The following is a 144179-nucleotide window of genomic DNA, read 5'->3' on the forward strand; positions in this document are numbered from 1 at the left end:
AAGGTGTAAATTCATAGGTGAAGGGTACATTTTCTTGCGCCCACAAACGTCAATGACGATTTTTGTGTTTTCTGTAAAATCCGCAAATCAACATAAATTGCAGGTGAAACTGATGACACGCACTTTTAATCTTTAATGTGTAACATAACCCACCCTCTCTTTTCCAAACAACCTTTATGTACCAAAGGCGCCTTTCTTTTACTAAAATACTTCACTCTAAACTGGAGACCTTACGCACACAAGTGGTCATCGCTATAAATTTTGGGTAGGGTGCACTTATCTGCGGGGGTGGCATAGACTGGGGGAACAGACAGACTCACCTGCGCGGGCCGCAGAAGACAGGGCAAACAAGGCTAGCCAGAGAAATCGCACGTTACCTCTCAATTGTCTCCACTCTGGCTTCTGGGATGCCTCCTCGCTTCACCAGTCAGCAATGCACATGAAAATTGGTCACCAGCCCCACCCTAAGGGTGAAGAGTAAGACCGCGCAGACGCGGCGGTGGAGACATATGCACACTGCACAGTGTGCACCATTACCATTCTTTTACATTTTGCCATTTAACTTGTGAAGAAAAGTCTAGAGCGAGCGTAAGTTACATAACCTACCTATAATAATTCATTACCTATCCCAGACGGTCACTGATGTTTAGTGCTTGCTGGCACCGCTGAGGGGGGCCCTGGAGCGCAGGGGTCCCCCACAACACGGGGGATGCGGGGGCCTGTGTTACGCCCCTGCTTATAATTCCACGCCACACAATTCAACTATAAATAATTTAACCTTGCAACATTCCATACCACATATTTATAATCCTAAAAATACACATATTTCCACTTCACTCCATACCACATAATCCCACATCACAGAATAACATTCCACACAACTTAATACCACTGCCAACCACATAATTACACTCCACACAACTCAACTACACATAATTCAACTTCAACCTATAAAATAAATTAAACTTCACACAACATATTTACACTCTACTCTAAAACAAATAATTACCCTCCACTAAATACTACTCTGCAACATGTTGCAATATTCCACTCCGCATAATTATACACCACGCCGCATTATTCCACACGTCACACAATTCCACAATTCATCCCCACGCCATTTATCACACAGCATAATAACACTCCACATATACCACACAGCTCCACATAATTAGCCCCCACATAATTATGCTCTACTCCATACTGCATACATACACTGCACATAAATCCAGTCTATGCCACGTAGCAACACTCCACATAGCAATCAATCAATCAATCAGGAAATTTGTATAGCGCGCTACTCACCCAGAGGGTCTCAAGGCGCTTGGGGGAGAGGGGTCCGCTACTGCTCGAACAGCCAGGTCTTGAGTTGCTTCCTGAAGGAGAGGTGGTCCTGGGTGAGACGGAGGTGGATGGGGAGGGAGTTCCAAGTCTTGGCTGCCAGGTAGGAGAAGGATCTTCCTCCCATGGTGGCTCTTCGAATGCGTGGAACGACGGCGAGGGCGAGGCTGGTCGATCGTAGCTGGCGGGTGGGAGTGTAGAAGGTCAGGCGTTTGTTGAGGTACCTGGGGCCTGAGTCGTGGAGGGCCTTGTGTGCGTGGGTGAGAAGACGGAACGTGATTCTCTTGCTGACGGGGAGCCAGTGCAGGTCTCTCAGGTGTCCGGAGATGTGGCTGTGTCGGGGGATGTCCAGGATGAGTCGTGCGGAGGCGTTCTGAATGCGTTGAAGTCTTTTCTGCAGTTTGGCTGTGGTCCCGGTGTAGATGGTGTTTTCGTAGTCCAGTCGGCTGGTGACGAGTGCCTGGGTGACCATCTTCCTGGTTTTGGTGGGGATCCATCGGAAGATCTTTCGGAGCATGCGTAGGATGTTGAAACACGATGATGAGACGGCGTTGACCTGTCTGGTCATCGAGAGGGAGGAGTCCAGGATGAAGCCCAGGTTGCGTGCGTGGCCCATTGGTTTGGGTGCGCTGCCCAGGGCGGGCGGCCACCAAGAGTCGTCCCAGGCAGAGGGTGATGATCCAAGGATGAGGACTTCCGTCTTGTCTGAGTTCAGTTTCAGGCGGCTGTTCCTCATCCACTCGGCTACGTTTTTCATCCCTTCATGTAGGTTGGTTCTGGTGGTGGCGGGTTGTTTGTGAGGGAGAGGATCAGCTGGGTGTCGTCGGCGTAGGAGATGATGTTGAGGTTGTGTTGGCGTGGGATGGCTGCGAGGGGGCTCATGTTCAAGTTCAAGTTCAAGTTCAAAAATTTGTATAGCGCGCTACTCACCCAGAGGGTCTCAAGGCGCTTGAGGGAGGGAGGTGCTTTACTTATCGAATATCCAATTTTTTACTTGCTTTCTGAAGGAGAGGTGATTCTGTCTGTGTAAGGCGGAGGTGGGTGGGGAGAGAATTCCAGGTTTTGGCCGCTAAGTAGGAGAAGGATCTTCCCCCCCACGGTGGATCTGTGGATGCGCGGAATTGTGGCGAGGGCTTGATTGGATGATCGTAGTTGGCGGGGGGGGGTGTAGAAGGATAGTCCCATGTTGAGGCATTCGGGTCCTAGGTCGTAGAGGGCTTTGTGTGCGTGGGTGAGGAGACGGAAAGTTATTCTCTTGTTGACAGGGAGCCAATGGAGGTCTTTCAGGTGGCCGGAGATGTGGGTTTGCCGAGGAATGTCCAATATGAGTCTGGCTGAGGCATTTTGGATGCGTTGGAGTTTTTTCTGTAGTTTGACTGTGGTTCCCGCGTAAAGGGTATTTCCGTAGTCCAGTCGGCTTGTGACCAGTGCGTGGGTAACTGTCTTTCTTGTTTCGGTGGGGATCCAACGGAAGATTTTTTTGAGCATGCGTAGGATGTTGAAGCATGATGATGAGACGGCATTGACTTGTCTGTTCATCGAGAGGGAGGAGTCCAGGATGAAGCCTAGGTTGCATGCGTGGTCCGTAGGTATGGGTGCGGTACCCAGGGCCGGTGGCCACCATGAGTCGTCCCAGGCAGAGGGGGATGATCCTAAGATGAGGACTTCCGTTTTGTCCGAGTTTAGTTTTAATCGGAGGTTCTTCATCCACTCGGCTACTTCTTTCATTCCTTTGTGTAAGTTGGTTGTGGCGGTGTTTGGGTCTTTGGTGAGGGAGAGTATCAGCTGGGTGTCGTCTGCGTAGGAGATGATGTTGAGGTTGTGTTGTCGTGCGATGGATGCGAGGGGACTCATGTAGACGTTGAAGAGGGTGGGGCTGAGTGATGATCCTTGTGGTCCGCCGCAGATGGCTTCGGTGGCCTCGGATCTGAACGGGGGGAGGCGGACTCTCTGGGTTCTTCCGGCGAGGAACGAGATGATCCACTCCAGTGCCTTCTCTTGGATTCCGATGTTGCTGAGGCGTTGTACTAGGGTGCAGTGGCAGACTGTGTCGAACGCTGCGGAGAGGTCCAGGAGGATGAGGGCCGCTGTTTCCCCATTGTCGAGCAGGGTTCGGATGTCGTCAGTGGCTGCGATGAGGGCGGTCTCGGTGCTGTGGTTGGCTCGGAAGCTGGACTGTGAGTAGTCGAGGGATCCGTTCGTCTCGAGGAAGGCGGCAATATGTTTGTTGACGGTCTTCTCAATGACTTTGGCAGGAAACGGCAGGAGCGAGATGGGGCGGTAGTTCTTGAGGGCACTGAGTTCGGCATGCTTCCAGCTCTCCGGGAAGGTGGCGGTGTTGAAGGAGCAGTTGATGATGTCCCGGAGTTGGGGTGCGATGACGGAGTCGGCCTTGTTGAAGACGTGGTGGGGGCATGGGTCGGTTGGTGATCCGGAGTGAATGGTGTTCATCGTGCGGATGGTGTCTTCGGTGCTGACCGGGGTCCAGGTGCTGAGGGTGGTGGTGGGGGGCGTTGGTTCCGTGGTTGGGTGCGAGGTCTGTTCATCGAAGCTGTTGTGTATGTCTGCGATCTTGCTGTGGAAGAACGAGGCGAGTGAGTCGCAGAGGTCTTGTGAGGGAGTGATGTCGTTGTTTCCGGCGCTGGGGTTGGAGAGCTCTTTGACACTGTTGAAGAGTTCCTTGCTGTTGTGTGCGTTGTTGTCTAGTCGATCCTTGAATGCTGAATTCTTGGTGGTGTGGATCAGCTGGTGGTGTTTGCGGATGGCGTGCTTGAAGGCGGTCATGTTGTCTGTAGTCTGGTTTTTTCGCCAGGCTTTCTCGAGGGTGCGGCAGTTCTTCTTAGAGTTCTTGACGTCGTCGTTGAACCAGGGGGCTATCTTGCTTCTGGGCCTGCTGGGATGGTTTTTCAGGGGTGCGAGGTCGTCAGCGCAGTTGGTGATCCAATGTATGAGGTTGTTGGCTGCTTGGTTGGGGTCTGTTGATCTGGCGTGAAGCTACACTTCACACCATGCCTCATAATACCACTCAACTTAATTTCACTCAACACCACAACTTCCACGTCACACAAATCAACTCTACACATTTCCATTCCACACCACATAATTCACAACAAACTACATAATTCAGACTAACACCACAAATGCACAACACACCACATACATTCAATCTACACCACAAAATTCCACATCATGCTACAATATTTAACAGCACAACACATAAGTAAACTCTACTACATACCACCCCACAACACAAAATACCATTCTAGATAATACCACTCCAAGACACAAAATCCCACTCCACTCAATACCACATAATTACACTGCACACCATGCCACATTATTTTACGACACAGATCCAATCAACGCAACACAATTTGACAACCAACAATTTCAATCCAAACCATATATGTCCACTTGGCACCACACACATTCCCTCCACTCTAAACAGAAAACGCATAGGTAAAATGCACAGGTAAAATGCATAGGTAAAATGCATTGTCCTTTACAACATCAATAGCTCTCTCACCTTCAAATGCATACCAGCAGATCCTGTTTCTGGAGCTGCAAACTTTCTGGCCGAAGTCAGCTCTGTGCTGCCTCAGAGGAGCAGAGCCCGGCGGAGAATGCTGTCTCTGGGGCCCCCACCCCATCCTTTCTCCTGTCAGCTCTCCTCTGCGCTGCCTCCTGCGCTGTCTCTGGGGCCCCCCCCCATCCTTTCTCCTGTCAGCTCTCCGCTGCGCTGCCTCCTGCGCTGTCTCTGGGGCCCCCACCCCCATCCTTTCTCCTGTCAGCTCTCCTCTGCGCTGCCTCCTGCGCTGTCTCTGGGGCCCCCACCCCATCCTTTCTCCTGTCAGCTCTCCTCTGCGCTGCCTCCTGCGCTGTCTCTGAGGCCCCCACCCCATCCTTTCTCCTGTCAGCTCTCCTCTGCGCTGCCTCCTGCGTTGTATCTGGCGCCCCCAACCCCATCCTTTCTCCTGTCAGCTCTCCTCTGCGCTGCCTCCTGCGCGGTCTCTGGGGCCCCCACCCCCATCCTTTCTCCTGTCAGCTCTCCTCTGCGCTGCCTCCTGCATTGTATCTGGGGCCCCCACCCCCATCCTTTCTCCTGTCAGCTCTCCTCTGTGCTGCCTCCGTCGCTGTCTCTGGGGCCCCCACCCCCACCCTTTCTCCTGTCAGTTCCCCTCTGCGCTGCCTCCTGCGTTGTCTCTGGGGCCCCCACCCCATCCTTTCTCCTGTCAGCTCTCCTCTGTGCTGCCTCCTGCGCTGTCTCTGGGGCCCCCATCCTTTCTACTGTCAGCTCTCCTCTGCGCTGCCTCCTGCGTTGTCTCTGGGGCCCCCACCCTTTCTCCTGTCAGCTCTCCTCTGCGCTGCTTCCTGCGCTGTCTCTGGGGCCCCCACCCTTTCCTCTGTCAGCTCTCCTCTGCGCTGCCTCCTGCGCTGTCTCTGGGGCCCCACCCTCATCCTTTCTCCTGTCAGCTCTCCTCTGCCCTGCCTCCTGCGCTGTCTCTGGGGCCCCCACCCCCACCCTTTCTCCTGTCAGCTCTCCTCTGCGCTGCCTCCTGCGCTGTCTCTGGGCCCCCCCCCCATCCTTTCTCCTGTCAGCTCTCCTCTGCGCTGCCTCCTGCGCTGTCTCTGGGGCCCCCACCCCCATCCTTTCTCCTGTCAGCTCTCCTCTGCGCTGCCTCCTGCGCTGTCTCTGGGGCCCCCACCCCCATCCTTTCTCCTGTCAGCTCTCCTCTGCGCTGCCTCCTGCGCTGTCTCTGGGGGCCCCCCCATCCTTTCTCCTGTCAGCTCTCCTCTGCGCTGCCTCCTGCGCTGTCTCTGGGGCCCCCACCCCCATCCTTTCTCCTGTCAGCTCTCCTCTGCGCTGCCTCCTACGCTGTCTCTGGGGCCCCCATCCTTTCTCCTGTCAGCTCTCCTCTGCGCTGCCTCCTGCGCTGTCTCTGGGGCCCCCATCCTTTCTCCTGTCAGCTCTCCTCTGCGCTGCCTCCTGCGTTGTCTCTGGGGCCCCCCCCATCCTTTCTCCTGTCAGCTCTCCTCTGCGCTGCCTCCTGCGCTGTCTTTGGGCCCCCCCCCCACCCTTTCTCCTGTCAGCTCTCCGCTGCGCTGCCTCCTGCTCTGTCTCTGGGCCCCCCCCCACCCTTTCTCCTGTCAGCTCTCCTCTGCGCTGCTTCCTGCGTTGTCTCTGGGGCCCCCACCCCCATCCTTTCTCCTGTGAGCTCTCCTCTGCGCTGCTTCCTGCGTTGTCTCTGGGGCCCCCACCCCCATCCTTTCTCCTGTCAGCTCTCCTCTGCGCTGCCTCCTGCGTTGTGTCTGGGCCCCCCCCCCATCCTTTCTCCTGTCAGCTCTCCTCTGTGCTGCCTCCTGCGCTGTCTCTGGGGCCCCCACCCCCATCCTTTCTCCTGTCAGCTCTCCTCTGCGCTGCCTCCTGCGTTGTCTCGGGGCCCCCCCCCCCCATCCTTTCTCCTGTCAGCTCTCCTCTGCGCTGCCTCCTGCGCTGTCTCTGGGCCCCCCACCCTTTCTCCTGTCAGCTCTCCTCTGCGCTGCCTCCTGCGCTGTCTCTGGGCCCCCCACCCTTTCTCCTGTCAGCTCTCCTCTGCGCTGCTTCCTGCTTTGTCTCTGGGGCCCCCACCCCCATCCTTTCTCCTGTCAGCTCTCCTCTGCGCTGCCTCCTGCGCTGTCTCTGGGGCCCCCATCCTTTCTCCTGTCAGCTCTCCTCTGCGCTGCCTCCTGCGCTGTATCTGGGGCCCCCATCCTTTCTCCTGTCAGCTCTCCTCTGCGCTGCCTCCTGCGCTGTCTCAGGGGCCCCACCCCCATCCTTTCCTCTGTCAGCTCTCCTCTGCGCTGCCTCCTGCGCTGTCTCTGAGGCCCCCCCCATCCTTTCTCCTGTCAGCTCTCCTCTGCGCTGCCTCCTGCGCTGTCTCTGAGGCCCCCCCCCATCCTTTCTCCTGTCAGCTCTCCTCTGCGCTGCCTCCTGCGCTGTCTCTGGGCCCCCCCCCACCCTTTCTCCTGTCAGCTCTCCTCTGCGCTGCCTCCTGCGCTGTCTCTGGGGCCCCCCCCCATCCTTTCTCCTGTCAGCTCTCCTCTGCGCTGCCTCCTGCGCTGTCTCTGGGGCCCCCATCCTTTCTCCTGTCAGCTCTCCTCTGCGCTGCCTCCTGCGTTGTCTCTGGGGCCCCCCCCATCCTTTCTCCTGTCAGCTCTCCTCTGCGCTGCCTCCTGCGCTGTCTCTGAGGCCCCCACCCCCACCCTTTCTCCTGTCAGCTCTCCTCTGTGCTGCCTCCTGCGTTGTATCTGGGGCCCCCACCCCCACCCTTTCTCCTGTCAGCTCTCCTCTGCGCTGCCTCCTGCGTTGTCTCTGGGGCCCCCACCCTTTCTCCTGTCAGCTCTCCTCTGCGCTGCCTCCTGCGCTGTCTCTGGGGCCCCCATCCTTTCTCCTGTCAGCTCTCCTCTGCGCTGCCTCCTGCGCTGTCCCTGCCCCCCCCATCCTTTCTCCTGTCAGCTCTCCTCTGCGCTGCCTCCTGCGCTGTCTCTGAGGCCCCCCACCATCCTTCCTCCTGTCAGCTCTCCTCTGCGCTGCCTCCTGCGTTGTCTCCGGGACCCCCCCCACCCTTTCTCCTGTCAGCTCTCCTCTGCGCTGCCTCCTGCGCTGTCTCTGAGGCCCCCACCCCCACCCTTTCTCCTGTCAGCTCTCCTCTGCGCTGCCTCCTGCGTTGTCTCTGAGGCCCCCCCCCCATCCTTTCTCCTGTCAGCTCTCCTCTGCGCTGCCTCCTGCGCTGTCTCTGAGGCCCCCCCCCCATCCTTTCTCCTGTCAGCTCTCCTCTGCGCTGCCTCCTGCGTTGTGTCTGGGCCCCCCCCCCATCCTTTCTCCTGTCAGCTCTCCTCTGTGCTGCCTCCTGCGCTGTCTCTGGGGCCCCCACCCCCATCCTTTCTCCTGTCAGCTCTCCTCTGCGCTGCCTCCTGCGTTGTCTCGGGGCCCCCCCCCCCCATCCTTTCTCCTGTCAGCTCTCCTCTGCGCTGCCTCCTGCGCTGTCTCTGGGCCCCCCACCCTTTCTCCTGTCAGCTCTCCTCTGCGCTGCCTCCTGCGCTGTCTCTGGGCCCCCCACCCTTTCTCCTGTCAGCTCTCCTCTGCGCTGCTTCCTGCTTTGTCTCTGGGGCCCCCACCCCCATCCTTTCTCCTGTCAGCTCTCCTCTGCGCTGCCTCCTGCGCTGTCTCTGGGGCCCCCATCCTTTCTCCTGTCAGCTCTCCTCTGCGCTGCCTCCTGCGCTGTATCTGGGGCCCCCATCCTTTCTCCTGTCAGCTCTCCTCTGCGCTGCCTCCTGCGCTGTCTCAGGGGCCCCACCCCCATCCTTTCCTCTGTCAGCTCTCCTCTGCGCTGCCTCCTGCGCTGTCTCTGAGGCCCCCCCCATCCTTTCTCCTGTCAGCTCTCCTCTGCGCTGCCTCCTGCGCTGTCTCTGAGGCCCCCCCCCATCCTTTCTCCTGTCAGCTCTCCTCTGCGCTGCCTCCTGCGCTGTCTCTGGGCCCCCCCCCACCCTTTCTCCTGTCAGCTCTCCTCTGCGCTGCCTCCTGCGCTGTCTCTGGGGCCCCCCCCCATCCTTTCTCCTGTCAGCTCTCCTCTGCGCTGCCTCCTGCGCTGTCTCTGGGGCCCCCATCCTTTCTCCTGTCAGCTCTCCTCTGCGCTGCCTCCTGCGTTGTCTCTGGGGCCCCCCCCATCCTTTCTCCTGTCAGCTCTCCTCTGCGCTGCCTCCTGCGCTGTCTCTGAGGCCCCCACCCCCACCCTTTCTCCTGTCAGCTCTCCTCTGTGCTGCCTCCTGCGTTGTATCTGGGGCCCCCACCCCCACCCTTTCTCCTGTCAGCTCTCCTCTGCGCTGCCTCCTGCGTTGTCTCTGGGGCCCCCACCCTTTCTCCTGTCAGCTCTCCTCTGCGCTGCCTCCTGCGCTGTCTCTGGGGCCCCCATCCTTTCTCCTGTCAGCTCTCCTCTGCGCTGCCTCCTGCGCTGTCCCTGCCCCCCCCATCCTTTCTCCTGTCAGCTCTCCTCTGCGCTGCCTCCTGCGCTGTCTCTGAGGCCCCCCACCATCCTTCCTCCTGTCAGCTCTCCTCTGCGCTGCCTCCTGCGTTGTCTCCGGGACCCCCCCCACCCTTTCTCCTGTCAGCTCTCCTCTGCGCTGCCTCCTGCGCTGTCTCTGAGGCCCCCACCCCCACCCTTTCTCCTGTCAGCTCTCCTCTGCGCTGCCTCCTGCGTTGTCTCTGAGGCCCCCCCCCCATCCTTTCTCCTGTCAGCTCTCCTCTGCGCTGCCTCCTGCGCTGTCTCTGAGGCCCCCCCCCCATCCTTTCTCCTGTCAGCTCTCCTCTGCGCTGCCTCCTGCGCTGTATCTGGGGCCCCCACCCTTTCTCCTGTCAGCTCTCCTCTGCGCTGCCTCCTGCGTTGTCTCTGGGCCCACCCCCATCCTTTCTCCTGTCAGCTCTCCTCTGCGCTGCCTCCTGCGCTGTATCTGGGGCCCCCACCCCCACCCTTTCTCCTGTCAGCTCTCCTCTGCGCTGCCTCCTGCGTTGTCTCTGGGCCCCCCCCACCCTTTCTCCTGTCAGCTCTCCTCTGCGCTGCCTCCTGCGCTGTCTCTGAGGCCCCCACCCCCACCCTTTCTCCTGTCAGCTCTCCTCTGCGCTGCCTCCTGCGTTGTCTCTGGGTCCCCCACCCCCATCCTTTCTCCTGTCAGCTCTCCTCTGCGCTGCCTCCTGAGCTGTCCCTGCCCCCCCCATCCTTTCTCCTGTCAGCTCTCCTCTGCGCTGCCTCCTGCGCTGTCTCTGCCCCCCCCCCATCCTTTCTCCTGTCAGCTCTCCTCTGCGCTGCCTCCTGCGCTGTCTCTGGGGCCCCCACCCCCATCCTTTCTCCTGTCTGCTCTCCTCTGCGCTGCCTCCTACGCTGTCTCTGGGGCCCCCACCCCCATCCTTTCTCCTGTCAGCTCTCCTCTGCGCTGCCTCCTGCGCTGTCTCTGGGCCCCCCCCACCCTTTCTCCTGTCAGCTCTCCTCTGCGCTGCCTCCTGCGCTGTCTCTGGGGCCCACCCCCATCCTTTCTCCTGTCAGCTCTCTGCGCTGCCTCCTGCGCTGTCTCTGGGGCCCCCCCATCCTTTCTCCTGTCAGCTCTCCTCTGCGCTGCCTCCTGCGCTGTATCTGGGGCCCCCACCCCCACCCTTTCTCCTGTCAGCTCTCCTCTGCGCTGCCTCCTGCGTTGTCTCTGGGCCCCCCCCACCCTTTCTCCTGTCAGCTCTCCTCTGCGCTGCCTCCTGCGCTGTCTCTGAGGCCCCCACCCCCACCCTTTCTCCTGTCAGCTCTCCTCTGCGCTGCCTCCTGCGTTGTCTCTGGGTCCCCCACCCCCATCCTTTCTCCTGTCAGCTCTCCTCTGCGCTGCCTCCTGAGCTGTCCCTGCCCCCCCCATCCTTTCTCCTGTCAGCTCTCCTCTGCGCTGCCTCCTGCGCTGTCTCTGCCCCCCCCCCATCCTTTCTCCTGTCAGCTCTCCTCTGCGCTGCCTCCTGCGCTGTCTCTGGGGCCCCCACCCCCATCCTTTCTCCTGTCTGCTCTCCTCTGCGCTGCCTCCTACGCTGTCTCTGGGGCCCCCACCCCCATCCTTTCTCCTGTCAGCTCTCCTCTGCGCTGCCTCCTGCGCTGTCTCTGGGCCCCCCCCACCCTTTCTCCTGTCAGCTCTCCTCTGCGCTGCCTCCTGCGCTGTCTCTGGGGCCCACCCCCATCCTTTCTCCTGTCAGCTCTCTGCGCTGCCTCCTGCGCTGTCTCTGGGGCCCCCCCCATCCTTTCTCCTGTCAGCTCTCCTCTGTGCTGCCTCCTGCGCTGTCTCTGGGCCCCCCCCCCATCCTTTCTCCTGTCAGCTCTCCTCTGCGCTGCCTCCTGCGCTGTCTCTGGCCCCCCCCCCCATCCTTTCTCCTGTCAGCTCTCCTCTGCGCTGCCTCCTGCGTTGTATCTGGGGCCCCCACCCCCATCCTTTCTCCGGTCAGCTCTCCTCTGCGCTGCCTCCTGCGTTGTCTCTGGGGCCCCCCCCATCCTTTCTCCTGTCAGCTCTCCTCTGCGCTGCCTCCTGCGCTGTCTCTGGGGCCCCCACCCCCACCCTTTCTCCTGTGAGCTCTCCTCTGCGCTGCCTCCTGCGCTGTCTCTGGGCCCCCCCCCCATCCTTTCTCCTGTCAGCTCTCCTCTGTGCTGCCTCCTGCGCTGTCTCTGGGCCCCCCCCCCACCCTTTCTCCTGTCAGCTCTCCTCTGCGCTGCTTCCTGCGCTGTCTCTGGGGCCCCCACCCCCATCCTTTCTGCTGTCAGCTCTCCTCTGCGCTGCCTCTTGCGTTGTCTCTGGGGCCCCCATCCTTTCTCCTGTCAGCTCTCCTCTGCGCTGCCTCCTGCGCTGTCTCTGGGGCCCCCACCCTTTCTCCTGTCAGCTCTCCTCTGCGCTGCCTCCTGCGCTGTCTCTGGGCCCCCCCCCCACCCTTTCTCCTGTCAGCTCTCCTCTGCGCTGCCTCCTGCGCTGTCTCTGGGGCCCCCATCCTTTCTCCTGTCAGCTCTCCTCTGCGCTGCCTCCTGCGCTGTCTCTGGGGCCCCCATCCTTTCTCCTGTCAGCTCTCCTCTGCGCTGCCTCCTGCGTTGTCTCTGGGCCCCCCCCCATCCTTTCTCCTGTCAGCTCTCCTCTGCGCTGCCTCCAGCGCTGTCTCTGGCCCCCCCCCACCCTTTCTCCTGTCAGCTCTCCTCTGCGCTGCCTCCTGCGCTGTCTCTGGGCCCCCCCCCACCCTTTCTCCTGTCAGCTCTCCTCTGCGCTGCCTCCTGCGCTGTCTCTGGCCCCCCCACCCTTTCTCCTGTCAGCTCTCCTCTGCGCTGCCTCCTGCGCTGTCTCTGGGGCCCCCCCCATCCTTTCTCCTGTCAGCTCTTCTCTGCTCTGCCTCCTACGCTGTCTCTGGGGCCCCCACCCCCATCCTTTCTCCTGTCAGCTCTCCTCTGCGCTGCCTCCTGCGTTGTCTCTGGGCCCCCCCCCCATCCTTTCTCCTGTCAGCTCTCCTCTGCGCTGCTTCCTGCGCTGTCTCTGAGGCCCCCACCCCCACCCTTTCTCCTGTTAGCTCTCCTCTGCGCTGCCTCCTGCGCTGTCTCTGAGGCCCCCACCCCCATCCTTTCTCCTGTCAGCTCTCCTCTGCGCTGCCTCCTGCGTTGTCTCTGGGAACCCCCCCCACCCTTTCTCCTGTCAGCTCTCCTCTGCGCTGCCTCCTGCGCTGTCTCTGGGGCCCCCATCCTTTCTCCTGTCAGCTCTCCTCTGCGCTGCCTCCTGCGCTGTCTCTGGGGCCCCCCCCCATCCTTTCTCCTGTCAGCTCTCCTCTGCGCTGCCTCCTGCGCTGTCTCTGGGGCCCCCCCCCATCCTTTCTCCTGTCAGCTCTCCTCTGCGCTGCCTCCTGCGCTGTCTCTGGGGCCCCCACCCCCATCCTGTTAGTGGCTCTGACTGCAGAGAAACATTATAACTTGTTACATTGTTTCTCTTCAGTCCTGGGTCAGAGCAGGCTGCAGACTGCACCTGCTTTAAAGCAATCCCCTCTCACAGCTCTCAGCAGATGAGCTGAGGTGGCCCCCACCTCTGTTTGTTACCCCCCCTGCCTCAAACACTATAAATCCCTTTTCAACTCCAGCAGTTCATCTCTATAGAATTTATAGTATCTAGCCTGTGTTAAAGAACTCTATGGGGCATATTACCAAGCAATAGCGATATCGCTATTGCTTGGTTAGAGACAAAATTTTACCGCTGAGCTGCGGCGATTTTTATCGCAGATAAACCTTGGTATTACCAAGGTTTATCGCAAATGCGATAAAAAACGGCCTCAATGCATGAATATCGCTGAAAAGTCCGCGATATTCTTGCATTACCGAGATAATGCTCTTAGCCATGTTATCCACCTCCCATTGGATAACATGGCTAAGAACTGCTCAGGGCAGGTGTTAGCTTTTGGAGATAATCGAGCTTAGCGCGATTATTTCCAAAAGTAGGTAATAGGAGTTAGCGATGTTAGCGACTGTTTCCAGTCGCTAACATCTTGGCACGCCCACTTTGCATGTCATTAGTGATAAATATCACTGACGTGTAAAGTGGGGCCCAAGATGGTCGCTATCTCCTACTAGCTGGCGCTAACTGGTGTTAGCGACAGCTAGGTAATAGGGAGATAATATTATCTCCGCTTTCTTGGCTTTTAAAGCCCCTTGATAATATGCCCCTCTATCTTTTTCTAAAAATAAAGCACTGGTTGGACAGGCTCTATTTCCCAGTTTACAGCACTTTATAAAAAAAGCACCACATTTGTTAAAAGCACTCTGCAAATTGTAAAATATCACTTCAGCAGAAGGCCCGGAATCCTTGGGACTGGAGGCTGACTGAAGAGAAAAAATGTTACTTTGTTTCTCTTCAGAGCAAGGGGCTCAGAGCAGGCTGCACACACAGCTGCTGCTTCAGAGCCTCACAAAACTCGAGGAAGAGCTGAGGGGCCCCCTTCAACTACCGAAGACTGGGGGGGGCCCCCACTGCGTGGGCTGCGGGGGTGTTTGTTACGCCCCTGGATGGTAGCTGGATAAAACTAAGTAATGCAAGTGAATCCTAGGTGAATTGTTTGTGTTTTAAGACACCAGGTTCAGTTCCCACACACCCATAAGTCTTAGCCAGGCTGATACCTTGTGGCACTTACAAAGAGGCAGCACATTGCAAGAAAACAGCTGGAAAAATGTTTTGACAGGGAGCCATGCAACAGCAACATGTTGTTTTATCCTGAACACCAACCATCCGTGCACCTTTCCTTGCGCAGTAAAGTGAGCTGTATTTTCTAATCCGATGTGTCTCCTTCAAGGCAGACTAAGATTGCTGTGAAGATACAAAATCCCTTTTGTCATCTGATGGCTATAATATTTTAGAAAGTCAGGTGCCAGACTTTGCTACTAATACTTGTTAGGGGAACAGCGTTTACAACGCAACATTTACAACAAAGTACCTTTACGACGCAACCATTACAACGCAACTTTTACAACGACTTGCGCTGGGGGGCGCTCTAGGATAGGGAATAGTTTTAATTTACTATCCAACACCTTCCCTACTATCCACGGGGACTGGAGTTGGAATAGTAAATTAAACTATTCACTTTCCAGCGCCCCCCAAAGCAAGTCGTTGTAACAACTTGCGTTGTAAAACTTGCGTCGTAAAGGCATGTGTTGTAAAAGCATGCGTTGTAACGACGTGCATCCACTTGTTATTTTATTGAAATATCCAGACTCCCTTGGTATGATGACAGACTCAGAATGAGCCCCTCAGTTTGCCATGCAGGAGTCTGTGGGTTGCTTTTCCACATTGCAGGGCTCCAGACACTGGGAGGCGGTCAGGGTTGTAGCAGAGTCGTTCCTGGCAGCAGCTGTTTAGAAGCTGCAGTGTCAAGTGCTCCATACATGTCAGTGCTTTCATTCCATTATGTGTAGGATGTTATTTTAAGGTAAAATAATGTAATATATCTTTCAATATCTTAACTGTGTTCTGTTTTTACTTGCCTTTTTCAGGTAAGTTTTGGTATTTTAAGGGCACTCTGCATGTTTGTCAATGGACTTGGAAAGCAGCTGCCAGGGCTTAGGGAACACTCTAAGCCTGGTGACTATCCCAGCCCCAGACACATACAGCGGTTTCATTTAGGGATTTTCTGACCAACAAGGACCGATTATGTTAGAAACCATCTAACATGTTTGTGTTACATGTTTGTCTGTGTCCTTTCTTTTTTCTCTCTCCCTGTGCTCTAGGTCGAACCAACAGTGATATTTATCACGAGTGGGTACCACTCAACCTGAGATCATACGTGGGGTTGCATTACCACCCCCCCACTGTTTTCTGGTCCTGATGAAGCACCAAGGATCAATTTGACTATTTAGGAGCGAAACATGTTGACCTCCCTTTTTTTTTGGTTTAAATCTTTTTATTATTTGAAAGAAAGGTCAAGCATGACAATAACCGCCACCTATATCCTCCGGCCGGTGGGGAACATTCAATTTAACTAAAGCAGAATAAAAAGATGAGAAGAAAGAGAAAAGTAGGAATGAAAAGAGAGGACACTGGGGAGTATTCCAGGAGCGTGTGTGGGGTGGGCCTGGCAGGCAAGCAGTGGGCGGACAAGGTGGGAGATGGCCTATCATTTGCATTCCTGTGGGTGTTTGGAGCTAGTGAGCCGAAGTACTCTGAGATACTTAGGGCACGTGATTTCTGTGAATTCATTAGACAAAAATTCTATAGTGGACCCCCATGTTTTCTCAAATTTGAGAGGCCTCCCATAATCTTTTCCATGCCCAGGAGCTCTCACAACTAATACAGTCAATCCAAATGTGCCGGAACCTCTGTCATGCCCCATCTAGCCAGCAATACCAGTTTGGCCGCCCCCAATGCCAAAGATATCACTCTACCTCTTCCAGACTTGAGGGGAAACATCCAAGCACTAGGGAGTCCCAAAAGTGTAAATGTGGGGAGTATCAGGAGGTCTGTGTGGTAGATTGTGTCAATGTCACGTAGAATGACCTCCTAAAAGCTCTGTATTTTCGGGCAAGCCCAAAAAAAACAAAAAAAACAAACAAACAGCGTGCCCGGCTGGCCGCATTTACTCCAACAATTCCTTGTCTTCCCAGGTTTCGACTTAAGTAGCCGCTCGGGTGTAGTACCAATAATGTGCGATCTTTAAAAACATCTCTTTTTCCGCTGTGCTACAAGCTGATGCTCTGGCCATGTGCACAATATCACTCCATTCCTTTGGGGAAAACTCATACTCCAGGTCTGTTTCCCCCCTATGCTGCGCGGGGGATTTGCCGGTCTGCCCAGGAGTGTTTAGAAAGACATAGATGTCCAACAGCAGTCGTTTGTCTGACGTCCTAGTGATGAACCATTTCTCGAATTTTGTTAGTCCGTGGCTAGCGTGTGGTTTCACCTGTGAATGGGTGACCCAAAGGTGAAGAGCCAGATACTGCCAATACGCCTGTTTAGGGGTTCCGTAACCCTCTTTGAGACTGGAGAACTCCATTAGCCCATGCACATCGTACAAATCCCCTATACCTTTACAGTTGGCCTCCTGCCTCTGGAGAAAGCTGTTTCCGGTAGAAGCCGGCGGGAAGTCGGGACTCCCTATAAAGGGGGTCAGAGGTGACATCGGGGGAGATAAGCCGCGTGTTACCTGTACCCTGTCCCAGACTGCCATGGTAGCCCGCAGAACCATGATGCATAGACTCCATATGGTCGGTGCTTTCGGGGGAGCCAATGGACCTTCCAGATGTGCATTCCCGCAATTGAGCGATCAATAAAACTCCAATGCTTTTCTGATCCTAGCTTGTACCATTCAAGCTTGAAGCGGAGTTGTGCAGCCTGGAAATACCGTTCTAGACATGGGACCCCCAATTACCCGTCTCCCTGCTTAAGGTACGTCAGTTGTGGGGCCAGTCTCGGTCTCTTGCCCCCCCTAGATTGACCTCCTTTTTTAGTTACTAGGGGACATTACTACCTCAATAGTAACACCAACCTACGGGTAATCTGATGGAGGTTTGTACTCCTTAATCATGATATGATTGTCGGCAAATATAACCAAGACCCGGCCTGCAGCTTCCCCAGCCTTCCCAACGGCACATAGAGGTGCTTAGGGAGTCCCTGGTACCTGCAGACGCGCATTTGGTGGCGGCCATCTTGGGGGTAGGCAGTTGCACGGGCGGCAGTCTAGTGGTGCAGCTTCGCGTCGGACGGCCAGCGACGCCTTAAAATTAAGTGCACTTCCTTCCGTGCAGCGGACGCGCGCTGCGGAGGTGCCTAAGGAGCACCGAAGGAAAGCCCGTCTGCGCCTGTCAGCGTTCTGGAGGTGACCGGGCGCCGGCCGGGCTGATACGGTGCCCTTTAGGATGATAACATTTTCAAGGGGCGAGCTTATTGCTCTTAGACACACGAACGATAGTTGCTCTAAGGTCTTCCCTATGTCGCATCGGTCTAACACTGGGTGTACGGCTTGTGGCTGGCAACCAGGCTATGGCCGCATCACCTCCTTGACTCCCCCCTCCCATAGCACCAGCTGTCTACTGCTTAACACTAGATCTTTAAGCAAGCACGCGTTGGACATCCATAATCTCGTGACAGACTCTAGACCCGACTGTCTGTTCCTGACAGAAACTTGGCTGGGTGAGGGCGCAGGACCTGACATTTCCACTGCCATCCCCCCGAGCCATGTTATCTACAGGAAAGACAGAGCCAAGGGGAAGGGGGGTGGTGTCGCCCTGATTATCGACAGGTGCATCGCTTGCTCTATTATTCCCTCGGGCAACATTACGGGCTGTGAAGTCCTTGCTTTCTCCCTCTCCCTTCCTCCTCATCAGTCCTGCACTGGCCTATTGGTCTACAGACCTCCTGGTCCTATGGGCGCTTTCTTTGAAGAACTCCATTCCTTGATCTCCACACTATGTCTTAGGTCTGACCACTGCCTCTTACTGGGCGATTTCAGCATCCACATGGACCCGGACAGTATCAAGCTCAAGGACATCACTTCCTCCTTACAGTTTCTGCCGTATCTTCGTTCTCCTACACACTGTAAAGGACATACACTAGACCAAATTTTCTCTACTGTTCCGGTGGTCCTGACCTCCCTTGCCCCTGTTTTATGGTCAGACCACTTTTTGGCGGATTTTGAGATCCCTTTCACTATAAAGAAAGTAGCTAATGGACAGTGGCACGATGCGCTTCCTTCCAGAGCGTTCCAGCATGTCTCTCCAGCCATGCTCTCCAAGGCCTTAGAGACCCACCCTTGCCTGCTCACAGGCTCACTCGCAACGGACCTTGATCTGTTTAAGGAATGGCTGACGCAACAACTGGCCGTCCTTGCCCCCCCCATTCCGCCGAAGACGCGTTCAGTCAGGTCCTCTGCCCCTTGGTTTTCCCCGGCTCTTGCCGCCAAACGACGACAATGCAAACAAGCCGAACGGACTTGGCGCAAATCCTATGACGCCACTACGAAGGAAACCTACACGGCAATGACCAGAGGCTATCATCACGACATCGCGGCGAGCAAAAAATCTTATCTGGCCAGTAGAATTGATGGCGCCTCTAACTCCTGTAAAGAAATCTTCAGGATAGTCAAAGATTTCATCTCCCCCTCCTGGACCACCCCCAAACTGATGCATTCAGAGTCCTGGATCTACGAACTGGCAGACTTCTTTACCAACAAAATCAGGACTATCCAGACCTCTTTTGGGTCCGCCAAGTTGAGCCCCCCTCTCTCCTTAGGACCCCTCGATCCCCCCCAGACCTTGACCACTCCTTCCCTCTGGAACTTTCCTCCATTGTCTCTCCAGTCCTCCCTAGACCTCCTCTCTAAATTAAAATCGGGCTCTCCTCTTGACCCTTGCCCTGCTAGATTTCTAGCACAAATGGCCCCTACCCTTAATCATCGTCAATCCCATACTCAATCTTTCGCTCAACACAGGTGAAGTACCACAATCTTGGAAGCAGGCACTCATCTTGCCTCTTCTGAAGAAAAGCAACCTGAACCCTGAATCACATGTCAATTACAGACCCATCTCCCTTCTGCCAGCTCTGGTGAAAGTGGTTGAAAAACATGTCCACACCACTCTGTCCCACTTTTTAGAATCTAATGATATTCTACACAAATCCCAATCTGGCTTCCGCTCTAATCTGAGCACTGAAACAGCTCTGCTTGAGGTCACCGAAGTGATTAAAGAAACCCTGGACAGGGGTGGAAAAGCTATGCTGGTGATACTTGACCTCTCCGCAGCCTTCGATACCGTCCCCCACGATCGCCTCCTTTCTAGACTCTGGGAGGTAGGTCTAAGGGGGACGGTGTTTAGATGGTTCAGGTCTTTTCTCACCGATCGCCAGCAAACGATCTGGGCTCCACCTTTTTCTGCCGCAATGCCACCTCTGGAGGTCGGAGTGCCGCAGGGCTCAATTTTGAGCCCCTCACTCTTCAACATTTATATGACCCCTCTGGCGGCACTTGCGGAGGACTTTGGGGCCCAGATCGTGTCATACGCCGATGACACTCACTCAACTCCTGTTTACTTGTGACAGGGGTCATGACTTCGACGGGGCATCCATTCGGGGCTGCCTTGGGGCTGTGTTCGACTGGTTTAGTCAGCACAGCCTCAAGTGTAACTCCGACAAATCCGAGGTGCTTTTCTTCGGATGCCCCGCTGATCCCAAATGGAAGGAGTGGTGGCCGGCTGCCATGTTCCCTCCCACTGGTGACTCTGGGGCTGCAAAAAATCTGGGCATTCAGGTCGATAACTGTCTCTCCCTTAGGGCTCAGGTGTCGGGCCTAGCCGGCAAATGTTTCGCCACCCTGAAGATGCTGAGAAAGTTCCTGACGCTTCTATCCTTGGAACACAGAAAGACCAAAGTCCAGGCCTTGATTGGATCAAGGCTGGACTTCTCCAACGTCCTTTACCTTGGACTGCCAGACTATCTCCTATTGTTAACGGTCAGGCTACCAACCAGATTAAAAGATCCTTAAGTATTGCCCGGCGGTGTCGCCTCTTATACCCACTAGATATTAACCAATGAAGAGGCAGGCGCTGGAGACTGGAAGGCAGGAAACAAGGGTTTTTATTCTCTCCGGAGGAGAACACATCAGTTCGGACAGCAAGTATCGTCACGAGGTGCTCTAACCGCATCTCTGAGGCCTGGCCTCTTATACACAGGTTTATTGCTTTATTACATACAACACATTCTTGGCAATGCTTTGATGTACGGAAAGACATTCTCGGAATCCCCACTCCAAGCCCGTTCCCACACACATATACAGTAGAAGTCCCCACCCCGGTCGCAACAGGTGATGATTATCGTGCAGCTGGACATTCCGCCGATTCACGGAATGTGGGGGGTTTGATCGGATCTCATAGGGTGGGGGCTTTGATCAACTCGGGGGTCTTTTAATGAGGGAAGCTTCCTACTGCACGGGGGGGCAATAAACAGTATCCGCAGAGCTTAGGTGGTGGCCTGGGAACGAGGAAGACAAACGGGCACGCAGGAAAAGGGGTTTGCATCAAAGGGCCTGGGACCATGAAAGGAATGAAGGGAAGTGTCGCGCTGGGAACAGGATGGGGTTCCGCGGCAGAGCTGCGCTGAAGAGGGGTTTATGATCCAAGACATGTGAGAGCGGAGGGGGGGGTTGTCAGCGCGCGGGGGCAGTCTGTGAGGTCGAGAGAGAGAGAGAGAGACGCTGGCTATCGGCGAAGGGCAGGGAGGCCATGGTGCACAAAATGGCTGCCGCTTACGCGCACAAATGGGTCCAAGGAGAGCGAGATGGTGCCGATAATGTTGACATTTTCAGTCTAACCTTTAACAGTCCCCTCTTTTCAACATATCTAGCCAACTTGCCTACTCAATGTCAATCTTCATCAAATTCCCAACCTCGGCATCATATAATGCTCCCATGCGTTCGTTTCCAAAGTCCACGGCCTTAGGGCAAATACAGTTTGCACATAGTGAACACAGGGGTGGCAGACATTGAATTCCTAAGCATAGGCCACATATTACTACTACAGGAATCAGGATAATGGTGAACAGTCTCCAGCCCCAGCTCTTAACGGTGTTCCAGAACCAACCACCAAGCGACCATTCTTCCTGCTCCTGGTGGACTTCTGAAGAGAGTCTGTGAAGATGTTCGATGGCTTTGTACACTGAGGGTGAGTTGTCCGGTATGTATGTACAGCAGCTGGACCCAATAATGCGGCATGCTCCACCACGGTCCGCAAGAACCACATCTAGGACAAGGCGGTTCTGTAGGGCCATCAAGCGGACCGCTTGCAGTTCGGCGGTGTTGTTGGCGAAGATACCAGCTGTGATGTTCATTGTTGTCTCAACTGCCTGAGTCAAATGTCGGATGGCCCGGCTGTTTGCCATCGGGCCCCAAAGAGGAACAAGTCCCTTCATAGCATCGAGGAACTGCGCTCCTGTTGAGTCGGCTTGCTCGATGTCCTTGGCTCGTTTTTGTCTATGATGATTCGCTGGGGCCACATAAGTCGGAGGAAGGATGAAGGAGATGAAACAAGTGCCCCCCCAGCCTTTGGGGAGCCAGGTGTAGGCTTTGGTGCCGCAGACGAAATACATGTTTGGGGACGACACAAAGGAAGGTGGATCCGTGGAGTCCAAAGTTCTGGTGAAACGACAAGCACTGCGGCCCACCAGCTGTGTCCCATGCCCTTCTATGCACATGTGGCCTGTGACGTTGATGACTGACAGGGCCACAGTCAGAGTGGCAGCCGTTCGTTTCCGCAGGTAGGAGAAGGTGGGTCTGGTTGGATTGTTGAACACCTGCATTTCAATTCGTTCTTTAGCAGGGATGTCCATGTGGATTGAGTCGTTGGAGGTCTGCGGGCAGAAGTGTACCTTTGTTTTGTTTCGCCAGACCCCGTGGAAGAAGTGCGTTACGGTTTTGCCGGAGGTGGCATTGTCCTTATAGCTTTCTTGCAGGAGGATCAGCCAAGCAAGGCAGGAGCCATGAACTGAGAAGGGTGAGGGGATGAATGGTATCGAGTGTCCAGCGGCGTGGGGTAGCAACCCACAGATCCAACAGTTGGTGGCATTGGTGGCGAGATTGTGCTGGTGAAGGAGCTGTACGAAAGAGTTATTCCAAAACTCCTTACGCCTCTCTCTGAGTTGAGGAGAGAGCGAAATCAGATAATGTTCCTTCATGGTGGTAGGCTGAGCAGTGGTCAGGAATGTTTCGTGAGCAGGTGCATTTTCTTCCACAATCCAGAGTGTGGTCATGAGGAGAAAGCAGAAAAGAATTGTGATGAAGAGTGCAATCGTCTTTGAGCTGTGGAGTCTGTCTGTTCCTGGGTTTCTGTATTGGGTATTTCCTGTTGTCTCCATCATCTCCTTATTTGGCGCTTCCATCATCTTCTTATCTGGCGCTTCCATCATCTTCATCTTCAAGGTGCTCGGTAGTGGGCAGAACCACAGACTTAGTTTGGCTTCTCTCCAGGTAACCCTTGGTTGCTTTGGGTCACCGTTCTGAGATTCAACTTAGTTCGTGGTCTACTTAGCCGAAGCTCCCTCCTTTCGACGCAGGAAATACCCTTCTCTGGATGGCACAGTGGGATCAGAGAATTTTGAAAGTTCAAGTGCTTCGGTATCAGGATAGCAGGTTAGCGACGGTCGGTCCTTGTTCAGGAGCTCTTCTTGGTCGTCGATGTTTTCTGTCGTGGCCAGGGTCGAGGAGACCTTCTTACAGTGGTGTGCGTGCAGCCAATGCCTTTTCCCCTCCACACGAAGAGCCGTCCGGGTGGTGATCAACACTTGCCAGGGGCCCGTCCACCGGGGTTCCAAACTCTTCGACCGCTGGAAGTTCCGGATCAGCACGAAATCCCCAGGTTGGATGGCGTGACCCGGACCCCTGGAAGCATCGGGGATGGCCTGCTGCACCTGCTGATGAATGACAGACAGAGTTTCAGTCAATTTGTACAGATAATCAGACATTAGGACGTCCGGGACGTCATGAAGGGAAGTTGGTTTCGGTGCGGACCAGATACTCATGGGTCGACCGAAAACAACTTTGTAAGGTGTTAAGTGATGTCTGGTGGGGGTGGAACGCATCGATAGCAATGCCAGTGGGAGGGCGTCTGGCCATTTCAGACCCGTGGTAGCTACTATCTTGGCCAGTTTAAGCTTTAGTGTGGCATTGTGTCGCTCGACTAGTCCAGCAGACTGGGGGTGGAAGACTGCGTGAAATTTCTGCTTAATGCCCAACCCCTTCAAGATGAACTGGATGACTTCGGCTATGAAGTGGGGGCCATTATCGCTCCATAAAATACGACAAAGGCCGTAACGGGGGAAAAACTCCTTTAACAGTACTTTTGCAGTGGCCATAGCAGTGTTGTCACGGGTTGGGTATGCTTCCACCCACTTGCTAAATGCGCACACCACGACAAGTACATATTTCAGGCCTTGGCACCTATCTAGCTGGATGTAGTCCATTTGCAGAACCTCAAATGGGTGGTTTGGGACCCCAAATCCTCCCCGGGGTACTACAGTTCCTTTCCCGGGGTTGTGTTGCAGGCATATCAAGCATTGTTGGACCAGACGTTTGGCGGAATCTGTGATTTTATCATTGTGCCAAACTCTGGAGACAAGTTCAATCATGGGGGCTGATCCTATGTGGGCAGGGGAGTGTGCCATAGCCAGTATGGGAATCAGGTACGAGTCAGGTAGCAACCATTTGTTTGTGTCTCTTGTCCGCCAGCAGCCTTCATCATCTTTTAATCCCACCCGTGCCCATTCAGTCAACTCGTGTTGTGTGCTAGCCGTTTGAATGTCTCTAATAGTGTCTCTAGCGTCAGTCCATTTTTCTGCTTGTGACCTGGTCACGTACATATGTGTTGTCGTCCTATTTTCAGCTGTCGTTCGGGCAGTGATGTCGGCTAGCGCATTTCCCTGCCCAATGATGTCTGTCACCTTTTTGTGTGCCTGGCATTTGACGACTGCAAGCTTGTTGGGGAGAAGGACGGCCTCGATCAAGGCGGAGACTAGATCCCCGTGTAAAATGGGGGTGCCGTGTGAGGTCAAGAATCCCCTTTCCCTCCAAAGGAGCTCAAAATGGTGAACCACCCCAAAGGCATACTGGCTGTCGGTGTAAATGTTCGTTGTAGTTCCTGTTGCCAGGATGCAGGCTCGGGTCAGGGCAATCAGTTCCGCTGCCTGGGCAGATCGTTGCGTGATGCGGGCGGTCTCGACTACAGTTCGAGCCGTGGTGACTGCATAGGCGGCGGAAGTGGTGCCGTCGGGGAGTTTGATGCAGGAACCGTCCACCCACAGCTCCCCGTCAGGGTCAGGGAAAGCCGTGTCTCTGAGGTCAACCCTACTTCTAGTCTGTTCGTCCGTAAGAGTCACGCAGTCATGTACAGGGTGCACATTGGGATCGTTCTCTGGCAAGGGTAACAGAGTTGCCGGGTTCAGTGTGGTGCATCTTTTCAGGGCGATATGGGGTGCAAGCAAAGTCAGTTCGTATCCAGTCAGTCGTGCACTCGTCAGGTGTTGCGTCTTGGTTTGGTTCAGGAGGGTGTCAACTGCATGGGGTACCAGTACCGTGAGGGAATTCGAGAGCACGATCCCCTCACTCTGTCGGATAGAGATTGCAGCAGCAGCTACAGCTCGAAGGCAGGCAGGCAAGGCTCTGGCTACAGGGTCAAGAGTGGCAGAGAAGTAAGCGCACGGTCATTGCTTAGGGCCAATGGCCTGGGTCAGGACAGATAAAGCGCACCCCTCCCTTTCGTGAGTGTAAAGGGAGAAGGGCTTTTTGTAGTCAGGGGTACCTAGGACAGGGGCTGAACAAAGGGCATCTCGTAGTTCCGTGAAGGAGGTTTGACACTCAGGGGTCCAAGGGAGTGGGAAGGGGACGTCTTTACCTAGCAGAGAAAGCAGTGGCTTCACAACGAGGCTAAAGTTTGGTAACCACTGTCGGCAGAAGGAGGTGAGGCCTAATAGGGAGCGAACCTGCTTCTGGGTCTTAGGGACAGGAGTTTCGAGAATGGTTTGGATTCGATCAGGAGTGAGTTTCCTTCCGTCTTTGGACAAAAGGTGGCCTAGGTAAGTGACCTGGGGTTGGCAGAATTGCAATTTCTTCTTGGAGACCTTGTGGCCATTTTCCCCAAGGAAGTGCAGGAGTTGAATGGTGGCTGTAACTGCTAATGGAGTGGTGTCGGCTGCCAAAAGGATGTCATCGACGTATTGCACTAACACCACTCCATCGGGTAACTGGACTTGATCCAGTTGTCTCTTGAGGGCCTGGCTGTAGATGCTAGGGCTTTCTGTGTAGCCCTGGGGTGCTCGGCAGAACCTATATGAGCGGTTTTTTAGGGTGAAGCCGAAGAGATATCGGCTGTCTGGGTGGATGGGGATGGAAAAGAATGCGTTTTTGAGGTCAATGACAGTGAAGGTGGTGGCAGTAGAAGGAATCAAAGTCAGGATGGTGGTGATGTCCGAGACCACAGGGTACTGGGGTACCACCACTTTGTTGATCTCTCGAAGGTCAATGATAAAACGGTATGCTTTCTCGTCTCCCTCTCCCTGTTTCTTGATGATGGGCAGGATAGGGCTGTTGCAAATGTTGCTAACCACTTCCTCTACCACTCCTGCGTCTATCAGTGACTGGATAATCTTAGCTAATGCCTTCTCGCCCTCGGGCGATATCCGATATTGTGGAAGTTTTGGGAGAGTTGCGTCTGGTCGGACAGTAATGTGCACTGGGTCAATCAGCATGCGCCCTACGTCCGAATCCGCCTTGGCCCACAGATACGGAGGCAGAGTGTCAAGTAGGGATGTGTCAGCGTCGGAGATGGAAAACATGCGTCGGGGAGGGCAATGTCTAAGCAGAACGGGGTTGTCGTAAAGGAAAACTCGAACTCCGTCTTGAGAGCATCTGATCGTCGCTCGGAAGTGTTTCAATAAGTCAAGTCCCATAATGGCGTCAGGGCTATTGGAGGAAAGCAAAAACGTGGTGTCAGTGGTGTTGTTTTCTACGTCAAAGAGGATCGGGGCGGACAAAGGGTTAGTGGAGGGCGTTCCATCGAAACCTGTCGATGTTATAAGTGAGCCAGACAAGGGTGCCCCCGGAATCAGTCGTTTAGATAACGCGCTACGTGTTGCGCCAGTGTCTACCAGAAATGGAGACTTGGTACCCAGGACCTTAGCAGTGACGTAAGGGCCTTGCTGGTCAACATAGAGCTCGACTGGATCCCTCCCTTGCCCTTGGCAGTCCTATGCAAAGTTGTGGGTGTCATCATAGTCAGATTGCTGGTATTGGTTCTGTCTGGGTCGGTCAAATGTATTTAGTCTGCCTGCTCTGTCGTTAGTCGTGTCATTTGGGGGCCCTCGCTGTTGTCCCTTATTTCTTGGCCCATTTGCTACGTCCTTGGGGTCTTTGTTTCTGATTATGTCCAGAAGAACTGGGCACTGGGATTTCCAATGGCCAGTTCCTTTACAGAAAGCGCACTGGTCCTCTCTAAGGTCTGTACGTCCACTGTGGGGAGTCGAAGTACGGTCCTGGGACTTAGGGGCGTTCGTCTGATAGTTTCCCCGGTATTGGTCTCGTCCTATAGTCACCCCTTGCAGCTGGGCCATCATCACCCTCTCTTTCAAGTCCTTCTTCTTTCTCTCTGTTGCCCTATCATTTTCATTTTTCTGATGTTCATAATATTGGGCCATCTGGAGGATAGCCGTAGGTTTGGAGGCTGCCCAACTACTCTCGCTAGCCTGCAGTTTCTGGGAGACCTCGGATGACAGATCCTTAACATAATTCTGGACAAACAGATGGTGTCCGGTTGCAGTGGTCATGTCCTGGCTGCTGTAATCGGAGAACACCGTTTCGAACCGGGAGAAGTATTCCGATACATCCTCCTGGGGTTTCTGGCGACAGGCCGTTACTATCGACCAGTCCACTTTCTTTTCTGGAATCAGGGTTTTTAATTTCTGTACGATTTTATCTGGAAGGTCTAAAATGGATTTCAAAGGCTTTTGTCCAGGTCCTCGTTGTTTGTCAATGTTATCGAGTTGTGACCAGGTATTTCCGAACAGCTCAAGGTGGTCGACCTTCCGGATTTGCTTCCACACATCAGCTGGTAGACATAACCCGAAAAACAAGTCGATGTCAGCCAGGGTCATAATCGTTGAACCTAGGGCTGTACCTAATTCAGTGTAGAAGGCAGTGGGGTTTTTGCGTAGATCAGGCAGAGATTTCCGGAATGTCAGAATCTCTTGCCGATCCCATGGCTGGTAGACCCAGTTGTACACTACCCTTCCTTTTGCATCTTGGTGGTTCGCGTCATCGTTAGTCCCTGTATCTCGCGGAGGAACCCAGTAAGGGGCAGCCTCTCGTATCGGCATCATGGTGTTAGATTGCTCAGTTTGTGGTTCGGTCGCCACGGATGTCGTGGGTTTAGTTCCCGATTCTCGTTCAGTGAGGTGGCGGAAAACCTCAAGCGTACGCGTAAGGAGGTCCGTCACATCACACTCGCCCTCATCCCCGATATCGACCTTCCGGTACAGAGTCGTTAGGCTCTCGGGACCTTTGTCTCGATATCGGTCCTCGTATGCGTTCAAGACATGGTAACACAGTCGTACAGTAAAGTGTCGTCTGTGACTCCCTGTATACGATTTAAACATATCCGTGATGTACTCTTCACCTTCCTTCCTTTCTACCAGTGTTCTTACTATCTTGTCGATCCCTGTTCGCTCATCTTAGCTTAGTCTGTTTATTCTTGCGGAACCAGCCCCTCGGGTCTCAGGGTCGCCTAACGTTGTCGTTTGCGGAGTATTTGGTACAAGGGGTTCGGCCGGCACAGAGACCATGGGGGCCGAAGCGGTGGCACTACCCTCGTTTACACCTGGGGGTGGTGGGTGTTGTGCTAAGGGTTGGGAAGGGGCATATGGAGGGGGCATGTAGATGGTCGGAGGGCCTAACAGTAGATCATCGTTCGTTCGTTTTTGTCTCGAGGATAAATCAGGGTAGAGCATGGGGGGCGTTCTAACCGGGCACTGGCTTGATGTTTCCATTTCTGGTTTCTGTTTGGCTTTCTCTCTTTCCTTTATCTCTCCTTCCAGTTTCTGAGCAGCTAGGTGGGCTGCTTTTCGCAGCTCTTTTTCCAACCTACTCTCAATTTTCCTTTTACGTTGTTCAGTTTCTTTGCGCCACATGCCGAAACTATCAAGCATAGTGGGCATTGTCTTATTTTTACCTAGGGCTGTTTCTAGCGCGTTTATTTTGTCATCATCGAAGGATCCTATCAGTGGCCACTGACTTTCTCCATTCTTTTTCGTATATTTATGCCACAGTTTGTTATAGGCTATAGCGATCAATCCATGCTTCATGAACATGTCCTTATTAGGGGTGCCTTCCGGTGGAGCCGGATGGTTCATCTCTAATAAGCGGTCCGGGCTAAACAGGCTACCGATCAGTGGGGAGAAGACAGACATGACGGCTCGCAACCAGGGACAAAAAGTCAGCACTGCCTATCTTATCACTGCGTGCAAAGACTGGACAGAATATTTCTATTCTACGTTGTTTGCAGGCAGCGAATACCTCATGAACCAATATCAAAATAAAAAAACAATTCAGTGGGGAGAATAGGTAGGCTCGCAAAGGTCTGCGTTACCTACCCTTTCACTATCTGTAAAAAGGGGGGGGAGAGGGGCTCTTTCCTGTTTTCAGACAGAGAATCTCCAGAAAACAGTCTGCGAACAATAGTTCAGTTTCAGGTAATTAATCAGTGGGGGAGAAAGATAGACACGACAGTTGCATTACCTATCCTCCACTGTTTGCAAAGGGAGAGCTTGTTGTTTCTCCGTTTGCAGACAGAGGATCTCCAAATAAATTAACAAAGAGTAATACTAGTATTTTCTAGACAATTCAAATAACCATTTCGCAATTCGTCGTGTTTACACGACCTTACCCGGACCGCATGGACAGTTTCTTGTCTTCCGAATCCAGCGCCCGATCGTCCTCTTTTCCTCGTATTCCTCGCGGCACTCCTGATGGTTCCCAGTCAGGACCGTAGATCACTCTAGAGAGGTCTGTTCGGAACCGGTGAAGTTCGGATGATCGGCTGTCAGACGAGGGTCTATCGGACAGGCGCGCTCCCGATCGTTGCAGTCGTTCACTCTGTCGTCAGGACCTCTCCCACTGGATCCACGAGTCACTGATGGGCCCCACGTTTGGGACGCCAATTGTTAACGGTCAGGCTACCAACCAGATTAAAAGATCCTTAAGTATTGCCCGGCGGTGTCGCCTCTTATACCCACTAGATATTAACCAATGAAGAGGCAGGCGCTGGAGATTGGAAGGCAGGAAACAAGGGTTTTTATTCTCTCCGGAGGAGAACACATCAGTTCGGACAGCAAGTATCGTCACGAGGTGTTCTAACCGCATCTCTGAGGCCTGGCCTCTTATACACAGGTTTATTGCTTTATTACATACAACACATTCTTGGCAATGCTTTGATGTACGGAAAGACATTCTCGGAATCCCCACTCCAAGCCCGTTCCCACACACATATACAGTAGAAGTCCCCACCCCGGTCGCAACAGGTGATGATTATCGCGCAGCTGGACATTCCGCCGATTCACGGAATGTGGGGGGTTTGATCGGATCTCATAGGGTGGGGGCTTTGATCAACTCGGGGGTCTTTTAATGAGGGAAGCTTCCTACTGCACGGGGGGGGGCAATAAACAGTATCCGCAGAGCTTAGGTGGTGGCCTGGGAACGAGGAAGACAAACGGGCACGCAGGAAAAGGGGTTTGCATCAAAGGGCCTGGGACCATGAAAGGAATGAAGGGAAGTGTCGCGCTGGGAACAGGATGGGGTTCCGCGGCAGAGCTGCGCTGAAGAGGGGTTTATGATCCAAGACATGTGAGAGCGGAGGGGGGGGGGTTGTCAGCGCGCGGGGGTTTGTCTGTGAGGTCGAGAGAGAGAGAGAGAGACGCTGGCTATCGGCGAAGGGCAGGGAGGCCATGGTGCACAAAATGGCTGCCGCTTACGCGCACGAATGGGTCCAAGGAGAGCGAGATGGTGCCGATAATGTTGACATTTTCAGTCTAACCTTTAACACTATCACGTCTTCAGGTGGTGCAGAACTCGGCGGCCCGCGCCATCTTTGGCCTCTCTCGGAGAGCAAGGGCCAGTGAGCTTCTTAGAACTCTTCACTGGCTACCCATGAAGAAGCGGATCAATTTCAAGGCCCTGACCATTGCGTTTAAAGCTCTGCATGGCACAGGCGCCCGTTATCTTCAGAAATGGATCAGTTTTTATTCACCATCCAGATCCTTGCGTTCTTCAACCCAGGCCAAGGCAGTCACTCCCATGATCCGCCGCGCTCGCTGCGGGGGGCGCTCTTTCAAACACCTCGCCCCCCAGCTGTGGAACAATCTTCCACTCTCTCTCAGATCCAACCCAATCTGTTGGCTTTCAGGAGAGACCTGAAGACCTTGCTTTTCCTGCAATAACACTGCCCTGCTGAGCTATGCCCCCTTCATTCGTCCTGTCTTTTCCACTCTGGACCTGTGAGGCTCCAACAGCGCCGGGACACTCCTCGGAGTAGCCGTGCGCTATAGAAGCACCCCCTTTAACATAACATAACAAGAGATGTGTTGCGTTAGAGGGCTTTTGCAAGCTTGAATTCATTACATGGACCGCAGAGACCACGTTTCTGGATCAGCACAATAAATTTGCAGGAACACTTTGGAAGATTCTTGCCTTGAAAAAGCCCTTGGCCAACCGGCCACCGGGCGAAACACGTGTCGGCTGTTGTCGTCCTTAGCAGCACTACCATGTTCAACTAAGACAACAAAGAAGTAACAACTATTGTCTAACGTAACACATCTCTTGGTTATATTTGCCGACAATCATATCATGATTAAGGGGTACAAACCTCCACCAAATACTTGAATGGCATTTGGTGTAGCCATTTGTGAGGCACGTACCGGCAACATATTGGGTCTCTATAACGGGAGGGTGAATCTCAGTTTTACACCTCCTGTTTATTATCCTGCATCTACGGGTAATCTGTCTATTAAACTCAGTGTGATATCTCCTAGTCAGTTTTATCTAGTTACAAACTCATTTTTCCCACCCCACTAGGACACTCTCACACTCACCAAACGGCAAGAAAAATCAAAAGATCCACGCTAAAGTGACCCTTCGGCAGGGCATTGCGTCTCCGGTCTGACAAGGAGCATCTGCCCTATGATGAAGCAGGACATCCCAAGGGATGGGTGAGAGCAACAAGAAACACTCTTGTTGACTGTCCCTTATAAATTGGTTCAGCACCTAGCAGTTCCATCCCTCTTTGTCTCAACACTCTTACAGGCACATGCATCATTGTTGGCTTTTGCGATTTCTTAATTGCGATTTTTAAGGAATCGCAATTATGAAATCTCAAAAGCCTATGCATGAAGAAATCGCGGAAAAATTTGTGATTTCAAAACATTCCTTGATTGCGACTGGCAAATTGCGAGTCGCAATTAAGGAATACCTCCCCATTCATTCCTATGGGCCTAGAGGTCCATAGGAATGAATGGGAAGACATTCTCAATTTGCGATTAGAAATTAGCGAATCGCAAATTGAGAATGCGATGTCAAGGGTGCAGGGGTGTCCAAAGGACACCCTGTTGCACCCCTGAAATTAATCTGTGCACATATGTTGTGCACACACATGCCCTAAGAGCATGTGTGTGCACAACATGAAACTTTGAAAAATGCACAAAAGTGCATTTTTCAAAGTTTTCGCAAATTACCATGAGGTTCAACCTCATGGTAATTTGCTCCCCCTAATTGCGAAATCGCTATTTTTAAAACTTTCATGCATTGCATTTAAGGAATCGCAAAATGCGATTCCTTAAATGCAATCGCAATGGGAGAACTCGCAAATATTTGCGAATTCTCAAATTGCGAGGGCCTTCACCCTTTGATGAATCCCAACAGCTGATTTTGCGATCGCAAACGGACGATTTTTGCGATTCGCACCGTTTACGAACGCAAAAAGCTTTGATGCATGTGCCTGTTAGTGCCTTATCAGGAACAGTAACCCCCATTTTGGAAACAAATATTTTCTTTTGGTGGGTACTGGGCCTTTATCAACTCCGAGCCCATCGTCTTCCTTTTCCCAATATATATACATCGATTTACAGCCACATATCGACACACAGACAAGGCTGCACTGGCCGTAGCGGGCACAGGGTGTTGCCTTGGTGGACTGCCAAGGTGGGAGCTGGTTTTAGATCCCTTGGGGTCGTTTTCTGTTATCAGGGGCCGTTTTGGCAGCATAGCTGCAATATTGCCCCCCTGCAACAAAAGCGGCACAAAGCTTTCCTTTAGGACCAGGGCCGGTAGAGCTCTCTTTGCCAGGACCAGTTTCGGTTCCCAGTCCGGCTTGCACACAGATTAACATATTAGCTCATTGATTGGCATATAATTAGTAAGATTAAGAAGTACTACAGTTATGCTGCTCCAAGAGAAATCAAATAGAAGCTTGGGAACAAATGTATCTTTTGGTGTTTATGGTAAATAGGTGATGTCACAACCCCAAAACAGACTGCAATTGATCACCTTCAGCCGCACAAGGCACGTGACATAAAGTACGCAGGTGAACACAATAGCAACGACAATGGGTGACTGTCTACCATCTCAGAAGGGATGCTTAGATGTGTGACCTGCAGCACATTTATGCCTCTGTGTGTAATCCGTGCTGCCCCTGCCTGATATGGACCCGAGACACTTCCAGGGGCAGCCTCTGCGTCGGATCCATCGTGCCTGAAGTTTAGAAGTGATGACGTCACCTCAACCTCCCCCCCCCTTTCGAAGCAAGCCTCGATTCCTTCGGATTCCTTGCGCATTCATTCCCTGCTGCTGTGTTCCTGCTCGTTCAGATCCACGAGGGGGCGCTGATGTCCCACCCAGCCAAGGCTGCTTTGTGGATTTCTCTTCTGGTAAATGAGAGAACTCAGGTGGAGGGGGAGGCCAGCTCCAGGAAAGGGATGTAGTGGATGAGGGGAGGCCAGCTGCAGAGGGAGAGGGCTCTGGTGGAGGAGGGGAGGCCAGCTGCAGAGGGAGAGGGCTCAGGTGGAGGAGGGGAGGCCAGCTCCAGGAGAGGGATGTAGTGGATGAGGGGAGGCCAGCTGCAGAGGGAGAGGGCTCAGGTGGAGGGGGGAGGCCAGCTCCAGAGGGAGAGGGCTCAGGTGGAGGGGGGAGGCCAGCTCCAGGAGAGGGCTCTGGTGGAGGAGGGGAGGCCAGCTTCAGGAGAGGGCTCTGGTGGAGGGGTGGAGGCCAGCTTCAGAGGGAGAGGGCTGTAGTGGAGGAGGGGAGGCCAGCTTCAGAGGGAGAGGGCTCAGGTGGAGGGGGGAGGCCAGCTCCAGGAGAGAGCTCTGGTGGAGGAGGGGAGGCCAGCTGCAGAGGGAGAGGGCTCAGGTGGAGGAGGGGAGGCCAGCTTCAGAGGGAGAGGGCTCAGGTGGAGGAGGGGAGGCCAGCTTCAGAGGGAGAGGGCTCAGGTGGAGGGGTGGAGGCCAGCTGCAGAGGGAGAGGGCTCTGGTGGAGGAGGGGAGGCCAGCTGCAGAGGGAGAGGGCTCAGGTGGAGGAGGGGAGGCCAGCTCCAGGAGAGGGATGTAGTGGATGAGGGGAGGCCAGCTGCAGAGGGAGAGGGCTCAGGTGGAGGGGGGAGGCCAGCTCCAGAGGGAGAGGGCTCAGGTGGAGGGGGGAGGCCAGCTCCAGGAGAGGGCTCTGGTGGAGGAGGGGAGGCCAGCTTCAGGAGAGGGCTCTGGTGGAGGGGTGGAGGCCAGCTTCAGAGGGAGAGGGCTCAGGTGGAGGGGGGAGGCCAGCTCCAGGAGAGAGCTCTGGTGGAGGAGGGGAGGCCAGCTGCAGAGGGAGAGGGCTCAGGTGGAGGAGGGGAGGCCAGCTTCAGAGGGAGAGGGCTCAGGTGGAGGAGGGGAGGCCAGCTTCAGAGGGAGAGGGCTCAGGTGGAGGGGTGGAGGCCAGCTGCAGAGGGAGAGGGCTGTAGTGGAGGGAAGGCCAGCTTCAGGAGAGGGCTCTGGTGGAGGAGGGGAGGCCAGCTTCAGGAGAGGGCTCTGGAGGAGGAGGGGAGGCCAGCCTCAGAGGGAGAGGGCTCAGGTGGAGGGGTGGAGGCCAGCCTCAGAGGGAGAGGGCTGTAGTGGAGGAGGGGAGGCCAGCTGCAGAGGGAGAGGGCTCAGGTGGAGGGGGGAGGCCAGCTCCAGGAGAGAGCTCTGGTGGAGGAGGGGAGGCCAGCTGCAGAGGGAGAGGGCTCAGGTGGAGGAGGGGAGGCCAGCTTCAGAGGGAGAGGGCTCAGGTGGAGGAGGGGAGGCCAGCTGCAGGGGGAGAGGGCTCTGGTGGATGAGGGGAGGCCAGCTTCAGGAGAGGGCTCTGGTGGAGGAGGGGAGGCCAGCTGCAGAGGGAGAGGGCTCAGGTGGAGGGGTGGAGGCCAGCCTCAGAGGGAGAGGGCTGTAGTGGAGGAGGGGAGGCCAGCCTCAGAGGGAGAGGGCTCAGGTGGAGGGGTGGAGGTCAGCTTCAGGAGAGGGCTCTGGTGGAGGAGGGGAGGCCAGCTGCAGAGGGAGAGGGCTCAGGTGGAGGAGGGGAGGCCAGCTGCAGAGGGAGAGGGCTCAGGTGGAGGAGGGGAGGCCAGCTTCAGGAAAGAGATGTAGTGGATGAGGGGAGGCCAGCTTCAGAGGGAGAGGGCTCAGGTGGAGGAGGGGAGGCCAGCTGCAGAGGGAGAGGGCTCTGGTGGAGGAGGGTAGGCCAGCTTCAGAGGGAGAGGGCTCAGGTGGAGGAGGGGAGGCCAGCTGCAGAGGGAGAGGGCTCTGGAGGAGGAGGGAAGGCCAGCTGCAGAGGGAGAGGGCTCTGGTGGAGGAGGGGAGGCCAGCTTCAGGAGAGGGCTCAGGTGGAGGAGGGGAGGCCAGCTGCAGAGGGAGAGGGCTCAGGTGGAGGAGGGGAGGCCAGCTTCAGGAGAGGGCTCTGGTGGAGGAGGGGAGGCCAGCTCCAGAGGGAGAGGGCTCAGGTGGAGGAGGGGGGGGCAGCTGCAGAGGGAGAGGGCTCAGGTGGAGGAGGGGAGGCCAGCTGCAGAGGGAGAGGGCTCAGGTGGAGGAGGGGAGGCCAGCTTCAGAGGGAGAGGGTTCTGGTGGAGGAGGGGAGGCCAGCTGCAGAGGGAGAGGGCTCTGGAGGAGGAGGGGAGGCCAGCTCCAGGAAAGAGATGTAGTGGATGAGGGGAGGCCAGCTTCAGAGGGAGAGGGCTCAGGTGGAGGAGGGGAGGCCAGCTTCAGAGGGAGAGGGCTCAGGTGGAGGAGGGGAGGCCAGCTGCAGAGGGAGAGGACTCTGGAGGAGGAGGGGAGGCCAGCTGCAGAGGGAGAGGGCTCTGGAGGAGGAGGGGAGGCCAGCTGCAGAGGGAGAGGGCTCTGGTGGAGGGGAGGAGGCCAGCTTCAGAGGGAGAGGGTTCTGGTGGAGGAGGGGAGGCCAGCTGCAGAGGGAGAGGGCTCAGGTGGAGGAGGGGAGGCCAGCTGCAGAGGGAGAGGGCTCTGGTGGAGGAGGGGAGGCCAGCTGCAGAGGGAGAGGGCTCAGGTGGAGGAGGGGAGGCCAGCTTCAGAGAGAGAGGGCTCTGGAGGAGGATGGGAGGCCAGCTGCAGAGGGAGAGGGCTCTGGAGGAGGAGGGGAGGCCAGCTGCAGAGGGAGAGGGCTCAGGTGGAGGAGGGGAGGCCAGCTGCAGAGGGAGAGGGCTCAGGTGGAGGGGGAGGCCAGCTGCAGAGGGAGAGGACTCTGGAGGAGGAGGGGAGGCCAGCTGCAGAGGGAGAGGGCTCTGGAGGAGGAGGGGAGGCCAGCTGCAGAGGGAGAGGGCTCTGGAGGAGGAGGGGAGGCCAGCTCCAGGAAAGAGATGTAGTGGATGAGGGGAGGCCAGCTTCAGAGGGAGAGGGCTCAGGTGGAGGAGGGGAGGCCAGCTGCAGAGGGAGAGGACTCTGGAGGAGGAGGGGAGGCCAGCTGCAGAGGGAGAGGGCTCTGGTGGAGGGGAGGAGGCCAGCTTCAGAGGGAGAGGGTTCTGGTGGAGGAGGGGAGGCCAGCTCCAGGAGAGGGCTCTGGTGGAGGAGGGGAGGCCAGCTTCAGAGGGAGAGGGCTCTGGTGGAGGAGGGGAGGCCAGCTGCAGAGGGAGAGGGCTCAGGTGGAGGAGGGGAGGCCAGCTTCAGAGAGAGAGGGCTCTGGAGGAGGATGGGAGGCCAGCTGCAGAGGGAGAGGGCTCTGGAGGAGGAGGGGAGGCCAGCTGCAGAGGGAGAGGGCTCAGGTGGAGGAGGGGAGGCCAGCTGCAGAGGGAGAGGGCTCAGGTGGAGGGGGGAGGCCAGCTGCAGAGGGAGAGGGCTGTAGTGGAGGGGTGGAGGCCAGCTGCAGAGGGAGAGGGCTCTGGTGGAGGAGGGGAGGCCAGCTTCAGAGGGAGAGAGCTCTGGTGGAGGAGGAGAGGCCAGCTGCAGAGGGAGAGGGCTGTAGTGGAGGGAAGGCCAGCTGCAGAGGGAGAGGGCTGTAGTGGAGGGGTGGAGGCCAGCTGCAGAGGGAGAGGGCTCTGGTGGAGGAGGGGAGGCCAGCTCCAGGAGAGGGCTCTGGTGGAGGAGGGGAGGCCAGCTTCAGAGGGAGAGGGCTCTGGTGGAGGAGGGGAGCCCAGCTGCAGAGGGAGAGGGCTCTGGAGGAGGAGGGGAGGCCAGCTGCAGAGGGAGAGGGCACAGGTGGAGGAGGGGAGGCCAGCTGCAGAGGGAGAGGGCTCTGGAGGAGGAGGGGAGGCCAGCTGCAGAGGGAGAGGGCTCTGGTGGAGGAGGGGAGGCCAGCTTCAGAGGGAGAGAGCTCTGGTGGAGGAGGGGAGGCCAGCTGCAGAGGGAGAGGGCTCTGGTGGAGGAGGGGAGGCCAGCTGCAGAGGGAGAGGGCTCTGGTGGAGGAGGGGAGGCCAGCTGCAGAGGGAGAGGACTCTGGAGGAGGAGGGGAGGCCAGCTGCAGAGGGAGAGGGCTCTGGAGGAGGAGGGGAGGCCAGCTCCAGGAGAAGGCTCTGGTGGAGGAGGGGAGGCCAGCTGCAGAGGGAGAGGACTCTGGAGGAGATGGGGAGGCCAGCTGCAGAGGGAGAGGGCTCTGGAGGAGGAGGGGAGGCCAGCTCCAGGAGAGGGCTCTGGTGGAGGAGGGGAGGCCAGCTCCAGGAGAGGGCTCTGGTGGAGGAGGGGAGGCCAGCTCCAGGAGAGGGCTCTGGTGGAGGGGGGGAGGCCAGCTTCAGAGGGAGAGGGCTGTAGTGGAGGAGGGGAGGCCAGCTTCAGAGGGAGAGGGCTCAGGTGGAGGAGGGGAGGCCAGCTTCAGAGGGAGAGGGCTCAGGTGGAGGAGGGGAGGCCAGCTTCAGAGGGAGAGGGCTCAGGTGGAGGAGGGGAGGCCAGCTTCTGGACAGGGCTCTGGTGGAGGAGGGGAGGCCAGCTGCAGAGGGAGAGGGCTCAGGTGGAGGGGGAGGCCAGCTGCAAAGGGAGAGGACTCTGGAGGAGGAGGGGAGGCCAGCTGCAGAGGGAGAGGGCTCTGGAGGAGGAGGGGAGTCCAACTGCAGAGGGAGAGGGCTCTGGTGGAGGAGGGGAGGCCAGCTGCAGAGGGAGAGGGCTCTGGTGGAGGAGGGGAGGCCAGCTTCTGGAGAGGGCTCTGGTGGAGGAGGGGAGGCCAGCTGCAGAGGGAGAGGGCTCAGGTGGAGGGGGGAGGCCAGCTGCAGAGGGAGAGGACTCTGGAGGAGGAGGGGAGGCCAGCTGCAGAGGGAGAGGGCTCTGGAGGAGGAGGGGAGGCCAGCTCCAGGAGAGGGCTCTGGTGGAGGAGGGGAGGCCAGCTCCAGGAGAAGGCTCTGGTGGAGGAGGGGAGGCCAGCTGCAGAGGGAGAGGGCTCTGGTGGAGGGGTGGAGGCCAGCTGCAGAGGGAGAGGGCTCTGGTGGAGGAGGGGAGGCCAGCTTCAGAGGGAGAGAGCTCTGGTGGAGGAGGGGAGGCCAGCTTCTGGAGAGGGCTCTGGTGGAGGAGGGGAGGCCAGCTGCAGAGGGAAAGAGCTCTGGTGGAGGAGGGGAGGCCAGCTTCTGGAGAGGGCTCTGGAGGAGGAGGGGAGGCCAGCTGCAGAGGGAGAGGGCTCAGGTGGAGGGGGGAGGCCAGCTGCAGAGGGAGAGGGCTCAGGTGGAGGAGGGGAGGCCAGCTGCAGAGGGAGAGGGCTCTGGTGGAGGAGGGGAGGCCAGCTTCAGAGGTCAGAGGGAGAGAGCTCTGGTGGAGGAGGGGAGGCCAGCTGCAGAGGGAGAGGGCTGTAGTGGAGGGAAGGCCAGCTGCAGAGGGAGAGGGCTGTAGTGGAGGGGTGGAGGCCAGCTGCAGAGGGAGAGGGCTCTGGTGGAGGAGGGGAGGCCAGCTGCAGAGGGAGAGGGCTCAGGTGGAGGGGGAGGCCAGCTGCAGAGGGAGAGGGCTCTCGAGGAGGAGGGGAGGCCAGCTGCAGAGGGAGAGGGCTCTGGAGGAGGAGGGGAGGCCAGCTCCAGGAGAGGGCTCTGGTGGAGGAGGGGAGGCCAGCTGCAGAGGGAGAGGGCTCTGGTGGAGGAGGGGAGGCCAGCTTCAGAGGGAGAGAGCTCTGGTGGAGGAGGGGAGGCCAGCTTCTGGAGAGGGCTCTGGTGGAGGAGGGGAGGCCAGCTGCAGAGGGAGAGGGCTCTGGAGGAGGAGGGAAGGCCAGCTGCAGAGGGAGAGGGCTGTAGTGGAGGGGTGGAGGCCAGCTGCAGAGGGAGAGGGCTGGAGTGGAGGAGGGGAGGCCAGCTTCAGAGGGAGAGGGCTGTAGTGGAGGGGTGGAGGCCAGCTGCAGAGGGAGAGGGCTGTAGTGGAGGGGTGGAGGCCAGCTGCAGAGGGAGAGGGCTCTGGTGGAGGAGGGGAGGCCAGCTCCAGGAGAGGGCTCTGGTGGAGGAGGGGAGGCCAGCTGCAGAGGGAGAGGGCTCTGGAGGAGGATGGGAGGCCAGCTGCAGAGGGAGAGGGCTCTGGAGGAGGAGGGGAGGCCAGCTGCAGAGGGAGAGGGCTCAGGTGGAGGAGGGGAGGCCAGCTGCAGAGGGAGAGGGCTCAGGTGGAGGGGGGAGGCCAGCTGCAGAGGGAGAGGGCTGTAGTGGAGGGGTGGAGGCCAGCTGCAGAGGGAGAGGGCTCTGGTGGAGGAGGGGAGGCCAGCTTCAGAGGGAGAGAGCTCTGGTGGAGGAGGAGAGGCCAGCTGCAGAGGGAGAGGGCTGTAGTGGAGGGAAGGCCAGCTGCAGAGGGAGAGGGCTGTAGTGGAGGGGTGGAGGCCAGCTGCAGAGGGAGAGGGCTCTGGTGGAGGAGGGGAGGCCAGCTCCAGGAGAGGGCTCTGGTGGAGGAGGGGAGGCCAGCTTCAGAGGGAGAGGGCTCTGGAGGAGGAGGGGAGGCCAGCTGCAGAGGGAGAGGGCTCTGGAGGAGGAGGGGAGGCCAGCTGCAGAGGGAGAGGGCACAGGTGGAGGAGGGGAGGCCAGCTGCAGAGGGAGAGGGCTCTGGAGGAGGAGGGGAGGCCAGCTGCAGAGGGAGAGGGCTCTGGTGGAGGAGGGGAGGCCAGCTGCAGAGGGAGAGGGCTCTGGAGGAGGAGGGGAGGCCAGCTGCAGAGGGAGAGGGCTCTGGTGGAGGAGGGGAGGCCAGCTGCAGAGGGAGAGGGCTCTGGTGGAGGAGGGGAGGCCAGCTGCAGAGGGAGAGGGCTCTGGAGGAGGAGGGGAGGCCAGCTGCAGAGGGAGAGGGCTCAGGTGGAGGGGGGAGGCCAGCTGCAGAGGGAGAGGGCTCTGGAGGAGGAGGGGAGGCCAGCTGCAGAGGGAGAGGGCTCAGGTGGAGGAGGGGAGGCCAGCTGCAGAGGGAGAGGGCTCTGGTGGAGGAGGGGAGGCCAGCTGCAGAGGGAGAGGGCTCTGGTGGAGAAGGGGAGGCCAGCTGCAGAGGGAGAGGGCTCAGGTGGAGGGGGAGGCCAGCTGCAGAGGGAGAGGACTCTGGAGGAGGAGGGGAGGCCAGCTGCAGAGGGAGAGGGCTCTGGAGGAGGAGGGGAGGCCAGCTCCAGGAGAGGGCTCAGGTGGAGGAGGGGAGGCCAGCTCCAGGAGAGGGCTCTGGTGGAGGAGGGGAGGCCAGCTCCAGGAGAGGGATGTAGTGGATGAGGGGAGGCCAGCTTCAGAGGGAGAGGGCTTTGGTGGAGGGGGGAGGCCAGCTGCAGAGGGAGAGGGCTCTGGAGGAGGAGGGGAGTCCAACTGCAGAGGGAGAGGGCTCTGGTGGAGGAGGGGAGGCCAGCTTCTGGAGAGGGCTCTGGTGGAGGAGGGGAGGCCAGCTGCAGAGGGAGAGGGCTCAGGTGGAGGGGGGAGGCCAGCTGCAGAGGGAGAGGACTCTGGAGGAGGAGGGGAGGCCAGCTGCAGAGGGAGAGGGCTCTGGAGGAGGAGGGGAGGCCAGCTCCAGGAGAAGGCTCTGGTGGAGGAGGGGAGGCCAGCTGCAGAGGGAGAGGGCTCTGGTGGAGGAGGGGAGGCCAGCTTCTGGAGAGGGCTCTGGTGGAGGAGGGGAGGCCAGCTGCAGAGGGAGAGGGCTCAGGTGGAGGGGGGAGGCCAGATGCAGAGGGAGAGGACTCTGGAGGAGGAGGGGAGGCCAGCTGCAGAGGGAGAGGGCTCTGGAGGAGGAGGGGAGGCCAGCTGCAGAGGGAGAGGGCTCTGGTGGAGGAGGGGAGGCCAGCTTCTGGAGAGGGCTCTGGTGGAGGAGGGGAGGCCAGCTGCAGAGGGAGAGGGCTCAGGTGGAGGGGGGAGGCCAGCTGCAGAGGGAGAGGACTCTGGAGGAGGAGGGGAGGCCAGCTGCAGAGGGAGAGGGCTCTGGAGGAGGAGGGGAGGCCAGCTCCAGGAGAAGGCTCTGGAGGAGGAGGGGAGGCCAGCTTCAGGAGAGGGCTCAGGTGGAGGAGGGGAGGCCAGCTTCAGAGGGAGAGGGCTCAGGTGGAGGAGGGGAGGCCAGCTTCAGAGGGAGAGGGCTCAGGTGGAGGAGGGGAGGCCAGCTTCAGAGGGAGAGGGCTCTGGTGGAGGAGGGAGGCCAGCTTCAGAGGGAGAGGGCTCTGGAGGAGGAGGGGAGGCCAGCTTCAGAGGGAGAGGGCTCAGGTGGAGGAGGGGAGGCCAGCTGCAGAGGGAGAGGGCTCAGGTGGAGGGGTGGAGGCCAGCTTCAGGAGAGGGCTCTGGTGGAGGAGGGGAGGCCAGCTGCAGAGGGAGAGGGCTCAGGTGGAGGAGGGGAGGCCAGCTTCAGAGGGAGAGGGCTCTGGAGGAGGAGGGGAGGCCAGCTGCAGAGGGAGAGGGCTCTGGAGGAGGAGGGGAGGCCAGCTGCAGAGGGAGAGGGCACAGGTGGAGGAGGGGAGGCCAGCTGCAGAGGGAGAGGGCTCTGGAGGAGGAGGGGAGGCCAGCTGCAGAGGGAGAGGGCTCTGGTGGAGGAGGGGAGGCCAGCTTCAGAGGGAGAGAGCTCTGGTGGAGGAGGGGAGGCCAGCTGCAGAGGGAGAGGGCTCAGGTGGAGGAGGGGGGGGCAGCTGCAGAGGAAGAGGGCTCTGGAGGAGGAAGGGAGGCCAGCTGCAGAGGGAGAGGGCTCAGGTGGAGGGGGGAGGCCAGCTGCAGAGGGAGAGGGCTCTGGAGGAGGAGGGGAGGCCAGCTGCAGAAGGAGAGGGCTCAGGTGGAGGGGGGAGGCCAGCTGCAGAGGGAGAGGGCTCAGGTGGAGGAGGGGAGGCCAGCTGCAGAGGGAGAGGGCTCTGGTGGAGGAGGGGAGGCCAGCTTCAGAGGGAGAGAGCTCTGGTGGAGGAGGGGAGGCCAGCTGCAGAGGGAGAGGGCTGTAGTGGAGGGAAGGCCAGCTGCAGAGGGAGAGGGCTGTAGTGGAGGGGTGGAGGCCAGCTGCAGAGGGAGAGGGCTCTGGTGGAGGAGGGGAGGCCAGCTCCAGGAGAGGGCTCTGGTGGAGGAGGGGAGGCCAGCTCCAGGAGAGGGCTCTGGTGGAGGAGGGGAGGCCAGCTGCAGAGGGAGAGGGCTCTGGTGGAGGAGGGGAGGCCAGCTTCAGAGGGAGAGAGCTCTGGTGGAGGAGGGGAGGCCAGCTTCTGGAGAGGGCTCTGGTGGAGGAGGGAAGGCCAGCTGCAGAGGGAGAGGGCTCAGGTGGAGGAGGGGAGGCCAGCTGCAGAGGGAGAGGGCTCAGGTGGAGGAGGGGAGGCCAGCTGCAGAGGGAGAGGGCTCTGGAGGAGGAGGGAAGGCCAGCTGCAGAGGGAGAGGGCTGTAGTGGAGGGGTGGAGGCCAGCTGCAGAGGGAGAGGGCTGGAGTGGAGGAGGGGAGGCCAGCTTCAGAGGGAGAGGGCTGTAGTGGAGGGGTGGAGGCCAGCTGCAGAGGGAGAGGGCTTTGCCGGTAGAAGAGGTGGTCTGACAGCTGCAGAGCGACCCCCGCTGTTCTGCAGAGCTGGCTGCTGTGCTGGCCTCCACTGCCTCCATATTCTGTATTAACCCACACTTGTAACTGGCATCTCTGCTCAGAGCCATTGAAAGGGGCCATGAGCTGCCGAGAGAGATCGGATGCCCACGTCACAGCGTCCGCAGCGCCAGCATCCATTATTAAAAGACATGGGGCATATTTACAACAACTTGCGATAAATATTGCAAAGCGCGCTTAGCGCAATTTCTTTTATTGCCAGCTATCGCTGGATTTCAACAACGAGATAGCGCATTACTATCAACGCTTATCTCCGAGGCAATATGAAATCCAGCAATAGCGGCCAAAAGCGCCAATATCGCTTGAAAACCAGAGATAAATTGTGGGAGATAATCAAATCCTTGCTGAAACGCCCCTGTGACCTTAACCCTGCAATCCACCTCCCATTATGTAGATGACTTAGTCAACTTTTAAGCAAGTGTTAAAATCCTGCGACAAGGGGGCTTAACGCGATTATTCTTGTCGCTAAGCGGGTCTGCTGCAGGCTTGTAAATACCACGAAGCCTTGTTAACGACTATTTTCATGTTGTTTTGGGAAACGCCTAATCTTACTGCTGACCAGGGAGCTCACCGGATTATCCCTGCAACGACCCAACTGCTGCTGGATTTGCCCTTTGCCTTTTGCTTGCTGCCTTTTGCCGCTACACCTCGCGGAACCCGCTGTGCGGGTCCCGCTTCGCCCGCTCTGCTGGGCTGCCCCGTCGTGGAGAAGGACTTTGTTGGCGAACTGTGCTCCTCACAGGCGGGAAAAGAGAACGCTCTGCCAGGGCTGCGAGTTCCAGGTGAGGGACAGGGACTCCATTTCCCAGGAGTCCCTGTGTAGTCATCCCCTGCACCTGGACGCTCTCCCTGGTTGCCCCGCCCCCAACCGCCTCATCCCCTCATTAGGAGCTACTGACATCCGCTACGCGGGACGCGTGCGGGACGCCCGGGGCTAAGGCCGGGCAAAGGGCGGGCCCTCTGTGGCCCTCAGAGGCCTGAGGAGCCTGGCCTGGGCCACTCCCTTTGCCATTTACTTGCTAGTTTTTGTGGACTATTGGACTTTTTATCATTAATGTAAGTTTGTTTTATTTTTTATATTAAATTTTTGGTGCTTGTTATGAACTCACGAGAGACTAGAAGTATGGCAGCCGCCGGAGCCAAGAAATTGACAGGGACCCTTGATGATTTTATTGTCCGGACTCATGCTTTAATAGATGAGGGGATCATACTAATGGATAGAAGGGTGTCCCAGGACTTGGCAATAGCCAGGAGATCTTCTTTAGGACATATAGCGCAGGCCCGTACTCCACACACAGCGACTGGCCCAAACACTCTTGCTATTGTACATAATGAGGGGGCCCTTGATGAATTTAGCTCTCAGGAGGGCTTGGAGTCAACACCTAATCTTGCCTTGTTAGCTGAGAGCGATTCTTTAAATGAGCCCGAAAATGTCCCTGTGGTTAATGTACACGATAGAGGTCTGAAAGAGGGTGCTATTCCCAAAAAGAAGTCAAAATCAACCAAACGTAAAGGAAGGAAAGCACTGACCACGCAAAACCTAGATCAAACCACTTTAAACCTGGCGCCCCCGGACAGCATCCTGGTTGCGCATGTTGCTGACCTGGAGGGAGCGGTCCAAACTAATGTGCGTTTATCCCTAAGCCTACCAGATGACACGATCATAGATAGCAGCTTAGAGGAAATACTGGATTTGGGTGATGATATAGATAACCATGTTAGAAGCAACGAGGATAGGAACAGCTTAAACATGGTAAACAATAACATCTTGGAAATGTTAAAAATCCTGCTTGAACCAATTGAGGTCAGGTTGCGTTGCTTAGAAACCATCTTAAAAAACATTCATAAAGATATAAGTGCCCCAAGTTTTAGTTTGGAAAATAAGATACCCCCAGTAAAAAAGGCCACGAATAAGCCCACCACCGTTGATAAAAACACCCTTTCTCAAAAAAAGATTGTACCCACTAATCCCACCAATTTTACCACCGTAGGTGGCACTTCTTCTAAAACCACTGATTCCAAGCAAACAACGAACCCAGTAAAAACCAAGGTAACCCCTCAGGTTAAGTTCAAAGATCCAATACTCTCAGCCCCTAAATTAGACCAGACCCCGAAAGCAAAGAGAGAATCACGGAGAAACATCCACCTCCCCCCGGATGCATGCTCCTATGTAGTGATTCTGACTGGGGTCACAGAACTTGTAACAACTGAAACAGAGTCTTACCAAGCCTTAAAAAACAAGGTATGTCATTGGCTGTCTAAAAATTATCCCTTACCGCCTGGCATGCCTAGTAATATCCTAATGGTGGAGAGAACCCCTTGGGTGGGAGGCAATAGGAAAAACTTGCAAGGTGACTGCGTTGTGGTCACCTTTGAGCATCAAGAGGTAGTAAATTACATCTGTGCTGGTACACCGCGCCATCAGGCGAGTACGGTTACTGCCAGGCCTCTCTCCTATTTTTATGCACTGGGGAATCAACCTGACAGTAGGTGGAGCTGGTTAAAGGGCCCCCAGGAGCTCCACCATCGACAGAAGTACAATCCCCCATGGGAGGCTCAATCATGTGGCTGGGAGGAGAGGGGAGAGGACGGGTGGAACGTGGTTAGAAGAAGAAGAGCCAGACCTTTTCAGGGTGGGTTTGCTGCAGGCACCCAAAACAGATTTCCATATCACGACAATCACCACGTAAATGGGCAAGATACTTATTTTAATGTTCCAATGTTTAATCATTACGATCACCCGTCCTTTTTGGACTGGGTAGATTGACAAACATTAGGCCCCTCCACCTCGCGAGTCCTAACTGCTCCCCCCACCACACCAGAGTGCAGTCAACACCTACAAAAATTAAACCCCGAGCCAATTACTGAGTCAAGGTTAATCTCAGGACAGGGTCTGGAGGGAGGGACAGCATTACGTGTGATTGATGGGAACAAAGGAAGTAGAGGGGTGATTGAAATGGCCACTTGGAATATAGCGGGCCTTAGAAATAAGATCGATGATCCTCATTGGAGAGACTTAATAGGCACGATGGACATAATTGCCATGCAGGAAACATGGGCAACTGAGAATTTGCTCACACTGGATGGGTATACCACCTTTTACCTCCCAGCTGTTAATTCATTGAGAGGGCGGGCTAAGGGAGGTCTGGTCACCTTGATATCTGCAAAAATCACACTCAATCACACATATAAAGAAATTCCTACTGGAAGCCCCTATTGTTTGGCAGTCTTGATTACACACAGGGGATCCAACGCTGTACTATTAGTTAACTTCTACAACTCCTTTGATAGAGAACACCCACTTGATAACCTGTTGAGGTTAAATTCTTTTTTAATTAGTTTTCAGGAGACTGTGGAGGCTAACTGTATTGTAATTTTACTGGGTGACTTTAATGTCCATAGTTGCAAGGAAGAATGCCCTCCGAACCTTTTGTTTGGTCCACCAGAAGAGGAGAATATTCATTTTGAACACTCAGAGCAGGGATCCTGTTTAGAATCCCTGTTAGCTGAAAATGGTCTAATGTTGCCTCTCGGGGGGGAAGAGGGTATTCCAACTTTTACGGGACATGGCAGTGGGTCCACGATTGATTATATTTTTTTAAACAACAGCTATAGTAGCCATATTCTTGGTTATACTGTTGTAGGGTCCCATTTTAGTGACCACAATCTTGTTGTACTAAAAATTGAAAATGTACTAGCTACTAATGTCAGCAGTGTGAGTCCAGTAGATAAATGTGATTTAAGAACATCTGATCAGGCCCGCCGAATCAAATGGTGTTAAATAATTCCAGAGGATTTTTTTGGCAACCTGCGCATAAGTAGCCAGGAGGCCTTTGCACTCTGTATGGATGATCACGCGGGAGACACCGAGGTGTTAGAGGCATATAATAGGGTTTGTGCCAATATTGTGTCCAACCTGACACAGCAGTGTAAAAGGAAAACACAAGAAAGGGTGGGCTGGTTTGACAACAAATGTTCTGCTGCTAATCGCAAGTTAAAATCAGCCCTAAAATCGAACCCAGTAGATAGAAGACTTGTGGCCACCCTTAGGAAAGCATATAAGACCGCCATTGAGAGTAGACGGCGCGAGATCAGAGAGGACGCTTGGGCCGACCTGACCTCAACTGATGTTTTGAAGAGTAGCGCCAAATTCTGGGCCGTGGTCAATCAACCATTTTTTGCGGACTCACATAATAGTGAGTTAGATTGTGGCATCCAAGAGGATAAATGGCACCTGCATTTTAAATCTGTGTATGAACAGGAAGCCCCCGGGGCCGAGGGCATGAACAGTTTATACCAACTTCCTTATAGCCTAACGGTGGATGAGGTAGAGGTGGGTCTTGCCATTGAAAAAATGACCAGCAATAAAGCTCCCGGGCCGGATGGGGTTCCCGCTGATCTTTTTAAAGTGGATATTTTATTTTGGTCCAAAATTTTAACCAGAGTTTTCAACAGCATTTTTAAAATAGGTTTCCCAGCTTCATGGTCCCAATCAGTAATTGTCCCCATTTTTAAAAAAGGAGACAGGGGAGAGCCGGGAAACTACCGCCCTATATCCCTAATTGACTCTGCGGTTAAGGTCATAGGGAGAGTGGTTCTCAGTAAACTTACTGATTGGCTAGGTGAGACCAACATTCTCTCACCCCTTCAGTATGGTTTTAGAAAGGGAAGGAGCACCATCGACCAGAGTCTAAACCTACAACTGCTGATAGGAAAATACACTATAGCTAAGTCTGGATCCCTGTACATCGCCTTCATGGATCTGTCCTCGGCCTTTGACCGAGTTAACAGATCCAAGCTGTGGGGTCAGCTCCTCAGCATAGGCATAGATCCAAACATTGTGTACTTCCTAGCAGACCTCCATAAAGACCTCACCGCCACTGTCCGTTATGACAGAAAAGGGAATTGTACAGGGAAAATTCATATTATTAACGGTGTTAGGCAGGGATGTATCCTTGCCCCCCTGTTATTCACTTTATATATTAACAATCTGGGCGGAATATTGGATACAGCATGCATAGATATACCCAGGGCAGGGAAATATACATTGCCCGCATTATTGTATGCAGACGACGCTGCTCTTATAGCTAGAACTGCAGTAGGTCTGCAAAGTCTGTTAAATTCTTTTTATAATTTTATGACAAAGCTGGACCTAAGCATCAATTTTGGTAAATCCCATGTAATGGTAGTAGGGCCTAAAACTAAGGCAAAAAAACAAGCCATGACGTTACACTGTAATGGTCACAAATTATCAAGAGTTCCCAGATTTCCTTATCTGGGTGTAGTGTTTGACGATCGCTCTACATGGCTTCCCCAGATGCTGGAGAAAAAAAAGGTCTTAATAAGATCCATATCTGCAGTTCTCGGGTTTTCACGCAAAATTGGGGTGAAGCCTATAGAGGCTGTTTTAAAAGTGTACACTGCCAAATGCATAGCCATTGTTATGTATGGTGCAGACCTGTGGGGTTTTAGGCCTGTCAAATTTCTTCAAGTGATCGAAGATAATTTTTGAAAATCCATCCTTTCTTTACCAAAATCCACGGCAAGCTTTATCGCACATCAGGAATGTGGGGTGGATTTGTTCTTGGAGGATCGGGTCGCTATGGCTCCCCTCCTGAAATGGATTTCTGTGTGGCTCAACCCAGAGCTGGAAGTCAATCATGAAATCCTGAAGGATTGCCTTAAACTAGATCACTGGAATAAGATCCCCTGGCTGAATTATGTTGAGCAGCTGTGTGCTAAGCTAGGAAGACCTGAATTGTTCCATAATCCCTCTGCCCTTGTGAAGGCAGACCTGAAGTGGACAAAGAACACTTTTCTGTTGTATAGTGGAATGGATAGGGAAAACAGGGAGTTGACAAAACCCTCGGTTAGGTCGCATCAATTGATCGTTTCCTCAGACCATGACCCGGAATTTTATCTGAAGGTTGTAAATAACCAAAACCATAGGCACCTTCTCACCAAGTTCCGCCTGAACAAAGTTCACTTGTTAATTTCTGGTCGTCCTGGTTGGACCAGGGACTCGGAACTGAATTTATGTACTTGTGATGGTCATTCAATTATGGATACCGCCCACTACCTGTTCTTTTGTTCCCACTTTAAATCTATTAGGGAAAAATTTATTATCCCCATGCTAAAAGGGAGAGGGTTTAGGCAGGTTAAACCAGCGTTACTACACCTTCAGATGCTAAATGATATCTGGCAAATCTACAACGTGGCCAAATTTTTAACTATCGCAGTCAGACTGAGTAAAAAGATTAATTGGGTGTAGAATACCTATTAACAATAATCATGCTCACTGTAAAAATTGAATCCAGTTTTTTAAAATTTTGTAATGTTTTTATTGTGATTGATAATTGTAACTCTTTTTAATGATTCATTGGGTTTTTTGGACCATTTGTTTAAGTGTGTCTTGTACTTTTGTGGTTTTGAATATTCGAACCGAATAAAGTATTTCTTGCTTATGTTGTTTTGCTCCGGAATGCCTACTTTGCATGTCATTAGCGACGACATGCAGGGCGATAAACAAACGGGAGCAAACTCACGGAAAGTAGCGCTAACAAGGCTTAGCGCGAGCTTGTTAATAGTGAGATGTAAATATCGCCTACTTTGCATGTCATTAGTGATGGCATGCAGTGCGATAAACAAACAAGAGCAAACTCATGGAAACTAGAGCTAACAAAGCTTGTTAATAGTGCGATGTAAATATCGCTGTTTTTTTTGCTTTTAAAGGCAAAAAAGCAGCGATATGGCCCTTGATAGTATGCCTGATCCTTGGAAAGGAGCGGGGTTTATTTATGGGATTTGGCAAAGGGCAGTCTAGCAAGGCGCCTTCCGACTGCGCTGCCCTACACCAAAGTGAATGGGCAGGAATACACCATATTTGTGCAATGCGGTGCATTCCTGTCCTTTCTACCTGAGCTGGCACCGTTTCGGCGTCCAGCTTTTTTTTCACAGGGTGTATGCCGTCCACCCTACAAAGAATTTGGGCCCCACTGACAAAGATTCTGAATTCCTCCCAGTGTAAATTCCAAACACTGGGACACTTTCAGCAGCGCCTGCACGTTGTTAACTGTTTTCGATCCGCAACAAGGTGCAGGCGGGGACTGGGCTTTCTTATTTCTGACTCCTGCTGGGCCCATAACAAAGGCCGAATTTGAGGGGTCATCAGTCCTCTTTTTGTCTCGTGGCTGGGAGCAGTCAGGAGCCTCACACCTTGAAGCAAATGCAGCAGAGGGGAAACAAAGGTTAGCACTTCACGCATACTTAAAAGAGACCGCTTTCCATTTTGTTCAGGCTCTGTTTGCATGCACTGTAAGAAAATCAGATGTGTTGATCTTTCCTGGTACTTGCACAGAATAAATAACATTTATATAGCGCTTACTACCCCTGAGGTGGCGTTGTAATAATTTAAATATCACTATTTTTTATTTTAAAGCACTATGGGTAGAGGAAGCTTTACGCTGACAAAAGGCAACGTATGTATGTAAAGCTCCCGCGCCGTGATGCCACTTGCATACTGTTTATTTAGGTTAGTCCCCCCACTTCTTTTTTTAGAACTTGTGCCCTGGTTGTAGTCTCTTGTTTTGCTTCATTTGAGATAACTAGACCAACACACCTGAAATTAGTGACTTGTAGCTGAACAGTTCTGGGCTGGAGACAGTGGGGCAGATGTATGAAGCTCAAATGGGTTCGCAAACGCCGAAATTCGCAGAATTTCAGCGTTTGCAAATTCATTTTCGCTAAATGGTATGCATGTAGTAAATTTGAGTGCAAAATAAGGAATCAAAATTTGTGATTACTTATTTTGCGATTGCATCTAAGGAATCACAAATTTTGCGATTCCTTAAATGCATTGTATGAAGCACCCAAGTTGTGCGATTTCTCATTAAGAAATCGCAAATTACCATCAACTTGAAGTTGGTGGTAATATGCGATTTCTTTCACAAAAGCACTTTTTTGCATTTGTGAAGGTGCCATGTGGCGCACATACATGCCCTTGGGGCATGTATGTGCGCCATATGCGCACACATGTGAATTTCAGGGGTGCATCAGGGTGTCCTTATGACACCTTTGCACCCTTGAAATTATTCTCAATTTGCGATTCTCCAATTGCGAATCGCAAATTGAGAATAACTTCACATTCATTCCTATGGGCCTCCTGGCCCATAGAAATGCATGGGAAATGATTCCTTAATTGCGATTCGCAATTTGCTAATTGCAATTAAGGAATTTTAAGAAATCCTAAAAAAAATGCGATTGTCTACATACATACCAATTTGCAAATCTCAAATAGCGATTTCTAAAAAATCGCCATTTGAGATTCGCAAATCTGGATGTTGATACATCTGCCCCAGTGTCCTTAATGATCTGGAGAGAGGTGGTCACCCTATGCAGGCAGAGCCTACAGGACTCCACAGGCACAACAGTCTTTTTAGGTATTCTCTGGAACCAAGAAGCCTTTCTTTCTTCCTTCACACCAACGTAACATCGCTGCAAATCGATTGCTCATCCCTGGTGACTCGTTAGCACTTAGAAACAATCTGATGTCCTCTCGCAGCACATCTAAACATTTTAAAAACTATTCTTGGAAGATTAAGGGCCCGATTCACAGAATGAACTTAAGACTCAATCCTAAACTTACTTCTTTTGGTATTCACAGAATGAATTTACTACTTTTGGTATTCACAGAAGTTAGGATTTTGTCTTAAGTTTGTCTTAAGACAAACTTAAGACAGACTTAAGACAGACTTTAGTTAGGATTTTGTCTTAAGTCTGTCTTAAGTCTGTCTTAAGTTTGTCTTAAGTCTGTCTTAAGTCTGTCTTAAGTTTGTCCTAAGACAAACTTAAGACAAAATTCTAACTTCTGTGAATACCAAAAGTAGTAAGTTCATTCTGTGAATACCAAAATAGTAGTAAGTTTAGGATTGAGTCTTAAATTCATTCTGTGAATCGGGCCCTAAGAGCCCATCAGGCTGCAGGTACCGCCGAGCTTGTAGGGTTGGGGAAGGTCAGACACATCGGGCTTACCTCTTCACCGCCTAGAGGGCTAGGATAGAGCTAATCGCTTAATTGGCTTGCCTCCAAAATCACCAGAGGGCTGGGGCAGAGTCTGTCACATACCTGACTCATCTCCGTAGAGACAGTCACAGGCTGAGTTCACCCCCCTCCAAACTCCCAGGCAGGGCTGTAGCTATAGTTGTGCAGACACTAAAGGTATGAGGTGCCCACTTCACCATAACTAATTTTGTTTTTTACTACAAAACAAAGCGATTGGGAGGGGGTTTTCCTTTCTTTCATTAGAGCCCATGATAGCTTTGCTGCACCATTGCCTGGAGGGCTGGGGCAGGGACTGTCACTGAATGGTGCCCCTACAAAATGTAGTGAGGCTGGAGGGGGGGTCAGTCACAGGTTCAGAGACCCTTCAAAATCCCCAGAGGGCCTGGATAGAGTCAGTTTCAAGTCCAACTTACATCTCAATCACCGGGAGGACTGAATTACAACGAGACACAAGTTTAGCTCTTCCCCAAAATCCCAAGAGGTCTGGGGCAGGGTCAGTCAAATGAAGTGATGGACCAGGAATCAAAGGCAGCCCTGGCAGAAATATTTTAGCAGCTCTGCTCTCATAATGGACATATCGCATGAGACCCCTCACTCCCTTCAGGAATTTTTGGGGAACTCGAAACAATAATGGCGCTCTTTTAACAGATGGTCTAAAAAACAGGATTTAGAAGTGGTTCTAAAGGGCCACTAGTCGAAGGTTCTGCTACTGTCTCAACAGCAGTGACCCGTGCTGACACGCGCTGAGAGGCAACACTTCGCCGCACCTCCTGGTATTTTAAAATAATTATTGTGATAATTTGAATCGCCGAGCACTGCAGCATTTACTTCTGCTTTACTTTTAAAAAAAGGAATATCCCCCACTCACCCGCACTCCTGCACCCGCTGACACCCGGCTCGGAATTGGACAAACACTACCGGGTTAGAGGGGAGGAGGGCGCTACGCCATTGGATGACTGCCCCCACCACACCCATTTAACCGGATGTTCTTCACCACGCGCAGCGGACGCGCGCAACGGGCGCGCTGGCGGTGCGCCAAAGGCAAGCCCGTCTTCGCCAGTCCGTGACCGGCCGGAACCAGGGGCCATAAACCCTGCCCATCTACCATTCAACCCCAGGACATATAGCCCAAACTCGCTTCGCAAGCTAAGAGTAGAGACCCCCGCATCCTGTCACTCTTCCTGGGACCCTTCGGTCAAACAAACCAGGTGTTTACTCTGCGGCTTTCAATTTCTTCCCCCCTCCCCACCCAAGAAGGTACAATGTACCTCTTAAACTGCAGGTCCCTCCCTAAACACTCCTCAGAAATCTCCATCCTACTAGAAGATCTAAAACCCGATGCCCTGTTCTTGACGGAGACTTGGATGCACACCGACTCAGAACCTGATATCATCCACGCTCTCCCCCAAGGCTTTCAAATCCTTCGTAGCGACCGCAACAACGGGAGGGGGGGAGGCCTAGCAGTCATTTACAAGCACTGCTACGGATGTCGTAGCATCCCCTCTTCCATACCAGACTGTGAAAGTCTCCCCTTCATTTTAGACCTCTCCCCCACCAGTACTTTCTCGGGAGTACTCCTATATCACCCACCTGGATACCCGGGACAATTCTCCAACACCCTCCCACCCAGCATAGCCAGTCTAGCACTCAGCCCATCCAATTTCACCCTACTAGGGAATCTCAATATACATTTTGACGACCCTACAGACCCTATTGCCATGGAACTCACCTCTAGCCTGTCAGCTCTCCAGCTTAACCAGCTAGTATCCAAACCAACTCACATCAAAGGTCATCTCCTTGACCCTATCTTTAGCAATAACACAGATCTTCAAGTCGGGAACCCCCTGCCCCTCCCCTGGACTGATCACTTCCTCATCCTCTGTCATGGCTCACCCATGAGTATTAGTCCCCCCAACTTCCAGAGACGCGCAAGTGCCGCAACTGGGCAAAACTCTCCATACCCAAATGGGTGGCAAACCTGGAAAACGCTAAGCCACCCAGCAACCCCAATCCCACTCTGGCCAATCAGAACTTCAACAAATGGATTTCTGATTCACTTGACTGTGCTTCCCCTCACTGGCACTGAACCCAAACGCATTAATGCGACCGCTCCCTGGTACTCAATGGAACTAAGGGAACTGAAACGGTCCTGTAAAAAGACGGAACGGAAATGGCGTCTTGATTATTCCCCGTCCCAAAAATCTGAATATAGAGCAGCTATCAAAGCCTATAAAAATAGAATCAAACGTGTGCAGGCTTCCTTTTATGAGAAGAAAATCACCATGGCCGCCTCAAAGCCCAGGGAGATTTACCGCTTTGCAAAAACCCTCCTGCAATTCCCAGAAAAACCCAGAGACCCCACGAATGCTAAAACTAGATGTAACGCCCTGGCCGACTTCTTTTCTCAAAAACTCAAAACAATCTACACCTCCTTCCCCCACCCGGGGATTCAATCCCATACACCCCCCAACCCTGTGCCCCAGGCTCTAGCTACACTCAACAATTTCCAGCTTTTAGACCCTTCCAGACTCGAAGGCATCATACATCAGGTTAAGTCCGGCTCCCCAAACGACCCCGCACTGCCCCCCACCCTCCTTCCAGTCACCAGTTACATTCTACCCACCATCCTGGAACTACTGAACGTCTCGCTATCCACTGGCATTGTTCCACCTCTATGGAAACGAGCCATGGTCAGGGCTCTCCTTAAAAAACCCAACCTGGACACGAACAACCCAGCCAACTACCGACCCATATCTCTACTCCCCTGGCTGGGTAAAATCTTAGAGAAACACTCCAACACAGTGTTGACAGAGTTTTTTGAAACTAACAATCTCCTAGATCTCACGCAGACAGGCTTCTGCCCCCTACACGGGACAGAAACCGCCTTGCTCGCAGTGACGGAGGAGGCAAGGAGAATCTTGGACCAGGGAGGCTCTGTAGCCATCATTCTCCTCGACCTAAGTGCCGCTTTCGACACTGTGAGCCACGACTTCCTACTACAACGACTCAGCAGCAAGGGAATATCAGGGACAGCACTCACCTGGCCTAGGTCTTTTCTCTCTGACCGCTCCTTCCAGGTCTTTGAGGGCGACGTTGTCTCCCCTAGCAAGCCCCTTGACTGTGGGGTGCCGCAGGGCTCTTCCCTGAGCCCTACGCTATTTAATCTTTACATGAGCCGCCTAGCTGAGATTGTCCGCCCCTTTGGAGTGAAGATAGTCACCTACGCGGATGACACCCAGCTAGTGGTGGCTCTCAACTCCCTGCAATCCCCATCCAACGGTCTGAAAAATTGCCTGGAGGCAGTCGCTGAGTGGATGACATCCTCCCGTCTTAAGATGAATGGGGACAAGACGGAGCTTATGCTCCTTGGCAACCCCATCTACAACGCCATTGACCCTTTCTGGCCCACTTGCCTCGGTCCTGCCCCATCACACAAGGACATGATCAAAAGCCTAGGCATCTGGCTTGACAAGTCCTTCAATTTTAACTTCCACGCAACTAAGTTGTCAGCCATCTGCTTTGGGATGCTAAGGCTTCTGTGAAAAATTCTCCCCCTGCTGCCTTTTCAGGCCAGACAGATAATGGTCCAGGGTTTGATCTTATCTCGTCTGGACTTTGGCAACGCCCTCTACCAAGGCGCACCACAGGCGACCTTAAATAAGCTGCAGATCATCCAAAACTGTGCAGCAAGAACTCTCCTTCAAATCCCCTGCCGACTCTCAGTCAAACCCAGACTGAAGGACCTCCACTGGCTCACAGTGAGGAAAAGGGTCGAATTCAAGGCTATGTGCATTGCTCACCAAGCCTACTGGGAGAAAGGCGCGGCAATCAACCAGTCCCTGGTAACAGCATATCACCCAACCAGACAGCTCAGATCCAAATCCGCCTTTCGGGTCATAACACCGAGGGTTAAAAGAGCAAGATGTGGAGGCCGCTCGTTCTCCCTCAACTCGGCCAGACTCTGGAACTCCCTTCCCATCCAACTCAGATCAGAACCTAAACTACTTACTTTTCGCAAACTGCTAAAAACCCTGCTTTTTAACAAACCAGAATAACCCGAATGGTTGCTCAATAGGCCTGTTGTCCGTAGCGCTAGGATGCCCGAGGGTAGCCACAGCGCGCTATAAATGTTCTTTTCATTTCATTTCATTCATTCATTTCAGATGAGAGCACGGTCCCTCCAGTGCACTGGAGAGGAGTTAAACATGGTGCCTGAGGTGGAGCACAGTGGCGCAACAATAGTGCCCGCAACCCCCGTGGTGCAGGGGGGCCCTGAGCGCAAGGTGTCCCCTCCAGCACTGTGCACGGTCCCTGGCTTGAGGGCTCCTGACTGGGTCTGGGGTGGGCCCGAGCTTGAGGGGCCCCTTCTGGCACTGTGCACTGGTCTCTGGCCTGAGAGTTCTTGACTGGGTCCAGGGCATGGGGGGCCCTCCATGTACTTTGCTGGGGTCCCCTCCGGATCTCTGCATGGGTCCATTTCCTGAGAGCTCCTGACTGGGTCCGGAGCATGGGTGGGGCTCTAAGCCCGAGGGGCCCCCTCTGGCACTGTGAAGGAGTCTCTGGCCTGAGAGCTCCTGACTGGGTCCAGGGCATGGGGGGCCCCCCATGTACTTTGCTGCGCTCCCCACCGGCACTCCGCACAGGACACTTTCCTGAGAGCTCTTGACTGGGTCCAGAGCATGGGGGGCCCTCCATGTACTTTGCTGGGGTCCCCTCCGGATCTCTGCATGGGTCCATTTCCTGAGAGCTCCTGACTGGGTCTGGAGCATGGGTAGGGCCCTAAGCTCGAGGGGCCCCCTCTGGCACTGTGAAGGAGTCTCTGGCCTGAGAGCTGCTGACTGGGTCCGGAGCATGGGTGGGGCTGTAAGCTCGAGGGGCCCCCTCTGGCACTGTGAAGGAGTCTCTGGCCTGAGAGCTGCTGACTGGGTCCGGAGCATGGGTGGGGCTGTAAGCTCGAGGGGCCCCCTCTGGCACTGTGAAGGAGTCTCTGGCCTGAGAGCTGCTGACTGGGTCCCGAGCATGGGGGGGCCCTCCATGTACTTTGCCGGGGGTCTCCCACAAGTTTTGTTACGCCACTTGTGGGGCAATGCCCACTGGAGGCACAAAGCCGCATTGGAAATAATGGACATTGGGGATCCTTTAACGTCAGGGTACCAACAGACACTAGAACTGATAATAGGCGCTAGGGCAGGCACAGGTTACTTGTTACTCTCAGGTTTTTGGTTTTATAGATACAATTGGACGGTTTGTCCAGTGGCCAAATATTTTATTGGCCCCCTGTGGAATTGTCATGTGTCACACTCTCAGTACATCCCCGCGATGGATTAAACTCTACCGGATACCTCTTTCGCCGAATAGCCCTGACGAAGTTCATTGTGAACGAAACGCATTGGCTGAGGAGTTTGTTTTAATTGGAATTGAATAAAAGAATTTTGGAATAAGAATTGGAGCTTTCGAGTACTCCCTTTTGGTGCACCGTCCTTTTATATATGAACTTTTGTTTGGTTCTGTCAGGACCAATGGGAAGATACATTTGTGCTTGGAGAGCAGAGAAGGTGGACTATCAACACCGCTGTGTGGAGGAACCGCCTTCCTTTGAGTTTGCTGGTATTGTTTATATATTTCTTTTTAGTTTTTAGGAATTTCGTAAAAATAAACCAATTACAGGTACATCTTTGTACTGAATACAAACTGAAGGAAACATAACTCAAAGTCCTCTTGCAGCAGTTTGGGGTCCTCATCTTTGTGCAAAAAAACTGGACCCTTCACTGCACACCTTAGTGTTACACAAGAAGAATGGTTGGTTGCTGCGCACTAACAAGTGATTGAGATACATATACACACACACTCACGCCCCTCCCCCCATCAGTGCACAACCTATTGTGGTAATTCCAAAAGGGGCAACTTTACTCCGATGTTTTTAGAAAACATCCCCTACAGTAACAAACATGATGTTGTGCTGCTTTTAATACTGTAGTGAATAAAAGAAAAGAACTGATGAACTATTAAGTGATATGAAGATTAAAAAAAAACACACTTCCTATGAATAATCCAGTCAGTACTCCCTGTGCCCTCGGACTTCCTTCTCATGGCTGTCTGCCCAAATAAAGGCGCAGGCTCACAAGCAGTGAATGTAAACAGTCTTGAGGGCAAAATGCGCAAATATCTCTCGCAGCAGCAAGACCTGCGATTCACAAAATCCCAGGGTGCGCAACGGCAAAAGGTAGTTTTGCAATGGGTCGGGTTGAACCCACTGTGACCCCCCTCTCCAGTTACGAGCCCTTAGGGGTATACAACCTTTCCCACACATTTTTTACCACGCAATACCATTACAACGCAGGCATTACAACGCAAACCATTACAACGCATTGCGCTGGGGGGCGCTCTAGGATAGGGAATAAGTTTAATTTTCTATCCAACACCTTCCCTAGTGTCCACGGGGACTGGAGTTGGAATAGAAAATTATACTTACCACTATCCAGCACCTCTAAGCGCTATGCGTTGTAAAGGTTTGCGATGTAAAAACCGTGTTGTAAAGGTATGCGTGGTAAAAGTATGCGTTGTAACGTCATACATCCGCCTTTAGGTGGACGAGTGATGTTTCTGCTGCGCTTCTATCACAGTTTGTTTTACAGAAGGTTCTGTGCTGCTCACCTTATGTTTTTTCTCTGATCTACAAGGGGTTGTCTCTTATTCTCACCAGTCACCCTGGGGCATAGTCCTTCCAGAGACAGTTGGAGAGTTAGACCCCTCTCTTGGAGAGGACAGGGGTGACCCAGAGCCCCCCGGGGGGCAGCCAAGGTCTGCTGTAATGTTTTGTCTCCCAGTAGTAATTCCCCGGCAGGAAGGGGTGCTGTAACAGACAGTGGAGGGTGAGGAGGATGGCTGGCTGCAACAATCTAAGACCAAGGGGCATATTATCAAGGCGGGCGAAATGAAATTATCGCCACTTTTGCGGCCGTTTTTGGCCGCTAAGCGGCAATAATTTCATCGCCCTATTAGCAAGCTGTCGCTAACATCAGTTAGCGACAGCTTGTAGGGGATAGCGAGCGGTTTGGGGCCCGCTTTGCATGTCAGCGATATTTATCGCTAATGACATGCAAAGTGGGCGTACCCAACCTGTTAGCGACAAAAAACAGTCGCTAACATCGCTATCGCCTATTATCAATGCAGGCGTAGCGATGGAAATATTTGCGCTAAGCGCGAATATCTCCAAAAGCTAACGCCTGCTCAGACCAGTTCTTAGCCATTATATCCAATGGGAGGTGGATATTATGGCTAAGACCCTATTGGCGTTAATTATTGAATATCGCTGTATTCTCAGCGATATTCACACATTTTGCCGCTATCGCCGGATATTTTATCGCTTTAGAGATAAACGTTGCTAATATCACGTTATCTCTGCAATAATATCCGGCAATGCTTGGTGATAAAAAAAACCTCGCTAAGCCCATTTAGCGATAAATATCGCTAGTTGTTGGTAATATGCCCCCTTGTCTCTAATGAAGTCCTACTGGCCCTACAGAGACATCAGCTCCTCTAAAGATGTACATATGACCGAAACCGCCCCAGCCCTACTGACCCGTTAGGGGCAATCTGGCCGCGTCCGATGTACCGGTCTAACAGGTCAGTGTGTGGGCCGTCTGTGGCTCTGTGTCTTCCTGTCTTGTTTTCTCCTAGGGCGGTTTCTACTGTTTATTTCCCCGACATTAAAATAAACTTTGATTGCCGGAAGCTCAAACCCATGCACTCTTCCAAATCTTCTGAAAAACGTATCCAACATGACTTTACAAGTTTAAAACGGCCTCGATTTAAAAACATGGGAGAGTCCTTTCACTTTCGAACCCACTTTTATATTCTGTCCCAGTCTGACCTGGGTGGTTGGGTGTTTCTCCATTTCGTTATGCTCCTGCCCACCTCTAAAGATGATTATCTTACCTCATTTCCTGCTTGATCGAATACTCTGTAGAGCTATATCTTAATAAATTATTACTGAACATGTTTCAAATGGTACTTTTTGTGCCATAGAAAAAGCACTTTATGTCAATCATTTCGATGTCTTGCCTTAGAGACGGTTTTCGCTGTTCTGTCAATTATTTCTGCAAAAATGTCATATATTACAACAATGCAATACACAAATGATCCCACCCAGCTCCAATTAATTTAATCTACCACAATGAAATGAAAATAAATGTAAGTAAATAAAGTCTTGTATAGCACGATTGCCCAAGGGCATCTAGGCTCTGGCATTCCAAGGAAGAAGGCTGACCAACAGATAACGTTATTTAAAACAAGCATTTGCAATGCAATCAGTCTTGCCTTTGGGACCTTATATGTATTTAGCTATGCAGCGCATTAGCCTGGGTGCTGAAACATCTACTGTTCTTTAACATGGAGGGAAAGTAAGCACCAAACTGCGTGACACGCCAGGTATGGGAACACATGGAGAGAAATATTGCCTTTCAGCAGCAAATGGTATAGTCCAAAGCTTTGTTTTTAATATAAAATCAGGGCCTTCGGTGGTCACATCACTAAAGGTACAAGATTTGAAGAAAATGTTATTGTCTTAGGGTGCTTGTGGAAGACACTTTCTATGGACTGGAATCTACAGAATGCTAAAGTGATTCTGGTATTTTACTGACCTCTACTGGTCATTTTCTATCAAGAAAGTCAAAAAGAGGCAGTTGCTAGAAAAACAAAAAGAAAGTCCCTCAGCAGAAAGCAATTCTGGTATTTTACTGACCTCTACTGGCCATTTTCTATCAAGACAGTTAAATAGAGGCAGTTGAACTGAAAAAAAGGCCTTAAGCGGAAGCAGACAAGTCCTAGAGCTGATCTCCAGAGCCCACAAAGTACATACACATATAAGTATATACTAAAGTATATACAAGAGGTCTCGAATGTTCGACCTAATATGTGAGAAGAGGCATGTTTTTAACATTTTCCTGAACTGTAACAGCTTCAATTGAGACCTCCTATTTAGAGGCAAAAAGTTCCAAAGTTTACAAGCACAGAAAGAGAAATCCTGCTGCCCCATCTCACTTTATTTAACCTGGGGCGGCCACCAGATAAGCGGAACCAGATCTAAGCATGCAACCAGGTATATCCCAGAATAAGAATTTTTGAAAATACTCGTGTCCCGGCAGAAGAATGGCTTTATGCACCATGCATGGCGCTTTAAAATTAATCCTTTCACTGATTGGTAACCGGTGCAGACTCTGCAAAAATTGAAAAACTGACGTGAATTTGTGAATTTTCAACAGCAGCCTGGCTGCTGCATTTTAGGGAGATTAAAGCTTATGCAGCAAACAGAATTCGTTCAGTTATTACATTTTCTAGCCACCTCCTTGACTTTACATGATATCGATACCACAATTTGTGTGTCGTCTGTGTCGGAAATTACTGAAAAACCATAGTGTGGATGAGGTTGGCCAGAGGGGTGACATAAATCTTAAAATGTGTAGGGCTAAGGGAAAACCCTAGGGGCACCCCACACGGGAGCGAGAAGGGATCAGAGACAAAGTCTCCAAGAGTGACCCCTTGCTCTCTGTCTTGCAGGAAGAAACTAAGAACTGTAAGCGCTCCGTTCTTAAATCTCATAGTCTTGAGCTGGTTCATAAGAAGTGAGTGGTTGACCGTCTCGAAAGCAGCGGATAGGTTGAGAAGAATCAATGCCGCTTTCCCACCCTCGTCAACCACTATTCTTATTTCAACAGTGGTCACCACTAAAGCCGACTCTGTCCAATGGTTAGATTTAAGGCTGTATTGCGAGGATTCTAAAAGATGGTACAAGTCCAAAAAGGACAGAATTTCCTCATTCATTGTCTTTTCAAAAATTTTGGCCAGCAAGGTGAGACGCAAAATGGGCTGGTAACTCTTCACATCCTGGGGGTCAAGAGAGGACTTCTTTATTAGTGGGAGTGCCAACGCTTTTTCCATGATACTGGAAATTGTCCTACAATCAAAATATTGTTCAGTAATTCAGTTAAATAGACTGACACTGTATTGGAAATCTCATGTGAGAAATCGGGGGACAAAGATCAGAAGGTGCCTCAGATTTTAGGGAGTCGATAAGCCTGGCTACTTTTTCCACCGAAAGAGGGGTAAACTTATCAAAAGTATTTAAACGATGGCAAGGTTGGTATCCTGACCTCCTGTAGAAGTAGCTGTGGAGACATGAACATCCCCAGAGGATACACTCTGATTGGCCGTAAATTCCTGAAAAATGATTTTCACCTTATCCTGAAACAAAATCAACCAATTTATTACAAAAGGATTGGTCAGGAGTAAAAGCACTGGAAGTACTATGCAAATGCAAGGAAATGTATTCTGAGCACACATGACTAACCCCCATAACAAACAATAAACTCTAGATTAACCCCTTCCCTGCTGGTGACGAACCCCAGCCGTCACGATCCACGGTGCTCGAGTGCTGATGACGGCTGGGGTTCGTCACGGCCCCGCCCTGTTCGTTCGGCGGCCGCACATGGGGGGAATCGCGGCCACACAGAAGGGGTTAACCCTTAACCTAGTAGCGTGTGACTCCCTGTACTGCACTTTAACAGCTCATCAGGGGTAGTAAGTGTAATGTAAGTACAAATGCAATACACAACATAAATTCAAAGAGGGGCTTTTGGTCAGTGGGCCTCATACGTTGGTCCTTAAGCTGTACGAGATTTGAGGGCCAATGTCCAGAAATACTAAACATTTTTGCACTTGAAATCCCTCTGATTTGGAACTTGTGACCATAATAAGATTTCGGGACATGTGAAAAATCTATTTTAGTAGTTTTAATGATTCTTCAAATGGGTTAATGACTGGACAGGGCATGTTTTGGGTGTCCATTTGAGGTACCAACTTGGTACAAAATTGATCAATAACAAGACTTCCAGGGGAAACATCATTTACAGCTCTGTCATTCCATCGGGCTACTATTGCAACGCAATCGTTACACTGACCGTGTTGTTAGTGCGCGATGCATTTACATCGCAAGTCATTACAACGACTTGCACTAGGGGGTGCTGAGGTATTGAAAATGAATTCCAACACCTTTGCTAATGTTGCGCAAACTGTAGTAGGAATAGTAATTAATACTATCCCTAAATCCATTGCGCCCCCTAGTTATAGGTCTTTGTAATGACTTGCGATGTAATGCATTGCGTAAAAACAACGCGGTCGTTGTAACGACAACGTTGTAAAAGCAAGCGATGTAATGCATTGCAATGTAATGAGACACATTACATAGGTAGGTGATGATTGCTGCGTTGCAAATGTAATGCATGGCAACGCCTGCATTGTAAACATTGTATACCCAAACGAATGCATGCTGGGAGTTATAGTGCTAATTCTCTGCAATATAAACAATAGTTTTAATAAACCTATAACAGTCATCAGTGAATGGAAGCCTAGGATTGGAACACGGTGCCCCTAGTGACAGAGCGGCCTTGAAACGGTTTCTGCAGCAACAACAAAGAGCGGGGCTAGGTAATGTTGGGGGCGAGGTGGGGGGGCTGCAGTCAGTGATGGTGTCTCCCCAGGGAGCCCATTGGTATTCAGCTTACATCTATTTAAAGTGACAGGGCTGTGAGCTGGCAGTCCCTGAGCACACGTGTGCTGCTTATAAAGTGGCTTCAAGTGAAATGTCTTCCTCCCTGGATTCCTGATGGTTGCCATTCTATTAGCCCATGTCAGACAAAGGCTACTCAGGGGGCAACTGACCAGTGCAGCAGATGAACTCGATGGAAAGCATACGAGCCAACATTTTAGAAGAGGAAAGTAGGAGATTAAAAACATTTATAATGGGAGAATGTATTTCTCCCATTGACTTCTATTGAAGGCGAGTCCATTGCATGCGGGAAACAGACACAATAAAGCCTCTTATCCTTCCGCAATCGTGCCACCCACCTGAACCGTGTCTATTGGCACGTAGGGGATAGTTTGATGACTTTTCAAAGGTATGTGTACGTTTTGCCGCAGATACAGTGTCAGCTAAACAAATAGAAGAAACCCACATAAACAGACAGACAAGAGGATCAGCCACCTCTGACACAAACACAGCAAAGAATTAATGGCGAGCATGCAGCAAAGCATATCAGAGAACTGGCACATGCACAGGAGAGCCAGCAGTGTCACATTCACAAGATGAGTATGGAAGAGAGAGGCTGAGGTCAGAAGGAAGAGAGGCAAACTCAGGTGCAGCATAACTGTGGGAGCTGAACAGAGGCATAACTGAGGGAGCTGGACAGAGGCATAACTGAGGGAGCTGGACAGAGGCATAACTGAGGGAGCTGGACAGAGGCATAACTGAGGGAGCTGGACAGAGGGAGCATAACTGAGGGAGCTGGACAGAGGGAGCTGAACAGAGGGAGCATAACTGAGGGAGCTGAATAGGGGGAGCATAACTGAGGGAGCTGAACTGAGGGAGCTGAACAGAGGGAGCATAACTGAGGGATCTGGACAGAGGGAGCTGAACAGAGGGAGCATAACTGAGGAATCTGGAAAGAGGGAGCTGAACAGAGGGAGCATAACTGAGGGAGCTGAATAGGGGGAGCATAACTGAGGGAGCTGAACTGAGGGAGCTGAACAGAGGGAGCATAACTGAGGGATCTGGACAGAGGGAGCTGAACAGAGGGAGCATAACTGAGGGAGCTGAACAGAGGGAGCATTCTGAGGGAGCTGAATAGGGGGAGCATAACTGAGGGAGCTGAACAGAGGGGGCTGAACAGAGGGAGCATAACCGCGGGAGCTGAACAGAGGGGGCTGAACAGAGGGAGCGTTACTGAGGGAGCTGAACAGAGGGAGCTGAACAGAGGGAGCATAACTGAGGGGGCTGAACATAGGGAGCTGAACAGAGGGAACATAACTGAGGGAGATGGACAGAGGGAGCATAACTGAGGGAGCTGAACAGAGGGAACTGAACATAGGGAGCATAACTGAGGGAGCTGGACAGAGGAAGCTGAACAGAGGGAGCATAACTGAGGGAGCTGGACAGAGGGAACTGAACAGAGGGCGCATAACTGAGGGAGCTGGACAGAGGGAGCTGAACGGAGGGAGCATAACTGAGGGAGCTGGACAGAGGGAGCTGAACAGAGGGAGCATAACTGGGGGAGCTGGACTCATGGAGAATAAATGAGGGAGCTAAACTGAGGGAGCTGAAGTGAGGAAGCTGAACTGAGGGAGATGAGCTGAGGGAGAATAACTGAGGGAGCTGAAATGAGGGTGCTGAACAGAGGGAGCTGAACTGAGGAAGCTAAAGTACCAGGCAGGAAACTGGTTTAATACAGGTGGAAAAATGTCAGAAGTAGAAACCCAAAAGCGCGGGGGAGACAGATGAACAAGGTTGTGGGGAGAGATGTGTCTGAATCAGGAGTGAAAGTTGGGTCCAGAGAGAGAGCATGGTCAAGAGATAATGGTGTAAAGAGCGCAGCCATGCGAAGAGGGGGCGGAGTCCGTAGGTGAAAGGGGTCGAAGTCAGAGTCAAAGTCAGTAGGAGAGAGGGGTCGGAGTCAGTGGGAGAGAGAAGGTCGGAGTCAATAGGAGAGAGGGGTCTGAGAGAGAGGGGTTGGAGTCAGTAGGAGTCAGTAAGGGAGAGTGGTCAGAGTCAGCACGAGAGAGAAGTATTTTGCCGGTCCTCCCGTCTGTGTATCTGTGAGTGTATGGTCCTTTTTGTGTATGTGGCTGGTACTTTCATCTATGTGTGTGGCTGAAAATCGTTGTGTGTCATTATGTTTGCAACTTTTTCTCTTGTTTGCAGATGTGTCTGTGTGTCTGTTGTTGATTCTCGTCTGTGTGTAGCCCTGTATGTGGCTGGTCCAGTCTCTGGTTTACGGGTAAGTGTGTGACTGGTCTTTGTGTGTTAGCAATCAACAGGCAACTCACAACACACCTAAAGCAACCAGCTACTCGATACCTCCCAATCTGGCTTCCCCAGTAATCACAGCACAAAGACCACCCTAATTGCAACTACTGATGACATCCAAACCCTCCTCATCTGTGGAGAAACAGTAGCTCTAATCTTCCTTTGCCTCTCAACGGGCTTCAACATCGTATCACATCTACACTGATCAAAAGGTTCCCCCACATCAGCATCCAAGAGGACGCACTTAGATGATTCACCTCCTTTCTCACCAGAAGAACCCAGTGGATCCACTTCCCACCTTTCACCTCCGAAACCAAGAACATCATCTGCGGTGTCCCCCAGGGTTCAGCCCTCAGCCCCATGCTCTTCAATGCATATATGACCCCGCTGGTCAACATCGTCATATCCCTCAACCCCACGCTCTTCAACTCAAATATGACCCCGCTGGCCAACATTGTCAGATCCATCAACCCCACGCTCTTCAACACATATATGACCCCACTGGCCAACATCTTCAGATCCCTCAACCCCACGCTCTTCAACACATATATGACCCCGCTGGCCAACATAGTCAGATCGCTCAGCCCCACGCTCTTCAACTCAAATATGACCCCACTGGTCAACATCGTCAGATCCCTCAACCCCGCGCTCTTCAACTCAAATATGACCCCACTGGCAAACATAGTCAGATCCCTCAACCTCACCCTCTTCAACTCAAATATGACCCCACTGGCAAACATAGTCAGATCCCTCAACCCCACGTTCTACAACCCATATATGACCCTGCTGGGCTACATAGGCAGATCCCTCAGCCCCACGCTCTTCTGCGCATATACGACTCAGCTGGGCAACATCATCAGATCCCACAGACCCATGCTCTTCAATGCATATATGACCACACTGGCCAACATAGTCAGATCCCTCAACCCCACTCTCTTCAACTCAAATATGACCCCACCGGCCAACATAGTCAGATCCCTCAACCCCACACTCTTCAACGCATATATGACCCCACTGGCCAACATAGTCAGATCCCTCAAATCCACGCTCTTCAACTCAAATATGACCCCGCTGGCCAACATCGTCAGACCCCTCAGCCCCACGCTCTTCAACTCAAATATGACCCCACTGGCCAACATCGTCAGACCCCTCAGCCCCACGCTCTTCAAAACATATAGGACCCCGCTGGCCAACGTAGTCAGATCCCTCAACCCTGTGCTCTTCAACACATAAATGACCCCACTGGCCAACATCATTATATCCCTCAACCCCACGTTCTACAGCTCAAATATGACCCCACCGGCCAACATCGTCAGACCCCCTCAGCCCAACTCTCTTCAACTCAAATATGACCCAGCTGGCCAACATAGTCAGATCCCTGAACCCCACGCTCTTCAACACATATATGACCCTGCTGGGCAACATAGTTAGATCCCTCAGCCCACGCTCTTCAACTCAAATATGACCCCACTGGCCAACATCGTCAGATCCTTCAACCCCGCGCTGTTCAACGCATATATGACCCTTCTGGGCAACATCATCAGATCTCCTAGACCCACGCTGTTCAACGCATATAAGACCCTGCTGGGCAACATCATCAGATCCCTCCGACCCATGCTCTTCTATGCACATATGACCCTGCTGGGGAACATCATCAGATCCCTCAGACCCATGCTCTTCTATGCACATATGACCCTGCTGGGGAACATCATCAGATCCCTCAGACCCATGCTCTTCTATGCACATATGACCCTGCTGGGGAACAACATCAGATCCCTCAGACCCATGCTCTTCTATGCACATATGACCCTGCTGGGGAACATCATCAGATCCCTCAAACCCATGCTCTTCTATGCACATATGACCCTGCTGGGGAACATCATCAGATCCCTCAAACCCATGCTCTTCTATGCACATATGACCCTGCTGGGGAACATCATCAGATCCCTCAGACCCATGCTCTTCTATGCACATATGACCCTGCTGGGGAACATCGTCAGATCCCTCAGACCCATGCTCTTCTATGCACATATGACCCTGCTGGGGAACATCATCAGATCCCTCAGACTCATGCTCTTCTATGCACATAGGACCCTGCTGGGGAACATCATCAGATCCCTCAGACCCACGCTCTTCTATGCACATATGACCCTGCTGGGGAACATCATCAGATCCCTCCGACCCATGCTCTTCTATGCACATATGACCCTGCTGGGGAACATCATCAGATCCCTCAGACCCATGCTCTTCTATGCACATATGACCCTGCTGGGGAACATCATCAGATCCCTCAGACCCATGCTCTTCTATGCACATATGACCCTGCTGGGGAACATCATCAGATCCCTCAGACCCATGCTCTTCTATGCACATATGACCCTGCTGGGGAACATCATCAGATCCCTCAGACCCATGCTCTTCTATGCACATATGACCCTGCTGGGGAACATCGTCAGATCCCTCAGACCCATGCTCTTCTATGCACATATGACCCTGCTGGGGAACATCATCAGATCCCTCCGACCCATGCTCTTCTATGCACATATGACCCTGCTGGGGAACACCATCAGATCCCTCAGGCCCATGCTCTTCTATGCACATATGACCCTGCTGGGGAACATCATCAGATCCCTCAGACCCATGCTCTTCTATGCACATATGACCCTTCTGGGCAACATCATCAGATCTCCTAGACCCACGCTGTTCAACGCATATAAGACCCTGCTGGGCAACATCATCAGATCCCTCCGACCCATGCTCTTCTATGCACATATGACCCTGCTGGGGAACATCATCAGATCCCTCAGACCCATGCTCTTCTATGCACATATGACCCTTGCGGGGGAACATCATCAGATCCCTCAGACCCATGCTCTTCTATGCACATATGACCCTGCTGGGGAACATCATCAGATCCCTCAGACCCATGCTCTTCTATGCACATATGACCCTGCTGGGGAACAACATCAGATCCCTCCGACCCATGCTCTTCTATGCACATATGACCCTGCTGGGGAACACCATCAGATCCCTCAGGCCCATGCTCTTCTATGCACATATGACCCTGCTGGGGAACATCATCAGATCCCTCCGACCCATGCTCTTCTATGCACATATGACCCTGCTGGGGAACATCGTCAGATCCCTCAGACCCATGCTCTTCTATGCACATATGACCCTGCTGGGGAACACCATCAGATCCCTCAGGCCCATGCTCTTCTATGCACATATGACCCTGCTGGGGAACATCATCAGATCCCTCCGACCCATGCTCTTCTATGCACATATGACCCTGCTGGGGAACATCATCAGATCCCTCAGACCCATGCTCTTCTATGCACATATGACCCTGCTGGGGAACATCATCAGATCCCTCAGACTCATGCTCTTCTATGCACATAGGACCCTGCTGGGGAACATCATCAGATCCCTCCGACCCATGCTCTTCTATGCACATATGACCCTGCTGGGGAACATCATCAGATCCCTCCGACCCATGCTCTTCTATGCACATATGACCCTGCTGGGGAACATCATCAGATCCCTCCGACCCATGCTCTTCTATGCACATATGACCCTGCTGGGGAACATCATCAGATCCCTCAGACCCATGCTCTTCTATGCACATATGACCCTGCTGGGGAACATCATCAGATCCCTCAAACCCATGCTCTTCTATGCACATATGACCCTGCTGGGGAACATCATCAGATCCCTCAAACCCATGCTCTTCTATGCACATATGACCCTGCTGGGGAACTTCATCGGATCCCTCAGGCCCATGCTCTTCTATGCACATATGACCCTGCTGGGGAACACCATCAGATCCCTCAGGCCCATGCTCTTCTATGCACATATGAGCCTGCTGGGGAACATCATCAGATCCCTCCGACCCATGCTCTTCTATGCACATATGACCCTGCTGGGGAACATCATCAGATCCCTCAGACCCATGCTCTTCTATGCACATATGACCCTGCTGGGGAACATCATCGGATCCCTCAGACCCATGCTCTTCTATGCACATATGACCCTGCTGGGGAACATCATCGGATCCCTCAGACCCATGCTCTTCTATGCACATATGACCCTGCTGGGGAACACCATCAGATCCCTCAGACCCACGCTTTTCAATTTCAACGCATATATGACCCGCTGGCCAACATTGTCAGATCCCTCAGACCCATGCTCTTCTATGCACATATGACCCTGCTGGGGAACATCATCGGATCCCTCAGACCCATGCTCTTCTATGCACATATGACCCTGCTGGGGAACACCATCAGATCCCTCAGACCCACGCTTTTCAATTTCAACGCATATATGACCCGCTGGCCAACATTGTCAGATTTCTCAGGCCCATGCTCTTCAACGCATATATGGCCCCACTGGCCAACATAGTCAGATCCCTCAGCCCCCTGCTCTTCAACGCATAAATGACCCTGGTGGGCAACATCACCAGATCCCACAGTCTCAACATAATATCCTTTGCAGATAACACCCAACCTATCCTCTCACTCTCCTATAGCTCCACCGCCACAGAACCAACTCCCACAGATGCACAACAGACGTCGTTAATGGGATGAGGAACAACTGCCTGAAGCTGAACACAGACAAGACAGAGGTACAGGTCTTCACCAGCAGCAGCAACACATGGAGCGAGTCCTGGTGGCCACCAAATCTAGGACCCACACCCACTTGACCAAGCCAGAAACCTCAGAACCATTATTGACAACAAGCTCACAATTAAATCACAGATCAATGCCATCTCCTCTGCCTGCTTCCTCACTTTGCACATGCTACGTGAGATCTTCAAGTGGCTACCCCAAAACACGTGACACACCATGACACAGGCCCTCTTCACCAGCCGATTGGAGTATGGTAATGCTGTCTATGTGAGAATTGCTGCACTCCTTCTACAGAAATTCAAACCATACAGAACACAGCAGCGAGACTCGGCCTCGACCTCCCACGATGAACCCACATCACACCCTACATCAGGTAACTCCATTAGCTCCCTGTACATAAGAGGTGCTATATCAAGCAGATGCTATATCAAGCTGCTGACCTACACACAGGTTCTTCACAACCAAGGACCTGCTTACATCAACCACCGCCTGAGTTTTCACCACCCGCCAAGAAATGTATGATCGACCTCCCTTCCCTTGCACTTGCCCACGCTCCTCTCATCCACCGAAGCAGAAGCGGAGTATGCTCCTTCTCTTACATCACAGCAAAGACCTGGAAGAGCTACCCCATGCAGCTGCAGACTATCACCTCTCTCCCGGATTTCCGTAGATCACTTAAGTCCTGACTGTTCAAATGAGCCTTTTGGCACCTGAGAGCCCCTGTATACCCTATCAAGTGATTTGTATTGCTATATACATCCAGTTTGATTTGATTTGAGTTGTCTGTCATCTCGTGTACAAAGCTCTCCTTGTCTTCGGAGGCTGCTCATGGTTGTTTATGGTTTTGTGTGTTCACGACTGGTTCTCTCTGCTGATCTTACTAGTTCTATGCTCTGTGTATCTGTCAGTGTGTATGTATCTGTCCCACTCATCTGTGGATTTAGCAGTGTCTAGGCGTTTGCTTCTTCAATAGCATCCAAGACATGACCCGTAAGGTCGCTCTGAGAGTGAAGCACTCACAGGCCATAGATTTGAATTCCAGTAGGGCCAAAACATCCCTTCATCCTCCCAATGCATATATAGTATTATTGACTTGACTAACAGTCTACCTGGTACAACACAACTATGTTTACCATTAATGGGTGACCTGGCTCTGTGGCCCTGTTTGTGATAAACACTGTAGAGCAGGGGTCTTCAAATTGTGGTGTAGGCCCCAGTAGAGGAGCCTAAAGTGCTCCCAGGGGGTTGGGGGTGCCAGGGGTTGGCCAAAAGAAGCATAATGCTGATAGCAGTGCTTTGTTTTAAGGGTGGAATAAATGTGCAGCAGTAAGACGCTCTATTGTGGGCCATCACTAACATCTTGTCATTTATGTCCTACCTGGGAGTATGTGACAAAGGGGAAGGGACTCCAAATATTCTTTAAAACACCCCCCATTTCTAATAATCACACTGTGGATACTTGTACACATTAGTAAGGCCTGCCTGACCAGAGTAGTATGTTTGGAAATCATGTATTTGATTGCATTTTTTAAACGGTTACAGAATTTAACTGCGTTGTAGAGATATGTCTTGTGCTTAAATAAGTCGATACATTTAAACATTGCCAATTTAATAGAATAATTGTGAAAAATTCTGAGGAGGGGCCCCATTATTTGTCCACTGGAGGGGGCTCTTCATTAAAAAGTTTGAAGACATCTGCTTTAGAGGCTGTTGATGTGCCGCCGAACCGTGGGTAAATGATGGCGCCCGCTGTGGGGCGGTCTTTGTTCAGCCATCCCGCAGGCCCGCCTCCCACGCGCTGCTTCCTTTAATGCATCTTTGCAGGCAAACCAGGCAGGCCAGGTGGCAGCTGTTCCCGCCAAAAGCCATGTAACACATTACTTCAAAGGTTTATTTCTGTTCAGCAGAGACCGGCAGCACAGGCCAGAGAAGGACTGCTCGGTGTTATTGTGGATGTGTGGAAAGTAGGGAGAGCAGGGCACTTACAGACTATAACCACAGCCGCTGTTGTGATTCCATCCTCCCTCCTGGTGGGAGATGCTAGCGTGCTATAAACGGTCCTAGAGAACATTCTGTGTGATGTGCTGTTTGTGGTCTGTTTTTATTTTTCTTTGGCAGATTCGCGAACTCGACCGGAAGGTATTGGAGCGCTTTACATGAGCACCAGTTATGTTACACAAGGACTCATCCATTTTTGGTAGGCGCGGGGAGATTAAGTGATGTGCCCAGAATCACAGGATGTGGAGTCGACGTCAAGGCTCGAACCTTGGTTTCCCAGCTCCAAGGCCAGCAGTCTAGCCATTAGACCACATCCTCTCCCCTCTGTTTGCAGGGCTTACCAACTTATATTGCATTTGTCGCACTTCCCGTGTGTGGTAATTTACTGCATCGTCTTTGCATGAATGTCCCGAAGACCAGTGCTTCATTTGTAAACAAATAAGTGCCAGGGCTCTTGCCGGGAAGCCACTGCAGCGTACACCACACATCGACCCTCCCAGTGGCTGCCAATGATAGTAACAACACAACTACTAATTATCACACTCCTAAAGTGTTACAGATCAGACTATTCCAAGTCCCCAAAGTTATAAGGAAGGCTTGGGCGGAAGTGAAGAGTCATATTTATTGTATATTGAATTAATAATTGACTCTTGTTGTGGTCATCTCTAAATTAGCCAGACAGCGCCAACATGTGGCAGACTGTTACAATGTGGCAGACTGTCACAAGCGCCGGTGTTGACATTTAAGTATGGGTGTCAAGTACCGGAAACAACCGGCTCAAATCAAGCACTGCTGCAGACACTCAGCAGGTTTCCATGTGCAGGAGTGCAGCAGGGGTGACAACCAGGATGGTGAGGAGAAACAGGGGCGATGAGCGCAAATTGCGACCCAGAAATAACATCTAGAATTTCCTTAGTAAAGAGTTAATACCAGGGCTGCCACAGGGAGATGCCAGGTGCTACTGAAGGGAGACACCAGGTGCTGCTGAAGGGAGATGCCAGGTGCCACTGAAGAAGGATGCCAGGTGCTACTGAAGGGAGATGCCAGGTGCCACTGAAGAAGGATGCCAGGTGCTGCTGAGGGGAGATGCCAGGTGCCACTGAAGAAGGATGCCAGGTGCCACAGAAGGGAGACACCATTTGCTGCCACAGGGAGTTGCCAGGTGACACTGAAGGGAGATGCCAGGTGCCACAGAAGAGAGACACCAGGTGCTACTGAAGGGAGATGTCAGGTGCCGTTGAAGAGAGATGCCAGGTGCCACTGAAGGGAGATGCCAGGTGCCACTGAAGGGAGATGTCAGGTGCCACAGAAGAGAGACACCATGTGCCGCTGAAGGGAGATGCCAGGTGCCACTGAAGGGAGATGTCAGGTGCCGTTGAAGAGAGATGCAAGGTGCCACTGAAGGGAGATGCCAGGTGCCACTGAAGGGAGATGTCAGGTGCTGTTGAAGAGAGATGCAAGGTGCTACTGAAGGGGGATGCCAGGTGCCACTGAAGGGAGATGCCAGGTGCTACTGAAGGGAGATGCATGGTGCCACTGAAGGGAGATGCCAGGTGCCACTGAAGGGAGATGCCAGGTGACACTGAAGGGAGATGCATGGTGCCACTGAAGGGAGATGCCAGGTGCCACTGAAGGGAGATGCCCGGTGCCACTGAAGGGAGATGCCAGGTGCCACTGAAGGGAGATGCCCGGTGCCACTAAAGGGGGATGCCAGATGCCACTGAAGGGAGATGCATGGTGCCACTGAAGGGAGATGCCAGGTGCCACAGAAGGGAGATGCCAGATGCCACTGAAGGGAGATGCATGGTGCCACTGAAGGGAGATGTCAGATGCCACTGAAGGGAGATGCATGGTGCCACTGAAGGGAGATGCCAGGTGCCACTGAAGGGAGATGCCCGGTGCCACTGAAGGGAGATGCCAGGTGCCACTGAAGGGAGATGCCCGGTGCCACTGAAGGGAGATGCCCGGTGCCACTGAAGGGAGATGCCAGGTGCCACTGAAGGGAGATGCCAGGTGCCGCTGAAGAGAGATGCAAGGTGCCACTGAAGGGAGATGCCAGGTGACACTGAAGGGAGATGCATGGTACCACTGAAGGGAGATGCCAGGTGCCACTGAAGGGAGATGCCAGGTGCCACTGAAGGGAGATGCATGGTGCCACTGAAGGGAGATGCCAGGTGCCACTGAAGGGAGATGCCCGGTGCCACTGAAGAGAGATGCCAGATGCCACTGAAGGGAGATGCCAGGTGCTACTGAAGGGAGATGCCAGATGCCACTGAAGGGAGATGCCAGATGCCACTGAAGGGGAGATGCCAGATGCCACTGAAGGGGGATGCCAGGTGCCACTGAAGGGAGATGCCAGGTGCTACTGAAGGGAGATGCCAGGTGCCACTGAAGGGAGATGCCAGATGCCACTGAAGGGGAGATGCCAGGTGCCACTGAAGGGGGATGCCAGATGCCACTGAAGGGGAGATGCCAGGTGCCACTGAAGGGAGATGCCAGGTGCTACTGAAGGGAGATGCAAGGTGCCACTGAAGGGAGATGCCAGGTGCCACTGAAGGGAGATGCCAGGTGCTACTGAAGGGAGATGCCAGGTGCTACTGAAGGGAGATGCCAGGTGCCACTGAAGGGAGATGCCAGGTGCCACTGAAGGGAGATGCCAGATGCCACTGAAGGGGAGATGCCAGGTGCCACTGAAGGGGGATGCCAGGTGCCACTGAAGGGAGATGCCAGGTGCCACAGAAGAGAGACACCATGTGCTGCTGAAGGGAGATGCCAGGTGCCACTGAAGGGAGATGTCAGGTGCCGCTGAAGAGAGATGCAAGGTGCCACTGAAGGGAGATGCCAGGTGCCACTGAAGGGAGATGCCAGGTGCCACTGAAGGGAGATGCCCGGTGCCACTGAAGAAGGATGCCAGGTGCCACTGAAGAGAGACACCATGTGCCGCTGAAGGGAGATGCCAGGTGCCACTGAAGGGAGATGTCAGGTGCCGCTGAAGAGAGATGCAAGGTGCCACTGAAGGGAGATGCCAGGTGCTACTGAAGGGAGATGCCAGGTGCTACTGAAGGGGGATGCCAGGTGCCACTGAAGGGAGATGCCAGGTGCTACTGAAGGGAGATGCATGGTGCCACTGAAGGGAGATGGCAGGTGCCACTGAAGGGAGATGCCAGGTGCTACTGAAGGGGGATGCCAGGTGCCACAGAAGAGAGACACCAGGTGCCGCTGAAGAGAGATGCAAGGTGCCACTGAAGGGAGATGCCAGGTGCCACTGAAGGGAGACACCAGGTGCCACCGAAGGGAGATGCATGTTGCCACTGAAGGGAGATGGCAGGTGCCACTGAAGGGAGATGCCAGGTGCCGCTGAAGAGAGATGCCAGGTGCCACAGAAGAGAGACACCAGGTGCCACCGAAGGGAGATGCATGGTGCCACTGAAGGGAGATGGCAGGTGCCACTGAAGGGAGATGCCAGGTGCCACTGAAGGGAGATGCATGGTGCCACTGAAGGGATATGCCAGGTGCCACTGAAGGGAGATGCCAGATGCCACTGAAGGGAGATGCCAGGTGCCACAGAAGAGAGACACCATGTGCTGCTGAAGGGAGATGCCAGGTGCCACTGAAGGGAGATGCCAGGTGCCACTGAAGGGAGATGCCAGAAGCCACTGAAGGGAGATGCCAGGTGCCACTGAAGGGGGATGCCAGGTGCCACTGAAGGGAGATGCCAGGTGCCACAGAAGAGAGACACCATGTGCTGCTGAAGGGAGATGTCTGGTGCCGCTGAAGAGAGATGCAAGGTGCCACTGAAGGGAGATGCCAGGTGCCACTGAAGAGAGATGCAAGGTGCCACTGAAGGGAGATGCCAGGTGCTACTGAAGGGAGATGCCAGGTGCCACTGAAGGGAGATGCAAGGTGCCACTGAAGGGAGATGCCAGGTGCTACTGAAGGGAGATGCCAGGTGCCACTGAAGGGAGATGCATGGTGCCACTGAAGGGGAGATGCCAGGTGCCACTGAAGGGGGATGCCAGGTGGTACAGTAGGGAGATGCCAGGTGCCACTGAAGGGAGATGCCAGGTACCACAGAAGAGAGACACCATGTGCTGCTGAAGGGAGATGCCAGGTGCCACTGAAGGGAGATGGATGGTGCCACTGAAGAGAGATGCAAGGTGCCACTGAAGGGAGATGCCAGGTGCCACTGAAGAAGGATGCCAGGTGCCACAGAAGAGAGACACCATTTGCTGCTGAAGGGAGATGCCAGATGCCACTGAAGGGAGATGCCAGGTGCCACAGAAGAGAGACACCATGTGCTGCTGAAGGGAGATGCCAGGTGCCACTGAAGGGAGATGTCAGGTGCCGCTGAAGGGAGATGCCAGGTGGTACAGTAGGGAGATGCCAGGTGCCACTGAAGGGGGATACCAGGTGCCACCAAACGGAGATGTCAGGTGTTGTCACAGAATGGTGGAATGATTAGCACCTGTACAGTTCTTCAAAGAAAAAAGATTATGGGGAGAAGACCAATGAAATAATTTGGAGAAAAATCTTGAGGAAGTGGGAATTCAGCGCATGCTATTCACGTAACGTTGCATTCAAGAGGAGGTGTGCCCTCCTAGCCAACATGGCGGGTGCTCTCCAAGAGTCTCCACCACTTCCTGCCCCATCTGAGTAAATGATGTAGCATTGATTATATTTGGCACACAAAAGTGATGTTCCTGGTAACTATTAACAAAAAACTAAGGTTGTGACCCAGCGGCAAGGGCTATGCGTTGTAAGAAACCTTGCGATGCATGAAGCCGCCCTGCAGCTTTATCCAAGATGGCGAACTGGAGCTGAAAAATGGTGACCTGGAGCCTCGAGGAGACACAGGTTGTGCTGCTTGGAGACCAGACATTGGAGATGAGACCCCAAAGAATTAAAGACCCCAAAGAGAAGAGAAGTGCAATGATCTGGCCAAACTAGCACTCAGGAGAAGAAGAGAGCCGGCTGAATGAAGGGTCAGAGGAGGCCCTAAGCTCCCGGGTCAAGCTGTACCTCTGCTAACTAGTCCAACCGCATTGTAGAAGACTGGCGGCTTCTTTCCTCTCTCAGTAGGCCATGTCAGGAGAGAGAGCAGCAGAAAAGGCACAGGTGAGGACAGCAACACACTGACATGAGGGGATGGTGATAAGCCTTGGTGTCTTTCTAGTGTTAGAACTAGAAGCCTCCTTGAGAGCTAAAGATTCCCTGTCATAAATGGTATTATTTCATCCCCTAATCAATGGAGGAATCATCTCTTCCTGCTGAGAATGGCAGCAGAATATCTGTTGAGGAATAGGAGCAACAGTAAGAGCTTTCTGAAAGGTTGGGAAAGACTGTTTCTTGTTCTCGTGTGTACACAAAGAAGGCTTGCGAAATACTTTTTCAGTGCCTGGAGGGTTGAGAGGAAACTGGGTTGGAGTAACTCCTCCCTCATGAAATCATTAAACCACACAAATTACTCCAACTGACAGGGCGATAGTCAATCAAAAATGCACTTAAATGGGAGGGCGTAAAGCATGAAATGTATGTGAATACGTGTAACTTCACCAATAGGTGAGAAAGGAAAAATTCCTTTTTGTTTAGTTACCCTCACACACCCTAGTGGTGTCATCCTTCATTATCGGGTCACCCCGACGCCTACAAGTCGGGGTGGACTCGACCACAGTGTTGGGAGTTCTTTGAAGTTTGTAGAAGACCAGGGGGACTATAAAGATAAAAAAACCTCCAACAAGACCCGAGTTTACCTTTATTTTTGGGTCTGTCAGGGTTATTAAAAAACTAAGAAAAACGGGTCGGTATAGGAGTATTATGGTCCTAAGACCCTAGTGCAAACATGTTTCAGTTCATAAGCGGCCATAAAGGTCCTGGACTTTCATCAGGGCTCGGGTTGGCCTCCCTGGGGTGCAGAAAAGGGGGGGATTCCCTGTCCTATCAGTGAAAAAAGGGCAGAGCAGCTGCTCCTTTTGTGTACCCCCTAGGGTGTGTGGGGGTAACTAAACAAAAAGGAATCTTTTCCTTGCTCACCTATTGGTGAAGTTACACGTATTCCCATACACTTCATGCTTCATGGCCTCCCATTTAAGTGCATTTTTGATTGACTATCGCCCGGTCAGTGGAGTAATTTGTGTATTTCTTGTTCTCACCACTGACATATGAATTCTTTTCAGTGAAGTTGATGATGGGGTGAATGATGGTGGAAAAATTGTGAATAAAATGTTGATAATAATTGGCAAAGCCTATAGACTTCTAAATGTATGAGATAGTCTTAGGATGATCCCCTTCTAATATGGAGAGCACTTTAGGAATGTCCGGGCCTATTCCTTCATCCGATGAAACTCTTGAAATTAACTCTCCAAAATGTCCCCAATGCAGCATAGAGTGACTGTCTTTGTAGTCATGTAAGCACTTCCTTGATACATTGTAGTTGCTGTTCACTCATCTCCAAACAGATCGGGATCTCATCAAAACACTCTACCATGAAGGTATCCAACAAGTTTAGAAAAATATCATTCACAGAGTAGTGGAAAGGAGTACAGGCATTACACATGACAAATGTTATGATTCAGTCATTGTGTCCTCACTGTGTACTTAATGCTGTTTTCAAATCACCTCCCTCTCTGATCCTAACAAGATTGCAGGCATGATTAAGTCCAGTTTGGAGAAACGTTATCAGACTTTATTTTGTTCAATAATACTGACGCGAGAAGAAGAAGATATCGATTTGAAATTGTGGTTGAGTTCAATTTGCTGTAGTCAATACACAGCCGATATTCTACATTACCCTTGGGAATAAAATCATTGTCTACAGTTTTTATTTGTAAATTGTTGTGTGCCTCATCCCCCTTAACATTCAAGGGATAGATCCTTTGAATGGAACTGGGGCTCCAGGAACAAACTAGCACAACATGTATATTTGTAAAGCACACATTGGCCATGAAAGGTATCTTGGGAGTGAATAGCAGATGTTTATTGTTGGCTAACTCATGCCCAGGACTCATTCCTGTGACCATGAGTAGATGCATTTGCCCACTGACCCACAAGACCCCGCAAGAACATTTGCGCAATCATCCTTCCGATGGAGATGGATGATATGCATTCCTCTTTTACTGATGACATCAGCAAAGTCTGCGTAAACAGTTGGAACCATATCCACCTTAGAACGGATTTCTTCTATATGTAATGAGGGGGATTTTTGGAGAGTAAATATGTTAATCTCTTGGAGTTTTGAGATTTGTGGTGTAGGATAGAGATTCTTTGAAGCACAGTGCATGAAAAATGAAACAGATCGAGTCAGCCAATTAGTGACTGTACCCAACACTATGGGAAAAGAAAGAGAGACAATGAAAACAAAGTGGATGATTCCATATCCTCACAATAAGGACTCCATGAGTATCCTGGTCATTTCTTAGTCTCCCTGGGAGTATCAAGAATGCCAGTACCACACAGAATAAATTAGATGAAAACTGTGAAGGGGAAGAGAAAACAGCTGAGTGTTTATTTTGATGGTGCGTCGTCCGGAGTACACAGAAGGCACTGACATTCCAAGCGGAATTATGTGTGGAATGTGCCCTTGGCAGAATGAGAAATGAGTCCTGAAAAAACTATAGTATAAAATGAAAGTTAAATTGGTGTAGAATACAAAATAACAATTTGTATGGTGAGGGGTGACGCACAATAGGAGTGTGTAACTTACCTTGATCCAGGGCACAGAAAGAGGTTTTGAGATCAGACATGAACTAGCATACCACCTCAATCAATCAATCAATCATGACATTTGTATAGCGCGCTACTCACCCGGAAGGGTCTCAAGGCGCTGGGGGTGGGGGATACGTTACTGCACGAACAGCCAGGTCTTGAGTTGCTTCCTGAAGAAAAGATGGTCCTGGGTCAGTCGAAGGTGGATGGGGAGGGAGTTCCAGGTTTTGGCTGCCAGGTAGGAGAAGGATCTTCCTCCGGCAGTGGCTCTGCGGATGCGTGGTATGGCGGCGAGGGTGAGGTTGATCGATCATAGCTGGCGGGTGGGCGTGTAGAAGGTCAGGCGGTCGTTGAGGTAACTGGGGCCCAGGTCGTGGAGAGCCTTGTGTGCCTGGGTGAGGAGCCTGAACGTGATTCTCTTGCTGACGGGGAGCCAGTGCAGGTCTCTCAGGTGGCCGGAGATGTGGCTGTGTCGGGGGATGTCCAGGATGAGTCGTGCGGAGGCGTTCTGGATGCATTGGAGTCTTTTCTGTTGTTTGTCTGTGGTTCCGGCGTAGAGGGTGTTCCCGTAGTCCAGTCGGCTGGTGACGAGTGCCTGGGTGACCGTCTTCCTGGTCTCAGTGGGGATCCAGCGGAAGATCTTACGGAGCATGCGCAGGGTGCTGAAGCACGACGAGGAGATAGCGTTGACTTGTCTGGTCATCGAGAGGGAGGAGTCCAGGATAAAGCCCAGGTTGCGTGCGTGGCCCGTTGGCTTGGGGATGGTGCCCAGGGCAGGGGGCCACGAAGAATCGTCCCAGGCGGAGGGCGATGGTCCCAGGGTGAGGACTTCTGTCTTGTCTGAGTTCAGTTTCAGGCGGCTGTTCTTCATCCATTCGGCGACGTCTTTCATCCCTTCGTGTAGGCTGGTTCTGGCGGTGGCGGGGTAGTTAGTGAGGGAGAGGATCAGCTGCGTGTCGTCGGCGTAGGAGATGATGTTGAGGTTGTGTTGGGGTGCGATGGCTGCGAGAGGGCTCATGTAGACGTTGAAGAGGATTGGGCTGAGTGATGATCCTTGTGGTACGCCGCAGATGACTTCGGTGGCCTTGGATCTGCAACCAGTCACCACGGAGCAGAGACTCCTGAACAGCAGCAGGCCAATGGTAAGAAAAACAAAATGCAAACATGGCAGAGTAATATGTCCTAAGGCAATGATTAGACTAAAGGGCAAAAAGGTAAACAAATATGATAGGTGAGGCAACACAAGGTCAAATGGTCAGAACAAAGTGGCAGCAGAAGGCCAAGACAAGTACCAATTGTTGCCATTGATGGAGCGAGGTTCAGAATGATATTTTGTTCTGACTCGCAAAGTTGAACTTCCATAATTAGTAATCGTATCAAAGAGCTTGTTTTGAAATGTACTAATCAACTTAGTTTAAAATGCATACACGACACAAGGGACTAACTCATGTGCTCTATGTTGCAACTGCAAGTATGTGAAAAATAATAAACTAACCTTGTCTATTGTCTTTGTCAGTATTAGATGCGGCCGTTTAATTAATGGCATATGCTTATTTGTGTGTGCTTATGTTATGTCTTTTTGTCTTTATGTGGCATAAGCTCGAGGAGGATCCTGCGGCCTAAAAGAAGAAAGCAATATAAATGCTGCTTTATGTGCTCCAGCTAGGTAACATTAATTAACGAGTTAATATTTAGCAAAGGGGGTGGGTAACAGAATAAATCTCAGTACTTTAATTAATTATTGTCTTGTGTTTGTTTGAATACTAGTTTCCAAGGGAAAGGCTTAAGGCCTAGTGTTTTAAAGATGGTGTTTCGGGTCCTGTCCAGAGAAAGCAAGAGCTCTGCATGGAAACTTTTATCACGTTGAAATTATTTGCAAACTAAAATGAAAATTGTATTATACGTGCTCTTGGAAGGACTGAATCAAGGACGGGAACCGGCAAAGATTGCCAAGCTAAGGAAGTCACAGCCTGTGATTTGCAAAATGTTTTATTTTGAGGAAGCTGCGTGACTTGTGAATAAGAGACAATGGACTCTAAGAAAAGTCTGATCTAGGCTTCGAGAAAGGTGATGACACCATATGAGCTGACATCAGTCAGCCAATAAGAACACTGGATGGCAGAGAAAAATATACTTTTTAGTGAGATTAGTTAGACAGAAAGGTATAAAAATTGCCCCCGTGGGCAGGAGGGCGCTTCTCGCTTTCTGATTCCTGAAGGGCGTGACGTGCTGAAGTTCTTGTTGGTTCACGTAAGGATAACAGACTTAATGACTATTTCTTTTCAGATGGAGCGAGTTTAGACAGGGAAAATAGAAATTAGGGGATGGAAACTGTTTATTTTACTTAAATAATGCTAACTGATTTTGCTTGAATTGCCAGTCTAATATGCTTTTCCTCAATAAAACCTGCTAATAAATTGCTAATAAATAAAGTTTCAATTAAAAATGCTCTTTCTTTGAATAAAAAGTTAATAAATAAGATTTTGAAACAACAAGCTGGTCTTGTTTATTCATGGTCTTGTTACCATCAGTTGATCCATTTGGCTTTAGTGACTTAATTAAATGATAAATGTTTTAAAACCATGGTAAGAAATGATAAACTGCAGTTGTATATAAATGTGTAGATAGTTTTGTGAATAGTTCTGATTAATTAGGTCACATGATTCAGACGCTCAGAAATTGTGTCGTTAGTTTATGGGCCTTGGTAAGTGATTCTTGATTAATGGTGAGTATTGTGGAGTTGGGTAGCATTGGTGAGACAGTTTTTCTTTAGGAGAGCTGGATCACCATGCAGGGAGACATGTGCAGTGTGGCTAAATATGGCGTCTATACTGTGTCTGTTGACCTCTAAGTGGATTCTAAACTAGAACGTTCCCACCCATGCACAATTAGTGGTCTAGTCTTTCCCAAATGCCACTGTACAGTCTCCCATCGTCTCCAATTCCCTCCTGAATGTCTGATTGGGTGATTCTGTGAATGCTCTGGGAGGTAACACAGCAATACTGCGACTGCTGATCAAGGATCCTGGCAGGTTTTAATTGTGCAAATGTCTCCATGTCTACTTTCCTGCTTGCTCGTGGATGAAAATCCTGACACAAATATATTAACAGTCAAAATCACCAGGTAGGGAGGAGGAAATGTATTTGTCCATTCAGTTTCCTCATGTAAGTATTCAAAAAAATCATAAGAAGGGGGGGAATGGACAACTTGTAACTGCGTTACCACGGTTTTTCTATAAAAACCTTCATACACGCATTAGTACTACCGTTGGCGGTATATCTTGATTCTCCGCCTACACATATGCGTTATTGCATCATCATTGGGTTTTGTTTTGTTGCATGCTAGCCTCAAGCCTGAGGCAACCACTGGAAAGCGCAGTAGTGTCCAGGGATAGATGTTCACTCACACTCAGGTATGAAGTGGTTAAAAAACTCGCTCATCCCAAAAATAAAAACTTTAATTAGGTGTGGATGAGAAATATTAATATAACTATAATGGGTATATATGTGGATCATGTTACTGGATCCTCTATACCTCTATTCAGATTTGGTCGACATGTTTCTGCCCCACTCTGCCCAGCCGGGTCTATGGGGCATTCATCAGGACGTAAAAGATAATACTCACACAATTTGTGCAGTAAATATAGTGGGTCTTGTGTTTCCACTGTGTTTCTGGGCGAAGTTATATTGTACCTGTAATTGTAAAAACACAAACAAAAAATACACAATCTGTGCACACAACATACAATTGAATATATTTACACATTCTATTTAAGCTGTGTTTACTGAGGTTAACATTAGCCTCTAACATGATCGGGATATACTTAAGAATTCGGGGACAACTTTGTTTTTACTAAGGAAGTGGCGATTGTGAGTACCGCTGTATTGAAACTAGTATTTCACAGAGCTTGACTAATCTATGTTCATTTAAAGCCAAATTGATATCGTTATTCATGGTCCGCTATCAAGAAAGAAAGTCATGGTTCATTGACAGCGCTTCCTCATTGTTATTATAACGCGCTCTGAATTCTTCACTCAAAAGTGTCAATACTTGAGTAAAGAGTCGTCATTTAAGTTAGGACCCAGCACGGTTAAAAAGAAATAAAAAGATTGTTAAGTACCCTGTTTACAGTTATCTTTTACGTCTTAGGCTCTTCATGTGCGCTTCTTCAGGGGGACAGAATAAGTATTCCAAAGCTGTAGCCAGATGGAAGAAGCATTTGTTAATAATATTTACTCACGTATCTCAGAGTTTCTTTCTCTCGTTTTTAGGTCTCGTGACCTTAAATGCGCGCAAGCGCATTGAGGAACGAGAATTCAAGTGCTCAAAATGCTCATGAAACCACCAGCTTTTTGCTGGCGTTTTCATGCAGTTCATGTGAACCACGTGTTCAAACATGAACGCGCATCAGCCTCCCTCCATTTGCCGCACAGCACATCAAAAGGCTTCACCCAGCGTGCGCTCTGCGGCTTCTCGGCTTCTCCTCCCCTAACTTCCTTGCATTTCTCCTCCCCCTCCCCAGCCAGCTTCCCCCAGGCCGTGTTCCCTCATCCCTCGCACCCCCTCCTCCTTCAGCTTATCACATTCTTCAAACTAAAAATGCGTCCCCCGCTTGTAGCATGCAGGGGCCTAAAGTGATTGCATTAACCAAACAAGTTTTCCTACCCAATTTTTTTTCCCGACAGATAAAGGTAAGTTGCATTTATATTTTCCATTTAAGGTATGTGCGTTGTATTGTGTATGTCTGTACGTAAACATCTACCAAAATCCCCCAGGATCAGAGTTCACTTACTTTTATTTATGCACTTTGACTGCTGCCCAGATCAGTGATGAGTGCTTGGCAAAGAATAAATACTAATAATAAAATACATTTTCATGCAGATTTTAATAATGCTAATCAGTAAGTGGCCACATCAAAGGCCCTGTGCCACTTTCACCCACACAGCAACACTTACAGACACGCAACGCAACTCACACCCACGCAAGACCGCTATCATCCACGCAACACCACACTCACCCACGCAACGCCACTCACCCAAACAACACCACTCATGCACGCAACGCAACTCATCCACGCAACCCCACTCATCCAAGCAACCCCACTCATCCACGCAACCCCACTCATCAGCGCAACGCCACTCACATATGCAACGCCACTCACACATGCAATGCCACTCACACACGCAACGCCACTCACACATGCAATGCCACTCACACACGCAACGCCACTCACACACGCAACGCCACTCACACACGCAACGCCACTCACACAAGCAACGCCACTCACACATGCAACGCCACTCACACACGCAACGCCACTCACACACGCAACGCCACTCACACACGCAACTCATCCACGCAACCCCACTCATCCACGCAACCCCACTCATCGACGCAACGCCACTCACACACGCAACGCCACTCACACACGCAACGCAACTCATCCACGCAACCCCACTCATCCACGCAACCCCACTCATCGACGCAACACCACTCACACACGCAACGCCACTCACACACGCAACGCCACTCACACACGCAACGCCACTCACACACGCAACACCACTCACACATGCAACGCCACTCACACACGCAACGCCACTCACACACGCAACGCCACTCACACACGCAACTCATCCACGCAACCCCACTCATCCACGCAAACCCACTCATCGTCGCAACGCCACTTACACACGCAATGCCACTCACACACGCAACGCCACTCACACATGCAACGCCACTCACAAATGCAACGCCACTCACACATGCAACGCCACTCACACATGCAACGCCACTCACACATGCAACGCCACTCACACATGCAACGCCACTCACACACGCAACGCCACTCACACATGCAACGCATCCACGCAACCCCACTCATCCACGCAACCCCACTCATCGATGCAACGCCACTCACACACGCAACGCCACTCACACACGCAACGCCACTCACACATGCAACGCCACTCACACATGCAACGCCACTCACACATGCAACGCCACTCACACACGCTACGCCACTCACACACGCATCGCCACTCACACACGCAACGCCACTCACACATGTAACGCCACTCACACACGCAACGCCACTCACACACGCAACGCCACTCACACACGCAACGCCACTCACACACGCAACGCCACTCACACACGCAATGCAACTCATCCACGCAACCCCACTCATCCACGCAACCCCACTCATCGATGCAACGCCACTCACACACGCAACGCTACTCACACACGCAACGCCACTCACACACGCAACGCTACTCACACACGCAACGCCACTCACACACGCAACGCCACTCACACACGCAACACCACTCACACATGCAACGCCACTCACACATGCAATGCCACTCACACATGCAACGCCACTCACACATGCAATGCCACTCACACATGCAACGCCACTCACACACGCAACGCCACTCACACACGCAACTCATCCACGCAACCCCACTCATCCACGCAACCCGACTCATCGACGCAACGCCACTCACACACGCAACGCCACTCACACACGCAACACCACTCACACACGCAACGCCACTCACACACGCAACGCCACTCACACATGCAATGCCACTCACACACGCAACGCCACTCACACATGCAACGCCACTCACACACGCAACACCACTCACACACGCAACGTCACTCACACACGCAACGCCACTCACACACGCAATGCCACTCACACACGCAACGCCACTCACACACGCAACGCCACTCACACATGCAACGCCACTCACACATGCAACGCCACTCACACATGCAACGCCACTCACACATGCAACGCCACTCACACACACAACGCCACTCACACACGCAACGCCACTCAAACACGCAACGCCACTCACACACGCAACGCCACTCACACACGCAACTCATCCACGCAACCCCACTCTTCCACGCAACCCCACTCATCGATGCAACGCCACTCACACATGCAACGCCACTCACACATGCAATGCCACTCACACACGCAACGCCACTCACACACGCAACGCCACTCACACACGCAATGCCACTCACACACGCAATGCCACTCACACACGCAACTCATCCACGCAACCCCACTCATCGACGCAACCCCACTCATCGACGCAACGCCACTCACACACGCAACGCCACTCACACACGCAACACCACTCACACATGCAACGCCACTCACACATGCAACGCCACTCACACATGCAACGCCACTCACACACGCAACGCCACTCACACACGCAACGCCACTCACACACGCAACGCCACTCACACACGCAACGCCACTCACACACGCAACGCCACTCACCCACGCAACGCCACTCACCCACGCAACGCAACTCATCCACGCAACCCCACTCATCCACGCAACGCCACTCATCGACGCAATGCCACTCACACACGCAACGCCACTCACACACGCAACGCCACTCACACACGCAACGCCACTCACACACGCAACACCACTCACACACGCAACGCCACTCACACACGCAACGCCACTCACACATGCAACCCCACTCACACATGCAACGCCACTCACACATGCAACGCCACTCACACATGCAACGCCACTCACACATGCAACGCCACTCACACACGCAACGCCACTCACACACGCAACGCCACTCACACATGCAACGCCACTCACACACGCAACGCAACTCATCATATTGTGCTGCAAAACTAAATACTTATAAGATCCCACAAGCGAGACCTATTGGCAATGCCAATGCTTGTTTAGGAGTGGATCTTACCCGCTAGTAGCGTCTCGCCTCCTTGTGCTGACTCTGCCCCCGGAAGTGACATTCACTTCCTGTTTCCTCTTTTACAAGGTGTGAGTGGCAATGAACACTAAGGAAGGACTGGAAGTAGTTTTCTTCTACCTTTTGAATATTTCTCGTTTTTACCCAAATTAAATAATGTAAAATGTTAGATTATAATCATGGTATATGTTGATGTGTTTGCACAGCATTATCTCCTTAAACACTGGTGGATAAACTCTATGTAGAAATAGAAGAGATACTTCATAATCAGGCTTGGTCCATATTAATTATGGGACGGCTCTGGTCATTTCTGATGTTGTGAACAAATGGATTATTGATGCGAAGAATTTATTGTTCTTAATAGAAAGTGATTAATAATGTCGGTGTATCATACTTCACAATCTTGTTTGTCAGTGATTCACAACTCGTGTTAATAAAGTTGCAGATCTATTCACTATAATATAGGGTACTTAGGCTGTCTCTGTTATTATAGGTAGAGAGTTGGTATAGCCTGCTGGTTTCTTCAGAATCTTGTTAGTCAGTAATTAATGTTAATGAAGTTGCAGATATAGACACTATAATATAGAGTGCTGTGGCTATCTCTATTATTATAGGTAGATGGTTGGTATAGACTGCTGGTTTAAATTCTTCGGAATATTTGGGTACATCATCATTAAGCCCATCTACGTTTGTTTTCTCTACACCAGCCTCCCCCAGAAAGAGACGTTGCAAACTTTGCAAAACATCCACTTTATTACTATGTGAAGTGTTGCATAACAATTTTACACATTGCCTCCAATAAGCCTGACTGTTTTTGTGCCAAGCTTCCAAATGGTAATGCACATGTATCCAATAAGGAAGTGGACACCTGTGGCCTTGCAAGTGAAGGGGCTGTGTCTAGATAAAGGAATGTGGGCAGTAAATGGTAGATCAGGCTAGGTGAAATGACCTTCGATAATGGCAGAGTTGGGAGCTGAATTGACTATATCTTAGTCAAAGTTGAGATGTGGTCGGCCATCATAGATATGGTGGTGGCGAAAAGGCCAGAAAGTGACCACAATCCCCTGATTCTGACTATATCCGATAGCAGCTTTACTAATACCCCTATAGCTGAAGCCGCTCCTGTTCAGGAGTTAGTTACCCTAACTAATGATTTGAGAAGGGTTCGGTGGCCAAAGATAGCCAGTAATGAAAGATCTCGGGTTGCCATAAGAGACATGGTTAGTTCCTCCATGGACATAATACAAAGCTGCGAGTCCCAGGAGGTGCTTGATGCTAAATTGTTGGGCATCCATAGTGACTTATTCTTGAGGCTCAAATCGTTTTTTATTAAAAATGGATTACAAACCAAGGGAAATAAAGCTCAGAGCCCAAGCTCCTGGTATGACAATAGCTGCAGACAGGCCCACAGTGCCCTGATTATTGCCATTAAATCTAGACTTCCTGATGCTATTCGAAGTTGTAGGGCTATATATAAAGGCGCTCAAGCGCAGCCAAAGAAAAACTGGGATGAAGATCGCTAAAGGGAGCTACTTCAGGCCTCTGAGGGGAGAAAGATGACACAATTTTGGAACGTTCTCAAGTGGGGTAATTGCCAGCAACATAGGATCCCCACAAACCACGTTGAGCCCCAACAGTGGGTAAGATACTTTGAGAACCAGTTCAAAATAAGGGTAGGTCCAGTTGAAACATTACTGCCCCCCAGTTCTGATGAGACACTGTTATTTGCCCCCAGTGAGGTGGAGGTGGTTCTCAAATTAATCCCGAGTGGTAAAGCTCCTGGCCCCGATTGCATTCCCGCGGACCTATTCAAGCAAGAGCCAGCATTGTGGGTGCCATATTTGACAACTCTGGCCAATGCCCTTGTTAGAGGAGCACCGGTCCCCGATTCATGGTATGGGGCGGTGAAATTGCTAAACTATAAGAAAGGCGATCGCTCCGCCCCTGCCAACTACCGGCCTATAAGCCTTATCGATGCAGTCCAAAAGATCATTGCCCGCTTGGTATTGGGACGCATCCAGAGTTGGATGTCCGAAACTGACATACTTACACCCTTGCAGGCGGGCTTTCAGTCACATGTTGGGACCCTGGATCAAGCTTTTAGATTCATGCTCCTGTATTGGAAGGAAGTAATCTTGGGGGGTGGTATGCTGTTTGCAGCCTTCGTGGATTTAAGATCTGCGTTTGATCTTGTGCCTAGGGCCAAACTTTGGGAAGTTCTGTTGGGGATGGGTATGCCGCGCGAGCTGGTGATGATATTGGTTAATCTCCACGAACATACTTATGCCCAGGTTCGCTGGGGTAAACCAGGAGAGGAAACATCAAGATTTGAAGTGTCTAAAGGGGTTAGACAAGGATGTGTATTGCCCCCTATGAGCCTGACTGTTTTTGTGCCAAGGTACCAAAGGGTTATGCACATGTAAATGAGGGGTTTGCTCGTGCCTCACCCTGGCAGAGATTGCGGTTGCTGCTTGAGTCGGGATTCACCCCTCCCAACACGAAAACTAATTTCCAACATGTTGCGACTGGTAACAAACATTCAAGAAGACCATGAACCCAACCCAACATCTGCAATGACGGGAGAGCAAAGATGTTCATGAGATGAAGAAGCAAAATCTAACCACCTTAATATAGTGCAAAGGGAGATTCTGAGGGGAACCAGAAGGAAGAAAGAGAATTCAGTAGTGGAATGAGAGCCTCGTTAGGAACTAGAGTGAAGTACGGATATATCACAACAACTTTGAGATGTTGCTAGGCACTGATTGTCTGTATTGACTGCTACTTACACTGTCTCTACCTAGGTTAACCCAGAAATTAGTCCCCACCATCTGGTAGTGATATACGTAAACCTGTCTCTGTCAGTCACGTTATCAACACACCCCAGATATCACCTATAAGTATTTCAAATCCTCCACTGCCTAAGATGCCTTGTGAAGTTTAATGTAAGGTAAACATTAGTTTCTTAGCGTGATGTGGTCTTAGAGGAGATTGCGACTGGTTATATGTATGCCTGAAATCATATTACTAAATTCACTATTGTAAAAAACATTATTTAATACATTTAAACTTCATATTATATTTAATATTATACATATTTATTTTACTTTATAATTGAACAACTTCCCACTCAAACTCCCAAATATTTTTTAAAGCCTATTAAAAAAGGTATTACATTTCATAGAAAATTTAAATTCCAAAACAAAGCAACAAATAAATATCTCTGTAAACATTTTTAAAATAAAGAAGTGAATTATGAGTTTTATACTCTATAATAAATATCCCGATATTGTAGAAACATATATGCAAAAATGGTTTTGCTAACATTCACAAAGGGGAAGGGGTTCCCTGGGCACCCTCTCCCATTTGTGAATGGTTTACCTTTACTTTTGGGTATTCAGTAAAATATTCATATTTTGCTAACAGATTTTGGTTGCAAAACTTTAATACATGCCATTCCAAATTGCTACTTCGAAGGGACACCCCTTCCAAATATTGATTCAGTATGTAGTCACAAACCTAAAATGCGATTTGGTAATGTGCTACTGAATTGCAATTTGGTTTGGAACATACAAAATGCAAATTTCGGGTTGCAAATTGCTCAATTTTGTGAATAAGACCATTTGTGAACCCCTAAAAACTTAGTAAATCTCTGAGACAGCTTAAGGATTGTGGGGGCTGGAGCCCTTTGTATTTTTGGGCCCCCTGTTTGGAACAGTTTTGAATTTATGATTCAGTTACAGCTCATTCATGCCCTCTTTGGCCAAGTCACTGACAGTGCACAGACACCCACACCCAAATTCTAAATGTATTTACATCTAATATTCAGGGATAGTGATGTGTGGTTTTAGTATTTAACACGGCAGCTCACTACTAGTAGTAGTAAATATCTTTATTCGATTTTCCATTAAAAAACATAAAAGGACATCATAAACGATTCATCAAGAAATTAAAAAGAAAAAAGAATTAAGGGAGGAAAACGGGGCAGTCTCTCTTCGGGATCATGATTGGATTACTATTAAACTTGTGGAGTCTAGCTCCTCAATCCTAGTCATAAATCATAGAAAGCATCCCCAAGCAGCTATTTCATTTGTGGTGCAACCAGGAACCATGGTATATGATTCCAGTAACAACCATAGAAATGTTAGAGTTTGATAAAGTGCCTAGTGCTAGTAACATTTAACATCTGGAATAAAATAATACTAAGGTTAAAATATATATAGGTTTAAAATTTCATTTGTATTATGCTACATTGCCCGTTAACCCACACGTGCCGTGCTCCTGTAAGCAGTTTATATTAAACCTCTAACATATTTTGATCAAATTAATAATAATAACATTTGCATGACATAGATTCCATCAATTGTAATGCCATAAGACATGCTGTCTTCATCTTCCATTCACTGTAGTTCTTACAGCCAGGCCTGATTTTATTCATGATTTTATGTATCCTGCTTCGTATTACCCATGCGTGAAGCAGGTATCTAGATAGGCCAAAACCAGGTATTCTGGGGTGTCACATATCAGGATTCTGATCATCTCAATTACCCAGTTTGCTGCTAGAATCAGACAAATTGGGATTAGGCATGTTCTTCTTATCTCTTGATACATGGGACAGTAAAATAAAAAGTGTGTTTCTGACTCAAGTGTTGGTTCACACACAGGGCAGCAAAGCGAGATATCAACCTCGTTCCAGTTGCTACCAAAACTGTTGATTGGAAGAATGCCATACCTAAATTTTAAGTATATTGTTTTATTTAAGGGCAGCTCTATTCAATGCAAGAATTCCTGTTGTTGCATGTCACAGCAGCTCACTAATATTACTGCAAACAATCTCTGTGACACCCTCCCATTTCTCATATATGAGGTTCTGTTTTGCTCTAAAAGAAACTATGGATGTTACATGAAACATAAATACAACATCTCTCTGCAAGATATCTGTAATGGACTTTCAAACATCACTCAATCAATAAATAAACTAAAGAGACACAGTATTTAAAATAATCTGTTGAAGAATTATTCAAGGTTGGGAGGGTAAGCCTTTGCAGAACGGAGCTGGCTCTATCAGCCCCCCCCCCCCGAAAGGCTGGGGCCCTAGTCCAGAGCCCACTTTGACCAATGTCTCTGGTACATATTGTGGAGAAGGGTGGCTCAATGGTTAGAGCGGCAGACCCTGATGCAGAGATCTGGCCCGGGACCAGGGTTCAATTCCCGACGCAGGCGGGTCTTGGTCTCAATTTCCTCGGACCTGATAATTCTCGCCTCGGTGCCTATTCCAATCATGGGTCCCACTCTGTGACTCTGGGCAATAGCTTGCTTAGTCTCCACACCGGCCCCAACAGCGCTAAGGATGCCTGGCCTCCACCTTGGGGGTGCCCAGGAGTGGACACCTCACAGGGAAAGCCAGGAAAGGTTCGACAGCGGTATTCGTACAAGTACCGAGATACCCCCGCTGGGGTAGACTCGTGCGCTATACAAGTACACTACATTTACATTTACATCTGGCCCACTGAGCTCTTGACCATCCATTCAAATGCCAGTGCAAAACTTTCCCTAACCAATACAATGTATGCTATCTGACCCCTAGCTGTGTTGGCCAGCAAAATACTTGGTGCAGGAGGATTCTTCTTCTCATCAGTCCTGACTCCTGGGCTGTGAAACCCCTTTGTTGCAGGAATCGCAAGGACTGCACATGCGTGTGCATGCAGAGTGGAGAATGGGTTAAAGCCTCCACTCTATGCACGCGCAGTCCTCTCAAGAAGGGGTTTTCTGTTTCACAGCCCAGGACTGGAAGAAGAATCCTGCACCAACATGATCTACTGCCAGCAGGTGCCCTCTCCCCATTCCTTGTTGTGGAGCTGGCCCATCAAGTGCCGGCGGGCCGTCCACCACTGGGGACAGGTCCTTGACCCCTTCTCTTCTGCCTCCTACAGGGATCGTGATGCTTGTATGAGGGAGGTACGCAAGTTGGGGGAGGTGAAAATGAATAATGCCACAGTCATTTTCTTCCCTGACTACACCTCGGGGGTGCAGAGGCAAAGGGGGTCATTTCTAGTGGTTAAGTGACGCCTCAGAGACTTGTAAATATGTGCCCCTTTCAAGCATGAAAATGTGTGAATGGGGCGTTCCATGGGTGTTGCTGTGGGCGTTCCCACGTAAAACCCAAGTCATCCGAAGCATTCCCAGATTTACATGAAACCAGAAACCTGGGAATGCATCAGAATCCAACACCACCCCAAGGGCGGCGTTTGGGAGGCGCAACGAGGATGAATGTTTTCATTTCTCTTCTTTTTTCATTTTTCTAAGTGTGCAGCATTCTGCAGAACACATAAAAAGAGGAAATTAACATGATTGATTGATTTTTGTGCAGGAAGGTGCCCTTTCCTGTGCAGCATCTATCAGCTCCGGAACGCAGGCAACCCTTTACCATGGCGCAAGGGTGCCTGCGTTGGCACATGTCAGCCATTTGCACCCATGTAGGGGGAAAAGACAGGAATGCACCCTATCTGATTGCTAGGGCGCATTCCTGCCTTTTTATTTGGTTGCAGGGCTGTGCAGCAAGGTCCCTTGCACCACTGTCAGGCACCAAAACCTCCTAAATGAGGCCCCAAGTGTGTTTGCACCACTTGTAAGGCCAGGTATTTTCTGACGTTGAAAATTTTCTATAATTAAACTTAGCAGCAGTTTTTTAATTTAGCGACGTACAAGGAAGTCCTTGTAAATATCGTGTTGTGTGTTTTTCTGTAGTTTTTACGCGGGAACGACTACCTTTCATCTCAGTTTCGTTAAGTCACGCTAACAGATGTGCCGCTAGGAAAAATTAATGTTAAGGCTAGAAAAGTGATGCTAACTGGAGTTAGGGGCATCTTTTAAACGCAGAGATAAAAAACAAAGCTGCCGTAACGTCAAATAATTGACACTACGGTGGTGTTAAATCCTTGTAACTATGCCCCTTAGTTCTTGTATATCTCAGTATGTAACCGTATGTAATTTTCTAGGCAAAGACAATTTTTTTGGTCCCCAAGCTGGTGGTCTCAGGATATGGGGTACTTCCTTACCAGTGTGGAAAGTGAAGAACCTGGGGATTGTTTTTGAAGATAAACTTAACAACTAAGATCAGGTCAATGCTCTGCTCTCCTTAGTATTTTTTACCCTAAGAATAATTAGTAAAATCTTTCCCTTTATCCCCCGACCTCCAAAAAATGGTGGTCACTACTCTAGCCCTAGCCAAATTGGATTATGGGAATGCCCGATTTATGGGCATCCGGAAAAAAACTCTTCATAAACCATAGATCCTACAGAACACCCCAGCCTGTTTTTTGTCAGGAATCCCAAAATATTATTCAGTGTTACATGCCTTGATTAAGGTTCATTGGCTTCCAATGGAAAGAACATTGAATTTAAGGCTCTTTCTACAGCTTTTAAGGCACTGCACTGTTCCAGGCTATATTCAGGAGGGATTCGCCTGGCACATCCCATCCAGGAAACTCAGATCCACAGAAGCCAGGCACTTAGTACTGCCTAAGGTCAAGAGAGCATCATGGAGAGGTAGGAACTTCGTTTTCAGGATGGCAAAACTATGGAACTCTCTCCCCATGCATTAAAAAAACTGCCCAGACCTCTTGTCCTTCCGAACATATCTGAAGACCTGGCTCTTCACTCATTAGAGCAGCATTTTCTTTCATCATCTTGTCTCCCATGAACGTAGCAGTGCCAAGAAGCCTCAGGGCATTTGAGTGCTACATAACATTTTAAATCACATCAAATGACTTACTAATCCATGTCTGGTGCCCATTGCCCCGCCCTTCCTCAGGCCGCTTTTTTGCTAGAGGATTTTTTTTATTTTAATATTAAAGGGCATTGGTTCAGTTTGATTTTAGTTGTCATAATGTAGATCCGTTTGTATTTATTTGTGACTATTTGATTCTGTTGTTATTCTTATGTAACCAGCATATTGTCTCTTGTGTTTTCTATTGAAATCAATCAATCAATCAATCAGGACATTTGTAAAGCGCACTACTTACCCTTGAGGGTCTCAAGGCACAGGGGGCGGGGATGCTGCTACTGCTCGAATAGCCAGGTCTTGAGGAGTCTTCTGAAGGTCAGCAGGTCCTGGGTCTGCCGTAGGAGGATGGGGAGGGTGTTTCAGGTTTGGCATCGAGGTGGGAGAACAATCTGCCACCGGAGGTCGCTCTTCGGATGCGGGGGACTGTGGTGAGGGTGAGGTCGGCGGAGCGGAGCTGGCGGTTGGGGATGTAGAAGCTGAGTCGTCTGTTGAGGTATGCTGGTCCAGTGTTGTGGAGTGCCTTGTGTGCCTGGGTGAGGGGCTTGAAGGTGATCCTCTTGTTGACGGGGAGCCAGTGCAAGTCTCTCAGGTGGGGTCTGATGTGGCTGCAGCAAGGGGTGCCGAGGATCAGATGAGCAGAGGCATTTTGAATGCGCTGTAGTCGTTTCAGGAGTGTGGCTTATGCTCCTGCGTAGAGGGCGTTTCCATAGTCCAACCTGTTGCTGACGAGGGCCTGGGTGACCGCTCTTCTTGTTTCGGTGGGGATCCACTTGTAGATCTTGCAGGGCATGCAGAGGGTGTTGAAGCAGGAGGACGAGATGGCGTTGACTTGCTTTGTCATGGATTTTGAAGAGGCAGGACTCAGATGATTCAAAGAAGATATTTATTAGTATACAGGAACAGACCCCTGGGACACAACAGCTCCTCTCTTCAACTGCCCAGCTCTCTCACAAGATAACTCCAGCAACAGAACAGACAGGTTGCTAGGCAGCATTAGTGTTCCAAGGCAATACATAAGTAAACATAGATAAATGCAACATAGGGAAGAATATAACACATCTTCCTTATTTAAAAACAATGAAATAACTAAAAACTTCAAGAACAAATGTAATCATCATATTTTTTTGGCATCACATGTGGACGCGCAGAACTACTCCTGGTAGGAGGAATCAACTTGTTGCTTGTGCCTGAAATAGTTTTACCATTGTCGTTTGTATCTGAAATGGTATTACCAACTCCCTGCTGAGATTTAAAGAACGCAGTGAGCTCAGTGTCCGAACAAGGTGAAACTTTTCTAGTATTCCACCAATTACCATCCGCAAGTTTTACACTGTTGCCTCTAACAGAGACAACTTCTTTTGGAGAAGACCATTTTGAACTACCCTTTCTGGATCTGTCTCCCACAAACACACGCACAAACATCCCTTGGGAGAACACACGTCTTGCCTTAACAATGTTCCTATTGTGGCGATGGCAGTAAGCCTTTTGGTACCTCTCCATCCTATCTTGTACTCCATCCAGGTTCACATCATGTTTACCGGCTCTGATCATCCACCCTGGTACTGCAACAGAACACGGTATTCTTTCTTTGAGTAAAGAAAATGGTGTTTCTTTTGTAACCGAATGAGGAGTAGTACGGTAAGACCATAACATGTCCTTGACATGCTGCCTCCAGGATTCGCCATTCATACATGCAAATTGGACACACTCAACCAACACTCTGTTGAAGCGTTCTACAAGGCCATTACCCCTTGGATGATAGACAGGTGTTGTGGTGTGTTTGATTCCCCATTTCACAAGGAAAGTCTTGAACTATTCAGAGATAAATTGGGGCCCATTGTCGGTGACTATCTCTGCTGGACACCCCTCCCTTCTGAAAATATCTTCACAGAAAGATATCACACTGCTCGACTTAACTTCTTTGACAAATGCAACTTCCGGCCATTTTGAGAAATAATCCACCATGACTATGGCAAATTTCTCAGAAACATTCAAAATGTCAAAAGGTCCACACATTTCTATGGCCAGTCTATCCCAGGGACCCTTAGGTAAAGGTGAAGCAACAATCGTAGTTTCCTGGGAAGAATGTGTCTTGTCACTACAGGCACATGCAATACAATCACGAACATGACGCTCAATCTGGATGTCCATGCCTGGCCACCAAAAACTCTCCCTACACCTCCTCTTCATCGCAGACATGCCTCCATGTCCCTGGTGCAAAATGTTCAACAATCTTTCTCTTAGACTCCCCGGCACAACCAACCTGCTCCCTCTTCTAAGAAGATCATCAATAACATTCAATTCAGACCATATTAATTTGAAAGACATCAAATCCTTGTGAGAACACCATCCACTCTCATCTCTCAAACCAACCATCACTTTGCTCAAAGTCTCATCCTCAACAAGAGCCTTTTTCCAATCCTCTTGACTAATAGCACTGCACACATCTTTAACCTCAGCCACCATCCATTCATCATCATCATCCTCCTGAATGTGATCTAAAGGCAGTCTTGAAACACAGTCAGCATTAACATTCTTCGCACCTGGAGTGTACTTTATCTCAAAAATGTATTCCTGCAGACGGTACAACCACTTAGCAGTTCTTGGGGTGGCTTTACTCGCACCTCTCGTAGAGAAAAGATCCACCAGAGGTTTATGGTCAGTGCGTAACTGAAAAGAGGTTCCCCACACGAAAGAACGAAAATGTTGCACACCCAACCAGCATGCCAAAGCCTCTTTTTCGATGGTAGAATATGTATGCTCTGCCCCCTTTAAGGTGCGGGAAGCAAAAGCAACCACCCTTTCAACCCCTTTGTGAATTTGAATTAAAACGGCACCCAAACCATAATTACTGGCATCAGTGGAAATAATTGTGTGGTCCAAAGGATCGAAAGGTTTCAAGGTGACAGCATTGGCAATACAACTTTTGATGGAATCAAAATTTAGTTGACAAACTTCAGACCACTCAAACCTGGCACCCTTCTTCATAAGTTTTCTTAACTCATGTACCTTGTCAGAGAAATGATGCACAAATTTCGAATAATACTCCGCGAGACCAAGAAACGATCTTAATTGGTCTCTATCCCTAGGAGCCGGTGCATTCTCAATGGCATCCACCAGATTCCGTTTAGGTTTGACACCCTCACGCGATAGCGTGTGACCTAAATACTCGACCTCACCCACACCAAATTTGCATTTCTCCAAAGCAATGGTGAGACCAGCCTCAGACAATCTTTTGAGAACATTTTCCAAATTGATGTCATGTTTGGATACGTCACAACCCCAAACCAAAACGTCGTCCTGAAACACCACTACATTCCCTAAACCAGCTAAAACAGACTGTATGACCCTTTGGAAGACAGCCGAGGCTGACGCCAAACCGAAAGGCATGCGTACAAACTGGAAAGCACCCTCTGGAGTGATAAAAGATGTAATGTGCTTAGAGTCTTCATGTAACAAAATTTGGTGGTATGCATTGGATAAATCCAGAGTAGTAAAATGCGTACCCCCCTTAACTGTAGTTAACATCTCATTGATGCGGGGAAGAGGATGGCGATCTATCCAAATATTATCATTCACATCCCTCAGGTCAATACACATCCTAATATTTCCGTTAGATTTGCTGGCCAAAACAATCAGACTTAACCATTCTGATGCCTCAATAGGCTCTATTACCCCCTCCTTGCAAAGCCTGTGTAACTCTTCTTTCAGTTTATCCCTCAAAATGATAGGAACGTTCCTAACCTTATGCACCTTGGGAACGGCACCTTCCTTCAAAATTATCCTATGTTTAAATTTCCTCAGACAACCCAACTTTTTTGAGAACAATTCAGGAAACTTGTTGCACCATATAGAAGAATTACTCGGTGATGTTAATAATACTTGCTGGGAATGATTAGGATTTAACACAATATTGAGAGCTCTCTGTTCCTTCCAGCCCAAAAGAGATCTGCCATTACTCACTACATACAATTTCGCTTTGGTTCTTCTATTCAAGAAAACCATTTCCGTTTCGATACACCCAATAACAGGTAACTTTTCACCACAATACCCTTCAGGAATAACACTGGTGGGTTGCAACTCTTCCAACCTACCCCCCAAACCTTCCCAGACAAATTTGTCAATAATTGTGAACGGGGAACAGGAATCTGCCCAAACTTGTACTTCTTTATCTCTAATTTTGATATAACATTTGGGAGGGCGATATCCGTCTTGTTTGTCGTTCCCACATTTAAGTACTTGTTTGCACTCAATGACCATAACTTCCACACCATCATCTTCACAATTACTATCACAGGACAAATCATTTCTTGGGGAAGAATTGATTTGGTCAACTAAATGCACTGATCTGGAAGGGATGACAGATCCAGAGCTTTTGCACCATCTTGCAAAATGCCCCAGTTTTTTACACTTATGGCACCTAGTTTTAATGGCTGGGCAAAAATTAGCATCAGCAGTATGTTTTGGACTACCGCACCTAAAACAAAATTTAGTTTTCAATTTGGAATGTTCTTGTCTGCTGTCAGGAAAAGATTTTCCGATCCTTTTTTAAAACTTTTCTTTACAACATGCACAGATTCGTCATCTTGCACCGCTTTTTTTAGAATATTATTGAGCTCTTTAACATATCTAGAAGGGTTCTCCATCCTTTTGGCTATCGACAAAGTTTTATCTAATGTAGGATCCTTCAAACCAAGTAATTTTTCTTGAATCTTGATATTCGACATTCTATTGATTAACTGATCTCTAATCAAATCATCTCTCATGTCATTAAATTTGCAAGTGACAGCCAACATCCTTAAATTAGCTACATACTGTTCAATTGTTTCCCCTGATGTTTGTGCACGAGAAAAAAACTTGTGTCTCTCAACCACAACACTTACTTTTTTACCATAATTTTCTTCTAAAGCTTTCAAAGCTACTTCATATACATCAACATTGGTATCACCAGCAGATTCATTGTCTATAATAGTCTCAACACGAATAGTTTCCATGAGTGGTAAAGTTTTTAAGACATTCCTTCCTTCTAAACCCAAAAATTGTTTAAGAATGGCTAACTTTCTTTTAGAAATGTAATCATCCCCCCCAATCGCTTCTAAATAAGTCTCAAATGTTTCTTTCCAATGCTCCCACAACATACATGGCTGACCAGGACTTTGAAGAAAAAATGGTGGAGCAGGAATAACCTGGGATGACATAATAAAAAGATGATGCTGAAAATAAATAAATAAATACTTTTAAAATTGTGAACTCGTGTGGTGTGCGTGTCACCGATGATGCAATTAGTGTCTTAGGAGTGATACGCAAAAAGGAAAAAATAGTAAAAGAAGTACCTTGGTATAGTTTATGACACTGTAGGGAAATATCATAAAAATGACATGCAAAATCCAATGGTGTGTGTTGTAAACTGCATATTTATTATTCTCTATGATTCACTAGCTCCCAATGTTATCAACAACTTGTAACTCTCTATGGTTATTAAATGGTTCTAGAATTGTTGAATGTTCAGGACTCCAGGTTCTGCAAAGTCAGTTGGTTGACTGGTCAGCAGGCGCTGGGTCCTTTCTGCTGTACTGCGCAATAAACCTTAAATATACACCTTATTCAGTTTGGTGTTACATACTACATTTTGGCGACTTGAGCCTGCTGTCCTCCGGTATCCAGAAAAGAATTCAGGAGCAGTTTCCAGCCTCAGTCATCATCAGCGATCGGATCCAGCTAAATCGAACCCAGTGATGTCTACAATCCTCAGCGCATGAGAGAATCGACATCGGAAACCATTTATTTGACATCGGAAAGCATCCTTGAATTTAGGTATTTAAATATACCTTTCTGGAGAGCTTCAACTCACAACTGTGAGTACCGCTGTCTCCTAGCAACTCGCCAGCGCGAGCGAACTCTGCCGCGAGCCGACGAAGTCCACGCAGCAACGTGAGTGTCAAGCCTCTCTTTCGATAGCGGCCATTTTGTTTACCTCTTGTTTCTAAGAGAAATACCTCGTTCATCCAGGAATTGTTTGCCTTCTCTCCAAGCCTCGTTGTCACAATTTCCAAGCCTCGTTTTGGTGCAGCGGCCATTTTTAAGTGAAATGTATGCAATTTTACCGTTTTAAACTACATTTCAGTAGCATTCATCACAGCGCTCATCCAGCAAGGAAATCAGAGACTGACAGGTATTTTGTATTTTATTGACAGATATTCTGTTTCTTAATTAATACTGCTTAAATGGCTACAGCACAGAACATCAACATAACACTTCCTCCTCCATTCCTAAATGAACCTGGGAACCCTCCAGTACAATGGGAAGACTGGTATGTGATGTTCGACAACTATTTAGAGGCAATAGATGGTCAAGAGTTCTCCTCAAAGAGAAAGAAAGCTATTTTATTGAGTACTCTTGGCAAGGAGGGACAGAGAATTTTTAGATTTTTACCAATTGGTCTACAGGCAAATGGAGAGGCAATACCAGATCTTTACAAAGAGGCTATTTCACGTTTAGAAGTAAAATTTGCAAAGGAAGAAAATTTGGTGATGCATCGGTATAAATTTTATACTCAAAAACAGAGGTCAGAGGAAAATATTGATGATTTTGTCACTCGTTTACGAGAATTATCAATAAAGTGCAAGTTTGGTAATATGGCTGAAGAACTAATACGAGATCAACTCATAGTCCAATGTAGCAGCCGCAAAATTCAAGAAAGACTATGGGCTGCCAAAAATCCTACTCTCAAAGTTGCCATCGAACTAGCACAAGTCATAGAGGAATCAGAGAAATGCATAGAGTTATTGAAAACTCAAAGAAAAAACAGTCAGAAGAAGTATCAGTTGTATCAGACAAAGAGGCAGAACACGACTCTCAAAATTATTCTGATGATGCAATAGCTGTCATCAAAAGTAAATTTAAAACATTTCCAAAGAAAGTTTCAACTCCTAACAGATTTTGCAGTAGATGTGGCAGTAATTCACACTCTTCGGAGGCACGATTCTGTTTTGCAGCCAACAAAGAGTGTCTTAAATGTGGAAAATTTGGACATTTTTCTAAAATGTGCAAAACAAAGAACAAGCAGAAAATTGCTGTAGTGGAAGATTACCCTAGTGACAGATCTTATATTAGTGAAAGATTGTTGGTGATCTGTGAGTCGGATATAATTGCTAACATAGAAGATCGAAGGTTGAACAGGCCTAAAGCTAAGTTTATTATAGATGGACGAGAAGTCCAATTGATGGTTGATACGGGGTCAAGACATACAATCATTCCTCAATGTACATTCAAAGAACTTTGGTCTAATATGCCCTTACTCAAAAGTGATATTTCTCCCAAAGGTTTTCAAGGGGAGGTTATAGACATTCTGGGATATTTTGAATCTGACATTATATTCAAGAATAGGTCTGTAATTGGAAAGATATATGTGTCCATTGATGGTCCACCAATCTTGGGGTGGTTTCATCAATACGACTTATATATTATCATAAATCCGAGGGCTCCTGACCAGGTTATGGTACTAGAAGATGATTCTATAGATACCATATTGAATGAGTTTAATTCTGTCTTCAGAAACGAATTGGGTGAACTTAGAGGTTATTCTCACATGATAACATTGAAAGAAGGTTGTATACCTGTTCAACATAAACTCCGAAGAATTCCTTTAGCTATTAGAAGTGATGTTAAGCAGTTAATAGAAGAAATGCTCCAGAGTGGAGTCATAGAACCTGTTGAGGGGTCTGAATGGGTTTCTCCAGTAGTAATTTCAAAGAAACCTGATAACAAATTACGTTTTTGTGTTGACCTCAGGTCTGTAAACAAATGTGTTGTTGCTGATACCTTTCCCCTTCCGAATATCAATGAATTGGTATCCACACTTGAGGGAGCGAAGTATTTCTCAAAACTTGATCTAAAAAGTGCTTACCATCAGGTTAAGTTACATGATTCCTGTAAACATATTACATCATTTATTACCACGGAAGGTATTTTCCAATTCACACGCTTACCGTTTGGTTTAATATCAGCAGCAAGCGTATTCCAACATATGGTTCATGAATTGTTCAAAGGTCTGAAAAAGGTTGTCTATTTTCAGGACGATATCCTGGTATTTGGCAGTTCTGTTCCTGAACACAATTTGTTTCTAAGACAAGTGTTGCATAGAATCAATGATGCTGGTCTCACCTTACGCAGGGAGAAATGTTCTTTCCTTGTCCAACAAATTGAATACCTTGGTCATGAAATTTCTGAAGAAGGAATCAAGCCCAAAAGAGATCTATTATTAGCAATAAAGTCAGCTCCTCCCCCAAGTGACAAGGACCAGTTGAGATCCTTCATGGGTCTTATAGAATATTATTCCAAGTTTGTGAGCAATTTCTCAGAAAAAACTATTGATTTAAGAATTTTACTAAAAAAAGGGTCAACATTTTTCTGGGGTCCCAAACAGGACTCAGCTTTTAAATTAGTCAAGAAAGAGATTTGTGATGCTGGTGTTCTAGCTCCTTTTGACACTAGGCTTCCTTCAATTCTTATGGTGGATGCCAGTGCATATGGTTTGGGTGCAGTTTTGGTTCAAAAGCATGGCCATAAAGAACGTCCTGTTGCTTTTGCTTCCAAAACCTTATCAGTTGCTGAAAGAAATGATAGTGTCATCGAAAAGGAGGCTTTGGCTGCAGTTTGGGGCGCATACTATTTCCGCACCTATCTGTGGGGAATTAACTTTGTCATTAAAACAGACCACAAACCATTGCTTAGGATTCTTGCACCTGGAGGTGCTGTCAGAGGCTCTCCTAGGTTGGCAAAATTAGCATCAAAGTTACAAGACTTTCATTTTCAAGTTGAACACATTCAGGGGTGGAGAAATCTCCAAGCTGATTGTTTTTCAAGATTACCACGGCAATCTTTGGATTCCGATGTTTCTGTGGATTTGTTGGATGAAAGTGTTGCTTGGGTACAAGATCTTGTTTCTTTTGGAGTTGGTTCTTTCTCGCACCAAGATTGGATTGATGCCATGAAGACTGATGAAGTTCTTAAAGATGTTATAAGAATGCTTAAGGAAGGCTCTAGGAGAGAGAGTTGCCTACAAGTTCCTGTTCGCCCTTTCGTCAAAATTTTGGACGAATTATCTACTTGTGGTGATGACATAGTCTTGAGAAATGACAAATTTGTTCCACCCAACAGCCTTCGACGGAAACTTTTTGATATAGCTCATGAAGGGCATCTTGGACAAACTCTGACTCAACAAAGACTCAGACAAAATTTTTGGTGGCCTGCAATGGATGCGCAGGTTACTTTGTGGGTTGAGCAGTGCAACATGTGTAAGGAAGGAGAAAAACGTCTAAAGGTAGCTATGAATAGTACCATCGGGAGGATTGCTTGTCCAGATATACCATGGCATACCATATGCTTAGATTTTATTGGACCTATGTCCGAATTAAGTATCAATCAGCGTTTTGCCATTGTTTGTGTTGATGTGTATTCAAAATGGATTGTGGTCGAATTTGTCAAAGATATCACTACTGAGACCACTATTCTATTCTTGAAGTCTTTGTTTCTTTCTGAGGGTTATCCCAGTGTTATTGTTACTGACAATGGGACCCAATTAGTTTCTCAGAAAATGCAGCAATTCCTATCACATTCGGGATTATCTCATCATCGGACCTCCCTTTACAACCCTCAAGGGAATGGTTTATGCGAAAGGGTCAATAGGTTAGTCAAAGGAACAATACAACTGGCTGTCTCCAGCAGACGTTGTGTGTCTGATCTTGTTCAGGAAATGGTTTGTGCCCATCGTGCAACCATCCATGGGAATTCTACAAAATCTCCTTTTGAAATTTTACGTGGAAGGTCTCCTGGCTCGAAGCTTGTTCCTTCTTGGGTCAAGCAGATGTTAAACAGTGGTGATACTTTTGATTCGAGACCAGTTTTGTCCTCTTCCACTGTAGGTCGCAGGATTTCTGAAGGAGATCTAGTCAAGGTCAAACCAGGGAGATGCGCCAAAGGGCTAAGCAAGTTTAGGGGACCTTTTTCTGTCAAGAAAGTTTTTCCTAATTATGTGCTTCTCGATAATGGTGAGAAATGGAATTTGAGGAGGGTTGCCATATATCAAAAAAATAGGAAAACTAATGTCCAGCCCTTTTCTGATGTCTCAAAGTTAACTCCTTACAATTCTTCTTCTTTTGTTTCCTCAAGTGAAGAAGGTGGTAGTGGTTACATGTTCCTATCTCAAGAGTGTTCTCCTTTTTCTCAAGGGTGTTCTTCTTCTTCCTCCTCTGGCAGGCGGTGTTATGGAGCTGGTGATGTTTCGGATTCTTGTTTCTCATGTCCTACTCCTGACACCACCTCTACTTCTCACACTTCCCTTCCCCCATCTCTCTCCATTCCCAGAGTTCAAAGGTATCGTAAACCTCCTTCTTATTTGAGTGATTATTTGTGCTAGCGTGTTTCTTTTTATATTCGCATGTTTCAATTTTTATTGTTTGTTTGCAAAGATAGGAGATGTGTTGTAAACTGCATATTTATTATTCTCTATGATTCACTAGCTTCCAATGTTATCAACAACTTGTAACTCTCTATGGTTATTAAATGGTTCTAGAATTGTTGAATGTTCAGGACTCCAGGTTCTGCAAAGTCAGTTGGTTGACTGGTCAGCAGGCGCTGGGTCCTTTCTGCTGTACTGCGCAATAAACCTTAAATATACACCTTATTCAGTTTGGTGTTACATACTACAGTGTGCATGTCACTGTAATTCCACAGAGAATAAGAAAGAAAAAGTACCTTTGAAATGTTGGTATTTCGAAATAATAGAACGACATTCCTTGAAAACAATGAAAATGCGGTGAAAAATGAAGAAATCCGGAATAAATACACCCAATATGGCAGCACATAAGCTACACACACAGGAAGTGTGACGTGATGACGCTCCGATGATAATTATTTGCCTGGACGTCAATCCTTCGCGCTGTGCTGTTCGTTCTGTGAAGATTCAATCAGGAGCACGAGAGGCCTCAGGAATGGCAGAAGACAGAGAAAGCACGTGCTGTTTACTTTTAAGGGAAAAGGAATCCTTTCACAGCTGAAAGGAAACAGTAAGTGCGTGCGCTGTTTACTTTTAATTGTAAACACGACTGCCTTCACATTAATCAAATAACAGCTTCCTCCTCGTGCTTCACGTTACAGAAATTATAACTAACCCTGGGCGGAGGAATCGGCTACGCCCACGGAGTAGGCGTAGTGTTGCTTCTATGCATTTTGCGTAGACAGCGTAGCCGGCAACACTACGCCCACTACGTGAGCGTAGCCGAGTGGACCGCCACCCGCCTCCCTCCCGCCCTCCACTAGATACTTTATTTAAGCAATTACACTGATTAAAACAATTTTAAAGCACTTACCTTGTCCGGGGCTCGTCCGGGGCTCCCTCTTTGAATAGCGTCCTTTTCCTGGAAACAAATGCGCATGCGCGGCCGCCGTGTAATTGCTTAAATAAAGTATGTAGGGGAGAGCGGGAGGGAGGTGCGTAGTGGGGCTACGCGGAGTGCGGGAGTGGGCGTAGCTTCTCGCCCTCTCCGCGTAGCTCCGCGGAGCCCCACTACGCCCCACTACGCCCAGGCCTAATTATAACTTTCTTCTAGTGCTTAATGTTAAATAAATAACAACTTCCTCCTTGCTCTTCACGTTAAATAAGCCCAGTTTTTTTTTAAATCAAATCTTGAATGTAGGTGAAACTCTTGGCGTTTGGCTGCACAGACATCGTTTATTTAGCAATGACAATAAACTTTCCTTAGCAGCACCAGACACCGTTTATTTCAAAACTGAAATCCAAGTTTCCTTGCACTTGGCTGGGTGCACATTCACTGGTAATTTCAAAGCTGAAATTTAACTTTTCTTAGCACTTGGGTGAACTTTGCTCGAAAATTAATTAGTATTACATTTTTCTTCACACTAGGCTGCACACAAACTGAATGTCGTAATAGAAGGATCACAATGCACGCCTTGGAAACACAGCAAATGGATTGAAGATGAACAAAAGTAGTGTCACGAAAGAAAAATGATTAAAAAAATGTATCCAGGGGTCACTTACTGTCTTTAAATGTTGCAGCAATTCTCATAAGAATGATTAGTACAACTGTAAATGTCCTTTTTGCCAATGTAGATATAAATGTAGAACAGAGATGTCCTCTTTCAAATTGTAGATATCCAACGGTAAAATTCTTCATCAATAGTAAATATCCAACTTTTAAATAGGGCATCCCGTCCTCGTCGCCAGTTTTGAAGAGGCAGGACTCAGATGATTCAAAGAAGATATTTATTAGTATACAGGAACAGACCCCTGGGACACAACAGCTCCTCTCTTCAACAGCCCAGCTCTCTCACAAGATAACTCCAGCAACAGAACAGACAGGTTGCTAGGCAGCATTAGTGTTCCAAGGCAATACATAAGTAAACATAGATAAATGCAACATAGGGAAGAATATAACAATGGAGGGAGTAGAGTTGAGGATGAACCCTAGGTTGCATGCAGGGTCGGTGGGTGTTGGAGCTGTTCCCAGTGAGGTCGGCCACCAGGAGTCGTCCCTAGTCACCTAGAGGGTGGAGCCGAGGATGAGGACTTCTGTCTTGTTTGAGTTTAGCTTCAGTCTGCTATTCTTCATCCACTCAGCGACGGCTTTCATTCCTTCGTGGAGGTTGGTTTTGGCGGTGAGGGAGAGGATCAGCTGGGTGTCGTCAGCGTAGGAGATGATGTTGAGGTCATGCAGTCGGGCGACGTGGGCGAGCGGTGCCATGTAGATGTTGAACAATGTTGGGCTGAGGTATGAGCCCTGGGGTACGCCACAGATGATCTTGGTGGCTTCGGAGCGGTAAGGGGGGAGGTGGACACTCTGGGTTCTGCTGGATAGGAAGGAGGTGGTCCAGTCCAGAGCCTTGTCTTGGATCCCAGCGTCGTGGAGGCGTGAGTGTAGGGTGAGGTGGCAGACAGTGTTGAAGGTGGCTGACAGGTCCAGGAGGATGAGGGCTGCGGTTTCTCCTTTGTCAAGCAGGGCCCTGATGTCATCGTGGCGGTGATGACAGTTTCGGTGCAGTGGTTGCTGCGGAACCCGGAAATATGTATCACTTTCTCAAAAACCCTTGAGTTGGTGCCGGATCCACAATAAACGTTTTGTAACCTTCAGTAATTAGTCATAGGTAATTGCTATAGGTGTTAATGTAAGTAAACACTATACAGCATTTTAACTCAGACCAGTGCAGCTTACAAAAAGGCTGTACCTACCGACTTTGCCCATGCTTGTTTCTTGTACACGTTTTAAGCACAGCATTACGGTTTCAAGTGAGGACGTTAGAATAAACCTCATTAAACAGATCTTCCAGGTATGGGTTATGTTGCTTTCCTCTGCAAAATGATTGCAACATGAAATCTGCAAAGCTGTCTGCAGTTTCTCAACCATGTTATGCTGTCCTGTGGCAATAACATCACATGTGACCTGTGCACTGAGTCTCAAGTGAGGTCCTCCATGGTTGTTTGTAAACTTGTTCCCAAAACATGTTTTATTGGATCACATTTATTTTCACTGGCAGGGCATAAATATAGTTATATATACACAACACTAATGATTGTCAAGTGGCCATGACTGGGCTCAGAACTGCTGACCACAACACGCTGCTCTAATGGCCCCCATCTTTCGAACACACTTGGAAGGAGTGTATAAGGCTCTAATTCACTGCAATGTTTCTGTCAAACCTGGCAGGAAATGCAAGTAAAGGTATGCTCCCAAAATGCAAGTGAAGGTATGCTCCCAAAATGCAAGTAAAGGTATGCTCCCAAAATGCAAGTAAAGGTATGCTCCCAAAATGCAAGTGAAGGTATGCTCCCAAAATGCAAGTGAAGGTATGCTTCCAAAATGCAAGTAAAGGTATGCTCCCAAAATGCAAGTGAAGGTATGCTCCCAAAATGCAAGTGAAGGTATGCTCCCAAAATGCAAGTAAAGGTATGCTCCCAAAACGCAACCACAGATCACTTTAATGCTGCTGCAGAAACCCCCAGCTGGCTGTCAGATTTGACTTCCAGTGAAAAGGTAGCTCTTAAAGTATATTATGACATCAGCAGGAGGTAATGCATGTTTAAAATCACGACGACTCACAGTAATTTACATCCTAGAAAAGGTGCATCTTTATGCAGGTGAATGAATGAATACACATTTGTATAGCGCATGGCTACCCAAGGGCATCCCAGCGTCCCCATAGCTTTCTAAACGAGGATTAATTATTTGACAGCAATGATAATCTGATGAAAAACATTAGAATCAGACCTGAATCAATGTTATGTTATGTTATGTTATTTGCATTAGTAAAGCTCACTTCTATGTGATGTTATGAGTATTTGTAAAGTGCACAATCACTCATTGGGTATCCTGGCACAGGGGGAGGTGTGTGTGCCTAGCCCTGCCTATGGTAGGCTGGTTAATTGAATAGCCAGGTCTTCAGCTTCTCGCGGAATTCAAGAAGAGAGGAGAAGGCTCTGATGTGGAGTCGGAAGTCATTCCACGCGTTAGGAGAGATCTTAAGAGAACACTTGTTCTCCTGATATATTTCTCTGTATGTGTGGGATGTGGGATGTGTGTGAGTCGGAGTCCTATGGAACGGAGGTGTCTGAGTGGTTGGTGGAAGGAGATGCAACTGCTCAGGTAGGTGGGGCCTGAGTTGTGTAGTGCCGTGAATGTGTGTGAGAGGAGTTTGAATTGAGCTTGTTTATGAATCGGGAGCTGGTGTAGTTTCCCGGGGTGTGGTGTGATGTCAGTTTTGTGTGGGGCGTTGAGGATGAGTGGCTGCTGAGTTCTGGATGGTTTGTAGTCTTCTAGTGAGTTGCTTGGTGATCCCGGCGTAGAGGGTGTTCCCATAGTCCAATTTACTGGTGACTAGGGCATGTGGTACAGTCTTTCTAATGTTGCTTGGGAGCCATTTGAAGGTCTTCTTCTGCATCTTCAGGGTGTAGACGCAGGATGCAGTGACAGCATTGACTTGTGCGGTCATGCCTAGTTTGCAGTTGAAGATTATTCTGATGTTCTGGCTTAGTTGTTGGGTGTTCTTGAGGGTCCGAGTTCGGCTGGCCACCGGTTGGAGTCCTATGGTGAGGTGTTCTTGCCATGGATCACTACTACTGACTGTCGGCGCTGAGCTTTCATCCAGTTAGTGACTTTGGTCATGTTGGCGGTGTACATGACGTTTGTGTTGGGGGTCTTGTCCGAGAGGGAGAGTATAAGTTGCATGACATCTGCGAAGGAGAGGATGTTGATGTTGTGTGCGCAGACAACGTTGGTGATACTGGCATATGGTAGCCAGTAAGCAATTTAATTTTTGGTGTGTGCTTTAATATAAAAAATAAACATTATTAAGGTATATGACTTTCAAAGAAAATCATAAGCCTGAATACTATGCTCAAAATAAAGTTATTTACAGCAGCTATGTCACAGCTGTGAAAAAAAATAAAAATTTCCACTGCTGTGACGTAACATGGGAAGTGTCCCCACACTGTACCCATGTCACCAAGTACCTGAGTAAAAGAGTGGATGAGCTGACATTAATTGAAGAATTTCTTCCATTGTCTTATTGTTTGTTTCAGTAGACATTCTAAGTGAACATAGATAGGTATGCGCAGACGTGAGCTCCATGGTCACTGTGCCACAGGACGCTAGCTACACCTCATGGCCGAGGTTTAAGTTGTGTGAAACTGGTCTAGGGTTGCTTGTCTTCCCACCTTCAGGAACATGGCCTGTCAGTTCGTTTTGGACTGTTTCTATTGGAGCAGGACGAACACTCATTTGCATACAGCTAGTCTTTGTCTCGAGTGGTAGGGCCTTATTTATGAGGCCGTGCGTCACTTTTACGCCACCGGTGCTTCACTTTTTGTGACGCACCAGCAGCGTAAAAAATGTGCCTTGTTGCACCATATTTACAAAGTGCCGCATCTAGGTAAATGCGTCACTTTGTAAACCCCTGCGCTACATTATACCTGCGCCAGGTATAATGTATGCAGGGGGGGCGTTCTGACGCAAGAAAGGGTCGTAGAAGTGACACAGTGAAATCTGTGAGATTTCGCTGCGCCACTTCTAGATCACAAATACGTCAATTTCTTACGCCTGCCTCACAGCAGGCGTAAGACTGACGCAGGCCCTATCACATGGGGCTTGCCCCATGTGAAAGGACACATTGCTGGAGTTGCGTCACTTTCGTGTCACACTCCAGCAATGCGTCACTTTTGGGCCATACAGATACGTCAGAAATACTGACGTATCTGTGACTCCTTGCGACATGATGCGTCATACTGTAAATATGACGCATCATTTGTGTCGCAAGGAGGGCGCAGTGAAAAGTGACGCATCGCTGTTTTCACGCAGCGATGCGTCATTTTTCATAAATGAGTCCCCTATAGTGGATGGAAAAAGATGAGCTTGAATGCAGCCTGAATGATCACCAGAAGTTGAGATAAATTCAATTTTTTCTTCCATCGCTTGTTTTTTTTGTTGCATGAGATAACCTAAGTGTGATGGGTATGCCCCGATGTGGGTCCCAAACCTTCTGTGGAACAGGACTGAAGAAATCCCTCCCTGCTGTGGCCAACTAGCCTGAGTCCAGTCTAGAATTGCTTGCGTTCCTGTATGGAGGTAACCTACCCTGGCAGTTTGGTCTGAATTGTTCTTATTGGAGCAGGGCCAGGCCTCGATCTAAAGTAATAGAGTGGGTGAAATATAACAAGCGGTTGTAAGAAATGTGGTTTTTGGTTGAGGAGGGTGTGAACCCTTCTCAAGCAACAACCACAATCAATGTGAACAACAAAAAGTCACTAAAATAATCAGTGCTTAACCCTCTGGTAGCCTGACACAAAAGCAGTCAGGCTTAACTTACCTGTGTCAAGTATATATGCAGCACATAAACAGTAATAAAGAAAAAAACACAACACAAGAAACATCCAACATGAATTTACAAAAATGTAATAATTCAATTCAATTCTTTATGTTCTGGAACTCAAAACTGGTCCACATAAAGCAAGACAAGACTATGAATATAAGATCCATAAAACCACACATTATAACAACATTGAAAATAGATATGTAAGTTTGCAGTAGCAACCTGGATACGAAGTGATATAAATTCAAAAACTCTTAAGTCAATTAAACTTTGTGCAAATTATTCTGGTTTTGAACAGTCAAGATTCACCTAGCGCAGCAGCAATCCTGAATCTGAGTTAATATACATTCTTAAAACCTTTAAAATATCTCCAAACTTTGGTACAGATTACTTCATTTTTTGGATGGAATACAAATCCATGTGCCACCTCAGCTGATTTGATATTATCCTTTAAGAACAATGGCCTTAAGAGGTGGTGACGCCATAGAGACAATGTGGAGTAAATAAAGAGCACATGAGTTAGACCCTGGATCACTGAGCAATATAGGTTACTCTCTTTCCCTGGTTTTACGGGGAACAAAAGATTTTTTTACAGAGTTTTATATAGCGCAAACTTGATCGGGTATCAGAGCGCTTTACCTAGCACCAGTTGCATTACATGAGGACACATTAATTTTTGTTAGGCACAGGGAAATTAAGTGATTTGCCCAGAATCACAGGATGTGCAGTGTCTTTGCCGAGACTCAAACCTTGTTCTCCAGTTGCGAGGTTGACCGCCCTAGCCGTTAGGCCAACTCCTCTCATCAGTTTGGCATTGACGCATTTGGCGGAAGCAAGTTCACTCAAAATAGTGTCTAAAAATGGCAGAGACCATGGTGTAAATTCCAGGTCAAACACGACTGAGCTACCTTGGGGCAGCAAGACGAGATTACCACCTCCAGTCTTTTCTTTGACATACAGGTCATAACATCTGTCCGATAGCTACTGGAGCAAGAGTCATCCTTCAGGCAGCTTTTAAATTGTATGGGAGAGAGGGAAGTCAGAGCCTCTTCCTCCAGTTCAAGACTGCTTAGCAGCAAGTTATAATCTTGGGAAAATTGATATTTTCCCTGTTCTGAGCAAAAGATTTCAAGATTCATAAAATCCCTGATAGAATCCTTTTCACTGTTCTTGATCTGAAAGCCCCATTGAATCTCACTGGAAAGCCCTTGAACGTAGGAGCTTATCAGACCAAATTCCAGCCTCATTGTTGGGGTGGAAACAGACAAATTAAAATTACACCGTTTGCATATATTTTGCCCTTTCGTTTTTCTAAAAAAATTCCAATTTTGTTACATTTATAGATTCTATGGCATATAATAGAGTTGGAGGTACTCTCGTTTTAAATACAGATAGCAAGTGAATAACATGTCCTCATCCCTTTGCATTGTAAAAAGCATGTAACTGCAACCCATTGGCATGCGAAGAAGCCTTAGAGGAACACTATTCAACAACAAAGCTTTATTTCGATATAAAAATATCTTAAAAGCATTTCACAAATTCTTTAAAAACACATTTTAAAAAGGATACACATAAATGTTGAGTTAGGGGATCTTACAAATACAACTCTCAAAGGGTGCAGTATATTGTACAGGGCAGTATAGTGACTATTCAAATCTCTAAACAGTTAGTCAACTACATACCACAACCCGAGTGGGTCATTCATTGTAATTATTAAAACAATAAATAGCATTTTTATACGACACAGACAACTAATAAACACACAGGGGAAGGATAAAAGTAAATTAAACTATCTCCGCTTTGATCCAATATACACTATTCAATATGTGCCTTTTCCCGCGTGTAACCTGCTACAATTTTCCCTAGATAGGGATCTATGTTCACAATCTTCAACTTCTTTGCACCTATACCCCAGACATAATTATTGATCTTCCCAGCCTTTCTGCTTCTTAAAATGAATACCTTAGTCTTTGAGACATTGACCTTCAAGTAATGTAGGGACGTATACCGGTGTAAAGACACCAGCCTATTACGCAGGGCCTTGGGAGTCCAGAGTTGCAATACCATCCATATACAAGAAGCAATGGAAGGGACAACAAGCTATCTTGGTGGTGTCTCCCTTATTAGATGTGAAGCAGCCAGGAAGGTCCGAAACATACAACGGGAAAAGTAGCGGGCCAGGGACAGCCCTGTTTCAGGCCATTTTTTTGTAGGAATTATATAGGATAACCCTCAATCTTCCCCTAATAACAGCTGGCACCATCTGGAGGAATGGAGGGTGATTATTAATGAAAGTAGAATGTCCGACATCCATAACTTGTTTAGGTTTTTCCATAATGTCGGACAGTCCACCCTATCGAAGGCCGTAGAAAAATCTATAAATGCCACGTATACATTAAGCCCTCAGATTGAGGTATACTTTTCCGCTATCAATTTCTGCATACAAAAGTTACCACGTGTATAATGTTTCTGTCTGAAACCTGATTGTTCAATAGGGAGTATTCTTTCCTCCTCCACCTACTTCGTACAGTGTTCCAAGATGCTCCAAGCTAATATTATCCCTACAACATCAAGCAATGCTATTTGGCGATGTTTGCAGGGGAGGTTTAAAAATGTAGTAAATAAATTGACACCAACACAAGAAAAATCCAATCAGTACAACCGGAGTTATGAATTTGTAAGTTTTTAGTGAAAAACAGCACCTGAAAGATCAAAGCGTAACCACAGGTATCTGGTCGTCTGAGACAGGGATAAAGTCCAACGTTATGGCTGACCGTGATGGAAACAGTAAGTTTCCACCAGGTAGATTGGGCCCAGGCATGGTTTATCTTCGGACTTAGAAGAAATGTTGATGCAAAACTTCTGAGAAGGTAACGTTCAGTGGGGCAAGGCAGCAGGCGGTGCCTGAGGAGAAGGCATGTTATGTTATGTTAGCTGGATTTATATAATGCGTTAATGGCTTGAGGCGTCTAAGCGCTATACAATTCCGGCTAAGATTCTGAAATGCCTTATAGGTTAGGCACAACACCTTAAAGGTGATTCTTTTGTTTAAGAGGAAGCCAATGCAGCGTTTTAAGTTCTTGGGACACTGAACAGAATTTGGGCATTTTCAGCAAAAGTCAAGCTGCAGCTTTTTGCAAGACCTGGAGTTTGTTTATGTTGGACTTATGAGTGGTCAAAAGCAGACTATTGCAATAGTCTATTTTAGACAGGATTGGAGAGGTAACTAATGTCTTTTGCAAATTGGCAGGTATGAAAGGCAGAATTTGTTGAATTATTCTGAGAGTGTTGAACGTGGAAGAAGTAAGTTTATTTACATGATCAGTAAAATCAAGTTTAGCGTCAATGATCACTCCCAGGTTTTGAGCCTCTTCCACTGGAGAGGGAATAGTTCCCATGATGGCTGGCCAGGCTGACGGACCCCAAAAGGATGATATTGGTCCGAAGAGGAGAACTTCTGTTTTTTCTGCATTTAGTTTAAGGCTGTTGGGCAGTTGCTGTCCATCCAATCGTGAACAGCCAGCATGCAATCCTGAAATCTATTTCCTGTGTCAGCATAATTTTTCCCTGTGGAGACAACAATTTTAGTGCTAGATAGGATTTTAGCAAGTTCCAAGCCAGACCTGTGAACCCTCAGGTTGTTAATCAGCTTAGTAATAGTTTATGATTGACAGTGTCAAAAGCTGCCAAGAGATCTAGCAGGATAAGGGCTGCCCTTTTTCCTTGGTCTAAAGCCTGTCTGATCTCTTTGGTTGCCTTGAGCACAGCTCTCTCTGTACTGTGGCCCCTCCGGAAGCCAAATTGGGTACTTTCAAGGAGTTTGTTAGCCTCGATAATGGATACCAGTTGGTCATTCAGAGATTTCTCACCTATTTTGGCTGGTACTGTGGGATGGAAAATTGGATGGTAGTTGTTCAGGTCATTCTGGTCAATTGAGGCTTTTTTTTAGAAGAGGGATCAAGGCTGCCTTCTTCCAAATATTTGGGAATATGCCTGTTCAACACATGGTTCGGTAGATAGGTATTAGTTTACATGCAATGCCTTCTGCTGCCAATATAATTATGTTTGGCGGACATGGGTCATATAGTGAGCCTGAGTTTGCAGTTTCCAATAGGTTTATAGCAGTGATTTCCAAACTTTTTCGACCCACGGCTCCCTTGACCAATTGGCCATTGCACGTGGCTTCCCTCTGTTACTTTTTTGGAGGTTGGGATTGATGTAAGCCCGGCCTCGGGAGTACTTGCATTCTTCTCCCGGGAAATAATTGGGATGAAGCTGATGAAAGTTTTATAATCATAAACGCAGGGTGTTTCGTATTACCAAGGTGGCGGCTCTAATAAAATATTCCTAGTTACACTTCTTTGCCCATGACTTCTTTAGAGTACACTCTCAAACGTGTTTATCCCACTTAGAGTGCTAGATAGCACCCCTATGCATGTAGGCCCAATTGCCAAAGTGTTTCTGCGCTTAAAGAATATTTGCATGCACTTCCATTTATATTCATGTCATATGCGCCAACCCGTGTCTCAGCAGGGTGACTAGCGATTTTTTAAACCACATACAGCTTTATTTTTGTTGTCTCTTTCCTAAAATTGCTACCAAATCAATGCAAGTAAAATAAATTCCTCAGATGTTTTTTTTAAACGTCCCTCTTTCTTGCTGCCAAATGTTGGCATTATGCTGTATAATGGCTTTTACTTCCCTGTGCCCAAGGAGAGAGAAGGCCTGTCTGGAAATGTGTGTGTACTGAAAGAAATGTGTACTGGAAGTACCCATGATTTAAGTACAAATGTCAATATGTTGTATTCTCTCATCTTATTTCTGCTTGCATTTCCCTTTAATTGATAACATTCTTTCTATGCTGATGTCATGGTGCTACTTGTCATCCTTGCATTCTCTGTCTGCCAGTTGCTCCTGAGCCTTGACTGGGAACACCAGCTTCTACTCTGTAACTCCATTAAATCCCTTTGTTATTTATACTGCTTCCATGATTATCTATTATTGAATATATCAGATGGCGACGATTGGCTTCTGGAGCAAGTAGCATACAGAGTGAGTTTATTTAATTAAACTCGACTGGTGGAAAAAGACCCATGCGGTGAAGTTAACCTTTTACCTCAAGCTGAAATCGTTCAGTAAGGAGAAGAAACGAAGAATATTCGGGCAAAGAAACTTTGTGAGTTTTAGGAAACACAACAGAAGAAAAAAGGAAAAAGACGGTTAAACAGTGAAACGAACGGCTAAATATGGAACTGTCTGCTACATCGTCGAAAAGCATTAGACTGCCTGAGTACGAGAGCGGTCAGCACCCATATCGGAGGACATCGGTGAGCAAATATTTACTAATTTTTTTTCTCTCAAGGAAGTGAAACGAATAGATAAACAGTGAACTGAATGCTACATTGTTAAAAAGCATTAGACTGCCTGAGTACGAGAGCGGTCAGCACCTGTATCGGAAGACACCGGTGAGCAAGCATCTATTTTTCTTTTTTTTTTCCTTCAGACATTACCCACTAGTGTGATCTGCCGTTGTATAACTAGCGTCATTTAAAATTTACTCACTCGCGAGCCGGCTGCTTGTTCCTTCCATTCTTCCTGAGGCCGGATTTCCTCTTGATGCGGCACGTCTACGTAAGGAGCACAGTGCGCATGCGCTGTGCGTAAAATAACGTGGCGGCCATTTTGACTCCAACGAAGTATCCTAGCAACCGTATGAGTGTAAAATTAGTGCTTAGTTCACGAATAGCGCTCTACACTCGGTGAGATCAGTTGTGAGGAGGAGTAAACGAGGAAAACGATAGAAGAAGGAATTAGTGAGTAAATGTTATTTTTGAATTATTGACATTCGTGTGTTTCTTCAGTTTCAACCGCATTTTAGGCTTGTGTAAAGTAAACGAACTTTGCGAAGCGTTTCGCTTGCAAGGGAGAAAGAGGTATATAAAACGAACACAAGCTTTATTAGCAGAGCATGGAAAACCCAAGCTTCATAGCACCCCCGATATTTTTACAGTCAAGTGGAGAACCGCCCATAGAATGGGATGAGTGGATTGACATTTTCGAAAATTATATAGAGGCTCTAGACGGTAAAGACTTCAGCGCAACAAGGAAGAAAGCTTTATTATTGAGTGTTCTTGGAAAAGAGGGTCAACATTCCTTCAAGTACTTGCCATTAGGTGTAAACCAGGATGGTAGGCCAATTAACAATGTTTATACCGAAGCTAAAGCAAGAATGAAGAAACAATATTCGAAGGAGGTGAATATTGTTATGGCGAGACATACATTTTACACACAGCCACAGAGGGCTGAGGAACCTGTTGACCAATTCGTGACTAGACTGCGAGAGCTTTCCTTAAAGTGCAATTTTGGTGAGATGAGGGACGAGATGATCAGGGATCAGATGATCGACCAGTGTAAAAACAAGAAAATGCAGGAAAAACTTTGGGCAGCGAAGAATCCCACTCTACAAGCTGCAATAGATATCGCAAAAGTTGTGGAGCAATCTACTGCATGTATGAAAGAAATGGAGAAGAAAGAGTCTGTGAGAGAGAGTGGGGGTGGGTTAAATGTGTCATCTGTTGCACAGAATGAAATTGCTGTTATGAACAAGAAAAGATTTGATAATAATGAAAAAACGGAGAAGAGGAATTCTGGAGGGTACAACAGTGTTGAGAAAGGGAGATATCAAGTTAGGATGTGTAGCAGGTGTGGCAGCACTTATCATGGTGCTGATTATAAACGTTGTTTTGCTATTGATAAGGAATGTAGGAAGTGTGGGAAACGAGGTCACTTCTCAAGGATGTGCAAAACGTCAAATAGTGACAAAGTTGCGATTGTGGATGAGAAGCCTGAGGTTAGCGTGCAAGACAGTGTGGAGGGTGCTGATAAAACATTATGTTCGGGAGAAGTGAATGTACTACGGATGGAACCTGGAAGGAAGAATAGACATAAAGCTACTTTCAAATTAAATAATAAGGTGGTTGAATTGATGGTTGACCCTGGTTCGTTTTGGACAATAGTACCAGAGTCCTTATTCAAAGAGAATTGGAAGGGTACTGTTTTGTTCCCTAAGGACATCAATCCCTGTGGGTACCAAGGAGAGTGTATTGATCTATTGGGCTACATGGAAGCTGTGATTGAGTTTTAAGGACGGTCTATCCAAGGTAAAGTCTATGTTGCAAGTTCTGGACCTGCAATATTAGGATTGGGTCACCAGTATGACCATCACATCGTCATTGACCCTAGAGCAAGTCAACAGGTGATGGTTGTTGAAGCAATGACTGCAGAAATGATTGTAGAGGGCATGCCGAATTTGTTTGCTGAACGCATTGGTGAATTAAAGGGGTATGTCCATAAAATTGTGCTTAAGGAAGATGCAGTTCCTATGCAGCACAAAGTCAGGAAAGTGCCTTTTATCGCTTGACAGGAGGTCAGGAAGTTGTTGGATGATATGCTTGTGCATGGTGTGATTGAAGAGATAGACATTTCTCCTTGGGTTTCACCAGTTGTGATCACAACCAAATCTGATAGAAAATTTAGATTCTGTGTGGATCTTCGCACACTCAACCAAAATATTGTTGTGGATAACTTTCCACTACCTAACATCAATGAATTGATTTTGTCATTGGTGGTAAGTTTTTGAGAAGCGCGTACCATCAGATAAAGTTGCACAGAGATTCTAAGGCGTTGACTGCTTTCATCACCACTGAAGGCGTTTATCAGTTTACTCGCATGACTTTTGGTATGGCGTCAGCGGCAGGGGTATTTCAGAGGATGATGGGCTCAGTTTTGAAGGGGATAAGTAACGTGGTGTATTTTCAGGATGATGTTCTGTTGTTTGGAGAGACGATTGAACAACACAATCAGATTTTGAAGCAGGTTTTGTGCAGAATGGAGCAGTCTGGGCTAACTTTAAGGAAGGAGAAGTGTAAATTTGCGGTGGAGGAGGTAGAGTACTTGGGTTACACGCTTTCTGCGAGTGGCATGAGACCTAAGAGAGATCTTTTGGAGTCAATAAGGAAGGCTCCGGCACCTTGTGACAAAGACCAGTTACGATCTATTCTTGGTCTTATAGAATACTACGCGAAGTTTGTGGAGAATTTTGCAGCCAGAACTGAGATGATTAAATTGTTATTGAGGAAGGGGTACAAGATTGTGTGGGGTGCCGTGCAGGATGAGTGTTTTGTTAACATCAAGAAGGCAATATGTGAGGCAAAAATACTAACACCATTCGACACTAAGCGGAAGTCTGTGTTGACAGTTGATGCCAGCGCTGTTGGTATTGGCGCGGTGTTAGCGCAAGAACATGGTTCGGGATTGAAGACTGTTGCTTTTGCGTCGCGGACACTTACCAGTTTGGAACGGAATTGTTCCATTATTGAGCGTGAAGCGTTGGCGGCTGCTTGGGGCTGTGAGTACTTTAGGATGTACTTATGGGGATTTGAGTTCAGGATGTTGACTGACCATATACCGTTGATCAAATTGCTGTCTCCGGGTGGTGTTGGAAAAGGGTCAGCGAGGTTGGCTAGATTAGCCGCTAGACTTCAAGAGTTTTTGTATAGGGTGGAATACATTCCTGGGTGGAAGAATGGTCAGGCGGACGGCTTGTCTAGGCTTCCTTTACCTTGGGAGGTTGTTGACAAATTGGGTGTTGAAGACATGCAAAAGGAAGGGTCCGTGGCGGCTATTGATGAATTAGTTGATATCTGCACTGGTGCTATCAACAAAGGTAAATGGAACTCTTGTATGGCTAATGATGAAGTGTTAAAGTGTGTGAGGGATCTGATCGTGAAGGGTTCTAGAAGAGAGAGTTCTCTACCTTTGGCTGTACGTCCATTTGTGAAGGTCCTTGATGATTTGTCAATTCTGGATGTTGAGAGAAATGGTATTATGAAGGATGATAAATTCATCCCGCCTCAGGAATTAAGGTTTGTCTTGTTTAAGTTAGCACACGAAGGAAACTTAGGGCAATCTCTTACGAAAAGGAGAATTAGGGAGTTCTTCTGGTGGCCAGGAATGGACCAGCAGGTCTCTGAGTGGGTGGAGAAGTGTACAGAGTGCTTTGAGAGTGAAAAAAGATTGTGAGTTGGGTCTCAGAATGATTTTGGGAAAATTGATAATCCAGATTTGCTTTGGCACACTGTGTGTCTTGACTTTATTGGCCCTTTTTCATCCTTGAGTCAGGACATGAAATTTGGCCTGGTCATGGTTGATGTTACTTCAAAGTGGTTTGTCGTGAAATTTACGAAAGAGATAACGACTAAATCGACGATCAATTTTTTATCTGAGGTTTTCAGGGAGGAGGGTTACCCTGTTAGATTGGTCACTGACAATGGGACGCAGCTTGTTTCAGAGGATATGGTCAAATTTTTGGATGCTGGTGGTATAGTTCATACCAGGACCTCGCTATACAACCCACAGGGCAATGGCATCGTAGAGAGGGCTAATAGAATGGTGATAGGCGCCATTCAGATGGCTCTTAGTTCTGGTGGGTGTGTGAGGAGCTTGGTTAACGACTTGGTCTGGGCATATAGGACTACGGTGAATGGTGTCACTGGTAAAGTTCCGTTTGACTTGAGGAGGGGTCGTTTGGCTGGAACCAAACTAGTTCCAGCTTGGATGAAAGATTGTATTGGACTTGCTGATCTGGGTTGTGATGCATCCAAGTCAGATTTGGGCGTGATGAGTCTAAGGTTTGTGATAGGTTACGTGTGAAGAGATTGTCAGTGAATGATTGGGTGAAAGTGAAGCCTGGTCGTGTTTGTTTGGGCTTAACTAAGTTTAGAGGCCCATTCAAAGTCAAGTCGGTCCATGATAAGTTTGTGACGCTTTACAATGGTGAGCACTGGAACTTGAGGAGGGTTGCTCTCTACAAAAAGGCGAATGGTGGCAATGGTGGGGACCTTCAGTCTCATTCTTCAAATGATAATCAATCTGGAGGTGATTCTACCAGTTGTGGTGATACCAGAGTTCTTCCACCAAGGATTAGAAAGCGACCCAGTTATCTTCATGATTTTGTGTGCCATTGAGTTTGTGTATGGAAAGTATGTGCATATGTTCTTGTTTTTTTTTATCTTCTTTGTTTTTTTTGTTTTTGTTCCTCACCTTTTGATTAGAAGGACCCACGATATGTTGTATTCTCTTATCTTATTTCTGCTTGCATTTCCCTTTAATTGATAACATTCTTTCTATGCTGATGTCATGGTGCTACTTGTCATCCTTGCATTCTCTGTCTGCCAGTTGCTCCTGAGCCTTGACTGGGAACACCAGCTTCTACTCTGTAACTCCATTAAATCCCTTTGTTATTTATACTGCTTCCATGATTATCTATTATTGAATATATCACAATACTTATTAATACTTAGTGTGTTTAATAAACAGGACAACTGTGCTTTCCTGATAATTTGCATTGGTGTAGATTGCATTTGGAGAAAAAACAAAACTATTAGCGAATCTACCAAAATAAATCAGGCAACTCCTGCTAACTTTGGGAATGTTGAAACATGGGGAACCAGTGAAATATGAAGGCCATCTCCCTGACATGCCATCAATTAAGCACTACATTTACAGCTTTAGGCATGTCACTTACAAATAATCAACATCATGCGTTCAAGTCTAATTAATTTAACTGAAGCCAACAGACCCGTCAACAGTAAATGCATTAAAATGCTTGGTGCACGCTCCCACTGGCTAGGTTTGACAGCTCCCCAGAGAGCCACGTTGCACAGTTTGGGAACCATTGGTTTTTAGTGTATTCGACTGATTGGGCAACAAATTCTGTCATGATTTTGGTTGTATTGAGGGGGTGATTGTTCATAGTAGCAGATAGAAGCATATGCAATGGTTTAGAATTTGCTAATTTTTTAACAATTGATTCTACTTTTTCTAAAAAGAAATCTGCCAATGAACCACAAAAGGATTGATTAGCAATCAGAGATTTTTTGTTGTGATTACTTGTTAGCTCAGTGACTGTCGCAAAAGCTCTTTAGTTAAGTCTTTGGCTTCCTCAATCTTTTGTGAAATGTTCTGCCTTGGCTTTCAAGATAAGATCTTTATATATGGCTAGATAATGTTTATATTTTCCTTCTCTTCCTCTTTGTAGGCCGCTCTCCACCTTCTTTCCTGTTTACTACAATTTTCCTTAAATTGCAAAAGTTCTGTTGAGAGCCAAGCGGTGGGGGAACTTGTCGTTGGTGGATTGGGCCGGGCTCCAACTACCTTCGGACTTAGAAGAATTTTTGGGGCAAAATGTCTGAGAAGGCAAAGTTAAGCAGGTCAAGGGAGAATATGGTGTCTAGGGAGGAGGAATCAGCATTAGGAAGCCGGTGGACGGAACCGCAGTGAAGATTTCTACATTTGGACTTCGTCACTTTTTTGAAAGTCGCATGCAGCCTGCATGGAGTACAGGAAAAGTGTGCATGACTGCTTTGGGTGGCCCAAGAGGACCGACAAAACAGTCACTGCACACTTAGGAGTGGGCACACCACTCCTCCCCTGCTCCAAGAGCAGAGCAGAACGCCCACCCGCCCACCCACAAAGCAGTAGGACATGAAGCATGAAATGATAATAACTCTAAGTTATTATTATTTTATGTTCCTACAGTGAAGCGACGCTCTGGCGCCACAGCGGAGGAGCTGCCACTGCTTACTGAAGGTAATGGAAGGGCTTATTGGCCCTCGAGGAACCTCTGAAGCCAATGGGACTTCATCCCACAATCAGCAGTGCACCAGGAGGCACGTTTGCAGAGTGGTGGAGAAATGGGGTGTGGCTCGGACAACTTTCAGCAGTCTCGCTGTGTGGGACTTACTGGAGGTAACAGGAGGGGTAGTTGGCACCGAAGGACCATCAACAGCCAATGGGACTTCATCCCCCAACTACGAGTGCATGAGGAGGTGTATTTGGATAGTGCTGGAGAAAGGGGGTGTGGCCTCCAACTTCTTCTCAACAATCCCACTGTATGAGGCTTACTGAAGGCAACAATAAGGGTAGTTGGCCCCAAACGATCCTCTATAGGAAAGGTAATTTTATCCTCCAACTAGGGGTGCACCAGGAGGCGCATTTGCAGAGTGGTGGTAAAAGGGGGGGGGGGCCTTCAGCGACTTCCTGTTTTTTTTATTGATCAGGGGAATCCCTGGGCTGTTTTTAGCCCCAGGGACCCCATCCCCGTGACCAGGTTTTTTTTCAATGGGGGAAGAGTTCCGCTGTTTGGGCCAAATTCGCCCTCAGTGACCTCATCTCCTGGTGCCCGGACATTTGTTTTCTAATTTTTTTATTATTTTAAAGGGAGCGGGCCAAGTGCCTCCACTCCTGGACCAATTTCAGCCCCGGGGCCCAGCCTTTGTATTTATTTCATTCAAAATAAAGAATAAGGGAAGGAGGGCCACGTGGTCCCCCTTCTGGGACAATTTCAGCCCCAGGGACCCCACCCCCGGGGCAAGGCCTCTTTTCTGGGTGCCTTTGTCCCATCCAAAGGCACCCATTTACTTTTGCTGGGGACCACGGGAGGAGCATCAAGGCCCCCAAGGTCTCTGCCAGCTCCGCCCCTTCTCTCGAGTATTGGTTTTACAGAGAGGGAGCTGCTAACACGCAGCTCCCTCTCAGTAAACTAGGTGTTTTTACTGTGTATATCTATTTTTTAAGATGTGCGATCGCTCACACGGGCGAGATTTTAGAGTTATAAATTTTGTTCTGATCTATTGTACAGAGATCATTTTCACATGATCAGTTATTACTGAATGCTAATTTATAATAATAACATCTTTAAATGATGTATATTGTAATAATTATTTCATTTAGAAACTCAAGTCTCTCTCAAGAAGATCATGGGAGTTGAACACACAATACCATGTGTGGGCGATGAGAGGCTATCCTTCCTGTCTGACTCTCGTGATCCACTTGCAAAATCCTACATTTAGAATTAAGCTCATGACAATGCATTTTTATCATTTTTAAGAAAGTAAGACACACAAAGTGTTGCTTAAAGTTGAAAACAGTTGATGCCTCATTGCATTGGAGATATTAAGAAAGTTATCTGTTTTTACGATCTCATGAGCTTTGGGTGCACAGTCCTCCGCGTCCACTCTGAAGGGGCAGTGTTTGCTGCTTAACGCAGGTGAGCCACTTGCAAGAATGTGCGTTTATAATGGAATTAGCATTTTCATATCCTGTTGTAACAAGTACAATTTACAAGCACAAGAGGTTCACTACCCCTTTTTTATATGATCCCACAAGACTTTTGCGAGATCGTAAAATACTTTAGATGAAGAATTTACATTTTCCTTCCTTACGATGATTACCTTTTACAATCCCCGCGACTAGACTATGGTGAGACGCTGGCCTCTCCCCTGAGACCTTCAATGGAGATTACTGGTTTGTAGAGGAGAGTATCAAGAGTCACTGCGTCTCCATTTACACCTTACCCAGGCTCAATAGTATGCATAATAGGGTGGGGATGGTACTCACCTCACATGTAAAACTACTAGTCTCTCCACTGTCACTTCTCCCCAGTGAAATAGCCATATTTATTAGTGTGTGGGAATGGACTTCTCTGTCCACTCACAGCTCTCCCCAGCCTGACAGATATATTCAGTAAGATGTAGGGAATTGTTGTCTTCTGCACTATGTTATGTTATGTTAAAAAGTCTCTTCTATAGCGCACAGCTGCCCCGAAGTGCGTCCCGGCGCTTTGGCAAAGAGACATACAGCTGAGAAACACAACGCAGCGCCCCGAAGGTCCCGAACAGAGATATTATACCGAAAAGAGCCAAGTCTTCAGCTCCTTTCTAAAAGCAAGAAGGTTGTTAGACTTCCTTAAGGATACAGGAAGCTCGTTCCAGCACCGCGGGACCAAGTATCGAAAGGCACGCCCTCCGATCCGGGCCAATTTAATCGGAGGGACGACAGCTTTGGCCAACGAGGCCGATCGAAGCGACCTCCTAGGGACATAAAAGGCCAAGCGATTCTCCATATACTTAGGCCCAATGGAATGGAGAGCCTTAAATGCCAAGGTCAGCACCTTAAAGGTAATTCTTTTGGCAATGGCCAGCCAATGCAATCGCTTATCACTTATCTCCATGCCAACTTGGATACACAGTACAGTGTAGTGAACCAGTAACCTTTGCCATAATACCTCTGCTTAGAACAACAGCAATATGTAGTGCTATCAGGGAAGGAGGTCGTCTCTCTGCTAACACGTCTCTAGTAGGATTTGAGAGAAATGTATCTCTCAAATCCTACCTCTTCTCATGGTGACAGGCATCCATAGAAGCTTTTGGGGAAAAATGCCCTGTTTCCTGAGACAAGTCTCTTGCAGGATAACCCGGCATAGTATAGTGTACACAGAGACTGGCCTCTCTCCTGTGATGTGTCTCTTGGATACTGCTTGTGCAAACACGGCTGTGAAATGTGTTTACCTTTGTTTTCACACGTCTTCCAATTATGAAGGAAGTACAAGTAAAGTATGCGGGTGAAATTACCTGTAGACTCATAAGTATATCTTGCATAACTACAAGAGAGACTATGATATGAAAACACACTGCCCTCTCAGCCAAGACATCTCCCCAGAGTAACACATGTGCAAAATATGAAATATATGCACAGTAAGGTTCATACAAACCCTAGGCCTGTATTAACATATTACAGAGGCTCATTTTTATAAGTTCAGGAACACTGCCTCTTTTGCTTACAACTACATACAGATTCAACATTTCATTTTTTAACACAATATCCAATACTTGGTGATATCTCTCCTGTCTAAAGACCACCTCTCAAAACCTACATTAATAAACATGTACCTCTGCAAACAGCTTTTGACTCACTAAACCTTATATAGAATCAATTTACCAACAGCAGTGAACTTACTGATACGTGTCAGTAAACTTTATAAAGTATATTTCTAATTACCTAAACTTAAAGCAGTTTCTTATATACAGCTGAAGACCCCAGTCAGTTTCAGTTACAAATTCAGTCACTGCTGCTGAGCACAACTCCAACAGGCTTCCTTCTCCTCCAAATCACCAAGAACAATCTGAGCTATCCCTGGTTCCACACCCAATCACATCACAGCATTTCTTAACCATGCAATGAGAAAGGTAACTAATGGTTGAGCTTTGGCCCTTTTTTTTTTTACTTCCTCCACATTTGATCTCGCAAGACTCTCATAGGATCGTAAAATACCTGTGGAAGGACCAGTAATTTTCCATGCGGGTCTCAAGAGCCTCCAGCGGGTTTGCACCTGTCCATGAAGCAAGCTTCACTCTGTGAAGCTTGCTAGTTTCTCTCACAAAAGTCTCCTGGGATCACAATAAAATTGTAGGGAAATAGTAGTATCCTCTCCATTGATATCCATCTCTTACATAACATGGGCGTGTAGTAGGGTGTGGGGAGAGAGAGGCCTCTATGTTGTGACGTCTCTCTGTAATGATGGGTGTGTATACTAGGGTGTGGGAAGGGAGTGGGCACTCCTTTCAGACATTTCTCTCAGATGACAAATGTGCATGGTAGGGTGTGGATAGAGAGTACCCTCTCCTTTCAGACCTCTCTCTCAGATGACAGCTGTGTGCAGTAGGGTGTATGAGGAACTAATCTATCTGCTGAGACCTCTCTCTGTAATAAAAGGTGTGCATAGTAGCATGTGGGGAGGAACTAAGCTCTCCTTTCATACTTCTCTCTCAGATGATAGGTGTACATATTAGTGTCCTCTCCTCTCGGGGAAGACAGGTGCATGGAGAAGGGTGTGTGGAGAGACTGGCCTTTCCTTTCAGGCCTCTGTCTCAGATGATGGATGTGCATAGTAGGCTGTGTGGAGAGAGACTGGCCACTCCGTTGAGACCTCTCTCTTGGATGACAGGTGTGTATAGTATAGTCTGTCTACAGACTCTCCTCCCAGCTAACTCTCACTCTCTGATGATTTACAGAGTAGGGTGTGGAAAGAGACTATACTCTACTCACCACCCTTACAAAGCAAATAAGAATAAAGAGTAGATTCTGACAAACACCATCTTCAGTAAGACGCCTTCCTACAGCAAATGGTGTGCATACCAGAGTGTATTCAAAGATTACCTACTCCTTTCTACTGTTCAAGATCCCGTGAGAGTCTTGGAAAATCCTAAATTGTTTTTGGAAAATATGAATTAACCTTCCACTCATACCAGTACTTATCTCTTACGCACTTCCTCTCAAAAACAATGCCCATAATATGAAATCCTACTAATGAAGTGTGTTCAGAACTCACCTACTCCTTTTTACTATTTGCAAACCCACAAGAGTCCCGCAAATTAGTGAAAAACAGTATGCATTTAGATTTATTTTCTTCACAACACTTATCCCTTTGACACTTCACCTTTAAACTTCACTATTTCACTTCCACAACACCTTGAATTTCTCACAGTGAACAGTTATGGTCACCATCTAATTTATAACATTCCAACAGCCAACCAATCAGAGTGATTGTGTGATTCACAGGTGCATCTCGCTCCTGCGAGAGCATAAAGGCTCATGTGAAAATTGGCCTTTCTCAAATCACAGGCCTCCCTTTCTTATTTTGCACTCTTGTGAGCGGCAAGCCGGCCTCTCACGAGCCCAACAGCCAAAATATGCAATTAATCCTTACCTTTATTATCTCAATAACTACTGAACAGATGTTGTGCTTTGTACATGAAGACACTGGTAGCCAGGTTGTAAGTTCTTAAAGTCTTCTTTATGAATCCATGTCAAGAGGTATCAAACAAGGATCAGCCATGTAACAGCTCTTAACCCAGCTCCAATATCTCCTACGCCAGCCCCACCAGGAACAGCCTGCCTAGCTGCTCAGCCCATCTCCACTGTCACCACTCGTCCACACAGGCACCCAGGCATTCCACGCATCACAGTCACAACAACATTCCGTCACCATCTCTCAGTCTGGCTGAGCAGCTAGGAGGACCTAGGCTGATTCACATATACATATCCATCTTGGCAGCTTTTTTTTCTTCTTTTTTTTCACCAACTCAGTTGCTTGCTTGCTTACTTACTAGGTTACTTCTGAGCCGCGCTCACTTTCCCCCTTCTTTTCCTTTTCTCCCCCTCTGTTTCTGTCTTCTTGAATTTTGGAGATAAAAAAAAAAAGGCACGGGGAAAACGACTCAAGTGGTTAGAGTCTTTTAGAATTGCCTCTTCCCTATAAAGAACCAAAGTAGTGTCAACAAATCTTGCCTGGTGGATTTATAGCAGATTTGTGTGGCAGGCAGTGCTCTCGCTCTGTGGTCCAAACTATTATTGGCATACTAGACTCCCCTCGCTCAAAAGCTCGAAGAAACGTCGCTGCAATTAACAATCCTCAAAGACCCTCCTGGGGCAGCAGAAGAAACAATGCCAGCACACCTCTGCAAGCCTTTACACCTAGGGGACGCCTGTAGTCGCAAAGGGGAAATATTGCCTTGAACTCTATCGCGCCACAGCTGTGCATCACTAGATGTCGTCCATCAACCAACTCCGTCACAGCAAGAGTCCACAGATGACTACACAACAACCACTTCGCTTCAACCTCCACACTGCCGCTGCTCGCGTGGTGCAGAGAATCCAGAAGTGAAACGCAGAGTCGTGTTGAAACGTGGTTGGCAATACATAAGGAAAACACAATGAAGACTTTAGGGCCAGGGCCAACCACAAGATGGCGGCACGTAACTTGCGTAGTGCTGAGTGGGTCACGGCACGCTGGAGCTTGAATGCATCTAACAGCAGAGTTCCGAACTGAAATTCACACCGCAGAAGTTCTAAGAGGGGACACGCGCAACACCAAGTGTACAGTGAATGGCACGCGCATATTTTAAATTTAAACTTGTGAACAACAGTTGTTAGAAGTTAAATGCTGAGGGCGGTTTGTTGATGGTGATAAAATATTAAATAAAACTCACCATACCTTTGACAGCGCTCACAACAAAAAACCCTTATGCCCCCTTCTGACGCCGGCGGTATAAGCTCACAGAAAACGTGTTACTACAAGTTTCCATTACACGCATGACTTGCCTCAAAGTCAGCTCGAACCCCCGGCACCAAAACCATATCGATAGAAAAAAAAACATTGTGTGTTTCATGAATGCAAAGATACACCAGTAGATAACATCGCAGTCAAACGTCGCATTTTATGTTTCTTTTGGCTTCTTGCAGATAATCCTCAGATACCACGCAGACCAAAACCAAATGAGCGAAATGTCCCACGCTGTCTATTATAAATGTATGCTGCAAACTCCAAACCAATTTGTGGAAATATAGAGGATCAAATCAAAATCCACTTTGTTAAAAGTCCTTAGAAGCGTACTCCTTGAGACAATGTACATTTGACTCCAGATTTTGAAAATCGCCCATGGTCACACCAGTATCCTCTTAGTAAAATGACCATAACTGTGCTTTCAAGGCACAAATCTTAAAACCACACTGCTCCTATGTGGCACCTGTGAAATCACTGAGTTAAACACTAACTCATAACTTGAACAGCCACAGTTCCCTTGCACAGTGGATACCTCCATACAGCAGATTCAAAGGGAAGTGGTAGGGTGAAAGTCAGAACATTCATACCCTAACATACCAACCATACCTGTGGTCAAGTCCATGGAGTAAGATCAGGCAGGACACAGGTTGGGGCCGTCCGATGACAGGACACTGGTGGGGCTGGCTTGCCTTTTACTCCATTCTGCTACTTGTATTTTCCTTTCTTTTGTCTTTGTAGTTGCGCTGGTTTTTTTGTAGTCTCTCGGTTTCTGTTCAATCCATAAGTACGCTTTGGTCTAGGTCCGCTCGTCGCCAAAAAGATGTTGTGCTTTATACATAAAGACACTGGTAGCCAGGTTGTAAGTTCTTAAAGTCTTCTTTATTAATCCATGTCAAGAGGTATCAAACAAGTATCAGTCGTGTAACAGCTCTTAACCCATCTCCAATATCTCCTACGCCAGCCCCACCAGAAACAGCCTGCCTAGCTGCTCAGCCCATCTCCACTGTCACCACTCATCCACACTGGCACCCAGGCATTCCACGCATCACAGTCACACCAACATTCCATCACCATCTCTCACTCTGGTGGAGCAGCTAGGAGGACCTAGTCTGATTTCCATATACATGTAAACCTTAGGATATAACACAGATTTATACCAAATCCAAATAAAGCACAATGTGTGAACCACGATCTAGCTTCCTGACGCATCTGGGGTAATTCCTTTCAGCAGTTTTTGCTAAAACCTGTCTTAAAGTCTATGGAAAATGCATGAAGGTTTTATGTTGTTAGACGCCCCTTTTTTTCTTGACCCCAACTGGATGGATCACCCCAAAACTTTCCATGAAAGAGCTGGGGTAGATGACTATTTTTGGGGAAATTTTCATGGAGATTCATCAAATGGGGCTAAAGTTATTGTCTATGTAAAAACAGACCTAACTTTAACTGCCTTCAGTAGGATAGTGCTCCAGTCTGCTGGAAGCAGAGGTTTCATCTCTGGAAAGATATGAAATGATTGCTCTTGCACACAGGTAGCTGCAATTCCATCAGCTCCCTGTGTGCAACAACAATGCCTGCTCCAGTAGGATGTGGGGAGCAGGCTGGGACTGCAGGGGCCCTGAGGTTCCCCCGCTAACCCAATGTGCACTGGGTGCCCTGGGTAGACTCCAAAGCACCCAGAAAAACATGGCTGGGCCCCAGCGGATAGGGGCCCGGGGCTTAAATTGACCTGGAGAGGGGGCCTCTGGCCCACTCCCCCATTGCATTAAGGTCAGGCCAAAGGGGATGGGGTCCAGAGGGCTAAAATCAGCCCGGGAAGGGGGGTCACACAGCTCCTCCCCAATTCAATTAAGACAAGGCTCTGGAGGATGAGGTCCCAGGGGCAGAAATCAGCTCAGGGAGGGGGTCTGCTTGCCCCCGTCCCCAATTGTATTTTGGCTGGGGGAAGGGGTCCCTGGAGTCAAAATTAGCCTGGAAAGGGGCGCCATGTAGCCCCCTTCCCCCATTCAAATGTGGCTAGGTCGGGGGACAGCTGGCTCCCCTCCCCATTGAATTGTTGCAGGCCCCGGGGGCTTTGGGTCCTGGGGCCAAAAACAACACAGGGATGGGCCACATGGCCCCTGACCCCCATTTAAGTGTGGTCTGGCCCCCCACTCACCGACCCACACAGAGACTCGACCACCCACTCAAAAACTCATGCTCCCAGACCCGCTCAGAGACAGTGGGCCCGATTCACAGAACTAACTTAAGACAAAATCCTAAACTTACTACTTTTGGTATTCACAGAAGTTAGGATTTTGTCTTAAGTTTATCTTAAGACAGACTTAAGACAAACTTAAGTTAGCATTTTGTCTTAAGTCTGTCTTAAGTCTGTCTTAAGTCTGTCTTAAGTTTATCTTAAGTTTGTCTTAAGTTCATTCTGTGAATACCAAAAGTAGTAAGTTTAGGATTTTGTCTTAAGTTAGTTCTGTGAATCGGGCCCAGTGACTGGTTCTGTGAATGATGTCATCAGTAATGTCATTTGAGATGTCATCAGTGATGTCCCTGTCCATGTCATGAGTGATGTAATATGTGAGCTCATAGGCAGTATATTGCAGCGGCGTACGTTATAGTTAACTCAGGTAACTATAACTGCTGAATTTCACTGGTTTTGCACGAGTGAAATCTGAGTCTAACTGTAATATTCCTGTTATCTTTGGTGTGTTCAGTGAATTTTAGATGCCTTCAGTGATGTCATAAATGATGTCATAGAACATGTAATGAGTGATGTCATATAAGCAAGGCATAGTGGTGGCACAAGTTATAGTTAGTGCTGCAAACTATGGTCCTGATTCACAATGGTAAACTGGGTAAAAAGTCTAACTTTACGGCTTCGGTCGTGCCCAATTTGCTTCTTTCACACAGTTGTAACCACCAGAAAGCGGGTACTGGCTCAAAGGATCATGGCTGTTTCCAGCATTGGTCACAGGTACTGTGCGAATCCCTCAGGCTGGTGGATGCGTTGAAGGGGTAGGTTACCAGACTGGTGACCAACAGGCCTTAGCTGCTGCAACTTTTGTTTGACGAGGTGAATTGCGTCAACACAGTCCATGCAGGTCTTCACCTCATGGATGTCTTTATAGGCGGCATGCCAGGGACTAGTATCACTAGTCCTAAGGGATGTCCCTGGTATTTGGCTAAGGCTGGCAGGGCTCTAGGATGGGAGGCTGCAAAGGTTTCAGGTAGGGCCGGCAGGCTACAGTTGTCGATTCCCTTCGCTGTTGGCCCAGTTTGGTGCCGGTTTCTTCTGTGGTAGGACTCAGTTCCTGGATCAGCAGCACGTCTTCTTCCTTGGTCCATGGAATCTGAAGTAAAGGTTTGGGGGGAACTTGTAAATACTGAAATTAGTGGTGTTACAAGGGGAGACAGAAAGTAGCCAATGGACTACTTACCTTTAGGGTGTATACACTCTCTAGTGACTACTTACTGGAGAAGAGGCTCTACCCTTGCCGTGATTGGAGGTTTCTTCACTATATCAATATGGTGGTATTTCAGGAGAGGGGTTCACTTTTCCTGCCCCACGGTGGTGCAGGCTGAGGGGAGGGGGGCTCCTCCTTACCTAATTTTCCTGCCTTTCCTCCCACCAAAAGCGGAGCAGGAAAGGGAGCTTGGACTCCCCCACTTATCTGGGGCTTCCTGGGTTGGATTTCAAGGGCAGCATTGCCTTAGAAGCTCCAGCCCGTGTAGGCCATCCTGCCCTGCAGGAGGTGTGAAATACTTCCGCCCAGAGCAGGTTTTGTTTCTGTCCTCTGAGAGTGCTGGCTCTCACCCCTTGAGGTCATAAACATGTCTGGTGGTGGCAGGCTGCTGAAAACCCACTAGTCTTTGGTAAGGTTTTCAGGGGACCCTCTAAAAAAAAGGTCTCCTGTGTGAATGTGTTAATAAATTCAACTCTGGCATTAATGAGGATTTATTCATACAAGATGTTTGGTACCAAACACATTAGAAATCAGTGAAGCCATCATCGAGCAGAAATTTTTTCTTGACAAGTATCCAGTCCTTGTAGGCTTAATGGTTCCCTGTGCACTTAACGCATCTCAGAATAGATTGGACATTGTAGGGGTATATCTGCTCATATAGATAGGCCCACACATAGCATATAGTGCACTCTGCCTTAGGGGTGAAGGCCTGCAGTAGGTGTGGCTTACTTATACCTTTGGCAGTGCATGGGAGGCATGGCAGACAGGCCTGTGTGACATTTTGACTCTTTGCATTTTTCTGAACAAAGACACGCAGCCTTTAGTGGCAGAGTGCCTAGACTTGCTGAGGGGCCCCGGGCTGGCAAACCAGTGCTGCAGCCCCAGAGAACCCTCTTCAGTACCCATGACCTAAGTACCAGGGGTACCATTTACTAGGTACTTATGGGGTGACTGAAGTTGTGCAAATTGTGGTTCAGTTTTGGGGAAAGAGTTCTGGCACTGGGAACCTTTCTAGCACGGACCAAGTGCACCTACGGTTTGAAATCACTTGAGGCAACAAGTGGGGACTAATCATGCAAAAAGAGGCCCTTTCCTCAGGATGTATTTTCATTAATGGCCTTGTGCATGATTTTGAAGGTAGCCTGGCTTGGGTGTTTAAGAAGTATAGTGGTGAGCAATAATGTCCACTCGCAGAGTGTCTTAGCCTTGAAACCGACTTTAGAATAGATCTAAGTGGAGCATGTTTGGTGTTTTTCTGTTAGAATGTTATTTCCAAGACAACTGGAGAATGAACTGCTGTATTGAGATAATCAGGAAAGATAGGTTGACAAACTTTTTTCGATGTGTGGGGATATGGCTACGTTGTTTATATGAGAAATTAAGATCAGAGTTGAGTCTAGGGTGAAGTTACCAGATTTGGCAGATGAAGTAAGAATTGGTAAGAAACCTAGGCACTTTCTAGTTTATTGGAGGTTAGATTCAAATGTGGTCCTATGGAATGTGGAAAGGAGAAGGAATTCTGTTTTCTGTGGGTTTACCTGGAGGATATTCTCTCTCACCCACATTCGGTTGATTAGAGATAAGAAGCATTTAATATTAGAAATGTCATTAGTGTAGAGGTTTCTAGCTAAAACTGTGTGTTTTCTGCTATATCACTGTTTTTAGGCATATCCATAATAGCTTCAAATCTAGATTTAAAGTGTTGGCACTAGGACTGACCTTAGAGGGATTCCCAAGGGCATGTTGGTAGTGGTGGAAGTGTCCTCTCCAAACTTGAATAGTTGGGAAGGGTTTTACCTATCCTGGAACTTTGGCTAAGAAGCCAATGGTGTGGAAGCCAGTAGAGATTTCTGGGTAAATAATCATCTTGGGAAGATTAGAACATAGACTTGGCCATGCCGCCTACCTTAGAATCAAGGTGTTTGGTACATGCAAAGAAGAAACTTATGGCATCCTTCACCTATGGCTGGATTCTACAGCTCCACAGCCATCCAGTTCGGCTAATGCCTCCAACATATCGGGACACTTCCTTACGGAAGACTATGATAACTAAAAGACCAGCATGGCCCAGACTGTAAGGACATCCATCCACACAGTGGGAGCAGGATCCAGTATCATTCTGTTCACGTCTGTGGTGCTCATACAGTCTTCCTCTGTCTACGGACAGTCTCTGGTAAGCTGAAGGCACAGATGCAAACCTGCCCAGAACCCCCATGCCATACAAATGGTGGGGTGTCTGATGCCAGGGACTTGCAGTTACATGGTCACTGTCCTTGTAAATGTACAGGAATTTATATAGCGCAAATCACCGAGCGGTTTCTAAGCGCTTGCTTAGGGAACCCGTCCTGGTATTCCCCTGTGAGATAACCCCAGCAGGGTATCCGCAAGGTGAAAGCCAGGCATCCCGCCGCGATGGGCCGTTGTAGAGATTAAGCAAGCTATTGCCCAGAGTCGCAGAGTGTGAACCCGTGAATCGAGTAGGCACCGGAGCGAGAATTGTCGAGTCCATGGACATTTTAGGACTCAAGACCCCGCCGAGCCAGGAATTGAACCCTGGTCCCGAGCTGACCTCTGCTTCCAGGTCTGCCTCCTCTAACCAGTGAGCCACACTTCTCCACTGTCCTTCCAGGAAGGTGTTTCCAATACTGGAAGAAGGTGATTCCTCCATCTCTAAATGAGGCTTATTCTGTTTTTGCCACCGCCCAGTTATCACCTACATTTAAATGAGGCTCTGTGTGTATGTGGATGGTTGGTCTTTTCTGATGTCAAGGGTCTTTGTTGATTCTAGCCATAGCGTTAGGGTGTGAGATCTTGCAAGACTTCCTATAGATGGGTTTTAGTTTTGATCAATGTGAAGTTGGGGGTACTCAAACAAATAGTGAAGGAAACAGAAGGGTTGAGGTAACCTTTTCTCCTGTGCTGGGAGAGGCATCAATCAATCACTGCATTTGTAAAGCGCGCTACATACCAGTGAGGGTCTCAAGGTGCTGGGGGGGAGGGGGGCCGCTACTGATCCAAGAGCCAGGTCTTGAAGAGTCTTCTGAAGGCCAGCAGGTCCTGAGTCTGTCGTGGGCTGGTGGGGAGAGCGTTCCAGGTCTTGGCGGCGAGGTAGGAGAAGGATCTTCCGCCGGCGGTGGCCCTTCGGATACAGGGAACTGTGGCGAGGGTGAGGTTGGCTGAGCGGAGGCTTCGGGTGGGGGTGTGGAAGCTGAGTCGGTTGTTGAGGTATGTAGGTCCAGTGTTGTGTAGGGCTTTGTGTGCGTGGATGAGGAGCTTGAAGGTGATCCTCTTGTTGACGGGGAGCCAGTGCAGGCCTCTCAGGCGGGGTGTGATGTGGCTGCGTCGGGGGACGTCGAGGATCAGTCGTGCCGAGGCATTCTGGATTCGTTGAAGTCATCTCAGGAGCTTGGTTGTTGTTCCTGAGTAGAGGGCGTTCCCGTAGTCGAGTCTGCTGGTGAGGAGGGCCTGGGTGACGGTTTTCCTCGTGTCAGGAGGGATCCATTTGAAGATCCTGCGGAGCATGCATAGGGTGTTGAAGCAGGACGTGGACATGGCGTTGATTTGCCTGGTCAAGGAGAGGGTGGAGTCGAGGATGACCCCCAGGTTGCGTGCGTGGTCTGTGGGTTCCGGGGCTGTGCCTAGCGCTGTGGGCCACTAGCAGTCGTTCCAGGCTGATGGGGTGGGTCAGAGAATGAGGACCTCCGTCTTGTCAGAGTTCAGCTTCAGTCTGCTGTCCTTCATCCAGTCGGCTACGGCCTTCATTCCTCTGTGGAGGTTGGCTTTGGCGGTGTGGGGGTCTTCGTTGTGCGATATGATCAGCTGGGTGTCGTCGACATAGGAGATGATGTTGAGGTTATGTTGTCATGCGACGTGGACGAGGGGTGCCATGGAGATATTGAACAGCGTTGGGCTGAGGGAGGATCCCTGTGGGACGCCGCAGATTATCTCGGTGGATTTCGAGCGGAAGAGTGGGAGGCGTACGCTCTGGGTTCTGCCGGAGAGGAAGGATGTGGTCCAGGCCAGGGCCTTCTCTTGAATTCCGGCGTCATGGAGGCGTGCTGATAGGGTGCATATGAGGCGAAGGAGTGGAGTGGAGTGGATAATGAGTGCTGTGGGCTGGGAAGGTGTGTTGTGGGAGTGGAGGAGGGGCATTTTCCATAGTCTGATGTTAGAAGGATTCGAAGTTCACTGAAGACTTAAGTTACTCAGCAGACAAGGCACCATTTGCTAACATACTACTGGGACCTGATATCCGGATGCACAGACAAACTATTCCATGAAATATGGCAGTGGTAATGATCCCCAAGGTCAAAGTAAATGTCTTTCAAGTACCTTGTGAGAAGCACAGGCTCTGAAAAATAAAGTAAAATGAGACATAGGATGGGCACTTGATTTTATTAAAATTATCAATGATTTCTCAGTATTCCATAGCAAATTCTGGGGCAGGTTTACTCAACCAAGGGTGCTGTACGGTGTTGCTCTAAGGGGAGAGAGCAGCACAGAGCCATATTGACTAAATATGGCCTACTGCTGCTCTTGTATCAAAAAACAAAAGTGGGGGAGGTGGAGGTATAAGCTAGGTCCACCCTCCAAAAGCCATAGTAGACCTGAAAAACCCAAAGTGTTGGGTAAAGAACCTAGCCAAAGGAGAGATTTTTTGACTCAATCTGAGTTCGAAAATCAGCAGGAAATACAACTTTTTTTCTAGAGTCCCCTCACTCACCAGGATTTCCCGACGGTGACATGCTTCATCATAGGGGCCATCTCAGTGCTCTAGTCACCTGTGGTGTGCAAGACCAAGCCGCCTGACACCATGCACCCTTTTGCGCCGTAGTGCAAAGATGTGTGCAGGATGTGTACTATAGTTTAGGGCACCCTTCGATTAAAAAAAATCCTATTTCTAGATACATTTTGAAACATTTCAGTGCAGCACATATGCCATATGTGAATTGATAGGAGTAATAAAAATACTTCTGCAACTTAGTACCTGCCTTGAGGAAGAGCCATTTTGATGAAAAGCCCGGTCTGCCAATTTTAGTAGTGCTTTTTATAACAAAAAGGGCACTTTTCCTGTGGAAAAAGAGTGTGTGCTGGAAAGTAAATACCTTTGAGCTGCTTTGCGTGACCTTGCACCAGTGCAAAGTCTTGCTAAATCTTCTGTTTAAGAAAATTAATCTACATCCATTTTTCCATGGCAAAATTTGTGGTCATTTGACATGAGCCTGGATTCCTGGGTGCTAAGACGGAGCCCTTGGCCTTCAGCTGTTGACCTGTATGGAAGCGTTCACAGTTGTGAGTATGGGTCAATGGTTGCCACTGAGTTACTGAATATAATTCTAGGGAACAGTTTTATTCTGTGAACATAGGTTCTTTGTCCCTGCCCCACCATTTTACACTAAGGGCCTGATTACGACTTTGGCAGTGAGTTGCTGGGTCCGCCCCGCTGCCACACCACCAAGCAGTGGTCAGACCGCCCACCAGATTATGAGTTCCCTCCTGTCTGGCCGGCTTATTTTTTTGGCGTTCCCATGGCAGGACCTCCAAAACGGGCCCCGTAATGGGAACACCAAAAACTGGTCCTGCACGGCATGGATTGAAAAGTACATGCCGTGTAGGAACTGATGTGAATGCACATGTGCCCCCCTGTGTGCATCCATAGGAAGCAGAGGCAGCAGGAGGCCCTCAAGTGTCCCCTTTGTTTCCTCTCCGCCAGGGTTCCTAGAGGAGGAACCGACATGAAAACTCTGGTGGAACGGAAACCTCTAATATGCTTAGCGGGACCGCAGAGGTCCCGCCAAACATATGGATGCCTCTACACCATCGGAACACCACCAGGGAATGGCGGTTCCATGGCGGCCTCTGCTGGGCTGTGACGGTCCGCCTGCCCATACCGTACCGCCACTGCCGCGCCTCCCAATTCTGTTTGTCCGCGGACCACCAGACCCGTAATCAGGGCCTAAGTGGCACATGTTTACGTATGTAGTGTATGAACATATCTCTGCATATCATTTATGTAGTGTGAACCTATCTGTAAAGAAACAGACTATATGAAATTGGTTTTTAAATGTACTAGTACTAGTGTGAGACCTAAAAACAGCCCTGGAAAAATGTGTCATAGCTCACTAGAGTGCAGAATGAGTAGTGAGTGAGCCAAGTGTTTCCAGAAGCATCCGGTAGAGCAATTTATATACATTTACAAGAAGTGTGTGCATGTTCCCTCCGTGATGACCAGCTGCACTCATCTCTAAAATCAGCCCACAGGCAGGGCTGTACTGGCCATAGCAGGCACCGGGCAATCTCCCGGTGCGCCAAACGGGTGGGGGCCCTGCAACAGAATCGGCCGAAAACTGGCCCAGGTAAAGAGCTCGGTCGCATCCCCCCCCCGCCCCCCCCCCGAGTGGGGAGGAGGAGTGGGGGGCGGCCAAACACTTTGCCGGGCCGGATTTGGTTCCCAGTCTGGCCCTGCCCATTGGTCCTCAGCCCACCGGGCTTTCCCCCGTGCCCGGTATGGTCAGTCCAGCTCTTGCTTTTAATGTTCGAATGACTTGTTAACTTTAGTCAAAGACAGGTAAACAGAGATTACAGCTGGCTGAGTGTGGAGTGTGCACGTAGGAGTGGAAACAGACATGCAGGTACCCAATCCTCCACAGTTATGTTATGTTATGTTAATTTACTCATATATAGCGCATGTACACCGTCAGGTCTCTTAGTCATTAAAGTCAACTCCTTGACATCCTGGACTGGGCATTGCATAAAACTTTTTTTTTTCTTTTCTTTTTTATCTTATGTTATTTATTTTGTTGTGCTTATGCTTTTCTTATTTTTGCTCATATCGCATAACGTATCTTTTGCACTGTCAGTTTATATGAAGATATTTGTTTATTGTTTATCTAATTTGGGAGAAAAAAATACAAAATTGAGATACAAAAAATATGAAAAGTGAGACCATTCTTTGCATTAAGCGGCCGTCCTTCTGGGGCTCTCTTTGTCCATAAACGGAGGGAACTGCTTGGCTAAGTGTGAAGTGTGGCGCTCAGTTTCATTTACGCATCTGACCTTCGCCGCTCAGAACGGCGTAATTAAGGCTAATGATGCAGTTCGTTTTGTACATTACATCAGGGTGAGTGGGAAAGCTGCAAACTCTCTCTTTTTTTTCATCCCAGAAATTTATCTGCGGCCATTACCATCAGATACTGTCGATGGTGCCTGTTCCGCGTTAATTGGACGCAGACATTACTCATGGGTCGAGCTTTCTCAGCGAAGGCACAGAGGCAAGAAATGAGCCCTGGAACGCAAAGCATCACTTCTGTGCCCCCCCCCCCCCCCCGCTGAGAGATACAAGCTGAAGGAGAGAGGCCCGCATTATCAATGGTCATTTGAAATACTCCTTCTTTCCCTGGATGGGCCTGGTAATTCCAAGCCCAAGCCCACTGAAATGTAGGAGCCAATTGGAATGTTGTAAACATTCAACATCAAACTCCATTTTCAGACCGCTAAGTTAGCCAGTCTGCCTTTGGTCCACAATCAGCCAGTCATTACCTTTCACAGACCTTGTGAAATTGTCATTTCATCTCAACAATGAGGGGCAGATATACAAGCCTCGTACACCACATTTGCGCCGCCGTTGCGTCACTTTTGTGACAGAGCGGCGGGGGCGCAAAGTCAGCGCCATGCTGCGGGGTATTTACAACGTGACGCATCTGGGAGATGTGTCACGTTCTAAAGCCCTGCGCCACTTGTGGGCCTTCCGGCACGAGGGGGGAGAGGCTATCACAAGAGCTCCTGCCGGACTGCGGAGCGCCCATTCTTACTCTCAAAGTCAATCCAGTAATGAGAGGTGCTGAGCACAGCTGATCATGTGCTGCACTTCTGAGGAAACACTCTCTCCTGACTGAAGTCTGATAACCACAACTGATATGCAGTGCACATGGCTTAAGAAACTCTAAAGGCAAGCTAGCAATTCCATGCTCTAACAGTGTAGCGCATAGAAACAACTTTGGACGGTAGAATGCTAGGGACATTCTAAATATGTTAGAACTGTTATTTTTTTTGCTGCTAGCAACATGGAAAATTGCTGTTTTAATTACCCTGTGTGCAAAAATTACTTATGTGCTAAGCAATAGGATGCAACTGTTGAAATAAAACATTTTAGGTATATAGGGGCAGATATACAAACCCCTTGCACCACTAGTGCGTCACGTTTTGTGACGTACCGGTGGCACATTTAACTGTTCCATATTTACAAGGACAGGTAAAGCCACCCGGCGTGGCTTTTCCTGTCCTTGTAAATATGGCCGCTTTGCAAGCAGCACTTTGCGTGGAAGGGGTGTTCCATGGATGTTGCCGTGGGTGTTCCCACGCAACACCCATGGAAGCAGACACATTTCCAGACTTACGAGGAATCGTAAATCTGGAGATACATCTGAATGCTACGCCTCCCCACGGGAGGCGTAGGGAGGCGCAACAAGGAGAAATGTATTTGTCTTTCCTTGTTTTCTTTCCTCGATCTATGTGTGCTTCATTCTGCAGCACACATAGGAAGAGGAAAACACCTCTAATGATTGTTTCTGTACAGGAAGGGTTCCCTTCCTGCACATAAACAATCATTGAAACAATGACATTTTTCAACTTCTATGTGTGCTAATGCAGCACACATAGAAGTTAAAAAACTGCATTTCAGATTGTTTTAGTGGAGGAAGGTAACCCTTCATGAAAAAAAACAATCTCCCCACGACGCAGGCATGCTTGCACCATGGTGCAAGGGTACCTGGGCCAGCACATGGCATTAGTTTGTGCGCCAGCGCAGGGGAAAGCACAGAGATGCACCTGAGTTTTTAAAGTAACTCAGTGCGGCGCAGCCAAATGGCTTGCCTTCTACACTGAGCTCCTTTCTTGTAAATCTGCCCCATAGTGTCTTTCCTTAGTGGAATGCTTGAATGTGCTATTCTAAGAATGAAATTGGATTTGAATTTCGACTACGTCCCTGGAAACATTTTTTTTTTACAACCAATTTTATTGAGTTTTGGAGGTAACCATGAACAGCACCATTTAGAGCTACATGTACGTTATCAGAATAGAGAGAAAAACACATTGCAGTGACATCAAGGCTACATAGGTGAAATCAATGAGAAAATATCCACGTGTACCTGAAGAGCAGACCACTCCATCTCAATCATCGAGCAGTCCGACCCATTTGCCCCACATGCGGTGAAATTTCTCAGTACTCCCCCTGGCTACATATAAAGGCCGCTCCTGCGCAGCGCACCAATCCACCCCCTGGCGCCAGCGCCCTAGAGTGGGAGGAGCAGTGTCCAGCCAATGCGCAGCAATGTCCCTCTTGGCGACCACCAATGCTGTGTTGAAGAAGAACTTCTCAGCCCCGGAGCCGTCCAATCCGTCAGTGACGCCCAGCAGAACAGGAGCGGGATCAAGAGGCACCTCCCAGCCCAGAACCCCTGTCAGATCCTGTGTTAAAGATTCCCAATATCTCTGGATCGCAGTACACAACCAAATCATATGGTAGAATTCAGCGTGGGGGTGGGAGCAGCGGGGGCAGTGGGCATCAGGCCGAAGCCCAGCGCGGTGGAGACGCAGGAGCGGAAGGTAGGCAGCGTGCAGAAAACAGACTTGGACCAGGCGGAGCCTTGCCGATACCGCAGTTGTCCTGGGGGCCATCAGGGCGTTCCACCAGTCCTCATCCTCCAGAGCTCCAAGCCAGCCCTCCCACGTCCTTGGAAACATTTAGTGACTGTTAGTAACACAGAAAGTGCGGACACCACAGCAGCAGCATTGCTCAGGAGGTCATTTGAGGCGACAGTAACCTGCACCTTCTTTACGAAGCGATGGTGCACTGAACTAGGTCCCGGCACCCTTGAGTTGGGAACCCTGTAGACTCGCCCCAGACCCCACGTTACGCAACAAGAATGAGAACATAAGACCCTCATTACAAATTAAGGGAGAAATCCCAATACCTGTGAATTCAGTAGATGGCCCAGGGATCATATTTATCATGAGTTATGTGTTAATTGACACCCCTTCCCAGTTTTCTCCTGATGTACTCTGCTAGTTCAAACCTGCTGAAAATTTGTCAAGGTGAAAGGGCACTGAAAAAAGGCAAAACATGCACACTTTGCCTCATTTTCATGTTGAAGATTCTGAGTAGAAGGTATTTACTACATGTGGTAAATACCTTGCCCTGGGGTCATGGTATTTACCGCACGTGGATATACTTCACCCTATTGCGCCTCACTTGTAATGAGGGTCTTACAGTCATGAATGGCCTTTATTCTCTCCCATCATGTGTTTGTTTCCCCCAAGACCTCCAGTGTTCTCATCTGTGTCTGCTACTTGTTGCTTCCACCCCTTTCTCTTTTAGTCAGTCTGTCTCACACTTTTTCTATCTCTAAGGTACCCATCTTTCCCACTCTTGCCACACCTAACTCTTTCCCTTGTCATTCCTGAGGAGCATTTAACTTTTTTAATTTTGTCTACCAGGAGCTTCGCTTAGAGCGCTGCTAGGGACCGCAGACTTTGCCATGCAGAACCCACTGCTACCATCCCAACATGGCGACCAGACATGTCTGACAGCCATGCTGAGTGCTCCAGACTTACAGTATACCCAGGGACCTCACCCTCATGTTTCTGTGCCTGCTCTCCCGGTATATGGGCAAGCGCCTGCAATGATCAGGGACATGTGGAGGCGATGAATAGTAAGTAAACAACAAACACCTC

This window comes from Lissotriton helveticus, chromosome 11 (genome assembly GCF_964261635.1).
Source record: "Lissotriton helveticus chromosome 11, aLisHel1.1, whole genome shotgun sequence".
NCBI lineage: Eukaryota > Metazoa > Chordata > Amphibia > Caudata > Salamandridae > Lissotriton > Lissotriton helveticus.